The 130628-nt window shown below is 38.3% G+C and overlaps 1 protein-coding gene across 6 annotated transcripts; it reads left to right on the top strand.

Moving 5' to 3' along the window:
- The first annotated feature begins 15021 nt into the window (after window positions 1-15021).
- Window positions 15022-125300, top strand: MTMR2 (myotubularin related protein 2). Of its 6 annotated transcripts, none has more exons than XM_027563890.1 (17): window positions 15050-15288; window positions 23883-23953; window positions 57280-57385; window positions 79869-80068; window positions 83147-83222; window positions 89774-89868; window positions 90031-90141; window positions 92211-92312; window positions 93396-93479; window positions 102015-102164; window positions 102917-103105; window positions 111026-111211; window positions 114646-114852; window positions 117938-118030; window positions 121104-121217; window positions 123028-123204; window positions 123901-125300. In XM_027563890.1, exons 5-17 carry the CDS (start codon window positions 83177-83179, stop codon window positions 124060-124062), a joined length of 1716 nt encoding a protein of 571 aa, XP_027419691.1. In that variant the 5' UTR covers window positions 15050-15288; window positions 23883-23953; window positions 57280-57385; window positions 79869-80068; window positions 83147-83176; the 3' UTR covers window positions 124063-125300. The 6 variants fall into 6 exon arrangements, with proteins under 6 accessions (XP_027419694.1, XP_027419688.1, XP_027419691.1 ...); XM_027563888.1 differs by lacking the exon at window positions 79869-80068 and adding an exon at window positions 26179-26362; XM_027563889.1 differs by lacking the exon at window positions 79869-80068.
- Window positions 125301-130628: the final 5328 nt, after the last annotated feature.

Raw genomic sequence — 130628 nt, 5'->3', positions numbered from 1 at the left:
GGGTCTTCAATTACTGACAAAATTTCAGCAATGTTCAGTCTTCTGTTCTTCTTTGGTCTGACTTAGATTGTATGTCCCTTTATTCTTTTAACGAACTAGATAGAAAACTACTATTTTTAGAACATGTGTAACATGTCAGGCACCATACCAGATGCTTTTACATGTATCATCTCATTTAATTCTCACATTCCAATGTGTATGTGTGTGGTTATGTAGGAAGCAGAGGGTTATGTAGGAAGCAGAGGGAAGAGTGGCTACATTTTATAGGAGCTCAAAGCTGTTAGATGACTGCTCTAAATTCACTAAGAAATATTAAAGCCTGGATTCTGCTCAGGATTTCTAGTTCTGTTAAGCCATATGCTACTCAGCAGAGCCATTATAATAATTACTATTTCCATAGCATCTTATTGTTTTATTACATTCATATTTTGATTATATATCATGATCCTAAGATCATCCTTGGAGAAGGCAATGGCACCCCACTCCAGTACTCTTGCCTGGAAAATCCCATGGATGGAGGAGCCTGGAAGGCTGCAGTCCATGGGGTCACTAGGAGTTGGACACGACTGAGCGACTTCACTTTCTCCTTTCACTTCATGATTTGGAGAAGGAAATGGCAACCCACTCCAGTGTTCTTGTCTGGAGAATCCCAGGGACAGCCTGGTGGGCTGCCGTCTCTGGGGTCGCACAGAGTTGGACACGACTGAAGCGATTTAGCAGCAGCAGCAGCAAGATCATCCCAGTTAAAGTTGGTTTTCTTCAGTTATCAAAATGCACTAAAGCCACATGTCTATCTTTTCAGTATAAGCTTTTATAAACTACATTTACATGACAAACTCTTTACATTTGCCTCTATCTCATGATGAGGAAAGAGACTGCATTTTCAGTAAATACAATAAATACAAAGTATAGCAAATTACTTAACTTCTCTAAGAGTGTTTCCTTAACTCTAAAACAAGAATAATAATCTCTATCTACTTAACTATCTCACAGGATTGTTGTAAGGTGTGATAACACTGTGTATATGAAAGAGCTTTAAAAATTATTTGTAGTAATGCTTCATATCAATGATTATTATTAAAGATCATTTTAGATATCTTTATAATACACTTTCTTCTTGATTTTCATTGCTTTTCAACTTACATAAATATATGTTCAATATCAAAATTTTATAATGTATCAAAATATATACAGTAGGAAGTTAAAATTCCATTTCACACTTACCTTTCTCAATCCGACTAATTTTCCTTTCCAAGAAGTGACAATGATATTAGCAATACTTGTTCTTGCAAATCTTTGAATATTCATTTATATTCATGAATTTAAATGCATTCATTTTTTCTAAACACATATTAATCAAATATATTTTACTTGACAATTTTTTGTTTATTTTTGTTAACAACATGTCTTTGGATAGTTGTGTGGTAATGTAGTGTTTTATAATGGATAACTAAGGTATTTTTATTGCGTACTTATGTGTCTATAATGTCCTCCTGCCTTTAATCTTTCCCAGAAGGAGGACATTTTAATGTCTATGTGTCTATAATGAGCACTCTTTAACACACACACATATATCTTCCTGTACTAGTAAGTATATTTAACTAAGTTAAACTCCTATAAGTGGAGTGTCTGGTCAAAGAGCATATTAATTTCAATAGTATGGTCAAAAAAATCTCCCAATAAGGCTGTGCTATATTATACATTCTCTGACAGTATACAAGCATCTGATAGTATACAAGCATCTTGTTTTGGATATTTGCAAACATTCAGTTCAGTTCAGTTCAGTCGCTCAGTCGTGTCCGACTCTTTGCGACCCCATGAATCACAGCACACCAGGCCTCCCTGTCCATCACCAACTCCCGGAGTTCACTGAGACTCACGTCCATCGAGTCAGTGATGCCATCCAGCCATCTCATCCTCTGTTGTCCCCTTCTCCTCCTGCCCCCAATCCCTCCCAGCATCAGAGTCTTTTTCAATGAGTCAACTCTTCGCATGAGGTGGCCAAAGTACTGGAGTTTCAGCTTTAGTACCATTCCTTCCACAGAAATCCCAGGGCTGATCTCCTTCAGAATGGACTGGTTGGATCTCCTTGCAGTCCAAGGGACTCTCAAGAGTTCTCCAACACCACAGTTCAAAAGCATCAATTCTTATTATCAATAAGTTTATCTTTGCCTATTCGATGAGTGAAAAAGTCGTTGCTACTTTCGCTGTTATTTACCCTATTATCCATGAGGTGTTGCGTATTTCAATGTATACGCTACTGTTGCTGCTGCTGCTAAGTCGCTTCAGTCGTGTCTGACTCTGTGAGACCCCATATACGGCAACCCACCAGGCTCCTCTGTCCTTGGGATTCTCCAGGCAAGAATATTGGAGTGGGTTGCCATTTCCTTCTCCAATGCATGCATGCATGCTAAGTCGCTTCAGTTGCGTCTGACTCTGTGCGACCCCATGGACAGCAGCCCACCAGGCTCCTCCATCCACAGGATTCTCCAGGCAAGATATGTTATTGGCTAATTGTACTTTTTTCATGAAATATGCTTTTTTGTTCTCTGTCCATTTTCCTGCTGAATTGTTGCCTTTCCCATGATTTATAGACACTCCATATATTATTACCATATTTCTCCTTTTTATTTTATACATAGCAAATATCTTATTCCAGATTGTCACTTTTATTTTTGTTTACAGTATCACTCACCAGAAAGAAGTTTCATATGTTTACATATTTAAATCTGTTAGTCTTTCCGTTTTTGGTTTCTGTTTTTCTGTCTCGCTTAGGGTCTTTCCGACCAAAAATTCTAAAAACAGTCTTTTGTATTTTCTTCTAGTACTACTGTTTTTACTATTCTTTGTAAGAAGACATATAGCTAGTTTCTACCTCAAATCATATATGAAAAGAGAGTTTTGATTGATTAAATATATATGTATCTATCTATTATCTATCTTTTTAATGTTTCCCACAATGGACAACCAATTGTATTAGCACCATTTTTTGAAAAGCCATTCATTCTCCACTGACTTTAAATCACTTTTACCATATAATTAATCTTCACACCTACATAAGTTTGGTTTTGGATGACACTCTAGTCTTCACTGTGCCTTGTAATATCTTCTTGTCTAGCTCTGTTCCATAAGACTATATATATGTATATTTGTGTTCAGTCTCCCAAGTCGTGTCTGACTCTTCGCAACCCTGTGGACTGCAGCATGCCAGGCCTCCCTGTCCCCCACCATCTCCAGGAGTTTGCCCAAGTTCATGTCCATTGCATCAGTAATGAAATGCATGTATATTATGTAACTGTAAAAAAGGGGTATTTATACTTTGGCCACCTGATGTGAAGAGCCAACTCATTGGAAAAGCCCCTAATGCTGGGAAAGATTGAAGGCAGGAGAAGAAGGGGGTGACAGAGAATGAGATGATGGTTGGATGGCATCATGAAATCAGTGGACATGAGTTTGAGCAAACTCCAGGAGATGGTGAAGGACAGGGAAGCCTCGCATGCTGCAGTCCATGGGGTCAAAGTGTCAGAAGTGACTTAGCAACTGAACAAATATTCTTTCTCTTAATACCATAAACATATTTTCATGGTTCTAAGTAGTTTTTCTTAATTATTATTATTATTATCAAATATTTATTTGGCTGCACTGAGTCTTAACTGTGGCATGTGGGATCTAGTTCCATGAGCAGGGATTGATCTCGGGCCCTTTGCATTGGGAGTGTGGAGTCTCTGCCACTGGGCCACCAGGGAAGTCCCTCTTAATTATTGCTTGAGTGGCTATAATCTATTATTTAGATGTACTGTACCTTATTTCTCCCCTATTCTTGGACACTTCTATTGTTTGTTTCTAAAGATATTGCTGCACTGAACAGTTTCATTCTCTCTCCCTCCCTCCCTCCCCCTCTCTCATTTAATTGGCAAATCCTCAGTAGTAGAATTACTGCATAAATTGGTGTGAATATCTTTATGGATTGTGCCACGTCTTGCCATATTACTAACAGGATTTCTTCAGTTTTCAGTGTTCTCAGTCATATATGAATTTACTTATTTCTAACTGCAGTCTTCTCAGTATTGAGTCTTACTTCTCAAAAATGCTGAATAATTTAGTAAAATATTACCTCAAGTTGCCCTGTGGATAAGACAATGGCAACGCCCTCCAGCACTCTTGCCTGGAAAATCCCATGGATGGAGGAGTCTGGTGGGCTGCAGCCCATGGGGTCACGAAGAGTTGGAAACAACTGAGTGACTTCACTTTCACTTTTCCCTTTCATGCATTAGAGAAGGAAATGGCAACCCACTCCAGTGTTCTTGCCTGGAGAATCTCAGGGACAGGGGAGCCTGGTGGGCTGCCATCTATGGGGTTGCACAGAGTCAGACACAACTGAAGCAACTTAGCAGCAGCAGCAGCAAGTTGCCCTGATAATCCTGTATGAAGCTAGTTATCTGTCCCAGTGTTCTGAATGCATCTTGTTTATTATATATCACAACTATATAATAATTGCTCTTTAAATAATAACAATAAAAACTTAATCTGTATTGTGAGCTTGAAAATGACATACAATCTTTGATTCCTTCAAGCTTCTATTTGTTAACTCACCATAATAGACAACATATTGTGGACTATGGGATAATTGAGTGCCAGTCCAATAAAGTCCAGTTTTAGACATTTATTTTTCTGGCACTCTGTGGCTATGGAGCAAAATAATCCCCAAATTAAATGACATATAATGACCTTTTGTTATGATCACATATTTTCCATATTTTCAACAGGGCACAGATGGCATAACTTTTTTCTCTTTCACTATAACTGAATAACTCAAAGGCTAACAGAGACTTAATGGCTGGGGGCTGGAATCAGTTGAATGCTTATTCACTCACATATCTTGCAGTTGATCCAAGATGCTGGCTAGAACTTTAGCCACCAATGTTGGCTAACAGCTGGAGCATCTCCATGTGATTTCCCCAACTGGTTCGGTTTTAAGGGCAAGTATCTTGAGAGAGAAAGTCAGGTGGAAACCATATTTTTCATGACTTAGCTCAGAAGTCACAAAACGTCACTTATTTTGGTAGTCATAATCTCATCTAGATTTAAAAGGAGAGAACATAGCCTGCCTCTCTCGATGGAGAAGTATTAACATCACATTGTAAGAAGGGGGAGGAGTGGGATAGGTTTATTTCTGCCACAATATTTGGAAAATATGATCTGCCATATTTGTCATTGCATTTCAACTTTTTGATATTCTTTTTGACTGATTTTGCAAAATATTTACATTTATGGATACACTTGTCTTTTATTTTTTAATTGAAGTATAGTTGACTCACCGTGCTGTACTAACCTCTGCTATCCGGAACTACTTGTCTTGAAAGACACAGATACACATTTTACATTTGCACTGCAGTTCTGTTGACACCATTTACAGTGTTTTCTGAGCTATTTATTCTACTGCCTTTTATTCTTTACTCAAAATAATATTTAACAACTTTCAGATGTTACTGTGGTTTCTGCTCTATCGTAGGGAGCTCTCCTTTGTTGTTCACTTAGCTTACAAGGAGAGCTGGTCATAATTTTAGCTCTATGTCAATTTATTGTTAGTGTCAAACTGGCCAAATACTCAAGTAGGGGGAAGAAATCAGATTGGAGGATTGATAACAAGGAAACCTAGGAAGAAATTGTAGATTGACATCTTGGAATGGGTCCAGAGTGTGAAAATTTTTATTCTATGCAAATGCCCACCAAGAAGAACCTACTATGGAAGAGACCCTAATAATCTAACGACAAGATGACCTACTTTTAAAATGTATTCATTTTTAATTGAAGGATAGTTGCTTTACAGTGTTGTGTTGATTTCTGCCACACATTAACATGAATCAGCCATAGGAATACATATGTTCCGTCCCTCTTGAACCTTCCATTGCACCCCTCTAGGTTGTCACAGAGCACCTGGTTGATTTCCATGCATCAAAAAGCATATTCCCACCAGCTATCTATTTTGCATAAGATGACGTATGTTTCCAAGCTACCCTCTCAATTTGTCCCACTGTCTCCTTTCCCACCGTGTCCACAAGTCTGTTCTCCATGCCGGTGTCTCCACCGCTGCCCTACAAATATGTTCATCAGTACCATTTTTCTAGATTCCATATACACGTGTGTTAATATATGATATTTGTTTTTCTCTTTTTGACTTACTTCACTCTGTATAACAGACTCTAGATTCATCCACCTCACTAGAAGTGACTCAAATTCATTCCTTTTTATGGCTGTGTAATATTCCATTGCATATAGTGAAGGACAGGGAAGCCTGGCATGCTGCAGTCCATGGGGTCGCAAAGAGTCAGACACAGCTTAGTGACTAAAGAACAACAATATATGTACCACAACTTCTTTATCCATTTATCTGTCGATGGACATTTAGGTTTATCCCATGTCCTCGTTATTGTAAATAGTGCTGCAATGAACGTTGGGGTACATGCAACTTTTTCAACTATGATTTTCTCAGGGTATATGCCCAGTAATGAGATTGCTGGGTCATATGGTAGGATTCCTAGTTTTTAAAGAAATCTCCATTCTGTTCTCCATAGGGGCTGTATAAATTTACATTCCCACCAAAAGTGCAAGAAGTTTCCCTTTACTCCACACCCTCTCCAGCATTTATTGTTTGTAGTTTTGATGATGGCTATTCTGATCCATGTGAGGTGATGCCTCATTGTAGTTTTGATTTGCATTTCTCTAACAATAAGGGATGCTGAACATTTTTTCATGTGTTTATTAGCCATCTGTATGTCTTCTTTGGAGAAATGTCTGTTTAGGTCTACAAGATGACCTACTTTGTGGCTATCAGTGAGAGCTTTCTTTTCTTAGCAAACCCCAGTACTTGTTCAATGAGTTTATAAACAAATACAGCAGGAATCTAAGTTGAAGATGGACTGAACAATATGGACTTTATTTTTTGAACAAAGCTTACCTAGTGACCTCTACTGCTGAGTGCCTAACCAGCTAACAGCAAAGATTAATGTTGAGTTTTCAATATGGTATATCATACCTGTAAGGGAGCAACTGGTCACCTAGTATAAACTGTCTACATTACTCATAGCCATTATGAAGTGGCTCCAGAAGAACAGATATTAACACTTCGTCTGCCTAGTTGTTGTTATTATTTAGTTGCTAAGTTGAGTCCAACTATTTTGCCATCCCATGGACTCTTTTGTGACCCCATGGACTGTAGCCTGCCAGGCTCCCCTGTCCATGGATTTCCCAGGCAAGAATACTGGAGTGGGTTTCCAGTTCCTCCTCCAAGGGATCTTCCCAACCCAGGGATCGAACCTCCATCTCCTGCATTGGCAGGTGGATTCATTACCATTGTGCCACCTGGGAAGCCCAATCTGTTTAATCTGGATGCTTAATTTTATTTTCTCTGTCTGTCATGCTTTTGCCCAGCACCAACTTCCTCAGAATTAACAAATGCTTTATTCGCTACCATCCCACATAACACTGCATTTGAATAATGGACTCATTTTACAGTTAAAGTGGGACAATGTGTAATTTCCATCAGATTCATGGGTATGACCATGTCCTGTCATCCAGAATAAGCTGGTATTAAATTGGAGAAGGCAATGGCACCCCACTCCAGTACTCTTGCCTGGAAAATCCCATGGACGGAGGAGTCTGGTAGGCTGCAGTCCATGGGGTCGCTAAGAGTTGGACACGACTGAGCGACTTCACTTTCACTTTTCTCTTTCATGCACTGGAGAAGGAAATGGCAACCCACTCCAGTGTCCTTGCCTGGAGAATCCCAGGGATGATGGAGCCTGGTGGGCTGCCGTCTATGGGGTTGCACAGAGTCGGACATGACTGAAGCAACTTAGCATAGCATAGCATAGCATTATTATAGAATAGTGAATACATAGTGAAGACTCAGTTATGACACTGTCCAAGGAACTATAAGATTGATGTTCTTTCGTATAGAATACAACACATCCTCTGAGACAGCTTCCAATATATGGCGCACTTTCCCTCATTGACATACATGGGTCTGTAACTCAAGGCATAGAAGTGAGAGTGGCTTCACTCACTGTCATACCTATCTATTTGAATAATGTTTGTTTCCATCTCCTTTTTGTGCTTAGGTGGCTAGAGGTATTAACACTCGAGAGATGAACAATTTCACAGGGGCCATAACAATGGTCTCACCAAAGTGGAAGTTAAGACTGCTCTCAGACCATTTTAATTATCCCCAATATCCATTTCCTGACTCTTGTGCAATTAAATTTAAAAAAAAAATTTGGACCAATGGACACTAAATGGACAGAATTCTAAGATCAACTACAAGATTCTTAACACTGGTGTACAGATCTTGTAAACTCCCTTGCCCCGAGTATGGCCAGATATGTGAATGTGGTGAAATTTCACTCCTGTGAAAGATGGCATTACATGGCAAAAGTACATGTATTTTGCAATAATCTCAATTAGCTGGTAAGCAGATTGTCCCAGTCAAGCCTTCAGTTGAGAAGAAAATCTGGTTAACATTTTGATATCAATTTAGTGAGATCCTGAGCAGAATACCCAGTGAAATCTTGCCAAGACTCCTGATCCATAAAAACTGTGAAAGTGTCAGTCACTAGTGTCCTATTCTTTGCAACCCCATGGACTGTAGCCCGCTAGGCTCCTGTGTCCATGGGATTCTCCAGGCAAGAATACTGGAGTGGATAGCCAATGCCTTCTTCAGGGGATCTTTCCAAGCCAGGGCTCAAACCCACATCTCCTGCCTTGACAGGGGGATTCTTTACCTCTGTGCCACTGGGGAAGCCACTGAGACTAGGTCCCACTTTCTTCATAGGTTTAATGTCAAGAAATTCCAATTTGTCTTTGGCATTTATGAACATTGCTTTGGAGTCTCTGGATTGTTTTATTTTTCTGCAAAGCACTCATGCCTCTTCTTCTTCTTCTTTTTTTTTTTTTTTTAAAGTAAGAAATTAACTTTGAAACAAACTGAAAATTTTGTTTTGCTTGTAGTAACAACTCAGGTCTTGCTTCAGTTCTTTTACCTGGAAGAGTAGTAGGATATTCTGTCTTTGGTTCTTTTATCTGAGCTACTTACATTCTGCCTTTATGTTATTCAAATCAAAATAGGGTTTTTTGGTGTTCAATTTTTTTTTAATTGAATGAAAGACTCTACATTCTATAGTGCTTCACACTTTTCAGAAGTTTACACAATTTCATATAATCTCATAATAACTCCCCCTTTTCCCCTACCACTGTATTGACCCTACCCCATTCCTTCTCCCCATTGATAACCAACTATGTTTGTTCTCTGAGTCTGTTAGTCTGCTTTTATTGTTTTATTCACTAGTCATATTCCACATAAAAGTGATATCATACTGTATTTATCTTTCTGTCTTATTTCACTTAGCATAAGGCTCTCCAAGTCCACTCATGTCGCTGCAAATTGCAAAATCTCGTCCTTTTTCACAGGTGAGTAATATTCCATATCTCATATTCTTTATTCACATCTGATTATGGACTCTTAGGTTGCTTCTATACCTTGGTAATTATAAGTAATGCTACTATGAACACTGCGGTACATGTATCTTTTTGAATTAGTTTTTGTTTCTTTTGGCTATACACCCAGGAGTGAAACTGCATGAATGCACTGGTATAGAGTTCCCCTCTCTGGTTTTCTGTTTGGGAATTCCTGTCTCATTCTCTAGCTACCCTGGGCTTCTCAGGCCAGAAAGATAGTGGACTATCTATGATAGTATTTTCCACCCTGTATTGAACCACAATTTTGGTCTATCCATAGGTTAAAGCTATCAAAAATTGGAAATTTACTCTGTGTAGGTAATTTACGCCATATTTTGACTTTGCCTGTTTCTGTTCACTCTCTTAACCCCTTGGTTAGTTTTTGCTTGTTTAATTCTTTTTTGTATTTTGTCTAGAGTTTATAGTTTTTATCTGTGGAAAGGTCAGTCTGTTCAGTTCAGTCACTCAGTTGTGTCTGACTTTTTGCGACCCCATGAACCGCAGCACGCCAGGCCTCCCTGTCCATCACCAACTCCTGGAGTCCACCCAAACCCATGTCCATCAAGTCGGTGATGCCATCCAACCATCTCATTCTCTGTCGTCCCCTTCTCTTCCTGCCTTCAATCTTTCCCAGCATCAGGGTCTTTTCAAATGAGTCAGCTCTTCGCATCAGGTGGCCAAAGTATTGGAGTTTCAGCTTCAACATCAGTCCTTCCAATGAACACCCAGGACTGATCTCCTTTAGGATGGACTGGTTGGATCTTCTTGCAGTCCAAGGGATTCTCAAGAGTCTTCTCCAACACCACAGTTCAAAAGTATCAATTCTTCGGTGCTCAGCTTTCTTTACGGTCCAACTCTTACATCCATACATGACCACTGGAAAAACCATAGCCTTGACTAGACGGACCTTTGTTGACAAAGTAATGTCTCTGTTTTTTAATATGCTGTCTAGGTTGGTCATAACTTTCCTTCCAGTTAGTAAGTATCTTTTAATTTCATTTAATTTAATTTAAGGTCAGTTTGTTAGGAGCTTACTATTCCTCCATACTAGAAGTGGAATTCTCTAAATCAAAATAATTAAAAAACTAAGTTTTGAGATAGAAATAGCTAATTATAAGGTTTATACATACTTGATCTTTCCAAGGATTATGCGTTTTAGCTAATGTTTCAGGAGAACTATCTATTTGTCATAAGCTACCATTTTAATTTTACTATGTCAAGATACTTTATTCTGATTTAAGCTGATGGCACAAACCTATAGATCCAGATCAGTGCTATTCAGATTGTTGTCCACCAACCAGTGCCTGTATATGAAGGTATTTGCTGCCTGTCCACAATGAGGACAGAACTGGGAATATGTGTTTAGAACTTTTCATGCAACTTTTATGGAGTAACTTTTATGCTCATTAAATATAAGAAAAAAACGGACTGTATTTTACATGCCTTTGGCTATTCTTAAATTTCATTTTTCTAGTAATTAATTTTTCTTATATTTCAATTAATATAGTTTATTATAATTTTTCTCATATTTTACAAGTAATGAATTTTGCTTATATTTCTTATATTTACACCATTGTTGGTGGTGGCTTTGAAATTAAAAACAAAACACAGGCAATTCTCACAGGTAATTTGAAAAACACTCGCCTAGATTTCAAATAAGTAAATAACTTTTGGGAAGGTCTCAAGGCAACCATTTAATAGGAGAGATGAGCCTAGACTGTTATTTGATTATAGTGATGGTTCCTGAATGAACCTGAGATAGGCTAAAATGTTGTTTTAAAAGATGATGAAACTGAGGTGCAGAAAGTCCTAATCAAGTTGATTTTTGAGGGGGGTATATGACACAGTAATTAACATGTCAGAAAAAAATCAGTGCTAATGTAACTTTCAGCTGAGATGAAAGTATTCTTTGTTGCTCAGTCTGAGAAGTTACTGTATTACTATTTAAGTTAAAAGTAAAGCAGTAAGTTCATAGGAACAACAAATAATAGCAATATACCCATTTACTGACCCTGCTGTGCAACGGACTGTGTACAGGAAAAGAAACTATTGCATGTGTATTTTTATTCCTATTTTAGAAATGAGAAAACTGAGTCTAGGCAAAGCACCTTAATCAAAATTATAGAGCAAATAAGTGACAGAATTGGGGGCTTCCCTCATAGCTCAGTTGGTAAAGAATCTGCCTGCAATGTAGGAGACCCTGGTTCAATTCCTGGGTTGGGAAGATCCCCTGGAGAAGGAACCAGCCACCCACTCCAGTATTCTTGCCTGCAGAATTCCATGGACAGAGGAGCCTGGAGGGCTACAGTCCATGGGGTCGCAAGGTTGGACAGGACTTAGCGACTAAACCAGCAGCACAACCACCAAGTGACAGAATCAGGATTCCAATTCAAATTTGTCTGGTTCCAAAGTCTCTACACTTAACATTATTGTTCTTTATTAATCACTAAATAGACCACAATACAAATTGCTGCATCATTACACAGATGGTTTCAAGTGCTCTACTAACATAGTGCTAAAAATGAGCTTTACTAAAAATTACTTGGCCAAAAAGTCCATCAAGTCAAAGCTATGGTTTTTCCAGTAGTCATGTATGGATGTGAGAGGTGGACTATAAAGAAAACTGATCACTGAAGAATTGATGCTTTTGAATTATGGTGTTGGAAAAGACTCTTGAGAATCCCTTGGACTGCAAGGAGATCCAGCCAGTCCATCCTAAAGGAAATCAGTTCTGAATATTCATTGGAATATTCAGATGCTGATGCTGAAGCTGAAACTCCAATAGTTTGGCTACCTGATGCAAAGAACTGACTCATTTGAAAAGACCCTGATGCTGGGAAAGATTGAGGGCAGGAGGAGAAGGGGACGACAGAGGATGAGATGGTTGGATGGCATCACCGACTCAATGGACAATAGTTTGAGCAGCTCCGGGAATTGGTGATAGACAGGGAAGCCTGGTGTGCTGCAGTCCATGGGGTCGCAAAGAGTCGGACTCAACTGAGTGACTGAACTGAACTGAAAAAATGAACTGAGTAGTAGAAAGTACAAGGGTGTCCCGTCCAAGGATTTTACCAAATTTAGATTGGAAAATCCATGTCAGGATACCAGGTGACAGTGAGCCAACAATTTGGATGACAGGTAGGGATGGAAAAGCATTAGCAAGTTTTTTTTCCCTAATGAATCATTGTAGATGTTTATTCTTGTTTCTGACTACCTGTTCTCTTTGCCTATCAGAGGAGTACAGTTAAGCTCTCTTTACAGATTATAGAAATAAAAAACATTAGTTGCCATCCAGTACCTGCCAAGCTAGAGAATGGAACAGAAAGGCCAAGTCTTTTCGCTTCAATACATATTCATTCATTGTAATAAGTACAACAGTAGAAAATTTTATTTTCTTGGGCTCCAAAATCACTGTGGATGGTGACGACAGCCATGAAATGAAAAGACATTTGCTCCTTGGAAGAAAAGCTATGCCAAACCTAGACAGTGTATTAAAAAGCAGAGACACCACTTTGCCAACAAAGGTCCATATAGTCAAAGCTATGGTTTTTCCAGTAGTCATGTACTGATATGAGAGGTGGATCAAAAAGGCTGAGCACTAAAAAACTGATGTTTTCCAATTGTGGTGCTGGAGAAGACACTTGAGAATCCCTTGGACAGCAAGGAGATCAGTCAATCCTAAAGGAGATCAATCCTGAATTTTCATTGCAAGGACAGTCACTGAAGTTGAAGCTCCAATACTTTGGCCACCTGATGTGAAGAGCCAACTCAATAGAAAAGACCCTGATGCTGGGAAAGATTGAGGGCAAGAGGAGGAGGTGGCAGAGGATGAGATGGTTAGATAGCATCACCGACTGTGATATGTGACATGATATGTGACATGAATGTGAGATAGTGATGGACAGAGAAGCCTGGCAAGCTGCAGACCATGGGGTCGCAGCTTGGACCGGACTTAGTGTCGGAGTCGGACAGGACTTGGTGACTGAACAATGAACTATAGCTTATATGGAACACAACTAGGTTAGCTGCTCTTCTGAGGAATGTACTTGCAAGTTAATATTTCACTGCTTCTATACCTTGAGACTTTCTTAAAGACATCAGTTATTGTCAGTGTAAATTACATCTAGTTTAAATCAACATAATTCTATTTATCCTAGCAAGGAAGCTTTTTTTAAACTACTCATTGTCTTGATTTCTTTCACAGAAATAATCTTTGCATATTTTTATACCACATACATGAGGTGACTGTGATTCAGTCTCAACCAGAGAAATTCCTTTATGATATCCTTTCTATGGCCTTCCTTTGTCCTCTGTAATAGAAAATTACCAGCAGAAGCACTTCCCCTTCACCCAGTTCCTGTTCTCTTATCACAGATTATCCCTTTACACTCCCTTCCTGCCTTGTTGGGGAATTTGAGAGGGCAGGGAAAGACTGCTAAACCGTTGCCTTCTATCCAATATCCACTGCAGCCAATGGTATTCATATCTAATCTTTTGCACATTTAACAGTTCCCTCAACAATTCCTCTTTCATACCTTTTGGGGTGGACAATGGATTAATGCCAAAGTGATTTTTTCCCTTCACACACTTCAAGACCACACAGAGTTTAATCCAAGTTACAGCAGGACTGATAGTTTCAGCTTTTATTTTTTTGTAGTGCCCTTTCTATAATGCTGGGCTGGGGGTGCAAGGGAAACAAGAATGATGAGCAGTCATTTTTTTCCCCTACCTGGTTTATACTTTCCATATTACTCTTACCATACCAATCACTTCTTGCTTCTCAACCTCCTCCTCTCCTGTAGCTATCATGTTTGAAACTGTGTTAAAAACTGCTTATACACACTAGTCCATTTCATCCTCACCACCCTTATGGAGAGGGTAGTAATACTACTTACATATGAGGGCTTTCTATGTATGAAGCATTGTTTTAAGTGTTTAACATGTATTAACTCATCTAGTCTGTGAAGCTGGTTTTCCTGTTTTACAGATTAAAAAGTTAATGTTCCATGCCTTGGATTACACTGCAAATAACTGAGAGAGGCAGGATTTGAATCCACTAACTTTAAAGTAGGCTTTAATTATGATTTAATGAGCAATTACTTAATCATTTTCAGCTCTTGACCTGATGAGTATTTCGCCATCTCACCTCTCACAGCCTCATCCTTTACGCGAACCTGTGTTCACGTCCTCCCTTCCTCATCCCCCACGTCTCTCTGCCTCTCATCCTACGGTTTGCCCACATCCTTTATTATTCTGTCCTCTCCTCCGACCCCCACATTCCCGTCACAATTGTCCCCGTCCTTAAGGTCTTTGTTTACAGACCCTCGTCCGTAGTACTCGCTGCTTCCTTTATTATTTTTAAAACGGCCCCTCCTTCTGCAGCCTCCCGCTGGCCTCAGAGGGCCTCGGCCCTCAGGCGCCGTTACACGCTCCCCGGCCCCCGGCGGCCGCGCGGGGTGACGGCCTGCGAGGCGCGCCAGGGCGGGCGCCCCGGCGGCGCCGCGGGCTCCTGCGGCTCCCGGCAGCGCCCGCGCGCGGTGCAGGCTGGGGGAACATGGCCGCTTCCGGTCTCCCTGCCGGGCCGGCGCGGGCCTGAGCGCGGGCCCAGCCTGTCGCACCCCACCTTCCGCTCCTCCCGCCGGGCAGCTGCGGAGGTCGCCGCAGGCTTTTCCTCCGGCTGCCCCCGCGCCGCGCCATGGAGAAGAGCTCGAGTTGCGAGAGCCTTGGCTCCCAGCCAGCAGTAGCACGGCCGCCCAGCGTGGACTCCCTGTCCAGGTAACTGGGGCCCGCCGAGCGTCCGAGGGGGATGAAGAGGGGCCCGGGACCCGCTGGACGGTGCCCACCTCTCGGGCTCCGGGACTGGGAAGCTGCGCCGGAATTCCTTCTTTCAGGCTGGGAACCTCTTCTTCCTTCCTCTCTGCGGGTTAGAGGCTGGGAAAGAGGAGGTTCAAACTCTGCGGTTCTTCATCGGCCTTACCTTTTGTATTCTGGTGTTTTTATCTGCGGTCGAGAACGCCTCAGTCCACTGCATCCTCTAATCTCTCATTTCCCTCTTAATTCATTTTTTGGACAGCCCTTCCCCGACTCTATCCCCTCCCCCCCATCTCCTCCCTGCCTTTCTCTCTCGACTCTTTTCTGAGACCCTTCTCCAGTCTTTTTTCCATCCGTCTTTCAGTCTTCGGTTTCTGGGTTCTTGCCCACCCTTTCCGCTCTTTCCCGTCACTTCACACTTCTTTTACGGTTTCCTTGCATTCTGATCTTCCTCCCTCCCCTCAACTTTGCTTTAAAATGTAAGTAAGAGTACCCACACCGTGAATCTTCCAGCTGAACGTTATTATTCCTGAGTAATGAGTGGTAGTTTTCATCCTTCCTGGGCTACCTACCGGTTCTCCAGGTTTCCATCTTGTATCAGCTGGGGTTTCCCCCCCTGGAATTTTGAGGAGGATTTTACTATGCAGCTTTCCACAGAGCTGTCGTGAATGTTAACTTGACGTGTTTCAAAGGCAGTTTTTTTCCTTTTATTTCAAAATAGTAATTTAAATTTTATTAAGAAATAATGGAAGACCTGTATTGTTATACTGCTACACTGAAATCAGGTTCTTTTCCTTTGAAAAAGTCTAGTTGTTATTAGTTATTAGATACTAAACCGCTGTAAACTAGCACATGTTTCTTTTTTTTTCCCGTGAATAAATTGGAGTTGCTCTCTTTTAATTCGTTTTCGACTCTGCTAAATATGGGTGATACTGCCGTTCTTTTTCCTGTTGCTGTTCAGGACCTTATTGGAAAGTCAGTCATTACCTGATCCCACCTTTCTTTATTAGATTCTCTTCCTAAATGTGTTCATAGCAACCTGCTCACCCTTTTTACAGTGTTTTTAACAAGCACAGTGTTGGTTTAATTGTCTTCTCTACTAGACTATAAGCTACTTGAGGGCAAGGATCATATCGTATTGGTTTTCATATCACCATCGTTTAACAGAGACCCTGCCTGTCAGAGGTGCTTAATAAAAAATTTTTTTTTTTTTTTGAATTTGTAGATTGAATTATGCTGGAGAGTGATTGTGCATTTGATTATGTACCAGTAGTGTGAGTTTGTTTCAGGTGCTCTTTAGGTTTATTGCTCTGAAATTTAGGTCTTCCCTCGTGGCTGGGAAGGTAAAGAATCTGCCTGCAATGAAATTTAGAAGCCTGGGGGATTTACACTCAGCTGTAAAATCATTCACAAAACAGATTGGAAAATTACAATTTTATGGGAAAGTTACAAATGGCAACTATGGCTCAGGATAGATAGATTGTAAAGAAAACAAATGAGACAACTGAAATAATCTCATCCAAGGGAGGATTTGGAACCACAGGAGGCAGCATAGTCTTGTTAGAAAGAAAGTACTGGATGTCAGGAGGCTCAGGCTCTGTAGTCCTAGGCTCAGTTTGTCATTTGGCCTGTCTCATTTAACCTCTTCAGTCTGCAATTTTCTCATCTTTTGAAATAAGGCAGGGGGAAGGGAGAGTTGATCTAGAGCATCTGTAAGGTCCCTTTAAGCTTTAAAAATCTGTCAGTTCTGTATCTTAATGATAATAACCTTTGTTTTGAATTTTTGAAATTACTCTAAATGTTTATATCACATAACTAGGTTAGTTTTGCCAGTTAAGCACATTTATTTACTAAAAGAAGCAGCCCAACAACTTCAAAGTTTATATGTATATATTTTAACTTATTAATGAAACATTAGGTTACATTTGAATATGGGAAAGTTAAGAATTCCTTGAATTTTGACTGGAGTTCGTTGGCTTCATCCTCTCCAGACAAAATTATAAGTCTGGCTCTACTTTCACAGGAAAATGCCAGTTTTCATTCCTGTTCTCTGGGAAAGTAGAAAAATAACGTTTATTGATTGTCTATAGAATTCATCCTGCTAAATTCTTTCATATCTTATTTTGTGAATCATTACACCTATTTGTGGCACTCTCTTTAATCAACATTATAGGATAGCTGGATTGTAGACACTTGTTAGAAAGCTTAATTTTAAATTTAATTTAGGGTAACAGTCAATCACAGGTGATTCTAATACAGAGGGAGGGTGGACAACTATGGTGACAACAGCAATGTTAGGTACCTACCCAGATTAAGTTTATTACTTTTATTATCCTATGATTAAGTGAAATATTGGTGTTTGAACTATATTATCTCAGTCTTGCAGAAATCTCATTCTTAAATTGTAGTTCTACTTTCATTGTATACAATTAGAAAATTCTCTTTTTCTTATTTTCAGTTAGGAAAATTGCCTTGTGAAATTACTTTGATATCTCCTGCAAAATAATAGTTAATAATTCTACTCAGTGTATTACAGATTGTGATTTGCACATGAGATTACCAAATTTCTGCTGAGTTTAGTTTCAAGGAAAATTTTGCTTATGTTTTCTATTTGTTTCAAAATGGAAATTATGTAGCTGCATCTTCAATTTGGCAAAAAGTCTTCAGTCAGATTTATAACTGAAGTTGGAAATATATTCATCTTTAATTCCTTCAAATACTCCTACTATTAGATGGAGCCAGTTTAAATATTATGTTTAAATGTGTTAGTTTGTAAAATGTTTTATACTCTTCTGGGAAGTAGGAAAAATATAAATCTGTAAAATAGTACCATAACCCATGTGGTTGCCCATTGTTTTTTGGAAAATGACACACTCCATTTAGGTTGAGTGATTGGCTCTTGTGGGATCTGTGGTTCACACTAAACATATGTTGAGTTTTAATATCTATATATCCACAGTCTATGTATATCTATAAATTTGTAGTCAGCTCAGAATTGCTATTGCTTCTAGCTTTGCCTTGTAGGCCATGATAAGCCGTATCTTTGTTCACAGAAGAGCAATTTCATTCTTAATATGATATTCAGATAGTAGTTTCTATCAACTACAGCTGATTAGCCATTATGTCATGTTGCATGCTTAAGCTAATTTTCTTTGGTGAGTCCTGCTTGGTATTGCTTACTTGAGTGAACTGTTCAGCAGCTCTTGTATATCCTGCTGTTGTCCATTCATCACACATGTCCTGCCCCACCGAGAGAGAGAGTTGTGAAAAAATTCATTTCAGCACACTGATTTTCTGACTGTATTCCAGATGGCCTTGCTCTGATTTTTGTGGTCAAACTATTGATAAAACAATCCTGTGGGCTGGATACGGTAGCTAGGGTAGACGTGAGCTTCAGAACCGTAGAAGTTATACAGCAGAATTTAACACTGTATTGATAATCATCTGGCTTCTTAGTCTGTTTTTTTCCATCTTTCAGTTTGTACACTGTTAGAGTATGTACTGCTTAAGTGGGTTTCTTTGATTATTTTTTACTGTGCACAATTCATGCTAATAAATCTAGTGCCAGAGAGGCACCCAGTAGATGATTGAATAAAGAAACGTTGACTGAATGTTCAACACTTGTCTTACTTGTTGTTTCTACTCAAAGAATTAAAAGGTTTTCCAAAGTGAAATGTGGCCTGTAAAGTCACAAGTTCAGGTTCAAGCTGACGGATGCCCTTGTGTGAAGCCTCTTGACACCCTGGGCGTTTGTATTGTCCGCATTATCTTTTCTGTGCCCACTCCTCTGTCTTCAACAACATTGTTTCCTTAGCCTACTGGATTTTCCATCTGTCTTGATTACTTTGGTCTCTTTCTCTCGAATTTAGTTTGTCAGTTATTTAATCTGTATTTCTTTCATCTAATATATCCTCATTTTCTAATTTCTCTGGGCACCATTTGTTTGTCTCAGATTATTTTTGGTTATCAGTTGATTTCTAGCGTATAAATTCATTAGCATTTATGAACATCTTATATTTACATTTAACTTAGATTGAAACAATCAAAGAGGAGGTGCACATAATATAATCAAAAAAGTAGCTCCAGCTAATTACATTTTTGAATTGCATGTCTTCCTTAAAATTATCATCATTTGAAAACAGCAGATCGTGAATTTCTGTTTCTATGAATTTTGATGATACTTACAGCCTGAAGGGGCTTTCTTGGTGGCTCAGCGGTAAATATTCTGCTGGCAATGCAGGAGCCGCAGGAGACACAGGTTCAATGTCTGGGTCAGGAAGATCCCCTGGAGGAGGGCATAGCAACCCACGCCAGTGTTCTTGCCTGGAGAATCCCATGGACAGAGCTGCCTGGCCAGCTGCAGCCCTTAGGGTTGCCAAAAGTTGGATACAAGTCAAGCAACTTAGCATGCTTGTATACACACACACACATAGCCCGAAGAGGTAGGAGTTTTTAAGATTTCTAAACTACATTTCACTGGAGGATCTCATTCCTGGTTTCAGCCCCAAGGTCACTTAGAAGTGAGGCCAGTAGGAAGTATCCTTTCAGGTTGTTTTTTTCAGTAGTGCTGATGGATTTGTATCCAATGACACATTCTTACCAGTTCTCCTTTTGACTCTTGGCATGACTTCTGAGGCAGCTGGCTGGGTTAGTGGACTATAGCTACAGAATAAAGTGAAGTTAATACATTGTATCTCCAACCTTGGCCTTATTATTAACACCTTGCATCAGACATTGAACATTTGACAGCCTAAAAATTACTTATTTTGAGTTTCATTATAACAGGACCCTAAAAGAACCTTAAGGTTCTATTAGATAAGATCCAATATTATTGTGAACTAATCAGTACTTATGTATATTTTTCTGGAAGAACATGTAAAGAGCTTACTTATTGATCACAGTGTTCGGGTTAATACTAAAGTTGAAACTGGGTCCTGTGTAGGATTTTTACCTGCTTACTCTGTCATCATCAGTCTTCTATTAATATAGCTCAGTAGTTCTAAGACAGTAACATCAGCATCCCTTAGGAATTTGTTCAAATACAGGTTTCCTGGCCCTGCCTCAGATGTAGCTGATCCAAAGCTTTGGGGGTGGAGACCAGCGTTTGTATTTTATCAGGACAGCCAGGTGATCCTGATGCATGCTGAAGTTTGGGAACCACTGTTATTGAGTCTTTTACTGATGGTTGCTTAGTAACTCCAAGCGCATTACTTGAGAGCACTTTTGTAAAAATATTCACTGACATAATGAAAGGTAAAAGTCCATCTCTTGTGGATTTATTATATTTGGCTTTTAGGAAATTTCCTGAGAGCTTTTCTTTCTTAGCCACAAAAAAGAACACCAAAACAAGAATGTATGTTTTGGGGCTTATGAAAATAGGTCCTTGGTGAGATACATTAGTGGTAACATACAATTTTTAAAACTATTAAAAAGAATTCCAGAAGGCTATCACCTGAACCAATAAAGGATTATGTCCAAGGGAAGGAAATAACCCAAATACAGATGTTCAGAAAGCAGTGAGTTTATTTTGGAAAGCTTCCAGTTAATGCTATTGTATTCAAACTCACCAGGGACAAAGGTTGCGTGTGATTCAGGAAATTCTCCAGATTAGTATAGAGTATTTTCTTTCTAAAGGAAGTTAGTTTTGAGTTGGTAAAGCACTTGCAATGTCTTGGCCTACTCTATGATTTAGTTAAATCAATGGATAGGATTAAAGCTATTGAGAGGTGAGAGTCGTGCATAGGGAGTGATAAGCTTGCTTTACATGGGAAGTCAGGTTAAAAATGGAACTATATAAAATGAAAAGATTGATACAAAGCGGTTATAATTAAAGGGACAGGGAAGATGCCCTTTTAATGAAAATAGTAACCTCAGTAACCTCAATTCCCTTTCCTGTAGCTTTATTACACAGAACTAACTGTGGTATCCCTCTTAATGTGTTTCTATATATGTACCAGTGTTGTCATCACTATAGATCACTTATGAGCAAGTTTTCTAATTCTTCTCCTGGCCAAGTACCTTAGTACTGTGGCAGTAATTGCTGATGAATTTTCCTTCTTTAAAAGACTTCACTGGATGAGATTAACTCTTGGGCTGTTTAAGTAATTCTTAGTCTAGGTTAAATAAGGGCAGATGCTATATAATAAAAATTTTAAAATGTTTCAACCTATACACTTCAAAAAACCTAAATACACTTACTTGGAAAACTCTTCTTTCTTCTTCATTTTTTTTTTTTTTTTTTAAGTTTAGGTTTAGCAGAGTATAACAGAAAATCCAAAGTAAAACTTGTCATAAAACAAAGATAATTTTGTGTTATTTTGCCCCACATAAAACCCAGGAATAGTTAATACAGATCTGATACAATGGATATAAAGTATCCAGGACATAGACTCTTTCTAACTTACTGTATCTTACATTCCAATGTTACCATGAGAGCCAGAATTACTGTTGCAGTTCTTTAACCACTGATCTTCCTGAGTCCAAAAGGAGGACAGGAAGAAGAAAGGCATGTTGCCTCTATTTAAAGGATACATTTTTTGAAGTCACATACCACCTTCTAAGTTTACATCCAGTTTGACAGATCATGGTCCCATGCCATACCTACCACAGTGGAGGCTAGATTATGCAGTCTCTTCTGGGAGGCCTTATTCTAAACTGAAAGTTGGAAATGTGTGTCTAAGGACTAGGAGAGAATAGGTATTGAAGACAGGCAGTAGCTTCTCCCATATATACAGATAAATCTTCTTAAAGCAAGGAAAATATTTTTCAGTTGAAGCGTACAACACTTAATTATGCCAGAGACATTCTTAGATTTGCCTGCAGTGATCACAATGGAAAATGCCTGGAAAGAGAGATAATATATTGTAGCAAACCAAAAATGAGAACTGTATCTTGGAGCCCTCTAAACTTTTGATTTTTTAAGCTTTTTACTTTTTTGTGTGTGTATTATCTTAGGCTAGATTTTTATAATCTTAATCTAGGACCATACAGTGAAAAGGATGCATTTATTTATTCCCGTGGCACTAAGTGAAAAGCAAATAGAAATCAAATGAAGAGTGACCAGCTGTGCTGTTTCATTTGAGAAGCTCAAGGAATTGTTGGGTAAAGCGGTGGTGGTCTGAGGGAGTGGCCTACACTGCTTATTCCTTTGCACTTTGGCATTCATTTCGAGGCCATGTATCCATGTGTTTTATATCCTCCCAGAATGCTGCATCAGGTTATATTCAGGTATTTTCTCTCATTTCAGTTGAGAAGATTTGGTCTTCATAAGGAAAGGAAAGCAGGCGGTTCAGGGCCATGTTAATTTATGAATGCTTTTGCCAATATCTTGTGTTTATTTTTGTATCTTCAATCTAAAAGTTCTATGCATTTTTGTTACCAAACTTAAATATTGATATTTTAAGCATGTCATGTCAAACATAAGAAGTTTAATCATTGGGGATTAATAGAGGAGGGTAGAGGAGTCTCTTCTGGGAGACTCCTGTGACTCATTGTGCTCAAGGGATTTGATAGGCATGAGTAACAGACATATCCATCTTCTTTCTAACAGCATTGGCAATACTGAAACTAGCAAGTGGGTAGTTGCTCAAGTAAGACTTTGTTAGGAAGTTGTGTGTTAGCCAAAGGTGTAATAACTTTGACTCATGATGGGCTAGTATCATGAGCCTTAATTTTCTTGAATTGAGCCAGGACACCTGGCAAAGGTCAAGAATAAAACTTTACACAATATAAATGTCCTCTGTTACTGGTACTGGATAATATTCTTCTGTTACAACCAAAAGCAGTACCTAAAAATATGAACACCTGAGATAAACTTTGCTTTTCAAGTGAAAGTTGTCCTAGTAAACGATAGTAGTAGTATCAATAGTCACAATAATGTAAATAAAAGCACTTAATGTTTATTGAGTGCTTACTGTGTGCTTGGCATAGTGCTAAAATTCCTTATATGCATTTTCCCCTTTAATTCTCCTAATTGTATGAAAGAAGCAGTATTAGTATTCACGTTTTACAGATGAGAAAACTGCAGATTAGGGAAAGCAGTTTGACATTTGGACCCAAGTTCTGTTTAACTTCAGGGGCTCAGTACCAAAATGAACTCATCATGCCTGGCGATCTGGTGCCCCAGCTCCAGGGCAGAACTTGGTTCAGCAGTGAGAGGGCAGTCCCAGGCAGGTCAGGTGGGTGTCTTGATGGGGAAGTGAGTTTCCTTGACCAGTTGCACTTTCTGCTGAGCAGAATGATGAGGTGCACAGGATATTAAGTTCAGAATTTTGATCTTTGGAGAGAATTTTCTCTAGTTTTGAATGTTTTTTTCTTCCAACGGAAAATAGGATAATTTTTTTTTCTTTGCCTAAATAGTAAGAGGATGGTATCACTTTCAGTTAGAAGAACAGGCTTACATTTTGAATATCAGATAAATTAATAAAGAGTAAACATGATGCCAAAACCTCTTTCTCCCCGTCCCTCCCCTTTAGGCTTTACAGAGTACTTTAGACTATTTTACTGTAGGATTCCTTAAATATCTGAATTCCCTTAAGTTCCTTTGTGTTTGTTTACAGTTAATGTGTTAAGAGCCATTGACATTTGAAGATCATCAGAAGTGAAGATAAAACATCTCAAAAATTATAATGTAAGTGAATGGGAAAATGGAAATAAAAAATGGACGGAAGTTAATATTGCCAACAATATTTCTGCAGTTCATATATTATCCCAAATGAAATTTATGTGTATGAGTAACCAATAACTTCAAACTTTAGTCCCAAATCCAAGTTCTGGTCCTTAAATTCTGTTCTCTTCTACCTGGGGAAAATAGTCACCAACTTTTAGTCATCAGTAATTTCCCATTAAAATTCTTTTGGCTTCCATGTACTATTTTTTGCTTTTTCCTTCCTAGACTTTGCACTTTGACAAGGGCTGATGTTGTATTTAAAATTGTATGTGTGTGGAGACTGAGGTCTTCACTTTCCAGCCACTGATGTATGTTTTATGCAGTTTTAATTTTACTATTGTTCTGTATTTCTTAGGCAAAAATATGACCAGTAAGCTAGCTAGCCTCTCCCTTCCTTCCCTTCTGTCTTCACCCACTCCCTTCCTTCCTTTCTTACTCTGTATAAATATTTGCTTAACATAGATAATGTCCTGCATGTTGAGCTAGATCTAGAATTCCTGAATACAACCTTGGTGCTGAAATGAGTAATGTCATCTTTTTGTACAGATAGGGCGTTAAAGATGAGCTAGTTAATTTCTCAAGTGTGCCTGAGGCCCGCCTGCACATTTCAGTCACTTGTGGTGCTTGATGAGCATTTAGTTTCCTAGGTTCTGAACCAGACATTCTGAATCCTGGGGAGTGGGCCCAGGAATCTCTCCTTAAAGTGAGAACCACTAATCCAGATATTTTTGGATTCTAGTACAACTGTGTAAGTTTGTAGTTGAGGGAATAGACCTAGAGAAGTTTAGTAACTTAACCCAAAGACACCATAAGTGTTTGAAGGCCAGGAATGGTTTGGTGGTGTTTTCTCCAAAGTCACAGAGAAATATTTAGTGCCAGAAGTGATCTTCTGACTTCTGCTTCTAGACTTCAAGTCATGGCATGATTTTAGTTAGGTCAGACCATTTGTGTGTGTGTGTGTGTGTCTGTGTGTGTGTGTGTATAATCATAAGCAGTTCATCACTGTACCTGAAAAAAACAACTAAAAAAAAAAACTGAAGAACATGAACTGTTTGTTTCTTCATCTTCAGTCAGATGGATGACTGGTTCTGATTTTGAAATCATTGGGTGGGAAAAAGCCCCTGGTAGTCCAGTCCAGAAAGAGTAACCCCTCTCCCCCCCGCACCCATGGCACTATCTCTACTTGGTCTTTAAATTTTATGCTTCTGAAAAGGAAGGATCTGATTTCATTTTTGAATGATGGTAGCTAATAGTAGGTGCTTGATAAATAGTATAAACAGGTTGCTGTTAAAATTTTTTTCCCCCCTTTGGATTCTATAAGATACTGTTAGGAGTGGTTTTATTTTCTTTGTACAGAAGTTGATAGTTTATATGCTAAGCCAGAGACCTTAAATAATTGAAGTCATTTGTATGTATGATACTCCATTGTTATAGTTCACATATATCATATAGTTCATATGTTCACAATATCTCTGAGTATGAAAATATTCTAAAGTGTTTTCTGAACTATATGTGAATTAATTTTAGTGTTGTATTTTGTATTGTATATGGTATAATGATAATTACTGAATTTTAACCTTACATTAGTAAATGTATTTATTCAATTTTCTTTGAAATATTCTTTAATTCTCAAATTAACTACAAAGTTTAACTATAAAATGCTGTTAACTCAATTTTCCAGGAATTTTTGAACATATTTTCACTGTAAGATTTTAAAAAAGGGACATTTAAAGTCACATACTCATTTCTAATAAGTTGTATTTTTGTAATTTAAAATTTTCTTCCCATTAAATACTTTTTTTACTCTTTTTGTAATCACAGACTTAAAATTGTACATATGGTAGTTCTAAAAAGGAGTCTTATCTACTATGCAGTGTAAATCCTTCATTTTTTGTGTGTGTTGAGACACTGAAGTTAAGGGACTCGCCTAACAGTGGAATTTTTATAAATATTAAAATACACATGTGAGCAAACAGTAATATTGTATTTCTATAATGATAAGTATAAAATGCTTTGAACACTGTAAAAGTATCACACAAATGTAATGTATTATGGTTACTGCTCTGGTGATAATATGTGCACTTAGTTTTCTTATGATTAGATTAAAAACATTTACTGTTTAAAATCAGAAAGAAAAGTATGCAGATGCTTGTGACATGGTCTGTTCTCTTATTTCTTCTGTTCAGATTTTACTGTGTCTCCTTGAAGTACACGGTACTAGAATAGATACTTTGTGGGTTACCAGAGAAATTTCTCTTTCCCTGTGGTAGTCCGTCCACATTGTCACCTTATACAATTACACAGAGTGCTCAGAATGATACTTCTATATTGCAAGACTTCTGTCAGCAGTTTTCTTTGGGGAAAAAAATGGTGAGTGAATGAATGTTCAGTATTGTTCCTCAATGTAATCAAAGTAACTAATGGTAATGTTAACACATTTTGGTGTAGTTTATAGTTAGAAAAGTGTTTCACCTACATTATCTCTTGTGAGGAGATTCTCATTGGACAGCTGAGTAACTTGAGGCTCAAAGGAGTGAATGACTGTCCATTGTCCCTGCTTAGAAGAGATTGAACTAGAACTTGAACTGTGACTCTAAATGCATGCTGTTTCCCTGCCCTACATAAATCATTGTATGGATGTGTTCAAGTTTCATGGGGTATACATTTTGTTTTTAAAAATAAACTCTAAATATTGGAAAATTAATGATAGGTTTACCTTGTCCAGCCAGTCCAATTATTTTCTTTGGAAGTCTGACTCACTTTTGGTACTCTTAAAATGCTTAGCAAGAGATGAAGGTTTATTTTGAATAAAAGGTATATTCTTAGCATGGCTACCAGTGTGTGCTGCATAGAATTATTTGAGTGTTTAAATGTTTAAAAGAGTAGTAATTATAGTCTTTAGAAGTATGTTGAACTATGTAAGCTAAAAATTTGTGCTATGTAATATATAATATATACAACCTAATGTAGTGAAAAGTCTTGGTACTTTCTTAGGACTGAGTATTTTTAGTTTGGATTCTGCTTCTTAACTGTGACTTGGCTTGATTTCTCTGAGCCTGATTCCTTTATCTGGAAAAAGGGTAAAACGATACTTACTGTCTTTATAGAATTGTTGTGAGACCTGAATATGATGATTTATCTTGATGACAGTAATTAAAAAAAAATAGCTAATGCTTATGTAGTGTGTACTATGTCATAGGCACTGTTTTAAGTATTTTATGTATAGTCATTGAATTCTTATAACAGTCCTGTGAAGTATGAGAATTATCACTATAGATGGGGAAACTGAAGCGCAGAGAGTTTAGTAACTTCCTCGAGGTCACAACAGAGTGGTAGAATCATAATTTAGTACCAGACAGTCTAGTTCCAGAGTCGGCAATAAGTATGAAAGAGACTATGTATGAGAGCTCTTTGACATTTGTAAAGGGCTATGCTAATGTTAAGTATTATTACTTTAAAAATATTTTACGAGAGATGTTTTCCTCATCTTCATTATATAGCTAGAGGGGAAAAGGCAAAAACAAGCAAGAAAAAGCAACCAGCTTAATCTGGTAAATAATGAATAATATTCAAAATTAAGGGAGGATAAATCACTGAATGATGCCAGTACACTAGATTTTTAATTTAACTATTCCAAGCTAGGAAGAGAAAGAGACATTGAATGATCTTATTTTCCTACAAAATGTTTCAGTGACTGCAGAACAAAACAAAACACCTATGTTAACTTCACTTATATTACTGAAGTTTTTGCAGAAAACTTGTATCTCATGTTGATGGGGTTGTGACCAATTAATAGTAATAATTTGTTTTTCTCTGATTTGGAAAAGCAAAAATGTCCGTCTAGATAACTTGAAGAATAGATGCGTGACTTCAGAGTTTTAATAATGAATTATATTTGCATGATGGAATGAGAAAATTACATGCAAGGTCATTTATCAGTGTGTGAATTCCCCATGTATTTTCTGTACTTGTTCCGGTAAAAGTGTTGAGCAAGCATTTACAGAATAGGTCAACTCTCCTCTTTGCAGTGTTTCTGCCCTGATACTTCAATTTGGATGGAACTGTTTGTTTCTAAAAGGAAATGCAGTATCTGTGTAGTGTGCTTTGAGCTCTAATAATCTTACCAGCTTTCCAATAATCTTTCTCAGCTAAACTGATCTATACGTAGCTTTCCCTCTCTAGGCTTTGTATGAAACCATGTGAGTTTTAATTTCTACTCTCATCAGAGTTTGAATCAGGATTTTTGAAGGGGTTCTGAGAAACTCTTTAAAAAGCAGTTGTTGAGGGTGTTGGAACTTCTGGTCCCTTCTGCTCTCCAGTTCTTACCCCATCCTCCATGGGCACATTCCTTTTGGCTAGAATACTTTGGCTTTCACCTATTTATTTATATTTCCAGATACGATCTTTGAAGAAACTGTACTCTGTAGAAAAAAAGATGTATGTAAACTATTTTCTATGCAACCTGGTTTTTCGTACTTTCTCTTGCATTACCAAATAATATGTCCTATCTTTTAGTTAGGAAAATGTAGTCGGTAGATCTGAAACTAAAATAATAAAAATTAAACTATAACCAAGGTTGCATGTACCTTAGAACCTAGAGATTTTCCAGATGTCAACTTGCACCAGCTGTCTCAGAGCTCAAATTCCCTTTGTTTCTCTGAAGAATACAGAATGTAGTCTCATCTTTGTTAATCAGATGCCATGATGATAAGATCACTGTGCCACCTCTTTTAAACTATGGGTTGGTTAAGTAAAAAAAAAAAACAAAAAAAAACTCAGGTTTCTGGTGTACCATTTAAAAAAATAATTACTATAATTTGTAATTAATTTGTTTGGGGAGTCGTTTTTCTGTTTTGGAGATCCTACAAATATTCTGACAATAGGTCTTTTGTATCCCAAGTGCTTTATACACAGTGCAGGCCTTTTATTTATTTTTAATAAAACTTTCAACAGAATGATGAATAGAGCATGAACAGTGCTTATGTACTGTAGTCTATTGTGTAAGTATTGACAGCAAAATTTGCATTTCTAGAAAAGCCTGTTCACAGTTAGAATGTAGAGTACATTCTTTAATGTTCTTGGACAAACATGCTATGTATGTGCTCAGGACATTACTTACAGGAGAATACTTCTTTGAAAAGAATCTTTTCTTCCCATGGAATACTGAAGAAAAATTAATATGGCTGTAGGAGTGAAGCCATTTATATAAGGCAAGTGATTTAAATCTTACTGTAATGACTGTGGTCAATAGTAACTGGAAATAAAAGAAATGCAAGCTTTCTCAGATTCTTGGGAGGCATTAGTTGATTAGGATATGTGAAAAGATAGGTGAATTGTACTTGAGCTAGGAGTGTAAAGTGTGGGCATATTTATCTGCACCCCTAATTATCACAAACACTTTCTTCTGCTATAATAGAAATATTTTTTACTGGATTTTGAATTATTAAATCAGAACTAAGAGGAGTATAAATCTATTTTTTGGCATCTTCTGATGCTTGAGTTTTATTTTTCGGTTTGTTATTGTGAAATACACCAAGTGTTGGTGTGTTGGACAATAAAGTGATGCTAATTAATTCCATTACGGGCAGCAGAGTCAGGAGGGTTGGTACATTGCTGGTAGTTACACTGAAAAATGCTGGTGATGGAATTGGTTTATTTGGGCCAGTCTTCTGTTTGAATCTGTCAGAAGTTACACAGGATACGTGTATGCATGTGTGTAACATATACATATTTATATATATTTAAAAATTTTCCCCTTGATGTTTGTGCTTAGAATTAAGTGATTTGTCCATTAACTAAAACTTTTTATTTTAAGCTTAAAAGTTTATACATTTAGTTATCTTAGTCAAATGAGGACATTTTACAGTGCACATCTGAGTGAAAAGTACTTTTAGTGCCACGAACTTTGCTTCATTTTAATCTTATTAGTGGGTTACTTGAAAGGAGACCTTTATTTTTTATTTTATCTTATTTTCCCTTCTGATCAGGGTACTCTTGTATTTTCACAATGCTATTGGTTTAACACTTTCTACAAGTTAAGAGTTTAGCACTAATTACTTTCTACAGGTCATGTGTTTTTTTATCCTTATTATGGTCTTAATAAGGTATCATTACCTTATTTTATAAAGAAAGATGTTCGACTAAGTAACTTGCCTGAATTATTATCTGCTAAGTGGTGAAACCAAGTCTTTGTGACGCTGCCGCTCATGTTTTCAGCTCCTGAGTGCTCCTGAGTCTGCATCTGTGCTCTGAGCTTTGTATTCTCTGCTGTGTGTCTGCTGCATCCTTTATATCCCTTCATTTCCACACTGTTCTCTTATGAAATACTTAGATATCTAGCATCTTCGTTGTATTCTTAAGTCCCATGAAGAAAATGAATCTGTTTTCAACACTATCCCTAGTCCCTGACACATGGGTGATGTCAGTAACTGTCAGAGGGGAGGGTATGAAACAGCTGACTTTAGGAAGTTCCTGCTTCACAAAGGGAGAGGGAGAGAGTGAAGACCAGAGGGGAGATGGCTGAGTCCTTTAGTGAAGGTAGAGATTCCAAGTCTCCATCCTGGCAAGGAAAACTGATGGGTACTTTGAAGCATGGGAATATTTGAATGTGATGTGACCCCTACTAGCAACTGAACAGGAACAAGTATCTGGAGACAGATTTTTCTGCTTTTGCAGCATTATCAGGGATGCTTGTAAGTTCAGTAGTATGAGGTAAGAAATACTTCTGTGTAGGTACCCAGATTTGTTTGTTTAGACATGACTGTCCTAAGGAGCAAGTTTTTAGCCTGATTAATTCTCAAGAATAATTATAACTTTCACCAATAAGTATAACTTAAAATCTGATTGAAACAAATAATTGAAAAGTGGGGAGTACCTTATCTTATTTAATGATACTGTTATGAAAAGCATATAAAAAGTAACTTCTGCCTGCCTACCAATAGTTAGTTTGTATAACTCTGTTCATCAAAATGCTACACTTTGAAGTAGTAGAGCTTTTGAGACCAAAAGGGTGGAACACTGCTGTTAGGAATAGTGTAGCAAGGGAAAAAGACATTCTGTTAAAATAACAGCAGACCAGTAAATGTGTGGGAATGACTAAGAGTCAGATGATGGGATTTCTGTTTTGATCTTGTGGTGGAAAGAAAACTATGTCACTCTGGCTGACATAGTGGCAGAACTATTGAAAAATAGTATGACTAGAGCTGTCCTGTATTATGCTTCTCTTTGTTGTTGTTCAGTCGCTAAGTCCTGTCTAACTCTTTGCAACCCCGTTGACTGCAGCAAGCCAGGCTTCCTGTCCTTCACTGTCTCCCGGAGTTTGCTCAAACTCATGTCCATTGAGTTTGTGATACTATCTAACCATCTCATCTGCTGCCCTCTTCTCCTTTTATCTTCAGTCTTTCCCAGCATCAGGGCCTTTTTCACTGAGTCAGCTCTTTGCATCATCTGGCCAAAGTATTGGGAGTTTCAGGTTCAGCATAAGTCCTTCAGTGAATATTCAGGGTTGATTTCCTTTAGGATTGACTGGTTTGATCTCCTTGCAGTCCAAGGGACTCTCAGGAGTCTTCTTCAGCACCACAATTTGAAGGCATCAGTTTTTCAGCACTCAGCTTCTTTATGGTCCAACTCTCACATCTGTACGTGACTCCTGGAAAAACTATAGCTTTGACTAGATGGACCTTTGTTGGCAAAGTGATGTCTCTGCTTTTTAATACACTAACTATGTTTTTCATAACTTTCCTTCCAGGGAGCAAGTGTCTCTTAATTTCATGGCTGCAGTCACTGTCTGCAGTGATTTTGGAGCTCAAGAAAATAAAGTCTGTCACTGCTTCCACTTTTTCCCCTTCTATTTGCCATTTGTATTCTCTGCTGCCTTTCTGTTGCATCTTTTATACTCCTTCACTTCCACACTGTACTATTATGAAATACTTAGATATCTAGCATCTTCCTTACACTCTAAAGCCATCACTTATCACTAAGATGTGATGAGACCAGATTCTATGATTTCAGTATTTCAACTGTTGAGTTTAAGCCAGCTTTTTCACTCTCCTCTTTCACCTTCATCAAGAGGCTTTTTAGTTCTTCTTCACTTTCTGCCATTAAAGTGTTGTCATCTGCATATCTGAGGTTGTTGATATTTCTCCCAGCAATCTTGATTCCAGCTTGTGATTCATCCAGACTGCCATTTCACATGATGTTCTCTGCATAGAAATTAAATAAGCGGGGTGATAATATACAGCCTTGACGTACTGCTTTCCCAATTTTGAACCAACTTGTCTTTCTATGTCCAGTTCTAACTGTTGCTTCTTGACCTGCATACGGATTTCTCAGGAGGCAGGTAAGGTGGTCTGGTATTTAAGAATTTTCCATCTCTTTAAGAATTTCCACAGTTTGTTGTGATCCACACAGTCAAAGGCTTTAGTGTAATCTGTGAAGCAGATTTGTTTTCTGAAATTGCCTTGCTTTCTTGCCCCTCTTACTGTCTATATACCTAAGTTCTATTCTTTCATGGATATGTGTAGATGTTCATTTGGTTATTTTGTGGAGCCAGACATTAACATTAAAATAATACTGACTTGATTCCTTTAAATTAGGAGTAAAGAGAATAATATAGTTTAGGGTAGAATGAAAAATGGTTTAAAGAGGAGAATTCTGCTGAAAGTGGTTTCTCATTTACGAGGGCTGTGGCTTTGCAAATTTGGATAAGCACATTTGTGAATGTGAATTGTTTGCGTGTTCATGTAATCTTTAACTGCTCTTCCTAAGGATAATATAATGAATCAGAATTTAGAGTGTAAGCATATAATGGCAATTTTATTCTGAGATTTTTTTTAGCCTCTTGAGAAAAGCAGTCTACATATGAATAAATCTGTAGAATAATTAGTATTATTAACAAGAGTATTCCACAGTGCTGCTGCTGCTGCTGCTAAGTGGAGTCAGTCGTGTCCGACTCTGTGCGACCCCATAGACGGCAGCCCATCAGGCTCCCCCATCCCTGGGATTCTCCAGGCAAGAACACTGGAGTGGGTTGCCATTTCTTTCTCCAGTGCATGAAAGTGAAAAGCGAAAGTGAAGTCGCTCAGTCGTGTCTGACTCTTAGCGACTACCAGGCTCATCCATCCATGAGATTTTCCAGGCAAGAGTACTGGTGCCATTGCCTTCTCCAATTCCACAGTGCTAGTTATATTTTAATCAGCTTGCTTTTGAGAAAATATTCTCTCTATAACAACTTTATTAATTTCTAAACTGTGTTTTATTTATGCTTTTTTTTTTGACATAGTGCACTTAATTTAAGTAAAGACATTACTACTGTTGACGGCAAAAATTGTTTTGCCTACTCTTGAGGTATTAGGATTGCTTTTGCGCCAAAGTACACTTACCTCTCCATTATTTTGAACTGTGTTAATTACTTGCAGGTTATGCAGGGAATGTTCTATTTATTTATGGCTTAGATATTTGAACCTCTTTGGTGATTTTTTGTACCTCCATTAAAGGATTTATAGGAAAAAAATAATTATAATTTGATATTATTTCTTAATGATCCTGATTGAAGGTTTGGGTAGAAAAATGCCAATGCTAATTGAAGATGAATAAAATTGCATGATGTTGGTGCTGTGTAGCAGCCTTCATATAGGAAAGTTTATGCAAAATAGCTAAGAAGTAATACTGACAGCAAAGTCTTTGAATCACGTTTTCATACTGACAGCGAAGTCGTTGAATCATGTTTTCATATGGGACAATAGTTTATTTGTATGTATGTGTACATGTGCGTGTTTAGGAAGGGATAGTCAGAGGCATTTTGACTATCAGGAGCTGAAAGGAATATTAAAAAATGATAAAGTCCAGTTTAGCAAATTTTTCCAATAGTTAGAACCATAGCTCTTTATTTGTAGTCTTAGAATTTTATGTCTAAGATTTGTGTGCTCTGAGTCACAGGATCTCAGATTTGAACTTTTGAGACCATCTTGTACAGCAGCTCCACCCCTCACATCTTCCTTATGACTTGAATGTCATCACTGAATTGAGTTCATTGAATGTCATTGAATGTCATCGTTCACAAAGGCCTCACTTTCTCAGCACTTCCTGTACCATTTTGGAGGTCACTCCAAAGAAGAGGCGCTGGATATAGGAAATGACCCTTTTGGTAGCCTGTCAGTTAAAGGGACTATGGATAGTGGAGAATGATTGCTAAGTTTGGAAACACTTGTGTTTCTCATGTATGCTTATATTTGGAGAAATCTTTTTTGTCATGGGGGGGGAGGTGGCATTTAGTGATTAAAGCAGATACTATGGAATGGCTATAATTTAATTTGAATGGCAACAACTACAGTTATTTTAATCTTCACTTTTTGAAATCACTTGGTGAATATAATGATACTAATCGGTCATGAAAAAAAAAGTATCTGGACCATGAACCTGTGATTCCATATGTCATCTTCTCATTTGTGTGACAGATTCTACTCAATCTGGATTTTATCAAAAATAAGATGATGTATTTTTTTTTTTTTTTTTTTTTTGGGACATTTGGTGACTTCCACAGGTCTTTTATTGTTTGTCTGACGGTTTTCCCTAGTGGCTCAGATGGTAAAGAATCTGCCTACAATGCAGGAGACTCCAGTTTGATCCCTGGGTTGGGAAGATCCCCTGGAGAAGGAAATGACAACCCTTTTCAGTATTCTTGCCTGGAATATTCCATGTACAGAGGAACCTGGCAGGCTGTAGTCCATGAGGTTGCAAAGAGTTGAACACGACTGAGTGACTAACAGTTTATTGTTTGTAATGATAGATTTGATCATCTCAAATATTTATTTAATGTCTTTTCCTATAAATCAGTTATCCTTTAAAATTTTTTTAGTATAAATTGATCTGGCTTAATATTCTATTACTGTCATTTTAAATATAATAGATACGTTGTAAATGCTAATCTCTAAAGAGCTGATTTTTATTTTTGAAGTTTTCTTGATGAGCATGCATTTATTGAGTTTGAGCATTTCACCTAACCAGAAAACATAAGCTTGCTTGAAAACACTAGCAAAGAATTGTAGGAAGTAGCTGTGAAGCAAAGATGAATGTGGTGAGAGGGTATATAATTCAAGGAATCATCTGAGAGGAATGGTGTTAGTCTAGAAAGTCTTCCTGATGCCTAGTTTCTTAGATAGCCCCATATATATCTGAAACATTTTAACAGTAGCTTCACTTTAATATGTTATCAGTGTTGAATGCTGGTCCTCCCCCTGTACCCCTAGTAATGGTGTTTATATAGAAAATAATTTTAATGCTTAGATAGTATTTTCACATTATTTTCACTTGGTCTTTGTAACCATCCAGTAAGATAAGAAGAGCAAGTAGTATTTTTATCCCTGTTGCAGTATGAACTTGAGGCTCTGAGAGGCTAAATGACTTTCCGTGACTCATGAGACCTAATTTTCCTTTCTTTCCTTGTAGCTTAAACTTACATGTCCCAGTTAGAATGAGAGATTAGTTATGTGTCAGCATCTGCCAAAATGTCCCATGCTTCTTATTGTGAAGATGCTTTTCAGTATGGTTACTTATAGTAATCCACTATTAAACACATAATGGTAGATATCCTTTTTTGGTCATGAAATAAAATAGTACACAGCTTTTGTGATGAAAGTAGAAAGGATCTTATGTTTCCAACAGTGATTTAATAATTGGAACGGATTGCTAGAAGGGAAATATGAAACTTTCTTTTCCAGAAGTTATTTTTGCTTTCTTGTCATGTTTTAAATAAATTGTATTAAATATTCTCTGGCAGAGACTATCCGATTGTGGATAATTTAGCTTCTTGTTTCTTTAAGGATCAAATTGCTGAGAGTGTCATTTTTCTTAATTCTCCAGCCCCGCATTTAACCTCATTCTGTTAAAACTGGAGTTTTCTGATGATAGTAGGAGGCATGCTATTCCAGTCTCCATTAGATACAAATAATATTTTACATTGTTCTGGTGTTTCTGTCAGGTAGTATGCTAAACTCTTTGAATGCATCATTTTATTTAATCTTTACCAGTATTTGAACTCTTCCTGGCATATGGTAAGTAAGTACTCACTGAGTATTAACTAAATGGAGAAAACAGAAAATAAGTAAAACAACAAGTGTATCAGATTTGGAAAAATAAAGCCGGGAGGATGAGTAGAGAATGAGTGGGTGGGTTTGGAGTTGTTCGCAATTTTAAATGGAATGGCCAGGGAAGGTCTCACTATGCAGGCAACATTTGAGTAAAAAGGCTGGAAAAAGGAAGAAGTGCAATATTTAGAAGAGAGTTACAGATAAACAGAAAATACTAAGAACTTGAAGTTGGACCTTGCCTGGTGTGTTTGAGGAACAGCGAGGGCTCCACTGTTGCTGTAGTACAGAGAAGCAGAGGGGCGATTGTGGAAGGCTTTGGGGGCATTTTAAGGACTTAATGGCTTTTGTTCTGAGTGCTGAGGGAGAGGAGCGGGAGGTTTTTTTGCAGAGGGGTTACTATGTCAGATGTTTCAGAATGTTAATCTGACTGCTGTGTCGAGAACAGACTAGGATGCAGAAGCAGGGAGACTGGTTGGTAGGCAGTTGGAATCATCCAGAAGGCAGATGATAGTAGCCAGAAGAGTAAAGAGACTTGTTTTGAGGGTGCAACCAGGCAGATTTCCTGATGGACTGACCGTGTAGTATAGGAGAAAAGTCAGAAGTACACTCTAGAGTTTTTGGCTCAAGAAAGTGTAGAAGGATGTGCTCAGTTGTGTCCGACTCTTTGCAGAATGTAGCTTACCAGGCTCCTCTGTCCGTGGAATTACCCAGGCAAGAATACTGGAGTCCGTTGCCATTTCCTTCTCCAGGGGATCTTCCTGACCCAGGGATCGAGTCTGTGTTTCCTGCATTGGCAGGCGGATTCTTTACCATTGCGCCACCTGGGAAACCCAGAGGTTAGAATTACTATTTACTAAGATGTTAGAGCTAGTATCAGGAAGAGCAGGAATTTGGTTTGGGGCATATTAGATGTTCACCTGAAGGTGTTAAGTAAATTTGTAATTAGAATCTGGATTTCAAGAGAAAAGTGTGCGATGGTGTTTAAATTTAGGCTCATCAACTTAGAGATGTTCAAGTTATGAGACTGGGTGAGATTATTAAGGAGGGGAGGTGTGCATAGAGAAGATAAGAGTTTCAAGGACAGAGTTCAGGTGAAATTCAGTGTTAGGAGGTTCAGAAGAGAAAAGGAATCACCATAGGAGACCTGAGAGGAAGAGGGGCTCACGAGGTAGCGATAAGAGTACAGTGTTTGGGAAGCCGAGGATAGGAAGTCTTTGAAGAAGGAAGGCTCATCTCTGTCAAATGCTGCTTACAGATGGGGACTGAGTATTGACAACTGACTTTCGTGAAGTGGAGTTCTTGATGGCTTGATAAAAGCATTTTGGTTGACCTGTTGGAAGCAGGTTCAGAGAGAATGAGAAGTGAGGAGTTGGAAGCAGTGAGTAGACTTCTGTTTCTAGGAGTTTTGCCATAAGGAAGCTCAAAGAAGCAAATTGGTATCAGTAGGGGTTAAGTTAAGAGAAATAATAGCATGTTTCTATGTTGACTGGAATGACTGAGAGGAGAAGAAAATTTTTCTGTTGCAAGAACCAGAGGGAAAATTGCTGCAGGGATTTTCTTGCAAAGATGAAGGGAGATAATAGTTTAGTGGAGGAGCTGGCTTTAGATGGAATTATGGATGCTTTCCCTCCAGTAAGAGAAGGAAAGGCGGAGTACATGGACACACGTGCAAAGAGATTGTAGTTGAGGGAGCCTGTGAAAGATCTATTTTGATTACTTCTGGATTTTTCAGTGAAATGGGAATCTAAGTAACCTACTGATATTGAAGATGGAGAGGGCAATAGAGGATGGGGAAAGAAAAGACCATATGAAATAGTTGTGTGGAAGAATGGGAAACATAATGGACTAGAGAAATGTAGTGTAAGTCAAAGTTGCCTGAATGAATGAACGAACAGGTGCTTGACCAAGTAACATGTAAAATCTTGGTCCACTGCTGGGTGGGGAGGCCCTGATGCCAGGAAGAACCTTGTTAGCTACTTTCCTTGGTCTAACTGGCACACTGGTTTCTCCATAAGCAATACTTGGGATCATATTTTGACCCTTTTCTCTCCCTCTCTGATCATCTCAAGTCAGTTGTTGAGTTCTGTTGATTCTGTCTCCAGTGTCCTTTGCATCCACTCCTATTTCCTTTCTCTGCTAGTTTAGGCCCTTAATACCGCTACCTTGAGGAGGTCTCCTAATAGTTTCCAAATAGGTTTTCCTGCTGTTATCATCCATTCTTTGACCCACTGTTAAAATGATTTTCCTCAAGCACAGAGACTTTTCAGTGTCTTCTCACTGCTTTCAGAACCATCTAGATATCAGGTTATTTTTTAGGACTTGTACAATCTAATAACATCTTACCTTTTTTGCTGTATATCTGATTGAGCTTGTAAGTATCTCATGCTTCAGCCAGAGTGGTCTGCCTCTAACAGTGGCCTTAAAATGTCTTGAATTTCCTAATTCTTTTTCTTTTTCTTATGTTGTTTATTTAGTGAAATTTTTGAGACCGTATTGAACCTCCTCTTCTTCTTGTTAGTTGGCCAAGTCGTGTCTGACTATTTGTGACCCCATGGACTGCAGCACGCCAGGCTTCCATGTCCTTCACTATTTCCCAGAGTTTGCTCAAACTCTCATGTCCGTTGAGTCAGTGATGCCATCCAATGATCTCATCCTCTGTTGTCCCTTCTCCTCTTGCCCTCAGTCTTTCCCAGCATCAGAGTCTTTTCCAGGGAGTTGGCTCTTCGCATCAGGTGGCCACATTACTGGAGTCTGAGCTTCAGCATCAGTCCCTCAAATGAATATTCAGAGTTGATTTCCTTTAGGATTCACTGGTTTGATCTCCTTGTTGTCCAAGGGACTCTGAAGAGTCTTCTCCAACACCATAGTTCAAAAATGTCAATTCTTCGACACTCAGTTTTCTTTATGATCCAACTCTCACAGTTGTACATGACTATTGGAAAAGCCGTAGCTTTGAATATATGGACCTTTGTTGGCAAAGTGATGTCTTTTCTTTGTAATATGCTGTCTAGATTTGTCATAACCTTTCTTCCCAGGAGCATGGTTCTATATTCTAGCTAACTTCAGATGTTCAGTTCAGGTCAGTCACTCAGTCATGTCCAACTCTTTGCGACCCCATGGACTGCAGCATGCCAGGCTTCCCTGTCCATCACCAACTCCCGGAGCTTGCTTAAACCCATGTCCATTGAGTCGGTGATGCCATCCAGCCATCTCATCCTCTCTAGTCTCCTACTCCTCCTGCCTTCGATCTTTCCCAGCATCAGGGTCTTTTCCAGTGAGTTAGTTCTTTGCATCAGGTGGCCAGCGTATTGGAGTTTCAGCTTCAGCATCAGTCCTTCCAATGAATATTCAAGACTGATTTCCTTTTGGATTGACTGGTTGGATCTCCTTGCAGTCCAAGGGACTCTCAAAGAGTGTTCTCCAACACCACAGTTCAAAAGCATCAGTTCTTCGGTGCTCAGCTTTCTATATAGTCCAACTCTGACATTTATATTTGACTACTGGAAAAACCATAGCTTTGACTAGACAGTCCCTTGTTGGGAAAGTAATGTCTCTGCTTTTTAATATGCCATCTAGATTGGTCATAGCTTTTCTTCCAAGGAACACGCATCTTTTAATTTCATGGCTTGCAGTCACCATCTGCAGTGATTTTGGAGTCCAAGAAAATAAAGTCTGTCACTGTTTCCATTGTTTTCCCATCTATTTGCCATGAAGTGATGGGACCGGATGCCATGATCTTTGTTTTTTGATGTTGAGTTTTAAGCCAGCTTTTTCACTGTCCTTTTTCACTTTGATCAAGGGGCTCTTTAGTTCCTCTTCACTTTCTGCCATAAGGGTGGTGTCATCTGCATATCTGAGGTTATTGATATTTCTCCCGGCAGTCTTGATTCCAGCTTGTGCTTCATCTAGCCCAGTGTTTCTCATGATATACTCTGCATATAAGTTAAATAAGTAGGGTGACAATGTACAGCCTTGATGTACTCCTTTCCCAGTTGGGGACCAGTCTGTTTTTCCATGCCCAGTTCTAACTGTTGCTTCTTGACCTGCATACAGATTTCTCAAGAGGCAGGTCAGGTGGTCAGGTATTCCCATCTCTTGAAGAATAATCCACAGTTTGTTTTGATCTACATAGTTAAAGGCTTTGGCGTAATCAATAGGCAGAAGTAGATGGTTTTCTGAAAGTCGCTTGCTTTTTTGATGATCCAGTGGATGTTGGCAATTTGATCTCTCATTCATCTGCGTTTTTAAATCCAGCTTGAACATCTGGAGGTTCATGGTTCATGTACTGTTGAAGCCTGGCTTGGAGAATTTTGAGCATTACTTTCCTAGCGTGTGAGATGAGTGTACTTAAAGATGAACACCCCAGGTCGCTAGGTGCCCAATATGCTACTGGAGAAGAATGGAGAAATAACTCCAGAAAGAATGAAGAGATGGAACCAAAGCGAAAACAATGCCTGGTTGTGGATGTGATTGGTGATGGAAGTAAAGTCCGATGCTCTAAAGAGCAGTGTTGCATAGGAACCTGGAATGTTAGGTCCATGAATCAAAATAAATTAGAGGTCAAACAGGAGATGACAAGAGTGGACATCAACAGTTTAGGATCAGTGAACTAAAATGACTGGAAGGGGTGAATTTAATTCACATGACCATCATATCTACTACTATGGGCACGGATCCCTTAGAAGAAATGGAGTAACTTCATAGTCAACAAAAGAGTCTGAAATGCAGTACTTGGGTGCAGTCTCAAAAATGACAGAATGGTCTCTGTTTCCAAGGCAAACCATTCAGTATCACAGTAATCCAGGTCTGTGCCCCAACCAGTAATGCTGAAGAAGCTAAAGTTGAATGGTTCTATGAAGACCTCCAAGACCTTCTAGAACTATTACCCTAAAAAGATGTCCTTCTTGTCATAGGGGACTGTAATGCAAAAGTAGGAAGTCAAGAGCTACCTGGAATAACAGGCAAATTTGGCCTTGGAGTACAGAATGAAGCAGGGCAAAGACTTACAGAGTTTTGCCAAGAGAACGCACTGGTCATAGCAAACACCATCTTCCAACAACACAGGAGAAGACTCTACACACGGACATCACCAGATGGTCATTACTGGAATCAGATTGATTATATTCTTTACAGCCAAGGATGGAGAAGCTCTATATAGTTAGCAAAAACAAGACTGGGAGCTGACTATGGCCCAGATCATGAACTCCTTATTGCCAAATTCAGACTTAAATTGAAGAAAGTAGTGAAAACCATTAGATCATTCAGGCATGACCTAAATCAAATCCCTTACGATTATACAGTGGAAGTGACAAATAGATTCAAGGGATTAGATCTGTTAGAGTGCCTGAAGAACTATGGACAGAGGTTTGTAACACTGTACAGGAGGCAGTGTTCAAGACCATCAGAATGGCAGTGCAAAATGGAAATGCAAAAAGGCAAAATGGTTGTCTGAGGAGGCCTTACAAATAGCTGAGAAAGGAAGAGAAGCTAAAGGCAAAGTCGAAAAGGTAAGATATACTCATCTGAATGCAGAGTTTCAAAAAATAGCAAATAAAGCCTTTGTCAGTGATCAGTGCAAAGAAATAGAGGAAACCATAGAATGGGAAAGACTAGTGATCTCTTCAAGAATATTCGAGATACCAAGGGAGCATTTCATGCAAAGATGGGCTCAATAAAGGACAGAAATGGTATGGACCTAACAGAAATAGAAGATATTAAGAAACGGTGGCAAGAATACAAAGAACTATACAAAAACGATCTTCATGACCCAGATAACCATGATGGTGTGATCACTTACCTAGAGCCAGACATCCTGAATGCAAAGTCAAGTGGGCCTTAGGAAGCGTCATAACGAACAAAGCTAGTGGAGGTGATGGAATTCCAGTTGAGCTATTTCAAATCCTAAAAGATGATGCTGTGAAAGTGCTGCACTCAATATGCCAGCAAATTTGGAAAACTCAGCAGTGGCCGTAGGAGTGTTAAAGGTCATTTTTTTCCCCAATCCCAAAGAACCTTCTGAAGCTGTTAGTCCAGATCCTTAAGTTCTTCTCTCTCATTTATTTTTTGTATTGTATATTGTGTCGTGCAGTAAATACTTTGGAGTGAAAGTTCACTAGGGGCAGCAACCTTGTTGTTTATCTCTGTATTAATACCTAGTAACTCCTAGAATAGTAGTATCTTGCATATAGTAGGTGCTCAACAGTATTGATGAAATTAAACTTGGATATGAAATAACCAAAAGAATATGCTAATTAGAGCTGAATTTATAATATCAGAACTGGTAAAGACCCTTTTTTAAAAAAAAAAAAATTCAGATCATTAATAAATATATTGCTAATGCTAAGTCACTTCAGTAGTGTCCGACTCTGTGTGACCCCATAGACGGCAACCACCAGGCTCCCCTGTCCCTGGGATTCTCCAGGCAAGAACACTGGAGTGGGTTGCCATTTCCTTCTCCAGTGCATGAAAGTGAAAAGTGAAAGCCAAGTCGCTCAGTCGTGTCCGACTCTTAGCGACCCCATGGACTGCAGCCTACCAGGCTCCTCCATCCATGGGATTTTCCAGGCAAGAGTACTGGAGTGGGGTGCCATTGCCTTCTCCGTTAAATATATTAAGGAGCCATTTTAAAGACTTGGTAGAGTCAAAAGCCAAAGTGGAAGGAATTGGTGAAGGAGTGGGTACTAAGCAAATGGAACCATTGAAGATAGACAATTTGCTGTAATGTGGAAGGTAGCTAAACTCTTAAGAAATGGAATATGGTGTGCAGATTTGGAAAGAGACTGGTGAAGGAAAAGCACATGTGGTGTTTGAAAGAAACATGAGCGTGTTGGCAGAAATGCAAGTACCAAGATTACTCCAAGTCATGTGTTTTCGTTTTTCACCTTGGCAGAGGCTAAGCACTCCAGTGAGTCAGGCCACTGAAGCTAATAATGAGTCCAGTGTGCTGAGGCCACAGGTTAGGTGAAGAGTGCAGATCACAGACCGGGAAGCCTCGTAAACCTGGGCACGGCGGCCATGGGCAAGGACGACGCTCCTGAGTCACTGGGCTTACGTTCTTGTGTTCTCCTTCATTCTGATGAAATTATTTATTTAGAAAAGTTAACTTAACCAACTGTATGTATATTTTTATGGAGGTGTCTCCCATAAATTACTACAGATATGTTTTGAAATTTATGATGTTTGATACAGAATCGTTAAGCTCAGGAATCTGAATGGAGGAAGCTGTTGATGATGTGTGGTAGGGCCAGGGAGGCAGACGGTGAAGGTCTTTCCATTGCACTTGAAGTGACATGATGGGAAGACTTCTGTGGCCCATCTGTGGTGGTTTTTTTTTCAAAAAAGGAAAAAAGAATCATTACTTAGCTAATTAAAATGTTTTTCAAGTGTATTTTAAAAGATATAGTTTCTGATGAAATCACTTGATATAAAAACAATGAAAATATTTAATTTCATTGTTTAAATACTTAAACAGTGAAAGGTAAATAGTTTCTGATAAAAGTCACTTGATATTAAAACAATGAAAATATTTCTTGATAGAGTATTATTTCTGTTTATCTGTAATTGGGGTGTTGAGTTTACAAAGTGATAGCCCAGAGTTTGTAAAATAAGTGTAGCTGTTGGATTTAGTTTCCTTTTGACTCGGTTGTATGAAATACAATATTGGAATATTTCTATTTAAGCTGTGAGTCTTAAATAAAATTTATTCAAGTCTCTGATTACCTAATTAGAAAACACTTAACGTATATATACACATACATGCACATATGCCTTTTGGACAATTTCATTTTTCAGTATTTGTATAGATAATTGTGTGAATATTTCAAAAGGTAGAATACTCATTTCTGAAGCTCTGGACTATGTTAGAACTAAAAGAGGCCATCAAGACATGATTCTTGACCTTAAAGTTCCTGACGTTGGAAACAGTTCAGGGAATAGTTTTCATGAGATTTTCAAAGAAGTATCTGACCATCAAAAAGCTAACCACTAAAATAGTCAAATCGGTACTTTTCACGGATAATGGAGCTATAATGGAGAGTGGGGATTAAGGCTGCAGATACTACTGTTAGCTAGAATGGACTAAAATCCTGGTTTCTTAATTCTCAACAACTTTTTCTTTAACCATTTGGGAAATAGCAGTCCAAAAAAAAAAAAAGATTCCCACCAGTTGTGTATTATTTGTCATTCACATAAGACATGGTCTCTCTTTTAAAAAAATATTTATTTATTTATTTATTATTTTTGGCTGTGGTGGTCTTTGTTGCTGCATAGGCTTTTCACTAGTGCAGAGAGCAGGGATTAGCTGCTCTGCGCGGGCTTCTCACTGCCATGGCTTCTGTTGCAGAGCACAGGCTCTAGAGCGCGTGGCCTTCCGTAATTGGTGGCTCGTTGGCTCAGCAGTTGCAGCTACCAGCCTCCTAGAGCACAAGCTCAATAGTAGTGGCCTGCAGGCTTAGTTGCTCTGCAGCATATGGGGTCATCCCACATCGGGGATTGAACCCACGTCTCCTGTATTGGCAGGTGCATTCTTTACCACCGAGCCACCAGGGAAGCCCTAAGACATAGTCTCTTTTACAAAATGTTTGCTCTATGTCCTAAGAAATTTTTTAATAGAAATGGAATACTGTATATATGGTGTATATATTAAAAAATCCTCAGTAACTCCAGAAGGAATATGAAACTATCTTCCCCTACTTTTGAGTTTTTTTTTTCCCTCAGTTTCAAATGGTTCAGCTGAATGTATTTCTTCTTTTCTCCAATCCTTAAGTTATTACCATTTTCTTTGAGTTTTTTTTTTTTTTCCCCTAGCCCTTATTTGTAGCTCTTATGGTATTATTGATGTGCCTATGTGGTATATAATGTCTGTTTCTGGCTGAAGTCTCAAGGGCAGAGGCTGTTCTGTAATCTAGTGTTTCGTATAGGTTCAGTTCAGTTGTGTCCAAGTCTTTGTGACACCATGGACTGCAGCACGCCAGGCTTCCCTGTTCATCACCAACTCCTGGAGCTTGCTCAAACTAATGTCCATCAAATCGGTGATGCCATCCAACCACCTCATCCTCTGTCGTCCCCTTTTCCTCCTGCCTTCAATCTTTCCCAGCATCAGGGTCTTTTCCAGTGAGTCAGTTCTTCGCATCAGGTGGCCAAAGTATTGGAATTTCAGCTTCAGCATCAGTCCTTCTAATGAAAACCCAGGACTGATCTCCTTTAGAATGGACTGGTTGGATCTCCTTGCAGTCCAAGGGACTCTCAAGAGTCTTCTCCAACACCGCAGTGCAAAACCATCAATTCTTCGGCGCTCAGCTGTCTAAATAGTCCAACTCTCACATCCATACATGACTACTGGAAAAACCATAGCTTTGACTAGACAGACCTTTATCAGGAGAGTAATGTCTCTGCTTTTTATTATGCTGTCTAGGTTGGTCATAGCTTTTCTTCTAAGGAGCAAGTGTCTTTTAATTTCATGGCTGCAATCACCATCTGCAGTGATTTTGGAGCCCAAGAAAATAAAGTCTGTCACTGTTTCCATTGTTTCCCCATCTATTCGCCATGAAGTGATGGGACCGGGTGCCGTGATCTTTGTTTTTTGAATATTGAACTTTAAGCCAGCTTTTTCATTCTCATCAAGAGGCTCTTTAGTTTTTTTTCCCTTTTTGTTATAAGGGTGGTGTCATCTATGTATCTGAGGTTTTTGATATTTCTCCCAGCAGTTTTGATTCCAGCTTGTGCTTCATCCAGCCCAGCATTTCACATGATGTACTCTGCGTATGAGTTAAATAAGCAGGGTGACACTATACAGCCTTGACTTACTCATTTCCCAATTTGGAAACAATCCATTGTTTCATATCTGGTTCTGACTGTGCTTCTGGACCTGCATACAGATTTCTCAGGAGGCATGTTAGGTGGTCAGGTATTCCCATCTGTTGAAGAATTTTCCAGTTTGTTGTGATCCACACAGTCAAAGGCTTTGATGTAGTCAATAAAGCAGAAGTAGATGTTTTTCTGAAACTCTCTTGCTTTTACAGTGATCTAGCAGATGTTGGCAATTTGATCTCTGTCTCCTCTGCCTTTTCTAAATCCAGCTTGAACATCTGGAAGTTCTCGTTTCACATACTGTTGAAGCCTGGCTTGGAGAATTTTGAGCATTATTTTACTAGAGTGTGAGATGAGTGCAATTATGTGGTATTTTGAACATTCTTTTGCTTTGCCTTTTTTTGGGATTGAAATGAAAACTGACCTTTCCTTTCCTGTGGCCACTGCTGACTTTTCCAGATTTGCTGGCATATTGAGTGCAGCACTTTCACAGCATCATCTTCTGGGATTTGAAATAGCTTAGGTAGAATTCCATCACATCCACTAGCTTTGTTCATAGTGATGCTTCCTAAGGCCCACTTGACTTCACTTTCCAGGATGGCTGACTCTACTTAAGTGATCACACCATTGTGGTTATTTGAGTCATTAAGATCTTTTTTGTACAGTTCTTCTGTGTATTCTTGCTACCTCTTCTTAATATCTTCTGCTTCTGTTGAAGAGAAGAGATCTCTGGTCTTTCCCATTCTGTTGTTTTCCTCTCTTTCTTTGCAGTGATCACTGAGGAAGGCTGTTTTATCTCCCCTTGCTATTCTTTGAAAGTCTGCATTCAGATAGGTATATCTTTCCTTTTCTCCTTTGCCTTTAGCTTCTCCTTTTCTCAGCTATTTGTAAGGCCTCCTCAGACAACCGTTTTGCTTTTTTGCATTTCTTTCCTTGGGGATGGTCTTCATCACTGCCTCCTGTACAGAGTCACAAACCTCTCTCCATAGTTTTTCAGGCACTCTGTCTATCAGATCTAATCCCTTGAATCTATTTGTCACTTCCACTGTATAATCGTAAGGAATTTGATTTAGGTCATGGCTGTATGGTCTAGTGGTTTTCTCCACTTTCTTCAATTTAAGTCTGAATTTGGCAATAAGGAGTTCATGATCTGAGCCACAGTAAGCTCCTGGTCTTGTTTTTGCTGATTGTATAGAGCTTCTTCATCTTTGGCTACAAAGAATATAATTAGTCTATTCTTGGTATTGACCATCTGGTGATGTCAATGCGTAGAGTCTTCTCTTGTGTTGTTGGAAGAGGGTGTTTCCTTTGACCAGTGCATTCTTTTGGCAAAACTGTATTAGCCTTTGCCCTGCTTCATTTTGTACTCCAAGGTCAAATTTGCCTGTTACTCCAGGTAGATTTTGACTTCCTACTTTTGTATTACAGTCCACTGTGGTGAAAAGGACATCTTTTTTGGGTGTTAGTTCTAGAAGGTCTTGTAGGTTTTTATAGAACTGTTCAACTTCAGCTTTTTCAGCTTCTTCTTGCTGAAGCTAAAGTCCATGCCCCAACCATATGCCCCTGTAGTTGGGGCATAGACTTGGATTACTGTGATATTGAATGGTTTGCCTTGGAAACAGAGATCATTCTGTCATTTTTGAGATTGTACCCAAGTACTTCATTTCAGACTCTTTTGTTGACTATGAGGGCTACTCCATTTCTTCTAGGCGACAGGGGAAGGTAGTTAAGGAAGGAGTTGGGTCTGGTATGGGAAATCTGGGGACAGCCAGAGAAGAGCTACATCCTGCAGCCAGATGTACAGCAAAGTTTTGTATATAGGGTTTTATAATTGTTAATTTTTTTGAAGAAATATGTGTGTTATGCAGTGAATCAGTATAGACAGTTCAATATTGAAAATTGAATCAGTATAAACAGTACATCAATATAAACGTAACCAATTACAAAGGTTTTGAAATGACTTATTGAATCAGTAAGAATAACAGGACTGATTTATTGTGGAAAATATACCTTCAGAATAAGTTTGAGGTGGTTAAAAACCAGAGTTGGTCAGAAGAGAAGACAGTTTGGAGACTAAGTTAAAAAATATTTAGAGTGGAAATGGAGAAGACTGATTCTCATGACCAGTGGCAAGGAACAGGTGTGTCTGCTGCTGTTGCTGCTAAGTCACTTCAGTCGTGTCCGACTCTGTGTGACTCCATAGACAGCAGCCCACCAGGCTCCCCCGTCCCTGGGATTCTCTAGGCAAGAACACTGGAGTGTGTTGCCATTTCCTTCTCCAGTGCATGAAAGTGAAAAGTGAAAGGGAAGTCGCTCAGTTGTGTCCAACTCTTCGAGACCCCATGGACTGCAGCCTACCACGCTCCTCCGTCCATGGGATTTGCCAGGCAAGAGTACTGGAGTGGGGTGCCATTGCCTTCTCCAACAGGTGTGTCTGGCTGGAGTGAAATGTAAACTTGAGCTAGAATTAGATATGGTGGAGCACCTTGGCACTCTGAATACTGTTAAGAGATTTAATTTGATTTGGAGGTAATTGGGTAGCAGTGTGTGCACTTTCATCATAATGAATGCAAGTGCTAAATAATTGTTGGAGTGATGTTAGAAGAAAATTATTCTTATAGATTTGAATATTATATATTAAAAAGTGATGGGACTAACATCACTGAGAACATCCAGTTAAGAGTTGATTCTGGCTTTTTTCATCCAAAGTGTATTGAGCTAGAGTGAGACATGAAAATGGGAAATAAAAATCATATTCAATGTGAAAGAAAGGAAGGGAAGAAGAAAAAATAATATAAACTGTTCCTTAATGGACATGACTTCATGCAATTGAAGTGGCTGTCAAATTGAAGTAAACAGTTTTGGGAAAGTAGTTCTGTGGAAAACATAATAGGCAAAAGAGCGTTAATTTTTACTCAAATTTTTTCCAGAGAAAGGTTATTTTTGGTGACATAATTAGTTGTCTTCTGGTAGTACTACCATGTTTCCTTTTTATTACTTTATAGAACACTTGAGCTTTTTAGTATAGAAAAAAGTTACTTTTATATTATCAGTTTCAAGTTGGATGTCTTTCACTTCTGAATCCATATTGTCTAACATAATGTTTTCCAAAATATAATTTCTTATTTTGTGAATACGAGGTCTTCAATTATAGTTCTTGCTGTCTGCTCCGCACCCCGACCCCTTATAAGCCTAAGGTATAGTCACTGAGGCACATTTGTATTCTGACTTGTATGTCACAGCTGGAAGTAGTAATAATGAGAAGTGAAACAGCAACATTGCCACTATAATTTTTAAATTTATGCAGCTAATCTGACTTGGGGTGGGGTAGTTTCTGTGTAATAACATTTGTTGTAAATAATAGCAGTTAGTCACGTGGTGCTACTTTTTTTTTAGACGCTTTACATATTTTGTTGTAAGCAAGTTGAGGAAACGATCTTTGGTGAAGGATCTTGGAATAGCAAACAACAACAAAAATGTCGGAGAAGAGGGACTCATAGATGAGTAAATACAATAAAATTTTACAGGTATTGCAATAGAAATATGTACAGTGTACATTGAAGGAAGAAGCAGTTATGTTTATAAGATGGATAGGGACAAACAGGGAAGTGTATGAAGGACATTACAGGCAAAGACAGCAGAGTCAGCAGCAAAGGTGCAGATGCATGAGATGGCTAAAGAACTTAGAGAGTCTGCATGCCATTCCCAGTGGGTTCAGTTGAGTGAAGCTATGGCTAGATATATGGAACAAAGGCCCGATCATGGAAGACTTAAGGTGTTGTGCTAAGGAGTTTGGGCACGATTCTGTAGGCAGTATATAGTCAGTTCAGTTCATTTCAGTCGCTCAGTCATATCCAACTCTTTGTGACCCCATGAATCGCAGCACGCCAGGCCTCCCTGTCCATCACCAACTCCCAGAGTTCACTCAAACTCAGGTCCATCAAGTCGGTGATGCCATCCAGCCATCTCATCCTCTGTCGTCCCCTTCTCTTCCTGCCCCCAATCCCTCCCAGCATCAGTCTTTTCCAATGAGTCAACTCTTAGCATGAGATGGCCAAAGTTTTGGAGTTTCAGCTTTAGCATCAGTCCTTCCAATGAACACCCAGGACCGATCTCCTTCAGAATGGACTGGTTGAATCTCCTTGCAGTCCAAGGGACTCTCAAGAGTCTTCTCCAACACCACAGTTCAAAAGCATCAATTCTTCAGCACTCAGCTTTCTTCACAGTCCAACTCTCGCATCCATACATGACCACTGGAAAAACCATAGCTTTTACTAGACAGACCTTTGTCGGGAAAGTAATGTCTCTGCTTTTGACTATGCTGTCTAGGTTGGTTATAACTTTCCTTCCAAGGAGTAAGCATCCTTTAATTTCATGGCTGCAGTCACCATCTGCAGTGATTTTGGAACCCCCCAAAATAAAGTCTGTCACTGTTTCCACTGTTTCCCCATCTATTTCCCATGAAGTGATGGGACCAGATGCCGTGATCTTAGTTTTCTGAATGTTGAGTTTTAAGCCAACTTTTTCACTCTCCACTTTCACTTTCATCAAGAGGCTTTTGAGTTCCTCTTCACTTTCTGCCATGAGGGTGGTGTCATCTGCATATCTGAGGTTATTGATATTTCTCCCAGCAATCTTGATTCCAGCTTGTGCTTCTTCCAGCCCATCATTTCTCATGATAAGTTAAATAAGCAGGGTGACAATATACAGCCTTGACATACTCCTTTGAAGGTTTAAGGAGGGATTGCAAGTCAGAAGCACAGTGGGATATCACTTCATACCTGTTGTTGTTCAGTTGCTGTTCAGTCACTCAGTCCTGTCCCACTCTTTGAGACCCTGTGGACTGCAGCATACCAGGCTGCCCTGTCCTTCATACCTGTTAGAATGGCAATTATCAAAAAGACAGAAAATCGTGAATGCTGGTCAGGATATGGATAAAAGGGAACCCTGGTAGACTGTTGGTTGGAATATAAATTGGTGCAGCCACTACGGAAAAAGGACGGAGGTTCCTCCAAAAATTAAGCATAGAACTACCATGTGATGCAGCAATTTGACTTCTGGATATTTTTCTGAGAAAAACAAAAACACGAACTTGAAAAGGTATTTGCACTCCCACGTTAACTGCAGCATTATTTACAGTAACCAAGACATGGAAGCAACCTAAAGGTCCATTGATGGGTGAATGGATAAAGAAAATGTGCTACACACACACGCGCGCACACACACACACACACACACACAGATACACACACACAGAGACACAGTGGGTGGTATTTAACCATAAAAAGAAGAAAATACTGCCATTTGCAACAGCATGGGTGGATCTTGAGGGCATTATGTAAGTGAAATAAGTCAGAGAAAGACAAATGCTATATGATGTCACAAATACATGTGGAATCTGAAAAACAAAAACCAAACTCATAGGTACAGAGTGCGGATTGGTGGTTGCCAGAGGCAGGCGATTTGGGTTGGGAGGAATGGGTGAAATGGGGAAAGGTGGTCAAAATACATACCTCTGGTTATGAAATAAACAAGTTGTGGGGATGTGATGTATACCATGGTGACGATAGTTAATAATAATGTTCAGTTGAGAGTTGCTAAGAGAGTTGATTTTAAAAGTTCTCATCAGAAGAAACAAATTGTTAATATATGTGGTGATGGATGTTAATGAGATTTTCTATGATTACTGCACAGTATATACAAATATTGAATCATTAGGCTGTACATCTGAAACTAATGTTATATATCCATTATATGTCAGTTTTTTAAAAAAAGTCTTAAGCAGAGGAATGATAGGATCAGATCTGTTTTTGAAAGATCACTTTGGTATTAGTTTGGAATGATGTATTGAATGAGTAGTTGAGGGAAAAGGTGTTGCGCTAAGACAGTAAAAATTAAGATATTAAAAAGGATACATTCAAGAGATGGTAGGGAGGTGGACTCTATAGAACTTTGGATTGGTTGGAGTGATTGGTTTGGGAAAAAAATGGTGATGGTTTAGAAAGCTCACTTGGGAAGTGGGAGTATTGCTGAGCACTGCCTGGGGTCTAGCTAATATTTCTAACGGTGAGTTTAAAATGGCCCCATGTGAGGATTTACTCCATTAGCACAGAAGAAGGTAGATAGTTATATTGATCTGAATTTAGGGATTAGCAGGGCAGGGGTGGTCAGTGGATAGAAACAGGACACTGAGTGTTTTTTGAAAGAGAATGTAAACTGTTACACTGGGTATTTGAGGTTGGATGGAGAAGGAGGTGAAGTGGGGGAGAGAGAACAATAAGCATGAAGAATAAGGACAAACGGAGAAGTTGAGGGATGAGTTGTCACCACTGGATTGAAGATTCGATGAAGGGAAAGTTAAGAAAGTGAGATGTTTGGAAAGCATAGCGTCTGCGGTCAGATACTGGTTTCCTTGAGTTTTCGATGACAAAGACTGGGTAGCTTCCAGAAATGGTAAAGTGCGGTATGTGCTGTAGAAGCACATTGCTTAGTTGGGGATGTAGATGAGGAATGTAGGAAGTGAGGAATTTTGAGCTAGGTGGTTGCTAGTTTGTCCCTGTGAACATTAAAATTCCCACCACGAAGGCCAGTTTTGGAGTAGAAAGAAGCTTTAAGAGGAGAAAGTGAGCCAGGTTAGTAGAAGTCTTCGCTAATGTGAGAAGCAGTGATTAAAAGGGGAATGGGTGATAGAGAGGTTGTATGCCCAAATACCAAGCACCTCGGAGGAAGAAGGCTGTTATATATGGAGATGGAAAAGTAACACTAGTGTGAAAGCATGAGACAGGAGCTGGGGGAATGCTGGTTTCACCTTTGGATTTTGTTAGATGTCGGACAAGAGTCTTCTCTAGAAAAGGCTGCGGGGAAGTGGGCTCCTGGAAGGAGATCTCAGCTGAAGCAAAGAGGTAGAGGGGAGAATTTGGTTGAAGATAGAAGAGAATTTATTCCATATGGCGTAAAAAGTCCAGTGTAAAGGAAAAGTTAGCTGAAGGAAGACTTGGGCAGGGAAAATGGACAGAGGAAATACAGAGTCGGACTTGAAGGTCTGGCATTTTTGAAGAGGTTCAGGATGACAAGGATAATAAGAATGTTTGGATTGAAGTTTGTGTGGTGAAGTTTATGGGCCTAGGAAAACTGAGGACCAAAGCGGCATTGGTTACTTAGTGAGATTGTTGTTGTTGAGTTGCTGAGTCATGTCTGACTCTCTGCGACCCCATGGACTGTAGCCCACCAGGCTCCTCTGTCCATGGGATTCTCTAGGCAAGAAAACTGAAGTGGGTTGCCATTTCCTTCTCCAAACTTAATGAGATTAGCAGACTGTAGTCTTTGGTCAGAATTCAGATGCCTTGCCAATTCTTATTCTCTAGCAGTTTATCTTTTAAAGGGAGGAAGCAGTGTAACTAAAGAGCTCTAGTCTAAAGATTTAAATGCCATTATAGAGTATAGGATTTGGGTATCCTGGTGGCTCAGAGGTTTAAGCAACTTCACTTCACTTCATAGAATATAGGCAGAAGTATAGATGATTGGGTTTTATTCCACTGGATGACCTAGGAAGACTTCTTGGAAAAACCGGCCTTTTAACTGGGTCTTAAAGAGTAAGTAACAGTAGGATGTTAATAAATAGAAAGAGAATTAGCTCAGTCGTGTTCAACTCTTTGCGATCCCATAGACTGTAGCCTGCCATGCTCCTCTGTCCATGGAATTTTCCAGGCAAGAAGACTGGAGTGGGTTGCCATTTCCTTCTTCAGGAGACCTTCCTGACCCAGGGATTGAAGCCGGATCTCCCACACTGCAGGCAGACTCTTTACTGTCTGAGCAACCAGGGAAGATAAATGGGCATTCTGTTTTGGAGTTGCATGAGCAATGGTATGAATTCAGGGAAATACAAAGCTTATTTATGGGACAGTTCATAAAAGGTAAACATAGAGGGCTTGACCTCAAGATGAACAGTGGAGAAATGGAAAAGAACAGTGGAAGTGAAGTAGCCTAGTAGCCATGGTGATCAGAATCATGTACAAAGCCCATATGACAGGGGACAAATAACTTGAAAATAGAGCTCTGCATTCTGTTGCCACCTTCAGTCTTGAGTATCCAGTTCATGTTTATACCAGAACTTTCAGCGGTTGTGGTGGTGGTAGTGGTATGTGTATCTGTGTTTGCTATAATCACAAGAACAATACTAAGATATAGTCACACGTGTGTCCCCTCCAGCCCCTTAAATTTCATGGACCAAAATTGTGTCACATTCTCTCCTAGACACAAAAGAACCAAAAACAAGCATGTCCTCTTGGGCTCATCGTAACTGTCCTCATGCAGATCAGGAAAGAAAGGACTGTGTATATATATGGAGTAGGCAGCAAACAATATTTGTCAGAGTACTGTGCCTAAATTTTTATTGTTTTCCTTGTTATTTTATGTTTAGTGTTATTTTAATTAATCCTAAATTGGTACAGAAAAAAAGAAATCATTCTCAGCCTATCAATTTCTCTTTCCTTACACTATAAAGCTCGAAAATAGAATTCTTATGACTGTTCCCTTGTCATATTATAGTTTCTTGGACACAAAAACAATTAACCACAATTATACTTTGAAATAGTTAAAGGGATGTTTGTATTTGAAAAACATTTTTTTGAAGTGTTCCCAGTGGAATGGCATTTTCATTCATTTAAATGAAGTGATTATTTTGAGGGAGATGATTTTCGCATTGTATAAATACATAAAAACGTAGATAGCATGATTTTATACATGGAACATTGTAAAAAACTGTACAAAAAGCTAATACATTCAGGAAAGTAGCAGGATACAAAATCAACATGCAGAAGTCAGTTGTTTCTATATACTAATAATGCGTTTTCCAAAAAAGACATTAAGGAAACAAATTAATAGCAAAAAAAAAAAAAAATACAATACTAAGGAATAAAACTATCCAAGGAAGTTAAAGACCTGTATGAAGAAAACTATAAAACAATGATGGAAGAAATTGAAAAAGACACAAATCGATAGAAAGTTATCCTGTGTTAATGAATTGGTAAAATTAATCTTGTTAAAATGTCATTGCTGCCTAAAGTGATTTACAGATTCAATGCATGCTACATAAAAATTCTAATGACATTTTACACATATAGAAAAAACAATCTTGAAGTCAGTATGGAACCATGAAAAACCCAAAATGGCTAATGCAGTCTTGAGCACAAAGAACAGAGCTGGAGGGATCACACTTCCTAACCTCAAGCTGTATTGCAAGGCTGTGGTTATCAAAACAGTGGACAGCAGAACAGATTGGTAGAACTACACGTGTATACATACAGTCAATCTACCTTTGAAAACAGCACCAGGAATGAACAGTGGGGAAATGATAGACTCTTCAATGACTAGTGTTGGTGAAAATGGATATGCATATGCACAAGGGTGAAATTGGACCCTTATAATACATCACACACAGAAATCAACCAAAGTGGATTAAGCATTTAAAAGTAAGACCTGAATCTGTAAAACTCCCGGAGGAAAACATTGGGGAAAAGTTCTTTGGTACTGGTCTTGAGAATGGTTTCTCGGATTTGCCACCGTTAGAGGGCAGGTAACAAAAACAAAAACAAACTATTAGGACTACATCAAAGTGACCGACAGAGTGAGAGAAAATGTTTTCAAATCCTATCTGATAAGGGGGAAAAACTTGTCTGATCAAAAGGGACAGATTTTCAGATATAAATTATGTCTGGGTACCTAATATATAGCATAGTGACTGTAGTTTAATAATATTGTATACTTGAAATTGCCAAGATGGTAGATCTCAAATTGTCTCACCACAAAAAGAAAAGTAACTGTGTGAGGTTATGGTGTCTCAATTAGCTTTATTGTGGTGATCATTTCATAGTGAATACATATATCAGAATATCATGTTGTATACCTAAAATATATACAGTATTTTTAGTATCCAAACCTCAATAAAAATGAACTGGCAGTTATTTGAGGGGAGATGATTTTCACATTGTAAACATAATTTATAGTCGCTACATGCAGGTATTATGGTGGACAAATTTTAAAACAAAAATATGCTTTCTAAATATCACAACCTCAAGGTGGATTATTCCATCAGAATCTTGACTTTTTGTGTGAAGTAGGCTTTTAATATGTTGGGAGTGAAGCTTTAGAAAAATGTATTTCTTAGTCAGAACTTTAAGTTTCAGTTCAAAATGTTTGGGATTTTCCTACCATTGATTTTTCTTCCTTAAATAATGTAAGTTTCTTCTACTGATAAAAGGAAATGATGTAAATCATACAGTTTGTGGCATTGGTTTATTGTCACTGTATTTTTTAATTTAATAAACATAATACACGTTAACTATATACAAAGGCACTGAAGTAGATTTTATAGAAAATAAAGACACAGTCGTCCTTCTTGGGACTTTGAAATTTTAATTGGTGAGACAACATTTACATACTTGAGACCAATAAACAGTAAAAGGCAGTATGTGATCAGGTATCCAAAGTTCTATAAGAATTTAAGAGAATAAAAGTATCGAGTGTGATTACTTAGTGTAATGGAAAAAATGGATATTTAACATAGGATATTTAACATATTTAACATATTTAAATTGTGTGTTAAAAACACACAATATGGTTGTGGGGGAAAGTTACAAGGTACAAGGACAGGCTTGTCTTTCCATCATTATCTTTTCCCCTTCTGCTCATCTGGCCCTGCCAAACTATTTGTAGTTTCTCAAGTGTTCTACGCTCTTTGATAATTCTATACTTTTAGTGTTTTTTGTTTGTTTTTGGAATTCCCTTGCTTGTTTGTCAGCCTGGCGATTTCCTATCTTTCAAGCCTCAGTTCAGATATCACCTGCTCTGTAATGTCTTCCCTGAACTTTCCTGGGTAGAGTTAGGTACTTTCTTTTCCTTTTTCCGGATTCATAATCATGGTGCTTCTCTGTCTCTCTGCTCTCTGTCCACCTAGGGGGTGTATGTATGTGTATAGTTAGAGTTATCACATTGCACTATTTATCTGTCTCTTCAACAAGCTTGTGAGCTTTATGAACGTGAGAGCTTTGCCCTATTTATCTCCAAATCATAGTGCCTGGTGTAATGGTTTTTTGCACATTGGCCTGATAATTGAGTGATTAATTGGATGGTTAGATAAAAAGAAAGAATTAACCTGGAGTGTACTCATAAATACTGGGGAAGCCTGTCTAGAGGGAATGTGGATGGTAAGACTACTTAGCCCTATTCTTAGGAATAGAGCTTGCAATTTACCAGTATTTAGAGATAAGATTGAATAGGCAATATTGGACTGGTTGGCAGTAGAAGTTTTAATAAACAGTGGGGTTACAGTTAATGAAATTTCTGAATTTTTAACACGCCCATTTTTCAAATGTCCTGTGCTTTTGTATCTTGTAGTGCTTCCACTTCTCATTCAGAGAATTCAGTGCATACAAAATCAGCTTCTGTTGTCTCATCGGATTCCATATCAACTTCTGCAGAGAACTTTTCTCCTGATTTGAGGGTATGTATACTGTTCCTGAGTCCTAGTGAAGTATTTGCTATCAGCTGTTTGTGGCCACACTATCAATATAACTTTTAACTAATTAGGCAGGAGACATTGATGGAGCATTCTCAAAGACCTGAATCTGTATGTAATATCCTAGAACAGGCTATTCTTACTTATCCATAAAAAAGAAAAAAAAATGTGTTTCATTTCTGAATTTGATGTCTTCTAAGTTCTTTGCCAAAAGGTAATTAATGAATTCTGTAGTGGTATAAAAGATTTTCATGAATACTCCCATAATGCTTTACTCCCAGTCATAACTAATATTTATTGAGTGCCTACCGTGTGCCAAATGTTGTTCTAAATACTTTAGTGAAATATCTCTTAAAATACTTCCACCAATTCTGTAAGGTAGAAATTATTATTACCATCATTCTACAGATGCCAGTAACTCATAGAGAGATTAAATAACATGTCCAAGGTCTCATAGCTAATAAATCTTATTGTCAGTATTCCTGCTCATGTAGTCCAGTTCTGGAGCTAAGTCACTTAAATACTGTGCTGTTTGCTGCATATCTTATTGTAGTTTATAAGTCAGTCAGTTCAGTCACTCAGTCATGACCAACTCTTTGCGACCCCATGAACCGCAGCACGCCAGGCCTCCCTGTGCATCACCAACTCCTGGAGTTTACCCAAACCCATGTCCATCAAGTCGGTGATGCCATCCAACCATCTTATCCTCTGTTGTCCCTTTCTCCTCCTGCCCTCAATCTTTCCCAGCATCAGGGTCCTTTCCAATGAATCAGCTCTTCGCATGAGGTGGCCAAAGTATTGGAGTTTCAGCTTCAATATCAGTCCTTCCAAAGAACACCCAGGACTGATCTCCTTTAGGATGGACTGGTTGGATCTCCTTGCAGTCCAAGGGATTCTCAAGAGTCTTCTCCAACACCACAGTTGCATTAAGGACCTCTGGGCCTCTTGATAATTTTGAAGTTTTTTGGCCTACTTCTGATCAGCTTTTATTAGTTAAAAACTATCATTTTAAACCTCATGTGACTGATAAAGAACTCATATTAGGAAGGGGAGAAATACTGCTTTTATTTCTAGCCTATACTTAAATTATTGTTATATTCTACCTGCTGTTTCTTACCTAAAATATGTTAAACCGTTTGTGTGTTCCTGTGAGAATTAGTTTGTTTAAATTCCTTATGGTTACATTAAATTTGGTTAAATTCCTAGGCACACATGTGAAATGCAGTACATTGTAGGAAGCTGAAAGAAGGCCTTCATTGTCAGCTTCTCTGCATACAGACCCCCTTTATTTCCTCAGGATGTTGTATGTACGTAGGAGTGGTTTACATTGGGAAAAGTAGGGGTCAAGGCAGAAGGAGAAAGGGACGACAGAGGATGAGATGGTTGGAGGGCATCACTGACTCAATGGACATGGGTTTGGGTGAACTCCGGGAATTGGTGATAGACAGGGAGGCTTGGCGTGCTGCAGTCCATGGGGTCGCAAAGAGTCATATGTGACTGAGTGACTGAACTGAACTGAATGTTAAACTATATGTTAAATATTTTGATTTCTTATTTTGAGTAAAGTTTTAATTTTAGAACAGGTTTAGATATACAGAAAAATTGCAAAGATACTACAGGGTTCCCATATATGTGACATCCAGTTTCCCCTGTTATTAATATCTTATAATACATTAGTATGGTATGTTTGTTAAAATTAATGAACCAATGTTGATACATTATTATTAAATAAAGTCAAGGCTGTATTCTGATATCCTGAGTTTTTATCTAACGGCCTTCTTTGTGTTCCATGGTCCGTATCACAGTGTATTTGGTAGCTGTGTCTCTTTAGGCACTTCTTGGCTGTGATTTCAGACTTTCTTTTTGATGAGACTTACTTTCTTTTCTTTCTTTCTGGCACTAGTGGTAAAGAACCTGCCTGCCAATGCAGGACAGGTAAGAGACATGGATTTGATCCCTGGGTCAGGAAGATCCCCTGGAGGAGGGCATGGCAACCCATTCCAGCCAGCATTCTTGCCTGGAGAATCCTATGGACAGAGGAGCCTGGTGGGCTACAGTCCATGGGGTTGCACAGGGAACGTGATTGAAGCGATTTAGCACACATGCACGGTTAGATACTTTGTAGAATGTTTGATGCTTTACCCTTAATTAGACTGGGGCTATGTGTTAGACCACAGATATGAAGAACCATTTCATCACGTCATATCAGAGGTAGTGCGTACTGTCAACATAGTTTGTACTGTCCATGTTGACCTTAATCTCTTGGTTCAGGTAGTGATAGGTTCTGTCACTGTAAAGTACTCTTTTTTCCCCGCTTCCTGCCCTTACAGTGTACTCTTTGAAAGGAAGTAACTATGCACAGTCCATGCTTAAGGAGCCCAGATAGAGTGGAACACTTTTTATTTCTTTTGCATGAGAGATTTGTCTCTTCTGCCTCATTTATTGAGTTATGCAGTTATTTATTTATATCAGTGTAGACTCATGGATGTTTATTTTATATATATTATAACGCAGTATTACTTTGTGGCTAAACTTGTTTCAGTTTCAAATTGGGAGTTCTTTCAGTCAGATCTTGTGTCCCTTTGACACACTCCCATTATGGTGTTTTTTTGTTGTTTTTGTCTGTTTTTTGTTTATAGTCACTCTTCCTTACTTTTTGTCACTGTAAGATGCTCCGCGCTCATCCTGATGCTTCCCGCCTCAGGCCTGAAATCATCATCCGTTTCTCAGGGGGCCAGTTTTCTTTTATTGGAAAATGGCTTTTGAAAGCTAGATCTGGGCACCAGGCGTGCTCACTTTCTTTTTCTTCCCTCTCTCCTCCCCTCCCCCCTCCTTTTCATTCTTTCTGTTTAAGATTTATTTATTTATTTATTTATTGGCTGTGGTGGATATCCATTGCTGTACATGGGCTTTCTCTAGTTTTGGCGAGCGGGGGCTGCTTTTCCTTACAGGGGCTTCTCTTGTTGGGGTGCACAGGCGCGGCATGAGAGCTTCAGTAGCTGCGATGCCTGGGCTCAGTGGTGTGGCTCGTGGGCTTAGTTGCTCCGTGGCATGGGGACCCTTCCCGTACCAGGGATGGAACCGGTGTCCCTTGCATTGCAAGCTTGGATTCCTGGAGAAGCCCGTCTTTCTTTCTTTTTAACAAAAAAAGGTAACACAGCACTTTTTTTCTCCTTCTGAAGCAAAAGATCATTTGCGTACATCCTATTTGGAAATAATGAGAATCGTGATCACATATGCAAGTTTGTCTGGAGTAGTCTTATTTTATGCTATTGTCTCTTCAGGTTTAACAGTAGACACAAAAATGTCCTGAGTTATTGACTCTCTTAGCACTAGGATACTAAAGGAATCTGTTAAATTTATACATCAGCTCCATGAGTTTGGGATTGTCCCCATTAGTGCCTTAATTAGTTCAGTATCTTTCACAACTTAGTGGGGCCCTGAGATAATTTTCATTAGAAAAATGAAGAGAGTTGTTAAATGTTATAGCAAGGAGTGTTAAATGTTATATTAAGGAGAAGGTCATTTTGGACACCAAAGGTTAACGGTACTTACCATGGTAGGGTGCCTGAACGGCAGAGAAAAAAAGGAAATTAATATTTTTAGGCTGATTGTTTTCATGTTCCTTCATTTTAAAACATACCTTTGATAATTAGATATACTCTTTACTTGAATCACAGTCTTTTTATTTAGTTGTGGGAAGGAGATGAATGAGGAGCATCTAATATCATTTCAGAAATGAAGCCTGATGTCAAATGTATATGTAGGGTGGAAGGAAGGATGTGCTTCTCATAACTGAAAAAAATCCAGTGTGTTACCTGGATAAATATTTATACAAGCTTCGTCTCATCACAACAATCCTGTGAGACAGATATCACTATCCTATTTGACAGAGGGGCAGCCTGATACTCAGGACAGCTGAGTTACATGATGTGCTTAAAGACACACAGCTCGGTGTTGCCATTTTATTTGGTCTTGGGTTGGTCATATTCCTGTACAGCATGTTACCCAGAGAGACTGTGCTCCTGTGATTTTGCTGCTGAGTTTTTTCAAATGTGAGGTGTCTGTTAGTCACTCAGTCGTGCCCAACTCTCTGTGACCCCGTGTATGGTAGCCCACCAGGCTCCTCTGTCCACGGGATCCTCCAGGCAAGAATACTGGAGTGCATTGCCATTCCTTCTCCAGGGAATGTGAAGTGAGAAGTTCTTAATTCAAAGAAGTATCTTTAAGACATTTTTTGAGGTAGAAGTAGCAGTTTTCAGCATTCCTTAATAAATGAGAATTGCTTTTCTCCTTAATTCTAAAAGAGGGTTTTTTCTAATAAAATCTGATTTCTCCCCTTTCTCAGTTTCGTTAGTTGTTGATATTTTGCTTTTAGTATATACCTTTAGCTGTAAAATGGTAGTGCTCTAGTTAATTATAGGTGGAACCCACTGCAGACAGCTATGTGTTTTTCTGTCACTGATCACATTTCGGCTTTGCTTGTAAGATGAGGGGCTTGGCCTGCAAGTCGTCATTCACAGATGATGTGAAGTTGGTTAACCTCTGGGCTTTGAGTTCTCCGTACAGTGTCACTTTATCTCTGCTCTGAGCCTCAGCATTTTATAAGTTCCATTAATAACAGCTTTTAAATAGAAGTAGAAAGAACACGATGCGTTTAAAAGCTAATACATTTTCATTAAAAATATTAAATCAGATTGTATAGGTTTTCTGCTACAAGTACTATGAAGTGACTCTTTCTTCAAAGGATAGTGTTGTAATAGAGGAACACCTGTGAAAGCTTCTGTTAAGAATTTCCTATTCAGGAGAAGGAAATGGCAACCCACTCCAGTACTCTTGCCTGGAGAACCCCATGGAGGGAAGAGCCTTGTAGGCTACAGTCCATGGGGTCGCAAAGAGTCGGACACAACTGAGCAACACACCACCAAAATCACTGCAGATGGTGACTTCAGCTATGAAGTTGAAAGACACTTGCTCCTTGGAAAAAGCTGTGGCCATCTTAGACAGCATACTGAAAAGCAGAGATGTTACCTTGCCGACAAGGTTCCGCCTAGTTGAGGCTGTGGTTTTTCCAGTGGTCGTGTATGGATGTGGGAGTTGGACTGCAGGGAAGGCTGAGCACTGAAGAATTGATGCTTTTGAAGTGTGGTGTTGGAGAACACTCTTGAGAGTCCCTTGGACAGCAAGGAGATCCAAGCAGTTCATCTTAAAGGAAAGCAGTCATGAATATTCATTGGAAGGTACTGATCCTGAAGCTGATACTCCAATACTTTGACCACCTGATGCGAAGAGGTGACTCATTTGAGGGGACCCTGATGCTGGGAAGGATTGAAGGCAGGAGAGGAGGGGGACAACAGAGGATGGGATGATTGGATGGCATCACTGACTTAGTGAACATGAATTTGAGTAAACTCCGGGACTTCGTGATGGACAGGGAGGCCTGGCGTGCTGCAGTCCATGGGGTTGCAGGGAGTCAGACATGACTGAGCAACTGAACTGAGCTGAGAGGGGTGGGATGGAGAGCGAGTTGGAAGGGAAGTTCAAGAGGGAGGGGACATATGTATACCTATGGCTGATTCATGTTGATGTTTAACAGAAAACAACAAAATTCTGTAAAGCAATTGTCTTTCAATTAAAAAAATAAATAATTTAAAAAAAAAGAATTTCCTATTCAAACAAGGTTGTTTGCTCCCACATCAGTAAAGCAGAATCGAAAATCATCAGGGATAAGGGGTATTTACTCAGGTAGAATTCCGTTTGTGTTACTCTTTCACCTTGTAAGCATAGTTTGTTCTGGAAGAAGTCATATACAGATTTAATCCAGTAGATGTGTTTCTGAAAAGCTGAGCACAGTCTCAGGCTTGGTAAATTGAATCATGCTTCCTCAGTGATAATAATTGTAGTGTTTTCTGTTTGCTTTGTTTTTCACTTTGGCACTCGGCCTATTGAATTTCATTTAAAAACTTAAAATCGTTTCATATAAAAATTTTCATGATCAAATTATTTTAAACTAAGTTTTCCGTTTTAAAAAGCAAGCTTTCTTTAATACAACTATGTTCTTACTAAGAACATAGTTTTAGAGTTTGACAGTAGAATTAAGAACCTAGGAAACTTGTGTTTGGTTGATTTATTTGTTCACCAAAGACTAAAATCTCATGAAATACAGAACTTTAAAATTCAAATGCACAGCTCTGTTTATTTATAGAATGTAATTTATATGGCCTTGGGCTTTAATTAAAGCATATTCCTTAAATGGTGGTGATTAAAAGATAAGTTAAAAGTCAGGCTGTGCAATATTCCCTTTCCTTTTTTGATGCCTTTGATATGGCACTTACAATGATGTTTGTCTGCAATTCAAAATCGAATTGTATTGATACTGTATTCTGTGTTTTTTATCCCATTATTTTAGAAGTCCTGAGACATATGATCAGAATATGAATATGTATTTATATAGTTTATATATGTGTATATTTGAGATAAAAGTTGTAGTATTTTGGGTTTTGTTTATAACCATCTTTCCTTATCTTGAAATATTTAATGGGCTTAAATCAAGCAAATGTGATTATCCATTCAAAATTTGTGTTACATTATTAATATTTCTTTATGAACCAAAGGTTGGAGAAGGCAATGGCACCCCACTCCAGTACTCTTGTCTGGAAAATCCCATGGACGGAGGAGCCTGGTAGGTAGGCTGCAGTCCATGGGGTCGCTAAGAGTTGGACATGACTGAGCGACTTCACTTTCACTTTTCACTTTCATGCATTGGAGAAGGAAATGGCAACCCACTCCAGTGTTCTTGCCTGGAGAATCCCAGGGACGGGGGAGCCTGGTGGGCTGCCGTCTGTGGGGTAACACAGAGTCGGATACAACTGAAGCGACTTAGCAGCATGAACCAAAGGTCACAGATAATTGGATTATTTCTTCTAGAGTACATATGTGAATGTAGTATTGACACATTCTGTAAGTATGCAGGTCTAGTCAGAATGAGTTAAGGCTCATAGAGCAGATGTTAGGTAAATGTAGAACAGTTTCTGTTATACATAGTTATTTTAATAGCCCGAGCAAAAATTGATTGAAGATAGCCCTTATTTGTGATTAACACCACCACCCCTCATACCAGTGTTACCTCTTAGCAGCCTACAAATTGAAAAGAACAACTTAGGCAAATAAAGGACATCCACTAAAAACTCCATTATATGCCTCATCCTTAATGGAAGTACGTTAGAAGCCATTTCCTTTAAACTTAGAAACATGATGCTGGTTTCTGTCACTACTTCCAACATAATGCTAGAAGTCCTAGCCAGTAAAATAAGAAAAGGATAAATAATATAAGGGATGAAAAGAAGCAAAACTTTCATTATTTATTGATGATTGTTGATATAGAAGATTTAAGAAAAATCTATTATGTACACTTCTGGCACTGATGCTGGATATAAGATAATTTAACAAAAAAAAATCATACTTCTATACCTCAGCAAAAATGTTTAGATAGTGTGATTTTAAAACTATTCTAGTCACAAGAGCAACAAAATTACATCACTTGTCTAATAAAAGATATGTAACAACTTCATGGAGAAAATTATAAAACTTTATTAAAGAGCCTAAAACTATCTCAAATATATGAGTAGACAGAAAGGCTTGGGAATGTCAAATATTTTCAATATATCAGTTAACTCAGTGTCATTTCAAACAAAATTCAAGTTTATCCTGTAGAACTTGGCAAGCTGATCCTAAAATTTATATGGAAAGATAAAATGTCAAGATTACTAATAAGAAAAATGAAGCAGGAGGATTCATTTAGTTGAGTATAAAGCTAAAGTAATTAGTACAGAAATAGATGAATGAAAAATAACAAAGTTCAAGAACAGATATTTATAGGAACTCTGTATTGGAGTTGGTATAATAGATCATTGGGGGAGGAATCAGCCATATCAGCCATATGGTTAGCCATATTGGAGAAGAATAATTGAATTCTTAATTCAAACACAAAAATTGAATTCTTTAGACTTAACATTGAAAAATCGAAAATTTAAAATATCATGTCTTTATAACATGTCAGGAGAGAATGTTAAAATAAGACCCAAAGTATTAACCTTAAAAGAAAAGCTATAGAAGGCCCCCCTAGTGGTTCAGTGGTTAGGCATCCGCCTTGCAGTGCAGGGGACTCGAGTTTGGTCTCTGGTCTGGGAACTGAGATCTCACATACCGCGGAGCAACTCAGCCTGTGCGCCCCTGCCGCCGAGCCCATGCGCCGGCACTGGAGAGTCTGTGAGCCGCGATCCCGAGCGCTGCAACTAAGACCCAATGCAGCCAAATAAATACGTATTTTTAAAGATATAAAAAATAAATTTTAAAAGTTTTGTTTATAAAAAATAAAACAAAAAATTTTATTGTGCTAAAATGGTAATGAACTTTTCCTATTTGATTGCTGTTCATCTTACCTCTATCAAATTAAGCTCTGCAAAGGCAGGAACCTTGGTTATTTCTCTAGTATGTAGAATAGTGCTTGAATCAATGTGACTTAAAATCTATTTCACACATGTGGCCAGTTGCAACCTAAAGCTCCTTGGGATGCTGGAACATTCATCCTCCCATTTGCTATATTTAATTGTGGTGGAAAAGGTTGAGGAGCATTCCTAATTGACTGCAATTTGAAACCACCTGTTGGCTACATCTGGGAAACTAAAGAAGAAAATTTTGTGTTTTATTCATGGTTCCCAATGAAATCTATGCATTTAATGGCAACCCACTCCAATATTCTTGCCTGGAAAGTCCCGTGGACAGAGAAGCCTGGTGGGCTACAGTCCATGGGATCACGGCTTAAAAACTAAATAGGATTCATTCACTCACTGCACTCTCTTGAAATTTCCTGAGTGGGGAGAAAGTATCCAGTAAGACCTGGCCTCAGCCAGCGTGAAGGTTAGAATCATGTAGTGGAAAAGGAGATAAGCAAATCAGTGATTATTGTGTGACAGGTACTATCGCAAAGGTATACCTTGGAAGCAGAAAGGGCAGAACATTGTAAAACAGTTTATAAATAAATAAAGTTCTACTACATTTAAACATAAAGTATTTGGAGGGTATTTACAAAAAATAAGAGTTTAAAGAAAAATAAACTTTCTGGAAAGAAAAAGAGAATATACTATAAGATCGATACAGATAAGAATGTATCTGTTGTCCTTTCTTGTATCCTTAGAGCTTAGTATTTGGAATGTGGAAGGTACCCAGGAAAAGTGTTTTTGACTAAATCAGTTGAAGAGAATGAGAAATATTCAGTTATTTTCTTTTTTAACACAATGTCATTATCTTCTGAAGAATGCTCGTTTCCCTTTACTTTCCATCCTCAGTAGTCCCCTAGTTCTTATGTCTGGTAGACTTGTTGTCTACTGAAGCTAATGCACCGTCGCAAAGCTCCTTTCCTTTGACATCACTTTCCATGTGTGATACCCCGGTTTAAAAATTCTTCAAGGGATCCTTGTTTCTTACAGTGGTGAGTGCAGACTTCTGAGCCTTGTGTTCAGGGTTCTTTGTGTTTGGTCCCATCACAGCTGTCACACTGCATCTCCCACTGTCCCCAAGTATGACCCCACCTTTGTTGATAGGGATTCTTCAGATAGTCTCTCACCTGTTACGCAAAATGTGCTCATCTCACGTCCTTTCATGCTCACTTGCTCACATATCTGGAGTGCACTCTGCTCTTCAGTGAAGCAAATGATGCTCAGTCTGTTAATCACAGACTCCCTGCCACCTCTGTGCCTTCTAGCCCATTATGATCTTTATTTTCTGATAGAAGATACTTAGATAAGTCAGAGAGATAGCAATGGTGAAAAGACTTTACAGAAATTATATGAGGTGAATTTGGAAGACACAGGCAGTCACTAATGTGTGCCTCCTTCATGGAAATCCCCTTGAAAATGTTTATGGTTGTCTCATTTCCATGCTTAATAAAGAAAAGACTTCAGACCATACCCTTATGATTTCCATTTTACTGAAACTTTTCTCTCCAGAGTTACCATTGGCTCTCCTTTCTAAAAGTTTGTATCTTTTATAATAACCTTGAGAGTTTTTTTTTTAATTATAAAAGCAATACAATGTAATAATAATTTGTGGGAAATAGAAACAGGATTAAGGAAAAAATAAAAATCACCAGTGCTTCTACTCTCACCATTACTCTTTGGTACACAAAAGAATCTTCCTTAAAAGTTCCTTAAAAGTATTTGATACCACCCCCCCCCCCACCCCCGCAAATCTTCCTTTAAAGTTCCTATGTAGAACTTTTGAGTATCGGAGTAAAAGCTCTTCAACTCTACTGACCATAAGTTTATGATATCAGCAGTTGGCTAAGTTATGAGTAGAGTCTTGACTATTATACTGTTCAATGGTCTGTAGCCTATTTATTGGGTTTGTAATTATTTTGATGTGATTTTCAGATTATATTACGTATAATATTAATGCCATTAAGGCTTAAAAGAATAAAAACTTTAAATGTGTTAAAAGTTTCAGTAAAAACAGCCAAATTATAATAGAAATATATATAGAAATTATTAAAAAATTAGGAAGTGTGGAAAAACTGATGAACATAAAAGTATATTTAATACAGTCATGATGCAGCAGGGATAATAATGACTGTATTCAGTAGATGGTAAAGAAATAAGGAAAACTCTGCCTAGAGGATATTTAATTAGGTGGTGGTTGTTCAGTCGCCTAATCGTGTCCGACTCTTTGTGACCCTATGGACTGCAGAATCAGCATAGACAAGTAGAAAGTGAGAAACTGCAGGGGCTTCCCAGTCTTAGGTGGGTTTTCATAGTTTTGTGAGATTTACCAATAGGAGCCCTACCAGGTTCTTACAGTGAAGGCTTAGAAAAATTCTCTTTTGATACTGGCAGAGGGAGAGGAAAAACAGCTATTTTGAAAATGTCCAGAACATTCTGTTTTTCTTAAACCTGCCCTAAAAAGAACCTGTTTTGCTAGCCTAGCCTGTGAGTTTTGTCAGAGCCTAACTGATCTGGGGGAAGGGAGATACCCAGTTCCAACCTCCTCTAACCTTCCCCATGGGTGAAGAGAAATACAAACTGCAGCACCCTCTGGCCAACCTGTCCTATGTGGGTGGAGGTGGGACAGAGTGAAAGTGTTAGTCCCTCAGTTGTGTCCGACTCTTGATGACCCCGGGAACGGTAACCAGCTAGACTCTTCAGTCCGCGGAATTTTCCAGGCAAGAATACAAGAGTGGCTTGCCATTTCCTCCTCCAGGGATCAAACCCGGGTCTTCTGCATTGCAGGCAAATTTTTTTTCACCGTCTGAGCCCCAAGGAAAGAAGCACTTGTAAATGTCACAGTCTTTATAAAAGGCAGAGGACTAAGAGATTGAGACACAGGACTATGGGACATTTCTCCTCCCACCTCCACACCTCACCACCACTCTGCTGCTGCTGCTAAGTCACTTCATTCGTGTCCGACTCTGTGTGACCCCACAGACAACAGCCCACTAGGCTCCCCCGTCCCTGGGATTCTCCAGGCAAGAACACACCACCACTCTAGGAGACTGTTTATCTCAGCTCTTCTTACCTGGTGCATTATGTTCAACTTTTAACAAAAAATTACAAGGCATACTAAAAACCAAAATTAATATGTAAGAATTAACAATTTTATATTTCTATTATAAAATAGATCAACAAAAGAAATTTATATTTCTATTATAGAAATACTTAAAAATCTCAGGGAGGGAAGGAGCCTATTTGTAGCAAAAATTAAAAACATAAAATACCTAAGAATAAACTTAAGGTATAAGAAGAAACTATATGAAGAAGCTTTAAAACTCTGCTGAGTAATATTAAAGTATACTTAACTAAATGTAAAGTCATACCTTGATTTTTGATAGAAAGGCTCACTATTGTTCAGATTTTAATTCTTGCTTATTCTGTAAATAATACAGTTGATTTGACAAACTGATTCTCAAATTTATAATGGCAAAACTCTGGAAGCAGTAGAAGTGTTTTTTGGTTGAGGGGATGGTTAAATAAATCAATTATTTACATGTTTACAATTCAATACTATATAGTATTTGGAAAGAAGAAATAGATCTTCACGTGTGGACATGAAGATGTGGTTAAGATTGGTTAAAAAATTAAGGACAGAAGAGTATGTTTAAGTTTATGATTGTTGGGAATTGTCAGGGGAGGGCTAGAAGAAGCTATGATACATAAACAGGTGGTATTAATTAGAGATAAAGTAGAATGGAAACAAGAAGACATGTTTGGAGGTGGTTTGAACAGTTCCAAGTAAAAATGAATAAAGGGCATCACTAGGGTAATGACAATGCAGAGTAAAGAACAGGTCTGAAAAAATATTTATGTGGACATAATGTGTTAAAGCTGCCTGAGTGTTTCAGATTGAGGGAAAGAAGCCAAAAATTATGACTCCAGGTTTCAAAAGTGAAGAAAAGTGCAAGTGTTAGTCAGTCGGTCATGTCCAAGTCTTTGTGACCCCGTGGACTGAATGTGTGGCCGCCAGGCTCCTCTGTCCGTGGAATTCTCCAGGCAAGAATTCGGGAGTGGGGAGCCACGCCCTTCTCCAGGATTGAAATCTGGTGGTGATTTACGGGTTTACTTCTTTCTGTCTGACTGTCTCTCTTTTGTGTACTTTGTTGTTCCTCTCTCCTCCTCTGGACAAGGTGACCCTAATATGTCCTTCATCACTTGCTCCCCGCCAAGTCCCACTCCTCTGCTGTTCCTTTTTCATGCCTTCAGCTTTCATGTCTTTGCTTCTGGTTGTGTTCTCTTTCTCAACCTCTGACCCATCGTATCACTTGCTGTACAGTTACAGTAGGATGCTTTTATGTCATGATCATAGTCTTAGCACAGTCATACATCTGTTCAGATCAGCTGCTGCTGTGAGGGGTATGTATGTCACCTTGGAAAAGTTGCTTAACTTCTGTAAGGGTCAATTATTACCTCCTTTATAAATGGGAATAAAATGCTACTTCTCTTTCAAGGTATTATGAGCACTAAATGAATAATCCTCTACAAGCAGTGCATTAACCAGGCCAGTTCAGGTGGTGGTTTCTGTGTATTAGGTGAAATGAAAGTAATGAGATGTCTCCCTAGCTGTCTACATCTGTCTTGTTTGTGGTAGAAATTGTTACAAGCCGTCCTTTATTGGAAAGAACTGTTCTTTATCCTTAGTTTATATCCTTCTAACTTTCTGCTTTTAAAAGTCTCCTTTCTTTTATGAAATGATATTGCTAATAGATGGTAGTTGTTTGGGTTAGTGTTCTCAGTTATGAAAAAAAAATAGTTGCAGCCCTACATTATTCCCTCTCCAACCTGCACAGTTTTTTAAAATGTATATCTTGTATTAGTATGCTGCATTTGTTATAATTGATGAACCAATATTGACACATAATATTAATTAAAATCCATGGTTTACATGAGGGTTCACTCTTGGGTTGTATATTCTCTGGGTTTCAACAAATGTATAATGACATGTTTCTCCCGTTACTGTGTCAGGAAAAGTTGTTTCACTTCCCTGAGAGCACTCTTTACCCATCTCCCTGTCCCTCCCCCATCTCCCTGAACCTCTGGCTACCACTGATCTTCTCCCTGTCTCCATAGTTTTGCCTTTTCCAGAATGTCACATAGTTGCAATCATCCAGTACATAGCCAGATTGGCTTCTTAGCAATATGCCTTTATGATTCTTCCGTGTCTTTTCAGGGCTTGATAGCTCATCTCTTCTCATCACTAACTAATCTTCCTTTGAATTGATACACCACAGTTAGTTTATCCATTTACTTACTGGAGGACTTTTCAGTTGCTTCCAAGTTTTAACAGTTACAGAATACCTTGCATTTTAAGATTTAAACTTGAAAATTTTTCTTCATATGAGGTGTATTCATTCCTAGGGTTACTGTAACAGAATATGCAAACTGGGTGGCTTAAAACAATAGAATTTTTTTCTCTCACAGTTCTGGAGTATGTATAAGAAAGATATATATATATATATATATATATATATTTATTTATATATAGATCTTCATCTTTAGCTCTTAGAGCTCCTAAAACTTGTCTTATCACTTCTAAGTGATAAGAGCCAAAGAAGCATCTTTGGTTATAATACTTGGCTTTTTAGTCTCTGGTTCCAGAGTGATAAAAGTAAAGAGCATCTTTTGTTATTCATAATACACCCTCTTGGGTCACACCTGAGTTTATGTTAATGAATAACTCTTGGAAAGCCCCTAAGGATGGGGCCTGGTTATCATGGGAACCCACCCTTGATTACTTTTGGAACTTTCAGCCTCTTCCATCTCTGGGGAGGGGAAAGAGGCTGGAGGTTGAGTTGATCACTAATGGCCATAATTCAGTCGATCTAGTAATGAAGCCTCCATAAAGATACCCTGACTGAGGGATTTAGAGATCTTCCAGATTGGTGCACACTTTAAGGGTATGGAAATTTCAAGGTGTGGAAATCCCACACAGCCTTATACCACATACTGGTATCTAAGTGCTGTTCTTCATACAAATCTGGCAAATGTAGGTGAGATGTTTCCCTGAGTGTTGTGAGCCATTTTAGTAAATTACTGAACTGAAGAAGAGCTTGTGGGAAACTTTGATATATGAATGTTTGGCCAGAATTCAGATGACAGTCTAGGGTTTGAGATTGGTGCTTGAAGTGTAGGGGCCGTCTTGTGGGACTAAGCCCTTACAGGGTGTGACCTGCACTAACCACTGGTGACAGTGTAGTAACTGAGTTGTAGGATACCCAGGTGGTATCCGCCAGGAACTGGAGATTTCCTTGGTATGGAAAAACCTGCATATCTAGTGTCAGAAGGGTTGAGAGAAAGGATAGAAAAAAAAAATTTTTTTTTTTTTGACTGTTTAGGAGGCTTGTAATCTGAAATCAAGGTATTGGGAGGGTGGTTACTTCTGAGGGCTCAGAGGTTCTCAGAGCCCTCACAGTCTGTTCCATACCTCTTTTCTAGCTGCTGGGGAAGACCCATGATTCTTGGTATTCCTTGGCTTGTAGATCCATCACACTAATCTCTGCCTTCATCTTCACATGACGTTATCCGTGTGTCTCTGTATTTTCATAAGGATGGCGTCCTACATAGACGGCGGTCATACTGGATTAGGGGTCCACCCTGTCCGGTATATCCTCGTTGAACTAACTGCATCTGCACTGACCATATTTCCAAATGAGGCCATGTTCCTAGGTGCCATCAGTTAGTACCTCTCCCTATCTTTAAATAACCTGTAGCATGAAGTGATGCTTTCCAGCCTGCTCCTGTGTGCATACTCTCCCTTTTTTTTGTCATTGTTGAATCATTGATGATGATGTAATATTATCCAGCTCTTACTAATTGTGGTTTCAGCTGAAAACCAAATTTTCCTTGGCAGTGTTATAAAAAAGGGCTTCCTTGTGCTTGAATTTGGATGTGTTTTCAAATACATAACCAATAAGATACATCCCAGATGCTGGTGTGTGGCTCTACCCTGCTCAGATTGGTTTTTATGGTTCATTTGCGTACTTTGTGGTTTGTCAAGTATAAAAATAACAAGTGAAATTGATGTAAAATGATTTTTTTCTTAGAATTAGCCAATGAAGGAGATTTCTTCTTCTTCTTATTTAGTTTTAGTACATAAAGAAACTGTAGAAGCTAGTTTATAACTTCTACAGACTCATTTTCCCCTTTTAGGTGGTTATAATTTAGTGTTTTGCAGATTTCAGAAAGAATTCTTTTCCTGTTTTTCTGTTATCTTACATTCCATGTGAAAACTGACCCCTAAGCTTGCCAATTTCCAGATCATCATTATAGACAAGGTTTCTGAATTTCCTTTATGATAGTTTCCTAATCAGAGAGGAGAGAAAGGGAGGTTGGTTAGAGTCTCATGGAAAGTTACTGAGCACTCTGAAAATAGTTTGATAAAAAGGCCATGGAAGAAAATGGGGAAGAAACATGCTTGGACATAGGACAAAAGTGAATTCTGTTTTAGGAATAAAAAAAGTTATAAATTTCAATCTATGTGGGTTTTTTTGTTTGTTTGTTTGTTTCCACCAGCAAGATTTTAATGTGTTCAATAGACTTTCCTTGAAAAGGGTTACATATTGTATTAACTGCTATTAAAGAGCAGATTTGATATAATCTTTATTGATAGTGGAAGACAGAGGAACCTGATGTGCTACAGTCTGTGGGGTTGCAGAGTCAGACACAGTTTAGCCACTGAACAACAGCATCATCTGTTGATATAGCCAGAGCTCCTGAGTCAAGTCAGCGTCTAATGCAGCTGACTGTGAACAGATTGGCTAGCCAATTAGTGGTTCAGTAGGAGAACACATCTTATGTATTCCAGAGGGTGTCTCCTGAGGGGAATGTCTGTCTTCCTCTCATACCTGAGTGTTACATAACGTTCTCTCTGCTGAAGATATTGGCATGTGAGTGCTGACACACCTAATCAGTCTGGCTTTGCTGTCTTAGTTTCTCTACTCTCATTTGAGGAAGGTAGGACCCTTGTATTTTTGAATTCTTTGTTTTTACCTTAACTCCTTTTTCGTTTAATCTGTGTTGCCTTTTTCGTTACTGACATATCTGAAATGCAGTTCTCTTCAAGTAAAAATCATCATGTATGACAAAATAATTGTTTGCATTTGTTTTATAAACCTAGGGTCAAATTTGATCACTTCTTCCAACAGTTTATCTCTTATCCCTCTTTATTTCTCTTATCATGGACTAATTTAGAATTTTGGTGTTTCTCTCCTAGATTGTTATCTTCTCATCTTTATCATATCAGTTTTGTGCACCTCTTTGACCATGCCATTTACCTCTGTCAGAGACCTGCAATGGTTTTCCTTTAGATGACTGGTTAAGTTTAATATTCTTACTCTCCTCCCTCCATGTATTTTATTATAAAAATTTCCAAACACATTACTGAGTTATATGAATTCTCTGTGCTGCTAAGTCCCTTCAGTCGTGTCCAACTCTGTGCGACCCCATAGACGGCAGCCCACCAGGCTCTGCTGTCCCTGGGATTCTCCAGGCAAGAACACTGGAGTGGGTTGCCATTTCCTTCTCCAATGCATGAAAGTGAAAAGTGAAAGTGAAGTCGCTCAGTCGTGTCCGACTTAGCGACCCCATGGACTGCAGCCCACCAGGCTCCTCCATCCGTGGGATTTTCCAGGCAAGAGTACTGGAGTGGGGTGCCATTGCCTTCTCCGATGAATTCTCTGTATGTTGAATATTAACCTCTTACCAATTAATGTGATATGCAAATATTTTCTCATTTGGTAGGTTGTCTTTTATTTTGTTGATGGTTTCCCTTGTTGTGCAGAAGTCCTTAGTTTGATATAGTCCCACTTGTTTATTTTTTCTTTTGTTGCCTTTGTGTGTGTGTGTGTGTCAAATCCAAAAAAAATTGCAAAGACTGATGTCACTGATGTCAAGGAGCTTGTCCTCTACATTTTCTTCTGGGAATTTTTTGCTTTCAGGTCTTAAATTCAAGCCTTTAATTCCTTTTGGGTTGATTCTTGTGTTTGGTGTAAGATAAGAACTTCCTGATGTTCAAGGTGGTTTTAGAAAAGGCAGAGGAACCAGAGATCAAATTGCCAACATCCGCTGGATCATGGAAAAAGCAAGAGAGTTCCAGAAAAACATCTATTTCTGCTTTATTGACTATGCCAAAGCCTTTGACTGTGTGGATCACAATAAACTGTGGAAAATTCTGAAAGAGATGGGAATACCAGACCACCTGACCTGCCTCTTAAGAAATCTGTATGCAGATCAGGAAGCAACAGTTAGAACTGGACATGGAACAACAGACTGGTTCCAAATAGGAAAAGGAGTACGTCAAGCCTGTATATTGTCACCCTGTTTATTTAACTTATATGCAGAGTACATCATGAGAAACGCTGGACTGGAAGAAGCACAAGCTGGAATCAAGATTGCCGGGAGAAATAACAATAATCTCAGATATGCAGATGACACCACCCTTATGGCAGAAAGTGGAGAGGAACTCAAAAGCCTCTTGATGAAAGTGAAAGTGGAGAGTGAAAAAGTTGGCTTAAAGCTCAACATTCAGAAAACGAAGATCATGGCATCCGGTCCCATCACTTCATGGCAAATAAATGGGGAAATAGTGGAAACAGTGTCAGCCTTTATTTTTGGGGGCTCCAAAATCACTGCAGATGGTGACTGCAGCCATGAAATTAAAAGACACTTACTCCTTGGAAGGAAAGTTATGACCAACCTAGATAGCATATTCAAAAGCAGAGACATGACTGCCAGCAAAGGTCCGTCTAGTCAAGGCTATGGTTTTTCCTGTGGTCATGTATGGATGTGAGAGTTGGACTGTGAAGAAAACTGAGTGCTGAAGAATTGATGCTTTTAAACTGTGGTGTTGGAGAAGACTCTTGAGAGTCCCTTGGACTGCAAGGAGATCCAACCAGTCCATTCTGAAGGAGATCAGCCCTGGGATTTCTTTGGAAGGAATGATGCTAAAGCTGAAACTCCAGTACTTTGGCCACCTCATGCGAAGAGTTGACTCATTGGAAAAGACTCTGATGCTGGGAGGGATTGGGGGCAGGAGGAGAAGGGGATGAGAGGATGAGATGGCTGGATGGCATCACTGACTCGATGGACATGAGTCTGAGTAAACTCCAGGAGTTTTGATGGACAGGGAGGCCTGGCGTGCTGCGATTCATGGGGTCGCAGAGTCGGACACGACTGAGTGACTGAACTGAACTGAACTGAAGAGCCCAATTTCACTCTTTTGCATTTGACTATCCAGTTTTCTCAGCACTATTTATTAAAGAGACTGTCCTTCCTCGTTGTATATTCTTGGCAACTTTGTGGTAAATTAATTGACCATATATTAGTGGGTTTATTTGTGTGCTGTCTATCCCATTCTATTGATCCATGTATTTTTCTAATGACAATACCATACTGCTTTGATTACTATAGCTTTGTAATATAGTTTGAAACCAGGAAGTATGATGCCTCCACCTGTGTTCTTTCTCCAGATTTCTTTGGCTGTTCAAGATCTTTTGTGGTTTCATACAAAAGATCTATTTCTGTTGAAAAATGTCAGTGGAATTTTGATAGGGATTGTATTGAGCTTTTTATTTTAATGTCAAAATTTACCTCTTTTTATATTGTATATTCATGAAGAAATTATACTAGCTCTAGTTGTTTTTAATAGTCTTTTCCTTTAAACTATATAATATGTTTAAAATTAAGTGGTTAATGTACCCATCCTATTACAGAATTTGAGTTTTCTGAATCTCACTGTATATTTACCTTTATCAGTGAGTTGTACATTTTCATATGTTTTCATGTTACTATTAGTGTCTTTTTTTTTCATTTCAACTTGAACTCTTTTCAGCCTTTTTTTTTGTAAGTCACATCTAATAGTGATGGTTTTATATGACAGACCTAACTTATTCATCTGGGAAAGTTTTTATTTCTTCTTCATTTCTGAAGGATACCTTTGTTGGATAGAGTATTCTTAGCTGGTAGTTTCTTTCTCTGAATAAAAGAAATGTGGAATATCATTCATTCCACTCTCTTCACCTGTAAGGTTTCTTCTTGGAGATCTGCTGATGGCCTAATGGGGCTTCCTTTGTAGGTTACAGTCTGTCTTACTGGTATTAGGATTTTCTGTTTGTCTTTGGTTTTCTCAAGTTTCATTATAATGTGTCTTAGAGATAATGGGGGGAATCTGTTAGCTTCATGAACTTGGATGTGCAGCCTTCTCTCCAGGTTTGGGAAATTCTCAGCCACTATTTTTTTTTTTAAATGAGCTATATTACCCCTTTCCTTTCTGTTCTCCTTCTGGAACTCTAATGGTTCTGCTGTTTATTCTTGATGCTGTCCTATAGATCACGTGGACCCTTTTTATTCTTTTTCATTCTTTTTTCTTTGTTCTCCTCTGACAGAGTTATTTCAAAGTTCTGTCCTCTAACCATGGATTCCGTCTTCTGCCTGTTCTGTTCTGCTGTTGATGCTTTCTCTTACATTCCTCATTTCATTCATTGAATTCTTTAGCTCCAGAATCTGTGTTTAGTTCTTTTAATGATTTGTCTCTGTTTATTTCTCATTTTGATCATGTATTTTTTTTCAGGTTTTGTAACATTGTCTCTTTATTTTCTTGTAGTTCACTGAGTTTCCTCGAGATGGCTCTGTTGAATTCTTCATGGGATAAATCACGTTTCTCTGTGTCTTTGCCTTAAGTTGCTGGAGGATGATTATGATCTTTTGGAGTGTCAGGGTTCCCTTATTCTTCATGTCCCTTGTCGTTTTACACTGCTGTTTTGGCACTTGAAGTAACAGTTAACCTCCTCTAATCTTTACTAGCTGAGAGATACTTTTTGTTGGTCTGGTTTATGTTCTTGGGAAGGGTGATACTGGCAAAGGTCTTTCTACCCACTCTAATGTCCAAACTTGTATTTTTCTTGTTGTTCTTCTGATGGGAGTGCTGGAACTTCTTTAGAAACCTGAACTTCCATAAAGGCTTTCTCATATGTGGGTATCTGTCCAAGTCCGTGTTTTCCAGGTACTGCAGCTAAGAGGGGTTAGAGTCAGTTCACAGGCTCCTGCTGGCTCCACATCCTGTACAGGTTCTTTGTGCTTGTTACACGTTGCGCAGGTGGATGAGGCTCCTTCTAGGTCCTCAGCGTATGGTGCTGGGTTCCATAGCTCCCATGAGGCACTTTTGTTCATTGTTAGATGCCAAATTTTAGAGGTTAAAGGGCAACAAAAACAAGAGACGTCTTATGCTACCATGATGCTAACCCTCTTGCTGCTTTCTTTAGAACGGTAAGTTGCTTGCTATTGTGTAGCTAAGTCTTGGAGTTTAATAGTTTGAGAGTTAAATATATGGTTCCCATTATGACATCCTATCTCAAATATTAATCCTTGTGTATTTTATAGCAGAGGAATAAAGCACCATGTGAATAAGCCATTGTGACAAGAGACAGTGCAAATTTATGTTGATGCTTCTGTTAAGTGAATAAGTGTTTCTTACATTTTAATAGCACCTTGTAAGTCCCTTTATGATACAGTGATCTCGTTTCATATTCACAAACTTGTAAGGTGGATATTAATATTACCTTAATAATATAAATGGTGAAACTAAGACTCAGAGTTGTATGGTGGCAGTAAATGTTTTTTGGTTTTCTTTTTTTGTGTGTGTGTTTTTTTGATGGCAGGGTAGTTAGGATGTAAAACTTGTCTTTGCTGGATACCAGAAATTTATTATATATATTTTAAATTTCATTCCCCATTTTCAGCTTAATTACTGCCTCAAGTAATTTCTTTGTCTTTTTTTCAAAAGCAGGACACATGCGCTATGTTTTTGTTGACTTGGCATATCTGAGAATGACTTCTGTATTAGAGTGATCACAGACTTTTCCTTTAAGAATCCAATAACATTTTCTTATTGTTTTCTGGGATAGTTTTACAAAGAAACCTGAAGATAGCTGGGTTTTGCTTTTGTATGTAAATTCTCTTTTAAAAAAATTTTGTCTTTGTAGCCATAGTTTGTCTTTACATTGCAGTTCAAAAAGTTTTGCTAAGATGCACCCATATATGTCTCTGTTCATTGATTTTTTAAAATTTGGAATACAGTAAACTAGTCTGATCAGCAAACATAGAATATCTTTATTCAATTTCAGAGACATGTTCTTCAGTTACATGCTGGATTATTACTTTTAACTAGTTTTAATTTTTTCCTTTAAGGAATAGAATTATTTTATTGGTTATCATCTTCCCTCATGGTATTTATGTCTGTTCTTCTCTACAAATTCTTAGAGGACTTTCCATGTTTGCCCTCTACATAAATGCTGCTTTCTGAATAATTCATTCAATTCTTTATTAATACCAGCACAGGTTTTATTTCTATTACATTAAAATTTTTTGTAAGCAGTTCCTTATTTTACCCATTTCTCTTCGTTTCTGTCTCTCCTTTCTGTTCCTGTTTCCTGGGGGTATGGCTCATTTACTTTTAGGTATGCAGATAGCTTACAGATTGTTTCTACTAATGCTTATAGAAATTATTTTCAGAAGACTGCTATTTTTTTTTTTTGAGCTTCAAGCTGATACTTCTTGTCAAATAGTCTTTTTTTCTAGGCTCCCCCTCCCCTTTTTTTCCTTTGGTTTTGTTACGGATAGATTTGTTCAGAGTCAGTGTTTGCCAGTAAACAAAGTGTCTGGATTGCCCATGGCCTGCCTTGTTCAGTTGTTTGAGTTTCTTTTTATGCCAGTATCTTGAGCTCTAAGTGAGTTGTTCCTGTAAAACCTCCAGTGTATACCTGGTATTAAAAAGTCTGTCATCTGGTGCAGATTCTCCAAACAGTGCTGTCCCTCTTGCTTCTCTTCATTGTCTTGCTCTCTGACGTTCTAGTCAGAGTATGAGAGAGACTACAGTTCTTGACGTGTACTACTGACATGCATTTCTCTGTGTCTTTTCTCACCTTGCAAAGCTTTACTTACGAAGATTATACCTCGTCACATACTCTGCCAGAACTGCCTTTGTCTCCACGCCTGTCTGCAGTGCACATATTTTCTGGGGATTGTAGCTTCCTACTGAATGCAGAAATATAGAAAGAGAGGAAATCATGGGGAACAACACTAACAACTACGAGAAGTAAACCTGTGCAGTAGAGAACTAGTGTCCAGCTTTGTAAGTGACATGAACGTTGTATTTCCAAATCAAGTGGTACAGATGGGCACAGAATAAAGTATCTTCCCTTTATATGATCTGTCACATGTGTTTGATTTTTTCAGTATACTGTGTTAGTTATTATTTGTATCTTTTGTTTTCATACTTAGTAGAAATTCTTACCAGATTCTGACAGTCTTGTTAGTCTAAATATTTTGCTATTATTATTGATGGAAAATACTTGTTAAGTATATTTTTGTGTCAACTCTGATATAAATACTTTGTGTATTAACTCATTTAATTTATAACAACCCTTTTGTGGAGTACTGTGATTATGACCATTTTATAGGTGGGGAAAATGAGGCATAAAGAAATTGAACACCTTGTCTAAGAGTACTTAGATAGCATGTAGCATAGTTAGAATTTGAAGCCAAGAAGTTTGTATATATTTTCATTGTGCAAGTTTTCATCCTGATTTTGTGTATCTTCATAGGTCCACCCTCTCTCCTTCCTTCCCTCCTTATCTCTCTTCCTTTTTGCTTACATTTCTTTTATGACTACATAAAAGATTATATCAGGAACTAGCAATGAGATACCATTAAAAATGTGACCTTTTTTTGAGTTCTAGAATGCAGAATATTAAAAAAGTATATATGTGTGTATATATTTTAGTTCTTTAGGTATTGCTTTATGAAATAAATTATTAAATTTTCAAAAGTGAATTTGTTCAGCTTGCACATGTATTAAACAGAAGTAATTTGTTCATTGTAGTTCTTCCTTTATTGACCTTGGTGAGTGTTGGGCTGTAGCAGTAATGTTTAACCCTTTTGTCTCAACCTCCCTAAGTGCACAACTTAAACTTGGGAATGACTTGATTATCAGTAAGAATTAGATTCATTGGATTAATGCTGCTTAATTCAGGCACCACAAGACTGATGGCTGTTGAGCACTGGAAATATGGCTGGTCTGGTTGAAATGTGCTAGAAGTATAAAACATACTCTGGATGTTGAAGGCTTAGTATGAATAAAAGAATATAAAGTATCTTTTGCTTAAAAATACTTACTATATCTTGAAGTGATTGTTTTTGAGTTGTTGGATTAAGTAAAATATATTATTAAAACCAATTTTGACTTTCTTTTTACCTTTTTACGGTTAAAGGATAGTTAAAAATGATGTGTGTACCTCGTACTTTATTTTTGTTGGGAATTCAAAAATGTGTGCACTATGGTGCCTCCCCCAGAGTCTTGGAGGGAGGAAAGCAGACAGCAGTTGGAGTGGTGGGTAAGTGCCAGAGAGGGGCTCGCGCCTGCAGACCTCTGACCTAGTTTCCATGGCCTGCGGAAGGTGGCCTTTCATGCAGTTGTAGTACCTTGTGTTTTCTTCCCTTTTACCTTCTTTTGAGGACTCTCAGTCTACTTTTTGGATGGAGTGAAATAAAAGGCAAATGCTATATAACAAAAAAAAATTGAGAATCTTTTTTATAGTTGTTTTGGTTCTCAGTCTAATGAAACAAATCAAGGTTGAAGTAGAAGGTCTGAGTCTGCTCATAGAGACCACTGCTTGCCCACCTTCTACGAAATTGACTTTGACAATCAAATGGCTAGTAGTGCCTCTTGCTCAGTATGGAACACAGATCGGTTTGAGATCTCTTGACTTCAAACATTAAGCGGTTGGATGTATGGAACTGTATAGTCCAAGAGAAATATTGGCTGACGATATAGATTGAAGTAAGGTAAGGTCATAGGTAAGGTATGAAATCAACAGGAAGTGAGTAAAATGAGAATTGGGACAAACCACTGAGGAATAAGTAAGGTTAAGAAAAGGGAATAGAAAGGTCATTGAAAAAGAGTGGCCAGAGAAGGAAGTGTTTAGCCAGGAGAGTGTGCTCTCAAGGAGCAGGTAAGTGCAGGTAGTATCAGATGTAGCTAGGAAATAGAAATAAAGACTGAGAAATATCCATTGTCTTTAATAATGACGAGGTTATTGGGGAAAAAGGGCTTCCCTGGTGGCTTAGACGGTAAAGCATCTGCCTGCAATGCGGGAGACCCGGGTTCGATCCCTGGGTCGGGAAGATCCCCTGGAGAAGGAAGTGGCAACCCACTGCAGTCCTCTTGCCTGGAAAATCCCATGGATGGAGGAGCCTGGTAGGCTACAGTCCATGTGGTCGCAAAGAGTCAGACATAACTGACCGACTTCACTTTCACTTTCTATTGGGGAGAAAGCAGGTTCCCTGCAAGAAGTTGGGTTAGGTGGCAAAGCCAGATTGTAGAAGGTTGAGGAACTGATGGAAGGTAAAGAACTGGGGACAGTGAAGGTTATTGTTTGGCAGTGAAAGAGGTGAAAGTTAAGGCTATTGAAAGGTTGTGGGATATACTTAGCATAGAACAGTTGCATGGGCGCATGCATGCATTTGTGTGTGTACATGTGCTCTGTGGGTTGTAAGTCCATTAGAAAACCATGATTCTGTATCTTTACATTCTTGGAATCCAGTGTAACACCCTTCATAAGGTAACTACTCAGTGAGTGTTGTTGATCTTTAATTTATTAAATATCTCTTTTTCAACAAGATTCTTTATCAACATCATTTCCAGATTCTTTAAACATTAAATCTACATAAAAGTTTGATTTTATGTAAGTCTTAATGCAGTAAGGCACTTGAATATGGCTGAAGGGAAAGAAAATGAGCTTTGTAGTCCACCAAAACTATTAATTCAAATCTAGGTTCTGACACTTTTTAGCTGTAGGATTTTTTACAAGATAATTGTTGCTTCTGGCCTCTTTTTCCTTATCTAGGAAATAAGGATAATGATACCTTCCCTTATAGGGCCATTGTAGGAGTCAGTAAAAAACGTAAAGTGTTCTATGCAGTACCTTCTACAAAGTAGGCACTTGGTAAATTTTTTGTAGAAAAATAGCAGCTTCATGTGTTATACATGCCAATATTACAGTCTTTATAATTTGATTTAAAGTAGTATATGTGATATAATGCTATTACTTTAAATAAGACCAAGCATACTCAGTTGAAATTTAAGTTAAAAATTAGCCTTTGAATAAAAAATTGTTTCTTTTCTTGCCCTCTCCTCTCTTTTCCAATCCAGGTCCTGAGGGAGTCTAACAAATTAGCAGAAATGGAAGAACCACCCTTGCTTCCAGGAGAAAATATTAAAGACATGGGTCTGTACTGGTATTTTTTGTCAGATTTCCTCCTCTGTGACTGTACAGACTATTCAGTGTTTCCAGTGTACAAAGAACAGGCTCACTTTGCAGACACCTCCTATTTGACAGACTCGTTCCTGACAGCCTTCCCAGCCTCCAGTGTGTTCTCGATCTAGACCTATTGACTGTGTTTGGATTTTGACTAATGGAAACATGCCATTGAGTTATATTTTGCTGCTTTTCTGGTTTGAAAGAAGGTGACTTATTTTAAAAACTGTTGTGGAATTCCATCACAGTAAATTTTATTATTTTGACTTACTGCAGTTAGATAGTGAGTTGAATAGATAAAAAATTGAATTGTCACTTTGTACAAGTAATTTTTCTTGAAACACATTCTCTTTTTACTTCTTTATTTTTCCTCCTCTGAATAAATTTGTCAATTTTTGGATAAATATATTTCATCTACATTGCAAAGTGAGTCCTTTGCATGTCAGTGCCTTTCTTTATCCAACCTAAGTAACTAAGTATTAACTTACTGTGTGGACTGGAAACTGGAAACACACTTTCAAGCTATTTTTTTGTCCTTATGCTTTTACTTTGTTACATTTGTGTGATAATATACAAAATACCCATGGCTTTTGTATTTTTAAGATATTTATTTATTTATCAAAGTATAGTTGACTTACAGTATTAGTTTTAGGTGTTCAGCATAGTAATTTGATATTTTTGAAGATTAAACAGCATGCATAGTTATTATAAAATATTGACTATATTCCTTGTGCTGCGTATTACATCCTTGTAAGTTGTTTATTTTGCAACTGGTAGTTTGTACTTCTTAATCCCCCATACCTGTTTTGCTCCTTTCCCCACCCCTCTACCCTCTAATAACCCCTACTTTGTTCTCTGTATTTGAGTCTGTTCTGTTTTGTTATATTTATTCCTTTGTTTTGTTTTTTGATTCTATGTATAAGTGGAAATATATGGTGTTTGTCTTCCTGTATGACATATTAAATATAATATCCTCCAGGTCTGTTCATATTCTCACAGATGGCAAGATTTCATTCCTTTTTAGGTGTTCATTAACAGAAGAATGGATAAAGAAGATGAAGTATATACAGAATAACCATATGATCCAGCAGTTCCACTCCTGGGTGTATATCTGGGGGAAAAAAGCCTTAATTAAGAAAGATACACACACCCCAGTATTCATAGCATTATTTACAGTTGCTAAGATATGGAAGTGAACTAAGTGTTCATCAGTAGATGAATAGATAAAGAAGATGTGGAGTGTTTGTGTGTATATATGGGAATGTTTGTGTGTGTGTGACATGGAATACAACTCAGCCATAAAAAAGGATGAAATTTTGCCATTTATAGCAACATGGATGAACTTAGAGGTCATTATGCTAGATGAAGTCAGTTAGAGACAAATACTGTATGATATCACTTATATGTGGGATCTAAAAAGTAGAGCAAACTAGTGAATATAACAACAAAAGAAGTAGACTCAAAAGTATAGAGAGCAAACCAGTGGTTACCAGTAGGGAGAGGGAAGGGGGAGGGGCGAAGTAGGGGCAGAAGATTAAGACATACATGCTATTGGGTATAAAATAAGCTACAAGGATGTATTGTACAACACAGGGGATATAACCATTATTTTATAATAACAATGAATGGAATACTACCTTTAAAAATTGTGAATCACCATGTTGTATACCTGTAACTTAACTGTACAGTACAGCAAGTACATGTCACTTAAAAAATGAAAAGGTTGTATGCTTGTATTCACAAAAGAACTCTAAAGAAATAGTGTAAGATGATTGAGAAAAAGATGTGGTATACACACATACATACGTACACAATGGAATATTATACACCTGCTAAAATACTCATAGCTTTTGAGAAATAAAGTAATGTGTAGGTGAATACAGTAAGTGATTTCTTAGTCACCTTTCATTTTATCGTCAATCATATTTTTAAAAAGAACTTGAAAGTGATAGTCGCTCAGTCGTGTCCGACTCTTTGCAACCCCGTGGACTGTAGCCCACAGGCTACTCTGTCCATGGGATTCTCCAGGCAAGAATACTGGAGTGGGTTGCCACTCCCTTCTCCAGGGGATCTTCCTGACGCGGGCATTGAACCCGCATCTCTTGCGCCTCCTGCAATACGAGCGGATTCTTTACCATCTGAGCCACTGGGGAAGTCTTAAGCCAAGTGTCATTTACTTGTGTAAAAATAAGCAGACCAAAGGGGACCTTACTCTGTGCTGTTGTTGCCTATGGCACGTTTAGCTCCTTCATGTTTAGCATTTCTCTCTCCTTAGTTTTAACTCTTGGTTGAATACTTGCCCATTCCTTTTTTCCCGCTACTCACTTCAGGTATCCTAAGTTCTCCTGAGCTACTTGTTCAGTAAGGTGTTATGTATTATTACTATATAATAATGATAATTACCATTACTGAGTGCTTACCATCTGATTTAATCATCCTCACGATGACCTTCTGAGGAAGATGCTGATCCCATTTTGCAGATGAAGAAACTAAGGCATAGGAAGACTGCCTGGCTAGTAAAGTTATATCTAGCACTGTGACAGTTTTTTTCCCTCTTCTAAGCCTAAAAGTGTATGCTATTTCCAGTATAATAAATTACCTTATAAAAGAGTTTCAAGTTATCACTCAGTCTCTTTTGTTATCTTCTTTTTTAGATAGCAACACTCCATTTAGGACTTCATCCTTGGCTTGTTTCCCTTTCCTCTCTTATTTGTTCTTTTTGGTTGATGCTATCTAATAAGTTAGTAGCTTTACCTACAATGTATTTACTGATGACTCCAGAATTTGTTGCTTCTAGTGTGAACCTCTGTCCTAATACAGATAAATGATGCCTGCATTTTAGATACTTGGCCATGGATATTCTATAGATATCCTTATACCCAACATATCCAAAACTGAAGTCATCACCTTTATTTCTAAATTTATTCCTTTTCTTCTTTCCATCAGTTAACATTAACACTGGTTGTCCATTCACTCCAGGCAGAAATCTGAGAGTCATCTTCAGCTGCTCTTTTTTTCTGAGCTCTGACATTCAATCAGTTACCAGATCCAGAAGAGTAATCTCCAAAAACTTATTGAGTGTTATCTTTTTCTCTCAGTTTTCATGAGCCCTTGGTATAGTATTTATGTTGAATTTCCTGTACCTATGAGAAACTTTTAGGAGTTTAGGAGAGAGATTAGGTTAGAAGTCATATTTTGGAATCATCAGAATATGGATATTAGTTGAAAATGAAAGTACGAAAATAACTCAGAGTGTATGGAGTAAAAACAGGGCCAAGAACATAGCTTTGGTAGGCATTTTATAATTATATGGTAGAAGTCCCAGGGAGGAGGAAATTAAAAAGGAATGAAGAGAATGTGATACAGTATAAATTAGAGCGATCCAGACTGTATACTTTGTCCAAATAATTGCTTTACTTTCCCACGTCTGTGTTTTAGGTTCTTCTCTTTACTGAATGCTGTATTAGCATCTCTGCCCATCTAAAGGGTACTAACCATTGGGGCACAGCTCACATGCCTGTGTTCCTTGAACCTTCTCTGATCCCATAGCTTAGTGGACTTTCCTTCTTTATATTGCTTAGAGGGTGTTTTTGTGCCTCTCTGCACAGATTGTGTGCTCTCGTACATTATATTTATGTGCATATACTTTTCACGCTTATAGATACGTATTCTCAAAGTCATTTTCGTCTACCCCGTAGAAACTTTTATGGATTCTTTGTGAGCTTAGGGAAAATTTGAGAAGATCAGTAAATCTAAGCTCTTTTGGCATCTGGCGGTATTAGTATTGCAAAATTTAGAGAAATACCTAATATATTAAATAAAATACTCTGATTCAAATCGTCAGATAGACTTGATTATTAAAAAAATTAAATGTAATATAAAGTATGAAAAGTGAAAGTGAAGTCACTCAGTCATGTCCGACTCTTTGCTACCCCATGGACTGTAGCCTACCTGGGTCCTCTGTCCATGGGATTTTCCAGGCAAGAGTACTGGAGTGGGCTGCCATTTCCTTCTCCAGGGGATCTTCCCAACCCAGAGATCGAACCTGGGTCTCCCACATTGCAGACAGATGCTTTACCGTCTGAGCCACCAGGGAAGCATGAGGCTAGAGTACCCTTGAGTATATTAATTCATATAGAAAATTAGTTCATATAAAAAATTCATTTACTTTAGACCAACTAACGTTCCTAGTTGGTTTAATGTAAATTTGCAGTTTAGACATTTTTTTAAAAGTCACAGTGGTGTTAGAGACATCAACAGAATGCTTTAACAGTCGCAGCAGTAATCGAAAGGTATTGGCCCAGGCACATCAGCAGTAGAGATGGCCCCAACTGCAGTATTTCACCCTTTAACACAGGAGACAGACTGTGTTACCTGAGTGGCTTAAAAGTGGCTTAAAAGTGACAAAATTGAGTTAGTCACTCAATTATGTCCAACTCTTGGTGGCCCCATGGACTGTAACCTGCAAAGATCTTCTGTCCATGAAATTTTCCAGGCAAGAATACTGGAGTGGATTGTCATTCTCTTTTTCAGGGGAAGGGAATCTTTCTAATGCAGGAGACCCAGGAAGTGAACCCAGGGTCTCCTGTGTTACAGGCAGATTCTTGACCATCCGAGCCACCAGGGAAACCGTTTGCATGATGCTGTGGAAGGAGGTTTGAGTTTGCAGTCGTGGAAACTGCACTCAAGTCCTAATCTTAGCAGTTACTGGTTCTGAAGCATTAGGTGATTCGTTTTACTTCTGTGAACCCTGGCGTTCTCATCTGAAAATTGTAGGTAGTTAGAGGTCTTAATGTTTAAAGGTGATTTTGAAGGTTAAGGCAGGTACTCAGGTGAAAAGTACTTTATAAATTCTGTCAGTGCTGGTTTTATTGTCATTTGCTCTGATAAGTTTCCTAGTCACAGTCTTTCTTCTAATTCATACAAGCCCTGCTAGGCATAAATTCTCTCTTCAGAGTGACCTAGTTGCTACCAGCCTGAGGAAAAAGATAAAAGGGACAGAGCAAAGCAGAGCCTAATGATGATAACAGTAACATAGCTATAAGCTCTTGTGTTTGGTAGAGTACTTTTAATTTTGGAAGCACGTTCATGTATATTATTTCATGGTTTTATAGTAAAGAGGAAGTTGTAGCAAAACTTTGGACTGGGACTAAGAGAGACATATCCTGTAGAGTACAGAATAATAAGATTGATTTTCTTGTGTGAGTGAAGAAAATTGGCTCTGGAAAGAATCCAGGAATGTTTTTAGTAACACTGAGTAAAGCTTTCCCAATTGAGGTAAAATTTCATAAGGGCAAGAAATTGTATGCAAGTCAAGTTTATGTATCTTTCTTTAATGATGGGTTTATTTAATTTTAATATCTTCCCTCTAAATGAAACATTGGAAATGCATTGGAAACAGTGATTAAAAAAATGTAGCTCATACTTGTACATTCCCAAGGGAGCCATTTTGAAGGTTAGAAATGTATGTTAGAAGATCAGTCTCATTTCAAATTCCATACTAAGCAGTCAGTCCTTCACAGTGAGGAATAGAAAGCAAACTCAGGAAGTTGCATGCCTTATTAAGCATATTTCATGTTCCTGAGTTTTCCCAGAAGCCCCTTGAAAGGTTCTTAGAAGTTTTTTGCTTCTAATTGTGCCTTAGTTTCTTGGAACAATGAAGATACTCGTTTATCTGCTGATTTGCTGCAATGATGACATAGCAGGGGTTTATGAATATTTTAAAATAGAAAAACCTTTGTATTGGACATATGAACACTACCATATTAAGTATTACTTTGAGCTAGTGGTAGTCAAGTTATCCTGCTTAATTAATGCATGTTCTAAAAAGAAATAATACTGTATAGATTCATCATTTAACATTTAATTAAACAATGTGATTATTTCTCTACAAAGTTTGACATCTGTTTCTTAATCAGGTACATAATACCCTCTTATTATGCTATTATATTTTTCTAAGAAATCATAGTTCATATACATTTTATTTTCTCTACAGTATTTTCCCCATAAATATAATCAGGTCAGAAGTTACTGGTATTATGTTTTAGGTATTGTGTGTTCAGAGGAATGTTGACAAACTAGACTACGGTCAGAAGAAAACCAGGAGACTGGGGAAGAAGATCTAGGAGCTGTGATTAGATGATGGGAGGATAGTGACTTGAGACGTTGATGGCTGTTCCCACCATTACCGCCCCTCCTCCACTCACTGCTCCAACTGCCATGCCTGTCTGTCCATCAGGGAGGGTGTCCGCCTTTGTTTCCCTGTGTCTGTCCAGAGTAAAGAATGTCCCTCTGTTTCTTTAGTCCTTCCCACTTATTCTGCTTTCCCTCCCCAGCTTGTAGTGCGTGGTTGGAAGCTTGGATTTAGTTCCCGAGGTCTCTTGGAATCACTGATCCTGTGATTTTCAAGCATAATTTAAACTGGTGGTCAGAATGCTATTAAATTTTACTTGTGAAAGATCAGAGTGTAGTTTTTAATAGTGTACAATAGAGAATAAATTGTGGGCTCTTTTTCTTTTCAGCCAAAGATGTAACTTATATATGTCCATTCACTGGTGCTGTACGAGGAACTCTGACTGTTACGAATTACAGGTTATATTTCAAAAGCATGGAACGGGTAAGACTTGCTGGATTAGATTTTTTTGTGTGTACATCTGTGTATTGTTTGTACATCTTTAATCATTTTTAGTTAAAACATTTCTAGTTAAATATTTTTCTCAGCTATAATTATACAGTATTAATTGCTCAGTTTTAATGTTTTTTTTTTCCCTTCTTTTAGGATCCCCCATTTGTTTTAGATGCTTCTCTTGGTGTTATAAGCAGAGTAGAAAAAATTGGTGGTGCTTCTAGTCGTGGTGAAAATTCTTATGGACTGGAAACTGTGTGCAAGGTAAATGTTGTAATATGTATGCATTTTTTTTTGGTTTGGAAAGCTTTCTATTAAATAGAGCCAGTGTTTAGAAATTGTTTTCCAAAATATCAAATGGATTTCATGCTAGAAGCGTCATTCTAGTAGAATAAAACAACATTTAGGAGTAATAAAAAGGTTGTGAATTTAATTTACAAATTAGAAACATAAGGCTCTGAGCAGTGAAGACTTGTAGTACTTTGTAGTGAAAGAACTCATTATGATATATTTACCTCTTTCCTATTTTTAGTTTTCATAATTTTTCTTCTTCTGAAACAGTAGTGGGGAAGACTTCGTTTGGTAGACCTTCTGTATTTTATTATCTAACTCATTCTATAAATGCATTGATACTTACTGCTTACAGTGAACAATGTCAGATTTGTGATCTCTGAAGAAGATTTAGCTTTGGGACCAGGGACCAGGCTTGATCACTCAAGAGCTTCTGTGTAGCAGAGTTTTATTAAAGTATAAAAAGGGACAGGGAAAGCTTCTGACATAGACATCAGAAGAGGGACAGAGAGTGCCCCCTTGCTAGTCTTAGGAAAGGGAGCTATATACCTTTTCAGTTGGCTGTTACAGTTGGCCAAAAATGTAAAAGCAAAAAAAAAAAAGCAACAGCACATTCATAACTTTAAAGATCCTTTCTTATGACAATCTTAGAAGTTTTATCAATCTAGTATTGAAACTAATGCCTTAGTAATTACTTGTATGCTTTTCCATTATCATTGGAAGGCCTTTAAGAGCATAATTAATAGCTGTCAACCAAGTGACAGGCACTTGATTGCTCTTCTGTGGTGTAGGAGTAAATACAGCTAGAATGGATATAAGAGGGCATGGAAGAGGGTGATGGGGAAATGTTGATCATTTTAAATATAACTTTTCCCATAGAGCAAGACCATTATCAGTAAACTCATAGGCCCTTTATCAGTTAAACTTGTAGGGCCCCTGCTACAGTACTTATGGAGAACTCTGTGTTTAACAGAATGATTATGAATATCTATTTGTTGTAAACATATTCACTAAGGAAAAACAAAAGCTTAGGTTCTCACACATTGGTTTAAGAAGGTGGCTTTCTAATTTTGGATCAGATTTGTAATAAAATATTCTACTTGTTCACGTTCTGTAGGTGCATTGTGGTTCCTGTGCTCATTTTTACAGGATGCAGTTTAATGAAGCTATTTTGAATTCTTTCTAGATGAAAACAAAATGAATAGTCTTGAAATTATTCTTAATCCCAATTTTTTTTTAGTGCTGCTAAGATCTCACTAAATTGGAATGTGAGTATCTACATTCAGTCTGAGTATAAAAACCTACTTGAAAACAAATAAGGAAAGGGAACTTTGGTTTTTATATCTGAGTATAGAGCCTGGATGATATCAACCAAACTATTCAGAATTTTTGCTAGTAGATGATTGAAGAACCTGGGACCTGGAATGGAGGAAGACCTTTAGGCAGAGTTTTGGTTTTATCAGTCTAGTAGCCAGAGACTTATGAATTAAAGATTCAATGGAAGTGAGTCCTGGGAAGGAATTATAAATAGGAAAATGATCACCAAGCTTAAATGGAATGAAGACTTTATGAAATATACAACAATAGCTAATCAGGTTTTTGGTAGGGAAATTCATAACAGAAAATGGCCTTTAACGGGGAAGGACATACTGTTGACAGTGTGTGTGAGTCATGTAATAGCGTGATTTCAGATATAACACCTCTAATCTCTGTGCCTACATCAGATGCTGCCTCCTTCAGTGGCCCAACTTGAATTCATTTTATTTTATTTTATTTTATTTTTTTCCAACTTGAATTCATAACCAGAGGGGAGTTTTCTGTCCTCCGAATCCTACCTTGTATCCTGTGTTTATTTTTATTTCTCTTAATAAGGCATTGTAACTTCCCTTCCTCCAGGAGCTGTTGTCTGATCTATTTTTGTATCCCTCTTTCACAGATCTTAAGGTTTTACAAGATAGTTCCAAGCTGCCTTATTTTATTTAGTCATTAAATAAAAAGTGAGCAAACAGTGATAGGTGACTTGATTCCTAACTCTTTTCTAGGATATTCGGAATTTACGATTTGCTCATAAACCTGAGGGGCGAACAAGAAGATCAATATTTGAAAATCTAATGAAGTACGCATTTCCTGTCTCTAATAACCTGGTACGAGATTTCTTCTATATTTGAAAAATCTGTATTATAATTATTGATGTAGTGTAAAGAAACTTGTCTAGGCTATCTAGAATCTTGGTGTTTACAGTCTCACTTTGCCTTTTAACCAGATGTGTAGTTTAGGTTTAATTTAATATATGGGACCTGTCTTTTTAAGGTATAAAGTGAGGAAACTGGACTGATTTCTGAGGTTCATTCCTGCAGATTGACATTGTTTAATTATGTGATCTTTATATCCAGGATGTTTCCGTGATGAAAAGCTGTATGTGAAATCTCCTTTTTAATTGAGAGCTGAGAGTTAAGTCTAGCAATATTAGGAGGAAAGCGTGGATCAATACTTAGAACTGAGTTTCTTCTGCGTGCTATTAACAGTGTTAGGTTTCCTCATTTATTTTATATAATCTAATGTCCAAAGTAGCCTTATGGTGGTAACTATTATTTATTCATATTTTAAAGTTGAAACCAGAAGCAGGTAAGCAATTAACTCAGTGGCACAATTAGTAAAGAGTAAAATTTAGAATTGGTTTTGGTTTTCTGATTCAAGTTTAAATGCTTTTCATCATAGTTGTTCCTGCCATTTTGTCCATATTAATGATAAATTAAATTTTCATTTTTGATACACAGATTGCCTGCCCCCAAATAAAAAGTTTTTTCAGGATGTTTTAAAATATGTTGTGTAATCTGTAAAGCTGCTTTAACTGCTGACATCTGTGGTGTCTAATTAATTAATTATGTCAGAAGTTGTCTTTTTTATGTAACGTCTTTAATTATTTAGAAGTAAACCTAAAACAGCTACTGAAGATATCTGAAAGAATTATGGTAATATGTTAGCATTTGATAAATCTTGGTGGCAGGCCTTTGTGCTTTTCTGTGTTTGAAAAATATAAAAAAAAACAATAAACTTTCAAAATAGCAAAACAGAAGCTAAAAACAACAATTTAAAAAAAAGGATACCAGTACAAAATATCCTTTCAGATAAGTCAATGAAAACTTGGGATATGATAGAGGTACATTTCTGATTCATTACTTTCTTAAAGGTCTTTTTAAGCTATTAACTCTGTCTACTTTTTGTAGTCTCTTTTTGCTTTTGAGTACAAAGAAGTATTCCCTGAAAATGGGTGGAAGCTATATGACTCTCTTTCGGAGTATAGAAGGCAGGTAAGTACTTAAAAAAAATTTTTTTTTAATATTCTGTATTCTTTAATACAACAAAACTTTCATGAATAGAAGTGAACAAACAGCTTTATATAGTTCTGTGGTCTTTTGTTGTTGTTTTTTTAAAGTAATAACCCATAAGGGAAAAAAAATTTTTAAATATACATAGCTGAATCACTTTGTGGTACATCTGAAACTAATTCAATATTGTAAATCAGCTGTACTCCAATTTAAAAAAGAGTAAATAAACAGATATACACATTCAGAAAAGAGAATTATGAGATTAGGAAATGCAGTAGTCAGAATAGAGCATTGGACTCTATACAGGTGCTTTATGGTCTTTGACTTTAAAAGATTAAGAATTAATCTGTTAATTTATTGACTTTTTGCTGGAGAGTTAGGCACTTTGTCTCTGGGTCAACTACATTAAAGTCTGTTGGAGAGGACACTACTTGATGTAGTTTGTTACCAAAGAAAATGAAGATAATCTCTTTTTTCTGTTTCTTGTTTTCATTGAAGTATAATTGACATACAACATTATATTAGTTTCAGGTATATCACGTGATGATTTAATATTTATATGTATTGGGAAATGATTACCACAGTGTCTTGCTAACAGCTCAACTGTGTCACCATACACAGTTACAGAATTTGTTTTCTTGTGATGAGATCTTTAAAGATTATTCTCTTTGCAGCTTTCAAATATGCACTACAGTATTAATTATGGTTACCATGCCTTACATTATCCCTGTAACTACATTTACTTTTTAATTGGAAGCTTGTACCTTATGACTTCCTTTACCATTTCTGCCCCCTCCTGACCCCCTACTTCCAATAATCAACCATCAGTCGGTTCCCTTTATCTATGAGTTTGGGTTTTTTTGGTGGTTGTTGTTTTTTAATTCCACATGTAAGTGAGATCGTCGTACAGTATTTGCTTTTCTCTGTTTTATTTCACTTAATTTACATCCTCAAGTTCCATCCATGTTGTCACAGAGTGACAAGCTCTTTTTCATGGCTGAATAAAATTCCATTCAAGAGCCAACTCATTGAAAAAAACCCTGATGCTGAGCAGACTAAAGGCAAAGGAGAAGGAGCAGCAGAGGATGAGATGGTTAGATAGCATCACCGACTCAATGGACATGAATTTGACCTGACTCCAGGAGACAGTGGAGGAAGAGGAGCCTGCTGTGCTGTAGTTCATGGAGTCTCAAAGAGCTGGCCGTGACTTAGTGACTGAACAGCAATATAATTCCATTTAGAGTGGCAGTGATCTCTCTATCTTACTAAATATATGTATACATATGTGTGCTCAATTGCTCAGATGTGTACTACTCCTTGAAACCCCATGGACTGTAGCCTACCAGGCTCCTCTGTCCATGGGATTTTTCAGATAGGAATATAGGAGTGGGTTGCCATTTCCTCCTCCAGGGGACCTTCCCGACCCAGGGGCAAACCTCTGTCTCCTGCATTGGTAGGTGGATTCTTTACCACTGAGCTGCCTGGGAAACCCCCGTATATTATTATGTATATGTATTACATTTTCTTCATTCATTCATTCATCAGTGGGCACTTAACATTGTGTCCATATCTTGGCTATTGTAAATAATGCCGCAGTGACAGGGGAAGCGTGTATCTTTTTGAGTTAATGTTTTCAAAATGGAATTGCTGGATCATATAGTAGTTCTATTTTCAGTTTTTTGAAGAACCGCCATACTGTTTCCCATAGTGGCTGCACCATTTGCATTCCCAGCAACAGTGCACAAGGGTTCCTTTTTCTGCACATCCTTGCCAACACTTGTGATTTGTTCTTTGTTTTTTTATTCTTTTATGATTATGATTCTAACAGGTTTGAGGCGATATCTCATTGTAGTTTTGATTTGCATTTACCTTACATTAGTGATGTTGAGCGTTGTTTCATGTGTCTGCTGGCCATTTGTATGTCTTTGGAAAAATTTTTATTCAGATCCTTTTCTCATTTTTAATTGGATTTTTTGTCATTTTTAAGTTCTTTATATATTTTGGATATTAACAGCCTTATCAGATACATGGTGCTCTATGGAACTGGAGAAAATATTTGCAAACCATGTATCTGATAAGGGTATTAATATCCAAAATATATAAAGAACTTGAACTTTAACATAAATGTTGAGACTAAAGATAGAGCATCAGAGTATTCCTTTGTCTTTCTTGTAAATTAAAAGTTGAATTCAGTAATTCACTATATAAAATTTAAAAGATATAAAAGGATATACTTAAAGGAAGGTTTTCCTTTGGGGCCAGCATTTTCCCCAGCTGTCCCAGCTCTTCTCCCTTTAGGAAATAATGTTACTTACCACGTGTATATCCTTTCAGAGATTTTATGCTGCATAGCCCATGGACAGAGGAGCCTGGTGGGCTGCAGTCCATGGGGTCGTGAAGAGTTGGACATGACTGAGCGACTTCACTTTCACTTTTCCCTTTCATGCATTGGAGAAGGAAATGGCAACCCACTCCAGTATTCTTGCCTGGAGAATCCCAGGGATGGGGGAGCCTGGGGAGCTGCCATCTATGGGGTCGCACAGAGTTGGACACGACTGAAGTGACTTAGCAGCAGCAGCCTGTATATGTGTGTACATTATTATTTTTCTTTTAAAGCAGATAATAGCATTCTCTGTACACTGTATGTTTCTTTTTCACTTAATACATTTTGGAGATTATACCGTCTCAGAATCATGGGCCACTCTATTCTTTTTTTCTTTGAAAGTGAAATATCGTTCACATACCATAAGATTTTCTGCTTTAAAGTGTACACCCCACTGTTGTTTAACATAGGAAGCTGGGCAGCTGTCACCACAGTCTGCTGCCAGAGCATTTAGGAGACTCCACTTTTGAAGGCTAGCTCTAGCTCTTGCTTAGTTCTCACACTTAGATGTGTGCCTCAGTGCCTTTATTTTTCACTTAGAAGAACTACCTTTAAGGATTTTTTGAGGAGTTAGTGTGATATGCAGGAAGGTGCATTGTAAACCATAGAAATCTATCTAAATGATTATTATTGTATTTATTACATTGTAAAGCTCTAGAAACAAATCATGATTGGTTGGCTTTTTTGTGTGCTCTTGCTGAAACACAAAAGGAAAGTCACATTAAATGCATAGACTTATTCATTATCGTGCCTAAAGAAATTAGATTATGTATTTTTTTAAATGGACAAAACTATGAATAACCATTTAAGTTTTCTGTATGGGAGAATATTCTTTAATTGTATCTTGGCACATGTAGTGATTTACAGAGGACTCTGAAATTTGTGGGTAAGGTAAAGAGAAATCATCAGGTTGCTAAAATGGTAAAAATCAGTAAATAAAAATGAGTATTGTCTTCTGCACAAATAATCATAATGGTAGATATCTTGGTTAACAAATTTGTAGAGCACTCAAGTACAGCCAAGGAGAATAGAATTTTATTCTCAGAGCTGAGATGTAACTAACAAGGAAAGCTATAATCCAGTTAATTTGATTATAAATTGACTCTGACAAATGGATACATTAACTGAAGGGCAGTGATTTTGTGGAGAGTAGAAAGATGTATGTCAGAGATCAACAGTTGTCAGTATGTCTTTAACAGTGTCTACAAAGAAAGTATGTGCTGACTAGCCAACTCCAGTTTGCTGCTTGGAAGGCAGTTCCTTTGATGGAGATGGTTATGTCAATTTCTCTAAGAATGAGGAGAACGAGAGCCATTAATGGCTTACTTCAATGATTCTACTCCCACCTAGCCATTTTTCTGAAGTGTGCTGTGTGCTCAGTCACTTGAATTGTGTCCGAATGGTTCTTTTGTGACCCTATAGACCGTAGCCCTCCAGGGTCTCTTCCCAACCCAGGGATCGAACCTTCATCTCCTGTATCTCTTGAATTGCTGAGCCACCAGGGAAACCCATTTTTGTTTTTTTCTGAAGAAGATGACACAATCTCAGTGGTAACAGCAGTTCTCCCTGGCAGTGATTTTTGAAGGATATGGGAAGGTGGTGAGAGAGAGAGAGATAGGAGTTAAATACCTGGATTCAGGGTGGTATACTAGGATCTCAGGAGATCTGACCCTTTCAGCGTTGACTCCATATTTTCTAAGAAAACTTCAAAAGCCAATTTTTCTTCTTGTAGAAGCTTCCTTATGGTTCACTGATTTCTTCATTCATTAATCAGATTCATGTATCACCTAGTGTGTATTAGTGGCTAAAACAGAAAGACACAATCCTGACTCCCAAAGGATACATGTTTAATGGCAGATTCAAAGAAATAAACTAATAATCAAAATATACGGTCATGAATCCTGTGATTAATAGAGCGAGTACTCCGGTAAGAGAACATGATGCCATCTGGAAACGGAAGGTGTTTGGTTTAGGGTGGACTACAGCAAGCACCAGAGAATGCTGCAGAGTGGCCAGAGATCAGTGGGGAAAAGGAGGGGTGTGAAGATCTTTGCCAAGTCCTGTATAGAGTTCTAAATGTATCTGAAGAGAAATAGGTAGCCGTTGATAGTTTTGGGCAGAAGAATGACATGATAACTTTTGCATCTTAAAAGAATTTTGAGGCAGTGTGGAGAATGGATTGCAGAGGTACAGAAGAGAAGTGAGGCTTGAGAGGAGTGAGCAAACTTTTCTGGTGCTTTTGGAAGAAAAAAAATCCTAAAAATTGATTGTTGATTGGATGAGTTAAAGATGGCACTCAAGTTTCTTGGTTCTAGACCATTCAGATATGACCTAAATCAAATCCCCTGTGATTATACAGTGGAAATGAGAAATAGATTTAAGGGACTAGATCTGATAGGTAGAGTGCCTGATGAACTATGGACAGAGATTCGTGACATTGTACAGGAGACAGGGATCAGGACCATCCCCAAGAAAAAGAAATGCAAAAAAGCAAAATGGCTGTCTGAGGAGGCCTTACAAACACCTGTGAAAAGAAGAGAAGTGAAAAGCAAAGGAGAAAAGGAAAGATATAAGCATCTGAATGCAGAGTTCCAAAGAATAGCAAGGCAAGATAAGAAAGCCTTCCTCAGCCATCAATGCAAAGAAACAGAGGAAAATAATAGAGTGGGAAAGACTGGAGATCTTTTCAAGAAAATTAGAGATACCAACGGAACATTTCATGCAATTATAGGCACAATAAAGGACAGAAATGGTATGGACCTAACAGAAGCAGAGGATATTAAGAAGAGGTTGCAAGAATACACAGAAGAACTGTACAAAAAAGATCTTCATGACCCAGATAATCATGATGGTGTGATCCCTCAGCTAGAGCCAGACATCCTGGAATGTGAAGTCAAGTGGGCCTTAGAAAGCATCACTGCGAACAAAGCAATTGGATGTGATGGAATTCCAGTTGAGCCATTTCAAATCCTAAAAGATGATGCTGTGAAAGTGCTGCACTCCATATGTCAGCAAATTTGGAAAACTCAGCAGTGGCCACAGGTCTGGAAAAGGTCAGTTTTCATTCTAGTCCCAAAGAAAGGCAATGCTGAAGAGTGCTCAAACTACCGCACAATTGCACTCATCTCACACACTAGTAAAGTAATGCTCAAAATTCTCCAAGCCAGGCTTCAACAATACGTGAACTGTGAACTTCCAGATGTTCACGCTGGTTTTAGAAAAGGGAGAGGAACCAGAGATCAAATTGCCAACATCCGTTGGATCATTGAAAAACCATGAGAGTTCCGGAAAAACATCTATTTCTGCTTTATTGACTATGCCAAAGCCTTTGACTGTGCAGATGACAATAAACTGTGGAAAATTCTTCAACAGATGGGAATACCAGACCACCTGACCTACCTCTTGAGAAATCTGTATGCAGGTCAGGAAGTAACAGAACTGGACGTGGAACAACAGACTGGTTCCAAATAGGAAAAGGAGTATATCAAGGCTGTATATTGTCACCATGCTTATTTAACTTATATGCAGAGTACATCATGAGAAAAACTGGGCTGGATGAAGCACAAGTTGGAATCAAGATTGCCGGGAGAAATATCAATAACCTCAGATATGCAGATGATACCACCCTTATGGCAGAAAGTGAAGAAGAACTAAAGAGCCTCTTGATGAAAGAGAGTGAAAAAGTTGGCTTAAAACTCAACATTTAGAAAATGAAGATCATGGCATCTGGTCCCATCACTTCATGGCAGGTAGATGGGGAAACAATGACAGACTATTTTTTTGGGCTCCAGAATCACTGCAGATGGTGACTGCAGCCATGAAATTAAAAGACACTTACTCCTTGGAAGAAAGGCTGGGACCAACCTAGACAGCATATTAAAAAGAAGAGACATTACTTTGCCAACAAAGGTCCGTCTAGTCAAGGCTGTGGTTTTTCCAGTATTCATGTATGGATGTGAGAATTGGACTATAAAGAAAGCTGAGTGCTGAAGAATTGATGCTTTTGAACTGTGGTGTTGGAGAAGACTTCTTGAGAGTCGCTTGGACTGCAAGGAGATCCAACCAGTCCATTCTAAAGGAAATTAGTCCTGAATATTCATTGGAAGGACTGATGCTGAAGCTCCAATACTTTGGCCATTTCATACTAAGAACTGATTAATTGGAAAAGACCCTGACTCTGGGAAAGATTGAAGGTGGGAGGAGAAGGGGAAGACAGGATGAGATGGTTGGATGGCATCACTGACTCCATGGACATGAATCTGAGTAAACTCCGGGAGTTAGTGATGGACAGGGAGGCCTGGCGTGCTGCAGTCCATGGGGTCACAAAGAGTCGGACACAACTAAGCGACTGAACTGGACTCAAGTTTCTTAATTGAGTACTTCCTCTATAAACTCACCAGTTCATTGTACGTTATTTTTTTATTATTGCATGTAAATACATTTTAAAGATCTCTAATTAAACCTTTCTTTTATTTCTGAAAATAAGTTCGGATTTTACCTGAGTATAAAGTTGAGGAAGGCAAGAGGGAAGGAGATATGTAGATCATAGGTAGCAAGTTGGGGCCAGGCTAAATAAATGGGGTTAATACTGTGTAAGGCATTGATGATAAAATGACTAGTGGAAGTGGAAACTCTGTTGATAATATTTACCACATGATTACAGGGAAGGAATTTTGCCTTCTTTTTGATTAAAATTTAGTAAATTTATTTTTACTTTTGGCTATGCTGCGTTTTTGTCACTGGACTCGGGCTGCTTTCTCTGCAGCGCGCAGGCTTCTCCTCCTGCAGCGCAGGGGCCCCAGGTGCGGGCCTCAGAGCTGCGGCACGTGGCTCCTAGAGCACGCAGGTTCCAGCACAGGCTCAGGGATTGTGGCGCATGGCTTAGTTGCCCCGTGCCATTTGTGATCTTCCTGGACCAGGGATAGAACCCCTGTCTCCTGCGTTGGCAGGTATATCCCCATCCACTGTACCGCCAGGGAATTCTTTCTTTATTTTAATATCTTCTTGGGTATTTGGCAACAACTTGAGAAATACCCCTTTGGAGGAGAAGTACTCCTGCACTTTCATTTCAGGTTTTTATAACAATTTTGTGAATAAGGATAGTGAAATTTTTCTTGAGGCACAATGTATTTTATTATAAAAAGGATGGGTTTAGAATTTACATGGAATTTTTTACTACCTTTAGTCAAGTTATAAGCTGTGCCACAATTTCTTCATCTCTACAGTGACGTTAATGAAACCTGAATACAGTAAAGTGTGTGTGTGTGTGCACGTGCATGCATGTGTAGGCATAACGCCTGCAGACAGTAAATGCTCAATAAATGTATATATATATATTTACTGTAATTTGGTTTCTTTTGATTCTTTTTCTGTTTATTGTCAGAGGTAATAAAATTAAAAATAAATGTATTTTCTTAATTCTAAACACTTACTGTAATGGCTTTATTTTCTATACTAATGGAGGATGGAAATTTTAAAGTGTCTTATTAAGTAATTGTATATGTGAAGTGGTATATTAGTTATAAATAAAACAAACCTTTAAGGACCAAAGTTTAACAGTTGATGTGTATTAAAAATAATGTTTTGTTTCTCTTGCTTCTTTTTTTGGGGGGGGGTGGCTTTGCCTTCTGTTACTTTCTTGTTTTTCTCATATGTTTTACATTAGCGACATTAATACTGTAAGATTCACTTAATGTATATAAGTGATAAATATGTGCATAGCATTCTAGTGGATGCTTAGTGCCTGCCCTCAGACATTTCTTTGTATAGATGAACAGCAGCACAGTCAGTCATCCAGTCAAACTATATGAGACTGTTCTTTTTAAAGACAAGAACATTTTTATTTTTAGTCTTACTGTTTCCTTTGTTTGATATGTTTAGGACAGACCCAGCACTCAGTCAGTATTTAATGACATAATAAATCTGTTAACATAAAACTGAGTGCCAAATGAATACAGATTTTCTTTGTTATAAGGTCTCATCCTAAAAGCCTGATCACCATAGGCAGACAATAACTATTCCAACAACTTAAAAGATAGTGGAGTTTAAGAGAAGTTGAGTAGGAGCCTTCTGTTGTAATGTTTTCAGATATTTCTCTTAGGCAGTGATTTGTCTTATGTTTATTTAACATGTAGGGAATTCCGAATGAAAGCTGGAGAATAACAAAGATAAATGAACGATATGAACTCTGTGATACCTACCCTGCCCTCTTGGTTGTTCCGGCAAATATCCCTGATGAAGAGTTGAAGAGAGTGGCTTCCTTCAGATCGCGGGGCCGTATCCCAGTAAGTGTGAAGCTGTGCTGAAGCTTCCCCATTGCTTTTGTGCTCCACATAGTGCAGAGGATAATGAATAGGGGAGTGGGTGCGGGATAAAAATAGCTACAGCAGCGGGTCCTCTGTGGGGCTATTAGGGAATGAGTTATTGAGTAAAATTAAAACCAGAGGAAAGACTTACACTAAAGAGGTTTCTGGAGAGTTTGAAATGGGTATAAGAGAGCTGCTCAGAATTGCATGGCTCTTAACTTGAAGTCAAACTTGGCTCTGGTATTATTCACTATTTCTTTATCTTATACAGTTGGTCATAGTGATAAATGCTCTCTTCCTTTAAATCTTGGAATGAAGAAAACTGTACAAATTTGTGATGAATTTCTGTATTCTGGAAAGATAAGTTCTAATAATTTTAGGTACAAAAATGTGTAGACTCTGAACACTATAGTTGGGCATTTTTGCTCAACTTTAAAAATGGAGTTTACCTAAGCTCCCTTTTAATGTATTTTTTTCCCTAGAGACAACACTTTTAATTAATGACTCTTCTAAATCAATATCTGATTAACTAATAAGACCAAGTTTTCCACATGCCAGAGTTGACTTGAAAGAAAAATGATGATTTTTTATAGCAGCTTCATATTTCTTTTCATGGTTCGGCTTTGAATCCAGTTAGAATGTAAAAAGAAAGAGTTTTATTGAGTAATGTTTTGGGAAGAACTCTAGAGAAGCATGTCAAAGGGTGTGTTGCCACTTTTCCCCCCATTAAGGTTTTGTCATGGATTCATCCTGAAAGTCAAGCCACAATCACTCGGTGTAGCCAGCCCATGGTAGGGGTGAGTGGGAAGCGAAGCAAAGAAGATGAAAAATACCTTCAAGCCATTATGGACTCCAATGCCCAATCTCATAAAATCTTTATATTCGACGCCCGGCCAAGTGTTAATGCAGTTGCCAATAAGGTGAGATCCTCTTATAGTAATTAAGATTATAGTTACAGTTTCATGAGTTTGTCAGGAGGTAGTTCAGTGGTAAAGAATCCACCTGCAATGCAGGAGAGCCTGGTTTAATCCCTGGATTGGGAAGATCCCCTGGAGTAGGAAGTGGCACCCTGCTCCAATATTCTTGCCTGGAAAATTCTGTGGACAAAGGAGCCTGAGGGGTTACAATCCATGAGGTCACAGCGAGTTGGATGTGACTGAGCACGCGCACACGTACACAGTGCAGTAGGATGAGTTTAGGCTTTTCATTCTGTAGGCTAAAGATACAGATTCTAATCCTGGCTCTTTACTTGATAGTATAACTTAAAAAATTTTATTTTTAATTTTATATTGAAGTATGGTTGATTAACAATGTTGTTTTAGGTGTACAGCAAAGTGACTCAGTTATACATGTATGTTTTCTTTTTCAAATTCTTATTCCTATATAGGTTATTACAGAATATTGATCAGAATTCCCTGTGCTTATTGATCCTTATTGGTTTTCTGTTTTCAAAACAGCAGTGTGTACATGTCAATCCAATTTAATTTTAATCTTTTTAGTAACTTTAATTGGCTTATTTGTAAAATGAGAATCATAAAAACTAACAGAAGTGTTTTAGGGGCAAAACTCACCTGATAAACTGTTGTTTTAGGAGCAAAACTCTCCCTTCTCCAAACTGGGCACCAAACTGAGTTTGTGAGACTGTAGTCTGCACAGCACCCTTGTAGGAATCATGCAGAGTTCTCAGTGCTGCCCTCTTCTGGCAGGTCTCTGCCTGTACAAGCTAGTCACACTGAAGACTGGCAGTTAGTTGAAGCAGTGGTCCTGATTTCTGCTATAGAATAAGTACTAGCATTGTGGAAGCAGAAATTCTGGTCCACTTTGAAAAATCTACTACTGGAGAAGAAAAGAGAAGAGAGATAGTTTAGCTTTAAAAAATTGCCTCTCAGATAAGACAAAGAAAAAAACCCACACGGCCTCCCTCTAAAATTAAAACACCCCAAATTCTATAAATAAATAAGAGATACACACCATTAAACCTTGACTGTACTTCCAGACCCCTGTGCATATGTGTGTACTCATATATTTAAGACAGAATGGGATAATTGCAACTTCCTTTTTTAATTGATGCTGTTTCTTTCTATGCCAATAAACATACATCTGTAACATTTTAATTGTATGATAACTAGTAACACCAATTGTTTTTGGATATTTAGGTTATTATTTTTTTCTTTTTTTGATTCTTTTTTGCTATTATAAACAATGCTGGAGTGATCATCCTTTAATTAAATTATGGAGCATGTACTTAATTATTTCAATCCTGTTTAGTGTTTTGAGGACACTTTGAATTCCAGGCATTCTCTGTTAAACTGTAAATATTTCCCCTTAAAGGCGAAACAGGACAGTGGACATATGAAATTGGTTCCCCAGGGACTGGTGTGTATTTTCCCAGTAATTACTTATACCATGAGTTAGTAGGAATGAGACTCATTATCTAGGATGAGGGACTTCCCTGGTGGTCCAGTGGGTAAGACTCCATGCTTCTGATGCAGGGAATGCTGTCCTATTCCCAGTCAGGGAACAAGATCCCACATGCCGCAACTAAGACCTGGTATGGCCGAATAAATAAATAAAATATAGTTTTTTAAAAAGATGTTATCTAGGATGAGAGGCGTATAAAGCAGAAAAGGGAGTAGGCAAAATGTTATACTCCTTGTAAAATGATTCCCACATGTATTTCACTATGGAAATCTCTTTCTTAATAAAGACTGGTATATTTTATGTATTGGGACATTTTTCTTATCATAAAATGTGTAATAGACAACAAAAATCTAGGAAGGGATAGGCAAAGTAAAGGAATGAAAAGCACCTATAATTACTGATCTTTGATATATTTTCTCCCACTATTTTTTCTGTGTATTAAATATTGATTATTTTGTTTCATTGTTTTTCATTTTTATAAAAAATATTTCTTTCCAACAGCTGTTCTTGAGAAATACTTTAATAGCACTCATTATATAGCTATGTCATTGTTTACTTAATCATTCTTCTAATATTAGATGTTTAATATTTAGTATTTTAAATATAACTAAAACAAGTACCTTTTGTTGACATTTTTGTTCCCTAGCTATACCATTACTATATCCTAATTTAAAATACTCATATTTTTAAAAGTTTTGCACATATTGCCATTATTCTTCAGGAAAGTTAGTTTAGCAGCTAGATAGATACCTTTTTTCTTGCTGTTTTATTGAGATATAGTTGACATAGAAAAGTATGTAAGTTTGAGGTATACAGCATATTGATTTGAAATATATATATATTGTGAAATGATCACCACAGTAAGCTTAGTTAACGTTTATCACTTCACATAGTTATGCTGTCTTTTCCCTTGTGATGAGAATTTTTTAAATTTACTCTCTTAGCAACTTTCAAATATATGATACAGTCTTGTTGACCATAGTCATCACATTGTACATTATATCCCCACAACTTATTTATCTTTTAACTGGAAGTTTGTACCTTTTGACCACCTTCACCCAATACCCACCAGCTCCATCTCCCTTTTAAAATTTGCAAAAGGATACATATTTGTTGCAACAAATATTTTTGTCTTCATGGTAAGAATATTTTTTATAGCAGTGTGAGTATGTGTGAATAGTGTGAATATGTGTGATACAACAATGTGTGAAAGTGTATGAAATGTGTGAAACAGTGTGAATATGTGTGAAATAGCAGTGAATATGTGTGGAACAGTGTGACTGTGACAACTTCTTTTGCAGTCATGAGCCATATCAAGAATTAAAGCTTTACTAGCCACTAAGCCTTCCATGTGTGCCTTACCCCAATTAGATTTGCCTTCTACCCCTGCCAAGGTAACCACTACCCTAACTTTTACAGTAGTCATCTTCTTGCATTACTTCATCTGTTGTTACTGAAGTGTACGCATCACTGGTCTCTGTAGTTTAGCCTTGCCTTGTGAAGATTGTGTTTGTATGTCTTTTAAGCCTCTCTTCATCTACAGTCTTCCCCTTGCGCTTCCCTCCCAGATTCCCCGCTTCTCTCCAGTATATTTTACTGCAGAGTTTCCCATAGTCCATACTTTGCCGATTGTGCTATGGTATAGTTCTTCTGTCCTCTGAATTTCCTTCACATGAATTCAGAGGTTTATTCAGATTTAGGTTCAATTCCTTTGGCAAAGCTGTAGGGGATACATCAGGAGGCACACTATTTGTGGCTGATTCTTCTTTTTGGATATTAGCAACTGATCAAGCTCAATGCTGAGATCTGTTACTTCAGTGGGGTTGCAAAATGGTGATACTCTTAAGTTCATAATTCTTTTCAGCTATTAGTTGAACTCTTTCTAAAAAGAAGCACTTTCTCTTATCTAAATTGTGGTTAATCAGCAATTCAGTTCATATAAGAAAGCCAGGGTAAATACTTGATTCTTTTTCCTTATTTACCAGTTTTCCCAATAATAAATTGACTCTCTACCATCCCATGAGAATGACTAATATTGTAAAGTGTCATTATGCATGCACTGGGCTTCCCAGGTGGTACAGTGGTAAGGAATTTGCCTGCTAGTGCAGGAGGCACAAGAGACACAGGTTCAATCTCTGGGTTAGGAAGATCTCCTAGAGTCAGAAATGGCAACCCACCCCAGTATTCTTGCCTGGAAAATTCCATGGATAGAGTAGTCTGGTGGGCTGTAGTCCATGGGGTCACAAAGAATTGGACACAACTAAACACATTGATGATCAGTCCCTTAAATCTATTTCTCACTTCCACTTGTCTAGTCAAGGCTATGGTTTTTCCAGTAGTCATGTATGGATGTGAGAGTTGGACTGTGAAGAAAACTGAGCACCGAAGAATTGATGCTTTTGAACTGTGGTGTTGGAGAAGACTCTTGAGAGTCCCTTGGACTGCGAGGAGATCCAACCAGTCCATTCTAAAGGAGATCAGCCCTGGGTGTTCTTTAGAAGGAATGATGCTAAAGCTGAAACTCCAGTTCTTTGGCCACCTCATGTGCAGAGTTGACTCATTGGAAAAGACCCTGATGCTGGGAGGGATTGGGAGCAGGAGGAGAAGGGGACGACAGAGGATGAGATGGCTGGATGGCATCACTGACTCGATGGATGTGAGTTTGAGTGAACTCCGGGAGGTGGTGATGGACAGGGAGGCCTGGCGTGCTTCGATTCATGGGGTCGCAAAGAGTCGGACACGACTGAGCGACTGAACTGAACTGAAGCACATGTTGTGTTTGTATGTAGTCAGCAATTTCTAATTCATGCAGATAGTATTAGAATTTTTTTTCCACCTTTTATCAAAAGGAGACTTCAAATTACCTCCCGAATTTGTTTGGCATGACCATAGTAAATAATCTTTAGGCTTCCCTAGTGGCTCATCGATAGAGAATCTGCCTGCAATGCAGGAGACATGGATTTGATCCCCAGGTCGGGAAGATACCCTGGAGGAGGGCATGGCAACCCACTCCAGTATTCTTGCCTAGAGAATCCCGTGAACAGAGGAGCCTAACGGGCTACAGTACACGGGTTCGCAACAAGTTGGACACGACTGAAGTGACTGAGCCGCACACATGGCAATCTTTGCTATCTGGTATGATAAGATACAGCAGAGTCATCAGGAAATCTTGTACGTTTCCTGTCCCAGGCTTGGAATAGCCATCTCCCTAAGAAGTTCTGGTTTCTGTTAGTAGGAGATGGTATTTGAAACCATAATTTGGTGCTAAGGATTCTTATTTGCTACTGGACTGGTCCAATTTCTGAGTCTTTACTGAATAGACTAGGAAATGGATAAAGCCAGGAAACATTAATATATTTTTAAAGATAAAGTACTTCATGAGTTCATACTGGTTCTTTCAGTTTGAATTCAGTGTTGAGTTGTTACATGTGTGCATGCATATGTATGTTTGGCTCTTTACGACCCTATGGACTGTGGCCTGCCAGGTGCTCTTTGTCCATGGGAGCCTCTAGGTGAGAATTCTGGAGTGGGTTGCCATGCCCTCCTTCAGCGGATCTTCCCGACACCCCATCTCTTATGTCACCTACATTGGCAGGCAGGTTCTAACATAACTTCTTCAAAATTACCTGTGTGACTTCTTCCTTCCCCACCAGGAATGCTGATTCTCAAAGTCAGAGGGAATGATAAGATTTGTTATGTTACATAATTACTCACTTGCTTTATCCTACCGTGGTGCTAGAATAACAGTGTTACTAGTATCCCCAGTACATTTAGGGAAAAATTTTTTTGGACTTGCTCCCATTGTAAAATACATGTGTTGTATTTACATTGTCAGAGTAGGTAGTCTTTACACTCCCTTCTGTACACTTCTCCCTTTTACCTCTGACTTCTAGCTGTATTTTGTGCACGCAACCATTTCTTATGTGGAAGTCTTTAGTCTTTTTCTTTTGTCTGAAGTTGTTCTCTTCTAAGTATTTCAGCAGAGCTGATAGAAACAATATTCTGAGTATTCACCTGCTGATAGCAGCTTATGAGGGACTTCCCAAGTGGAGCAGCAGAAAGAATCTGCCTGTCAGTACAGGAGGCCCAAGAGACGTGGGTTCGATGCCTGGCTTGGGAAGATCACCTGGAGCAGGAAATGGCAACCCACTCCAGTGTTCTTGCCTGGAAATTCCATGGAAAGAGAAGTCTGGTGGGCTACAGTCCATGGGGTCCCAAAGAGTTGGCCACAACTGAGCATGGACACGGGCTGGGGGGAGCAGCTTATGTTCCTTATATTTATGTTGGTTTTCCTGGGCATAAAATTCTTGGTTCGCATTTGATTTTCTTGAATGTCTTAAAATTGCCTTTTTTTTTTGTCATAAAGTTTCAAAGTCTAATCATAAACTAAATTTCTTTTCTTTCTGAGTCACTCTTTTTACTTCGACGTACAAAGAATTTTCTCTTTTGTTTTTCTTTCAAGTCCAGTTATTTTGCCAGAATATGTCTTCATGCTGTATATTTTGGGTTTATATTATCAGGTATGCATGTGTGCTGTTTTCATTGGGAATTTCAATTTAAAAGCATCATGACTGTTTTCTTTAATCATAGTTCTTAGTATTTATTTCATTTCTTTGTTTTGGCTTTCTTCTTCAGGACTGCTATTACCCCTGGGTTGTCTCTTCTTTGCCTCTGTTCATCATTTGTCTCTTTCTCTTGAATCTTTTTTATGTCTAATTCCTTTTTTTTATATATTTCACTTTTCACTGTTTCTTTTAATTTAATATCCACTGTATTCGTTTGCTCTTGAGTTTCTTCTAATTTGGTCTTCATTTCTAATTTTTTCTCTTTTATTTCTATTTGTTTCCTAGTTCTTTCACTTAATCTGTGAGTTTCTCTAATAACTTGTCTGTTAGAATGGACAGAACCCTTCTCGGTTTCAGCTGCACTTCTTAGATTGACCTGTTCTTTCCTGTAGTTCTGGAGGAAGAGAGCTAAAACCAGGAAGCAGAACAATAAAAACTGTAAGACTCTCTTGTGATTCCCTTGTTCTCTAGTCCATCTTATATGCGTTGCTTCCTTCTGCATTTCCTTACGCATCCTTACGATAGCATTGAGATCTTGTGACTGTTGGCGGCTTTGGGGTTTGCTGGAATGCTCTGTCCTCTAGTTCTGTCTTCAGTGATTTTTTTGTGTGTCTTCGGTTTTACTATCTAGTTGCTCTGTTTTTAAATAATACCAGTTGTATTGAAATATAATTCACATGAAATGGATTCTTAAAGTATGTATTTCAGTGTTTTTAGTATATTTTCAGAGTTACATGACAACATTTGACATACTCATCAAGTTCTACGAGTCTTGATTCCAGAGCATTTTCGTCCTGTGTTTTCGTGACAGGCTCTGTGTAGTTGCAGTATGGCCATGTTTCTAGGATTTGTTGCAACACATTTGAATGTCCCTCTGCCCCTGATGTGAGCTGTCCCTACTCTCCAGAATAATCCTTGTTAACAGGGACCTAATGAAACGCTGTTAATTTTGTACTTGTGCCCATCTTGACTCTAAACCATTTCCCAAGCTGTCAGTGTCAGAAAGGAAACTTGAACGTCTACTCTTCACTAATTTGTTGTTAGTTAAGAGGTAAGTTTTATTGTTTTCAAAAATGTGATCTCTTAATTTTATATAACTACAGTGACTGTTCCAGTATCTTCCTAATTTTTTTTCCATTAGTGTTCAAAGAGGTGTGATTTTATACCTGAGATAAGAGGCATATTTTATCCAAAAGGCAAAAGAATATTTTATTCATAAAACAGAGAAAGATTCAACCCAGAAAAATTTGGTTCTTCTTTCCAGCTGTAGCTTACTGTGAACACCAACTATTTCTCATTCTATTCTGTAGATGTACATTTATCTCTTTGAAAATAGTGGTAATATTCTGTAGTACTCTGTGCTTTTATATTTGTTTTGTCTTTTTGTTTAATAATAATTGTGCAGTTACCCTAGAAGTCAGTCACCGTGATTACAAAGCACTTTGCAAATATTAAGATGAAGTGAAGAAAAGCATGGGTCAGGTGTAAACTAGACAGATGTCCCTGCACATGGAGCTTCAGTCTTCTGTATGAAATTGTGTTTTGGTAGGACTTGAGATATGGATAGTGAAATTACAGTGCTTTAAGTACCTTCCTATATGTTATCATATATAATTTTAATAACAGCAACAAGAGGAAGTCAGGTGAGCATGTGTATTCTTGTTTTATGAAGAACGTGTGGGACAGCGTGGTTAAGTTGCCCTGAGCCAGCCACATTTTCCCATGGAGTTTCCTGTCCATCAGTCACATGTATCAGCTTTGATGCTTTTGGGTAATTTATGGCACTCTTTCAAGGATGTCATCATACCATGAATATGCATTCATTTTTTATTTCGTGTGATGTTATTTTTTCAGGCAAAAGGTGGAGGTTATGAAAGTGAAGATGCCTATCAAAATGCAGAACTAGTTTTTCTAGATATCCACAATATCCATGTTATGAGAGAATCTTTACGAAAACTTAAGGAGATTGTGTATCCCAACATTGAGGAGACCCACTGGTTGTCTAACTTGGAATCTACTCACTGGCTGGAGCATATTAAGGTGGGTATATGTTACTGTTCTTTAAACTGTTAGAGACTGTCACACAAGGACTTTCTCTGCCCGCTTGTGTGTTGGCTCTTACAACTGAAATCAGGATCAAAGTACCTTTTTAAACAGTGAAAAATTGATCACTACTTTGATAATTAGAACTACTTTTAAGTTTTGGTGTTTGAATGAATTAGGTTTCTGTATTATGCATTTGGTTCTGTTGTACTTTTTTTCCCCTTTCTTTCCTGCTGCTGCTGCTGCTGCTAAGTTGCTTCAGTCATGTCTAACTCTGTGCGACCCCATAGACGGCAGCCCAACAGGCTCCCCCGTCCCTGGGATTCTCCAGGCAAGAACACTGGAGTGGGTTGCCATTTCCTTCTCCAATGCATGAAAGTGAAAATTGAAAGTGAAGTCTCTCAGTCGTGTCAGACTCTTAGCGACCCCATGGACTGAAGCCTACCAGGCTCCTCAGTCCATGGGATTTTCCAGGCAAGAGTACTAGAATGGGATGCCATTGCCTTCTCTGCCTCTCTTTCCTATCCTATCTGAATCTGCCCATCCTTCAGTTCCCAGTTCACTTCTTTGATAAAGTCTTCCCAGATGGAATTCATTTCCATTTTCTCTGAGCTTTTCATTTTACTTTTCTTTCCAGCTAATCAGATGCTCCCATGTACTTGATTTAATTACTTTTATGTGTCAATTAACATAGATTGCTGATTCATGGAGAGTAGGACAGGATAAATCATATTTCTTCTTTGTCCCCACAGGAGCCAGTGTAGTACTATATGATGTAAATAAATCAGCCAATAAATAATTGTTACATAGTTTTTGAAAACCATTCCGGCCAGGCACATGAGGTGAAGTAGTTAAATGAAGGAGACTGTATGAACCTCAGCTTGCCTAAACATAACATTTGAAGCACTAAACATTGTTTCAGTTATTATAGTTATAAATATTTTCAGATAGGTCTGAATTTCAGTATCATAGCTTACCAAAATATATATCTCTGTATATTATATATAGATCTCTATATAATATATGAGCACATATATTAATATTAGGAAATAAATGGAAATAGGATTTTTCATGTTAAAGAGTATGAAGAGCTCACATGAAGAGCTCTAAAATTAAGAAAAATTGAAGGCTAAATTGACCTCTTGAGAATTATAAACTATTTTGATTATTGTTTCTCTTCTAGAAACACAGAAGCTTGAATGTAGCAAAGTACATGAACATTCTTCTTTTAGAGAGCACGGTCATGGGGACCGTCTATTACATTGTATGATGTGTAAATAGAAAACCGTAAGACTTGATTTGGAACTGACATTCACTGCAGCATTCTGTAAATTACAGGTCATTTTTTAGCAGGTACAACATTCTCTCCAAAAAACTGGCCATAACAGAAACACATTTCCTTGGACGAGGTACAGTTGTGCCTGGACCACCTTCTCCTCCTTCAGTCTTCACACCTGTAAGGCTTACCCGCTCACTTTCTTTAGATCTCTGTTCAGACATCAACTTCTCAAAGGTGCCTTTCCTAACCACTCCATACACAGTGACAGTTCTGCCTATGCTCCCTAGTGCTGGATGGTACTTTTTCACTTGTTGCCCTCTGACACACTGTTTCTTTCTCTGCATCCGGCCGGCCTCACCTAAGTACAATATAAACTTCATTACGCCCAGCACTTTGCTCCGTTTGCTGCTGTGTAGTTCCAGCACTGTGAGCAGTGCCTGCTGCGTGGTAGAGGACTCCAAAAATGCTTATCTTTAAGGGAATGAATGGATGAAGACGACCACTTTGGAGAACTCTTCCTTGTTGTCTTAGCTTTCCAACTGTTCTAACCCTTTAGGTCAATGATGTGTAATTTTGCATGTATATTTGACCCATGTGCTCTGTGTGTGCTCATTCACTCAGTCATGTCCGAGTCTGTGATCCCACGGACTGCAGCCAATCAGGCTCCTCTGTCCACGGGATTTCCCAGACAAGGATACTGGAGTGGGTTACCATTTCCTTCTCCAGGGGATCTTCCTGACCCAGAGATCAGACCTGCGTCTCTGGTGTCTCCTGCATTGGCAGGTGGATTCTTTACCACTGTGCCACCTGGGAAGCACCATATTTGAATTACAGGTGGAAGTTATTTAAAAGAGTGAGTTAGGAATAATACAGACCAGGCTTTTTTTTAATCTTTTTTTTTTAATGCTCACAGATAACTCTGATGCATAGACAAGATTGAGATTGCTTCAGAGTACCCCACTTCCAAAATATGCCTACGATTATGATTAAAAGGAGATCATCATAAAATTCTCTAAGCCTAGTATAGCATTTCTTTTATTTCACTCTTATCTATGTTTGTGTAATCATGCTGTTCTTAAAGTATGATTGGGCCATTGCAGAGTAGAAGGGGGCTCTATTGTTCAGTTTAAAGGATATTATACTGTGTGTTTCTCTTTGCTGCTGCTAAGTCGCTTCAGTCATGTCCGACTCTGTGTGACCCCAGAGATGACAGCCCACCAGGCTCCCCTGTCCCTGGGATTCTCCAGGCAAGAACACTGGAGTGGGTTGCCATTTCCTTCTCCAATGCATGAAAGTGAAAAGTGAAAGTGAAGTCGCTCAGTCGTGTCCGACTCTTAGCGACCCCATGGACTGCAGCCTACCAGGCTCCCCTGTCCATGGGATTTTCCAGGCAAGAGTACTGGAGTGGGGTGCCATTGCCTTCTCCAGTGTGTTTCTCTTTAGGTTACATCTAATTCTATCTAGTTTTAACTCAAGATCAACTTAAGAGAAGGTAAATTGTTTTGCAGAGAGAGCTTGCATATTTAAACAAAATACCTGAAATTATTTTAGATACCAGTGAAATTGACATGATAATATATTGGTCCAATGAGAATTTTTCATTCATACCAATATGTAAAAGTCAGCTTTCTCTAAAATTTTATGCTTTGCTTGCTGTGTTGTATAAAAACAGTAGAGTGAATGCTATAGAAACTGTAGAATATTTTCTAATATCTAACTTATACTGCTTTCATATTTATTCTGATTTGGTTAAGTATCACTGTTTTGAGTAACAGGTAAGAATTCAGTTGGTGTATTATTTTTGCTTAAATGGATGATGTTGGAATATTTGAAGAATCTTAGAAATAGGTCTCTTTGGAACTTAATCCTTCTTTCTTATTAGTCATACTCTTGATTTGTTTAAAATCCGAAGTTACCTTTTGTTTGGATATTTCATTGTGTGGATTAATAGGAGTCTGCGTTTTTGAGATTTTTCAGTTTTAAAAGCAAAGCGTCAGTATCTTCCACCATTCACAAAAATTCCTTTTAGGAAAGGACTGATGTTCTTTTCTCCACCTGTTTTTGAGATAGTCATCTCTGAACAGAACTATTACAAATTTTGAGGAGTAAAGCATTTAATTAAAAAAATTCATTTAAAAAATCCTTTTTTCAGCTTATCCTTGCAGGGGCTCTCAGGATTGCTGACAGGGTGGAGTCAGGAAAGACGTCTGTGGTGGTGCACTGCAGTGATGGCTGGGACCGCACGGCCCAGCTGACTTCCCTGGCCATGCTCATGCTGGACGGATACTACCGCACCATCCGAGGGTTTGAAGTCCTCGTGGAAAAAGAGTGGCTGAGCTTCGGACATCGATTTCAGCTTGTGAGTGAAGAACCTTGACTCGGGGTATCACATGTGCATCTCACACAAGGCGTGTGAAGATCATGTCTTTTATTCACTTGATATTCATGTAAGACTGACCCTTTGTTCTAATGGGGTAAACTTCTCAACAGAAATTTGTCAGATTATTTAGAGGATCCTGAAGACGAGAGGTAAGATTCTCAGAGGCCTTGAAGCCCCCAAGAGTGTGGTTTTTGGCAGCATTTTCCTAGGTTAGCTGAAAGACTTTCTGAAATATGTTTGCCCAGATGCTGTCTCTAATGTTAGCTATTAGTATCCACTAGCAGTGTTTATTTTAAAAAACCTTGCAAGAAATGGATATTTAAAGGTAGTCTGCTGCTTTAAACTTGAACTATTAAATAAAATTGGTCATCTGGCGTATCCATTCAGATGGCTTATATTTTTCAACTCTCTATAAAATGTACTTACCATGATAAGACTGTTAAAAGAGTGACGTTTCGGTCTTCCAGTGCTGCACATGTTCATATAAGTGTAACCAAAATCATAAACATTTCAGACTGCTTGAAGCTGCAGTGGATTCCTAAATTGCTGACTCTGACTACCTACTCCATTTTCCCCCTCCTGATTGTTATCTGAAAGCAGGATTTGACAAAGCACATCTGATTCAGAGGGTATGTGCACATGTTTAATATAGGGTAATGATTCTCAAACTTTTTGATTTCTGGACCTCTTTCCATTTTTAGCAATTATTGATGACCCCAAAGAACTTTGTTTATATCAGTATTTTCCATATTAGAAATTAAATTTTTTAAATGTATGTATTGTTTAAGGAAATAATCTATTTTCTTAGTCCATTTAGGCTACTTTATTTCTGTTTTGACAGCTGGAAGTCCAAGTTAAGAGTGCCAGCATGATAGGGTTCTGGTGAAGGCCCTCTTCCAGATTGCAGACTGCCAACCTTTCACTGTTATCTCTAATGGTGGAAGAGGGCTGGGGAGCTCTTTGGGGCCTGTCCCTTTTGATAAGAGCACTAGTCTCATTCATGAGGTTTCCACCCTCATGACCTTGGTAGCTCCTAAAACTATCAAATTGAGCATTCGATTTTCAATATGTGAATTTTGGGGGACACAAACATTCAACCCATAGTCCTCTTATATATTAGCATGAATAACACTTTAAAGAAAAGTAACTAGCATAATATGTTAGGCAAGCATGAAGTTTTATGAGAAGAGTGGCATTATTCTACATTTTTTACAAGTTTCTTTAATATCTGGCTTAATAGAAGATAAATTTCATATCTACTTCTGCATTCAGTCTGTTGCAATATGTTCTGTTGATTGAAGACATGAGGAAAATTTGACCACATGCAGATAATATAGGTTGAAAAAGGTATTTTAATTTTTTCCGGAGAATTGTGGATAGTTTTCTTTGCTACTGTGCCAAAACTTGACAAATGGAAGTTTCTTAGTGGTTATTTGTAATGTGGAATCTAAAACTAGCTCGATGAGATTTTTGGTGTTTGTTCTATTAAATTCCATTGGTGTGTCTTGCATTTTGAATAAGTAGATCTTTTACCTTGCATGACTTTGTAATATCATGTGTTGGTAATTGGGAAAATACTGGCTTAGTGATTTACACAGCTCCTCCAGTCTTAATGCATTTCATTATATATCATAAAATCACAGATACTAATACTACTACTAATTTTATCAGAAGAGTCTTTTAAGTACTATCAAACTCAGGTAAATTTTTCCCTCAAATTTAACTTTGATTCAACAGCTTGAATTTCATCATTGGTAACAAATACTGTCCATTGTTTTCCTTGAAGTGACACATTCACTTTTGTACATTTTCAAAAAAGATATCTACAAGATATTCAGGTCTTAGTAACCATAATTCATATATCAGTTGTTCTTTCATGTTAAAATGATGGTCCATGGAAAGCTGTGTTTCCTGCATTCTACTTAAGTCTGCAACAGAAGCACGTTATGTGTACTTCCCATTTTGTTACATAGGATACTTAAAAAATTATACTCCAAGGTGGAGATTTATTAAAGTTAATAAGAATTTTTACTGCTTCATCAAGGACATGGGCTTCAGAGAGATTGGCTTTTTTTCTTCATTTAACTGCAAGTGTTTGGTAGGGCAAACATAATAACTATAGTATAGCTTGATTCCAATGCCTTGTTTCCTGATTTCCTCCTAAGGTACCAAAAGTTTTCTTCCCTCATCACCTTTACACCATTCTGGAGGAGGACATGGCAACCCACTCCAGTATTCTTGCCCGGAGAATCCCCATAGATATAGGAGCCTAGTGGGCTGCAGTCCATGAGGTTGCAAAGAGTCGGACACAACTGAGCAACTAAGCACGGCACAGTGCAAATGTCAACCCACTGAAAAAGGCAAAGCATGTCTTAGTAATATGAAAATAGTTTTGAACTCTCAGACCTCTCCCACTGCTGGAAGTCTGGATCACTCTTTTAAAATCACTGCCTTGGGTTATAGGGTAGGTGTTTATCTCAGTCATCTGGAGCAGAGGTCCTCAGAGGAGAAAAAAGATAAGAAAGTAGGTGAGTGCATGCTTGAGGGGAGATGTCAAGCATTTTTTAAAAGTTTTCAGGGGTTTGTGCTGATGTGATTCTTTTTGAAAGACCGCCTGGAGCTCCAATGCAGTAGGTCCCCCTCATGCCCTGGCCAAGGTGCTAAAGGAGACCTGTGCTTCCTGGGGCTAGTGTACCAGGAACTGTTAATGTTCAGGGCATAGTAAATCTTCAGGACAAAAATCTGGGCTCTGAGGTCTGACTTCCCGTCTCCCATTGTCAGCTTTTTAGGATCTAAGCTTCATTTGTTAAACACACTTGTAATTCCTGTTACAGGTGTCTCCTGCCAGGAAATAATTGGACAGGTTGCAGATTGAAATGCTAATAGACATTTCTCCTTGGTGGAATTGAGTGATTTCTGTTTTCCTTGCAGTGTTGTTTCAAAAAGATTTTCTGAATTTATAAAATATTGAGCAAAGGTTACTTTTCTTGAAAAATAAAGTTATTTTCATCAAAAAGGTAAAAAATCCTACAAAGCTTATATAATATTTCACTCTTTGCTTCAGAGAGTTGGCCATGGAGATAAGAACCATGCAGATGCAGACAGATCACCCGTTTTTCTTCAATTTATTGACTGTGTCTGGCAGATGACAAGACAGGTAATTTATCTGGGATATCCATTCTTAGATCTCTCTTTTAAGCTATCCAGTCAGAGTTGCGTTTGGTCACTGACTATCTTACATTTCATGTAAAGTAGAAGTTCTTATAAGTTTCCTAGATACTAGAAGTATTATCACATTAAATTATTTCACTTAATATTTTTAACTTATGTTAAATAATGATAATATATTCACTCAAAAATTCATTTATACATTGCTAAAGTCTGGTGGGCTGCAGTCCATGGGGTCACTACAAGTTGGACGTGACTGAGCGACTTCACTTTCACTTTTCACTTTCACGCAATGGAGAAGGAAATGGCAACCCACTCCAGTGTTCTTGCCTGGAGAATCCCAGGGATGGCAGAGCCTGGTGGGCTGCCGTCTATGGGGTCGCACAGAGTTGGACACGACTGAAGCGACTTAGTAGTAGTAGTAGTAGTAGTAAAGGAGGTAAAGGAATGAAATAGGCAAGATAACTCAAAATGAACTCCTATTTTAGGCAGTTTTGATGAAAAAATGTGTTTAGATGGAAATCATGGCAACATATAGATGAAATAGATTCAGTTTTTTTGTTTTTAGGTATGGAGCGAGAGATTATGTGCTTTAGAGCCATCAACATTCTAGAAAATGATTTAAAATATTACCGTGAATACAGGTTTAGTGTTTTGGAAAGATACAAGAGGAGATTGAAAAACACCTGATTTATGAGATAACTTTACTAATGAGGTAAAGAGTTCATGTCTTAAAGATGTTTAACTCATGATAAATGATCTGAGAACCCCAAAGTTAGGTACAGCTCAGTGGTATATCAGTTATTTATCCAGGAGTTTTATTAGACCTCAGACCACTGGGAGCCTGGTTGGTTTTTCGTTGGACTGCCATGGGAATGTCCAGTAGGGCACTTGCTGGCTGTGCTTGGCATTAGCATTATATTTCAGCTTCAATAAAATATTCTTTACTTCATTAAGAGAAAAACTAAATAAGACCTTTTTTTTTTTTTTTAAATCATTTGGCTGTACCTCTATATTGGCAGTACCTCTATATTGGCAGTGTGGAGTCTTACCCACTGGACTGCCAGGGAAGTCCGGACCCACTTTTAACTATTACCATATTCTATTTTAAGATAGTATTTGACAGTGTTGGGGAAAATCACATATGCCTTATCAGGGGACTGCAAAAGGCGTCGCTGATGGTTAAGTGTACTGCTTTCCAGGGAGAATATCTTGAAAGGAGCAACTCTTGCTTCTGGTATATTTGTTAGAAAAACAAAAAGATCACATTTACCGATTGCATAGGAGAATACATGACAAATATATTTCTTTCTTAGTAATTGTGTTAACTTTTTATATGCCATACATCTAAAAGCAGTTTACTCTTGATTTTGAGCTTAAGTTGCTAAGTAATGTTAAATCTTATTTCACTGATAGAACTTAAAATACACTATATATGTATAAGTAAAAAAAAATGTATTTTTTGTTACATAAGTGTATATAATAAATACACTTTATTATACATGTCTGCTTATGTTTTTCTTTGGTATTTTCCTCCTGACCATGTGAGATAGTAATAATGTTTGTTGGCAGTCATCAGTTTTATAAATAATTGAATGTTTGTGCAGAGACTTAAATAGCAAATTTATCAAAAGGACCAGTTGTGTTACAATTAGCCAGATTCTATGTCTCCTCCTGCCCTCATCATCATCTCTCACTGCTGGGATCAGGAAGCTGGATGAAGGGCCCTTCAGATTTTAAACATATAAGGAGAACAAAATATTCCTTCTCTGCTCAGGATTTTAAAAACAATAGCAGCAACTAATGTTCTATTTAAATAATGCTATTTTAGTTGTGTTTGTGAGGAAATTCCACTAATTAAGCTGTTTTCTCATAACTGAGCTAATAGTTTTGCCAAGAAGATGAAAGGCTAATCATGGGCTTAACTTCTTTGAATTGCTATGTAATAATGTAGGGTGCATTCATGGTTGGCTAACAAATAAGCTGTTTAAGAGTAACAGTACAGGAGATGGGATTTATTCTGTAAATGAATGGATGGAATTTGACAAAGTTTTTATGATTAATTGGCTTTATGTTGGCATGTGCTTTATCACCTGCTTCATTCACTTCAGAACCACAGAAATTATTATTCAAGAGTAAATTGTTTAAGAAGATAAATTTGCCTTGTTATCCTGCTTATAAATTTAGGAAATTTGAAGGCAAAGTTGTCTTCACTCTTGTCCCTTCTGTGTGCAGTTTGTGCTGTTTTCACCCACTCTCGGGCAGGGATCATTGTAGGAAGACTTGGCACCAGTATTTATTTACTAAGCCCACAATCCAAATATTCATGGAATTCCTTTTCACAGTCCTATAAATGGCACAGTCTTACATAGAAGCTTTCAAATAATTCTTGAAACAGTAAATGGTTAGGATGGATTATACTAAATCCCTTACCTTCCTGGGATCTGTAATTGGTCCTTGATAAATTACCCCCAAATTGTGTTGTTTGTGTAAGACATCCAGTCAAACACCTGTCCTAGTTAAAGAGAGTGAATTTTCTCTTTTAAGAAAGGCTGCCAAAGTACTGGATTATAAGATATGGTTTGAGTGCATGTTCCTTGAAAAGATGAGTAAGGTTGGCTTTTAAACGAGCCACACATCTCCTTTTCTCGAGACATTGATATTTTTTGTGTAATTCCTAAAAACTATGCTGTTGAAAATTTAAAGAAAAATCTTACTATGTTGCTTATGGTCATTCTTGGCAGAGAAAGACAAGTCAGATCAGCCTCAAGTTGAGGGTTAACTGATATAAATGGACAGAAGAACAGCAAGATCACAGCATTCAGATTCTTACTGTACAAGAAAAGGAGATATTAGGAGAAATTATCTCAGCAAAGTGATATTTGCTGAAAACCAAGCAAATATTAATATTAATAATACTGTAATAGCTTAGAAATATATAGTTTTTGAATACTGTTTAGCCTAATTTTAAGAAGTTTTACAAAGCACCCCCCAATGTACAGGGATGAACATGCTTGGGAAGCTGTCCTAATTATTTCTGTGTTTTGCTGTTTGATTTGCAGTTTCCTACAGCATTTGAATTCAATGAGTATTTTCTCATTACCATTTTGGACCACCTGTATAGCTGTTTATTCGGAACATTCCTCTGTAACAGTGAACAGCAGAGAGGCAAAGAGGTAACACACGACCCCTGCCTGTCCCGCCTGTCTCTATACATGCTTTCTCCAGTGAGTGCAGCCTGGGATGGCGTTCAGCGGAACAGTTGTTCTTTTGCATGATGCCTTTGGCCATGTGTTCTTTTATATACTGTAGTATGCTCACTTCTTTCCACACGTCTGAGCTTGATCCATCTTAAAGCACCTCTGTCATGAGGATGGGTCGGAGGCAGCGTCTGCTGAATGGAACTCAAGTATGTGGTGTCTTAGGAGCCCTCGTGTACCTGTTACCACACTTCCTGCAGGATGGAAGTCCATCAAAAGCAGGGGCAGCAAGATATAATTAGCAAAAAATACACATTTGAATGAACGCACAGCTCAATTCCCAAATACATTCTCATACATATGAACCATTTTAGTTTTTTTTTAATTGTAAAATAATAGCATAAAACATTCAAACACTGAGAAGATATTAAGGAGAAAGTTAAATTTCTTACCCCACTTGCCGAGGGATACCACTTTTCAGTGGTTGGTATTTATAAGAAATGTAGAACGATTACGTTTCAAGTTTTACTTCTGTGTTCCTCAGAACACATCTGCCTTATGTATGAAGTTCTAAATTATCTTGATTAGTGTCTCCCGCTGCTTCAATTTCCATTCTTAAAAAATGTGACTCTCAAATAGGTTTTTCATGCTTTTCTGTAAAGCCTAGTGGCAAAGAATGCTTGGTCTGGAGCTAGGCTGCCTGGGTTCAAATCTTAGATCTTTCACTTACTGTGTGAAGTTGAGCAAGTTAATTTCAGCTTCTGTAAAGTAGGGATAATAGTACTTAACTTATGTACTTACTAGTGCTTACTGTTGTGAGGATTAAATAAAATAAACCATACAAAACACTGCGATAATGGCCATTAGTAAGTGCTTCCTGGACTAGAAGTTCCTTGAAGATAGATGCTAAATTTTTAAAATCACCCTTACATCTTCAGTAAATATTTCTATGCACACAAGCCAATCAAGAATTTATTGAATGTTAGATAATCAGTGGATAACTTCCAAAGATACTTTTAGTTTTTGAGAGCCTCAAGTAGGATTTACTATATCTTAAAAAAAAAATGTTTTTAAAACTGAGCTATAATTTGCATTCCATAACATTCACTTTCAAAGCATATAATTTAGTGATTTTCAGCATATCTAGAGTTGTATAGTCATCACCACCATTAATTTCAGAACATTGGGAAGAAACCCCATGCCTGTTAGTAGTTACTACCTGCCCATTCCCGTCTCCTCTCAGACCCTAGCAGACTCCGTAATCTCTGTTGGTTTGCCTCTTCCGGACGTTTCATAGAAGTGGAATCGCTTGGGATGTGGCCTTTGTGTCTGGCTTCTTTCAATTAGCATACTGTTTTCCAGGTTCAGTTTGTTTTTATCATCATTGTTTCAGTTCCTTTTTATTACTGAATGACACCCCGTTGTACCGTTGTCGCATTGCATCCGTCTACCGGTGATGGACTCGGATTGCTTCTACGTTTCGGTCGTTGTGCCCGATGGCCGCTCTCACCATTGTGCACAGGGTTGCTTGTGCATGTGTTTTCACTCGTCTTGGATGTATCTAAAGGGTGGAATTGCTGCTATGGTAACTCTGTTTACCTTTTTGGGGAGCTGCACTGTTTTCCACTGCTCTCTAATTTTAATCGAAGTGGTGCTGTTGCCAAAGTGTCTGAGTTCTGTCCCTCTAAAACAGTTTAAATGATCCCAAATGCCTTTTGACAAATTTCATCTAAAGTACCATTAGCTTGTGTAGTGGAGAACCTTAACCTATTTTTCCTTCTTATAGAATCTTCCCAGGAGGACTGTGTCGCTGTGGTCTTACATAAATAGCCAGCTGGAGGACTTCACTAATCCCCTCTACGGGAGCTATTCCAATCACGTCCTTTACCCAGTAGCCAGCATGCGCCACCTAGAGCTCTGGGTGGGATATTATGTAAGGTGGAACCCCCGGATGAAGCCCCAGGTATATGCCCTGCAATATCCAGTGAGAGGTTTTATCCAGGCGGTTGTATGAATTACTTTTGTCCCCTATACAGTGGCTAGAAAAGTTATCTGTGCATATTTAAAATTTCCATTTTTTCCTGTTAACAGTCACGGTGGGATAGTGGAAGAAGCACTGCGGTAGGGATGAGTGGTGCCCTGGCTCTGTTGTGACTGGCTTTTTGGCCTTGCACAGGTCACTCCTGCTCATTCTCATCTTCTCTCCTCCGTTAAATGAGGATGCTGGGCCGGATAACTTGTAGAGGTTGGGGAAAATGCTTTAGGGGAGTTAAAAGCCATTTTTTAAAACGTTACAGAATATTTGCTGCCTAGAACTGTTTAAAGGACTAAAAGTCTGCAACTAAATGACAGGAAATCTTTAAGTATTGGCTTTTAGATTATGTCGTTACTTAATTATTTGTTGCATTTGGCCAAGCACCAGTTTCAGGGTGTTCTGTGGAAAGAAACACCTGGGGAGACCAGGGAGGCCAGTGAAAGAGCTGCGGGTCAGTGGAGTTGTTGAAGTTGGTTTTCACTGCTGTTCGGGAAAGGTGGGCGTGGTCGCATAGCTGAAAGGACACACTGGACATTTAGGGACGAAGCTAAATACCAGAATGATTTGACTTCGGGTTTGTTCCGGATTGCTTAGTTAAGTAACTTTATGGTATTGCTCTCGTAGGAGCCCATTCACAACAGATATAAAGAACTTCTTGCTAAACGGGCAGAGCTTCAGAAGAAAGTAGAGGAGCTACAGAGAGAGATTTCCAACCGATCAACCTCATCGTCAGAGAGAGCCGGCTCCCCGGCGCAGTGCGTCACGCCTGTGCAGACGGTCGTGTGATGCGCCGCTCGATGGGGCGCGGTCGCCGTGAACTCTGATGACAGTGGCAGCTTCATGAGGAGGAGGGCTTCTGAACATAGAACCCGTCTGGGAGAGAACTTCAGTCACTTTATTTATTTCAGATCTCTCTAGGATGAGTTCAGAACTGTAGCGGTGCAGGTGGTTTAAGGGAAATAACCTCACGTGTAATTACATGATTACAACACTAATCTTCTAAGTCGCCCAAAGAATATTAAAATGCTTGAATCCTGGCTCCACAGTGGGAACAAGTTTCTGATTTTCAAAGGAAAATACTGTCTCAGAAGTTTTGGTGTCTGCTAAAATCAAAACACAAACTACTTGAGAACAACACTTCTTGGCGGAAGAGCGCTCATTGCACAGAAGGTGGAGCATCAGTCTTCCAACCAATCCTGACATTCCGTGGACTTGGGCATACTGGGCCCCATGTAGATAAATCAAGATGGGTTAATGCTCCTTTCTCAACACCATGGGTTTGTCTTTTTTGTAGTAAGTAATTTACTTTTACCATTCAAAACCCATGTTCTTCATATGTAATAGGGTATATGATATTGAGGATACTATAGTGTAGTAGTAGTTCAAAATTATTGCCGTCATTATTTATGTGCTTAATTTAAGATATATTAGGTAGCTATTCCAAAACGATGCCTTACAGATGTGCTTGGGAGGAGACTGCAGGGCAGAGAGTGGCAGCCGTCCAGGATTTCAGAGAGTTCCACATCCTTCAGATCAGTTACTGAAAACATCATGAAACGTATTTTGAAAACTCATTATCTGCCCTACTTTATCTTATTTACTTTTTTGTATGTGTTTGAAGACAGAAGTTAATTGTTGAGTTTTGAGGCTCTATTTAAAAGTTTAGTAGGATTGACGTTTTTATGAAGTCTGTATAAAGAGCATATGATGAGAAGTACTGTGCTCAAATTTTACATGAAATATTTTACTGCTACTTTCCTTTGCAAATTCTGTAATTCCACCAAATGATTAAGTCTACCAAAGAACTTATTGCATGTAAAGATATATTACAATCTCCATGCCAGTAAAGGGAATCCTGCCTCACTTTTTGCCTGCTACAGGAAGAGTCTAGCGCTGGTATAAACACTCAACTCCCTGGTGTCTGTTTTACTCTGTATAAGAGCCATATGTTATATACTGTAACACAAAGGAGCTTCTTGTCCCTTGGGTCTTTAATTAAAAGAAAATTTCAACTGACTTTTAAACTTTGTCCTTGTTCTAAATTGTCTTAAGTTGCATTTGCAGAAATTTTTTTTTTTTTTTGAGGAAAGGGTGTTTCATAGCAGCTGCTTTAAGAGAAATGTTCAATTTGAACTGACAGGGAATTCCCTGGTAAGTCCAGGGATTAGAACTCTGCACTTCCACTGCAGGGGGCATAGGTTCCACCCTGACTGGGGAACTAAGATCCTACATGCTGCAGCCAAAAAAAAGATATGTAAAATTTGAACTGATAAATAATACTCAAAAATAGCATTTTTTTACTCGTTAACTCAGTAGACTGAACCTATGCCCTGCTCTTGATTTTGCAATGAGTAAGTATAATTTCTGTTATTAATATATCCAATATTAGCAATAAAGGACAGAAATAATATGGACCTAACAGAAGCAGAAAATTTTAAAAACAGATAGCAAAAATATACAGAAAAACTATACAAAAAAGGTCTTAATGACCAGGATAACCACAATGGTGTCATCACTCAACTAGAGCCAGACACCCTGGAGTGTGAAGTCAAGTGGGCCTTAGGAAGCATTACTACAAACAAAGGTAGTGGAGGAGATAGAATTCTAGCTGAGCTCTTTAAAATCCTAAGAGATGATGTTGTGAAAGTGCTGCACTCAGTCTGTGAGCAAATCTGGAAAATTCAGCAGTGGCCACAGGACTGGAAAAGTTCAGTTTTCATTCCATCCCAAAGAAGGGCAGTGCCAAAGAATGTTCAAACTACTGCCCAAGTGCACTCATTTCACATGCCAGTAAGGTAATGCTTAAAATTCTTTAAGCTAGGCTGCAATAGTATGTGACCCTAGAACTCCAGATGTACAAGCTGGATTTAGAAAAGGCAGAGGAACCAGAGATCAAATTGCCAGCATCCATTGGATCATAGAAAACAAAGAAATTCCAAAAAAACACATCTACTTCTGCTTTATTGACTACACTAAAGCCTTTGACTGGGTGGATGACAACAAACTGGAAGATTCTTCAAGAGATGGGAATACCAGACCACCTTACTGCCTCCTGAGAAACCTGTATGCCGGTCAAGGAGCAACAGTTAGTATTGGACATGGAACAACGGACTGGTTCCAAATTGGGAAAGGAGTATGTCAAGGCTGTGTATTGCCACCCTGCTTATTTAACTCACATTTGGAGTACATCATGGGAAATGCCAGGCTGGATGAAGCTCAAGTTCTATCAAGATTTTTGGGAGAAATATCAATAACCTCAGATGTGCAGATGACACCACCCTAATGGCAGAAAACAAAGAACTAAAGAGCCTCTTGATGAAAGTGAAAGAGGAGAGTGAAAAAGCTGGCTTAAAACTCAACATTTAGAATACTATGATCATGGCATCTGGTCCCATCACTTCATGGCAAATAGATGCACAGACAGTGACAGACTTTATTTTCTTGGGCTCCAGAATCACTGCAGATGGTGACTGCAGCCATGAAATTAAAAGATGCTTGTTCCTTGTAAGAAAAAGCTATGGCAAACCTAAACAGCATACTAAAAAGCAGAGACATCACTTTTCCAATGAAGGTTTGTATAGTCAGAGCTAAGGTTTTTCCAGTAGTTATGTGTGGATTTGAGAGTTGAACCATAAAGAAGGCTGAGCACCAAAGAACTGATGCTTTTGGACTGTGGTGTTGGAGAAGACTTGAGAGTCCCATGGACTCAAGGAGATCAAACCAGTCAATCCTAAAGGAAATCAACCCTGGATATTCATTGGAAGGACTGATGCTAAAGCTGAAGCTCCAATACGTTGGCCACCTGATGCGAAGAACTGACTTATTGGAAAAGACCCTGATGCTGGGAAAGATTGAAGGCAGGAGAAGTGGGTGACAGAGGATGAGATGGTTGGATGGCATCACTGACTCAATGGACATGAGTTTGAGGAAACTCCAGGAGATGGTGAAGGACAGGGAGGCCTGGCGCGCTGCAGGCCATGGAGTTGCAAAGAGTCGGACACAACTGAGCGACTGAACAACAGTAAGCAAAAGTGGTACCATGATGATTTGGTCATTGCCTGAAATTTGTTACAAGAATGTTTATAACAGTATTGACGTGACCAGTCCGTTAATATTAAAGCTACGTTTTCTACTCCAAATACTTTCTAAATCCGTTCTCCATCCATTTTGCGATTTCCCTCACTTACCTTTGCGGGAGTCTCCGAAATGCAGTGCCTGTAAGATAACCCTGTAGTGAAGACGTCAGCATCATGATGGCACAAGTGCTTCCTTTTCTCTCCCTTTTACTTGTAACGAATCAGACATGCATAACCGGACAGAAGTGCCTCTGCACAGCACACCAGGACACCTGAGATTCCTCCATCTGCGTATCTGAAACTGGCTGGATGAACCCCCAGAGGAGGCCCGGGAGCCGGAGATTTGTGGTGACACTGGCTGCAGCGGCAGCGCCGACCTGCCCAGCAGAGGAGGGGCAAAGTGAAAGGGGCGAGTACAAGTCTGCCCAGCTCTGGGGCTGCAGTTGGAGGGTCCCACTGCTCTTCAGCAACACCCTGGGTTTCTGAGGAGAATCTCCATGACAGACCAGTAGTTAGTAAAGAGATTGAATCAGTAATCAAAAAATCAAAAATGCCACAACACAGAAAGCTGCAGAGCCAGATGGCTTCCTTGGTGAATTCTAGCAGTCATATAAAGAATCAATACAATCTTCCTCTTGCAAATACTGAGGAGGAGGGAACAATTGCACTTATCTACAAGTACATTGATACCAAAACCAGATGAGGATACAAAAAAATTAGACTCGTATCTCTGCTGAATATAGATACAGAAATCCTCTTAGCAAACCAAATTCAAGAACACATAAAAAGGATTATATACCATGACCAAATGGGACTGATCCCTAGTATGTAAGGATGGCTTAACATATGCAAATCAATAAATGTAATATATCATGTCAGTAAAGTGAAAGAAAAGCTACATGACCATTTCAGTAGATGCAAAAAAAGATAAACATCTTCCATGACAAAATACAACATCCTTTCATGATAAGAACCTTTAACAGATTGGGTAAAAAAAGAATATATCTCAGTAAAGGCTGTATGCCCCAAACCAACAGCTATCAATGGAGAAATGCTGAAAGTTTTCCCTCTAAGATCAAGAAGACAGTGAGGCCCACTCTCACCACTCTTGTTCATTATAGTATTGGAATTCCTAGTTAGAGCAGCTAGGCAAGACAGAGAAAAGGCATCCAAAATCAGGAAGGAAAGAGTAAACTTCTCTATTTGCTGATGATTTGATTTTATACGGATATAATTGTGGTGTCAACCAAAAAACTATTGGAACTAATCAACATTTTCAATAAAGTTATATCATGCAGAAGTCAGTTGTATTCCTTTACAATAATGATGAAGTACTGAAAACTGTCCCACTCAAAATAGCATTAAAAGCAGTAAACTGTTGAGGAAAAGTTTAAGCTAGGAAAGTGAAAGATCTGTACAATGAAAACTACAAGACTTTGTTGAAGGAAATCAAAGAGGACACAAATGGAAACACATCCTATGCCCATAGAATCGAAGAATTAAAATCGTTAAGATGACTGTTACTGCTCAAAGCTATCTATAGATTGAATGCAGTTCCCATGAAAATACCAAAGGCATTCTTTACAGACACAGAAGAAACAATCCAAAAATTTTTGTGGAACCACAAAACAAAACCCCAAATAGCCAAAACAATCCTGGGTAAAAAGAACTAAGCTGTGGGAATCATGTTTTCAGATTTCAAACTATACTATTAATACAAAACCACAGTAATAAAAACAGTATGTTACTGGCACAAGAAATAGACACACTGACCACTGGACTAGAAAGACCAGAATTAAATCCCACTGAGAGAAAAGGCAAAGTGTTGGTAGCTTAGTCATGTCCACCTCTTTGTGACCCCCATGGGCTGTCGCCTGCCAGGCTCCTGTGTCCATGGAACTCTCCAGGCAACAATACTGGAGTGGGTTGCCATTTCCTTCCCCAGGGGATCTTCCTGACCCAGGGATTGAACTTTGGTCTCCTGCATTGCAGGCAGATTCTCTGCCATCTGAGTCACCAGGGAGGCCCCCAGTCAACGAACATTTGATGAGGGAGCCAGAACACCCAGTGGGGAAAGGTAGTCTCTTCAATAAAGTTCTGGGATACTGGAGAAACACATGCAGAACAAACCAAATTGGATGCCTGTGCTGTGCTTAGTCGTGTCTGGCTTTTTGCCACCCTGTGGACTGTAGCCCACCAGGCTCTGCCGTCTATGGGGATTCTCCAGGCAAGAATACTGCAGTGGATTGCCATGCCTTCCTCCAGGCAATCTTCCCAACCCAGGGATCGAACTCCTGCATTGCAGAAGATTCTTTACCTTCTGAGCCACCAGGGAAGCCCAAGAATACTCAAGTGGATAACCTATCTGTTCTCCAAGGGAACTTTCTGACCCAGGAATCAAACTGGGGTCTCCTGCATTGCAGGTGGATTCTTCAGCTGAACTAGCAGGGAATCCCAAATCAGATGCCTACCTAACGCCATTCACAAAACTTAAATAGTGGTGTTGTGAATAAAACAGCCTAATGTGATATTAATAAGGCAATGAGGGGCAATTTTTGAAATGTAATCAAAGAAGGCCTGCTTTGAATATATTAACATAAATCATACATTAAAATAATTAACTTGAAATGAATCAAAGCCTTAAACCTAAGACCTGATGCCATAAAACTTCTAGAAGGGAAGATGCACAATATTGGTCTTGGCAATGATATTTTTTGGACATGATGCTAAAAGCACAAACAACAGAAGCAGAAAAGAAGGGAGACTACATCAAACTCAGAAGCTTCTGCACAGCAAGAGAAAGGGTGAAAAAAATAGGCTAGTGAAAGGGAGAAAATTTTTACACCCCAGAGTAAGTCCCACTATAACAAACCTTCAAGCTGGGACTCTCAAAGACACAAACAGGCCTTCACAGGGCCAATCACGTAAGTTCAGGTGTCTTGGCGTACATAATCGTGCCTGCATCCTCTACAAGTGGTTGTGCGTTTGTGCACTTTGCTGTACACTACCATAGTGTACAGTACTTTATTTCAAGCCCAGGATGCACAGAAGCAAGCATAAAAGCAGTGGTGTATAACCAACTGTGTGAGTTGGGTACCTAGGCTAACTTTGTTGTACTTACAAACTGGACCTACGAATGTGCTCTTGGAATGGAACTGGTTCATACGTAGGGGACTTACTGTATTAAATAAGAGGTTAATATCCAAAATATATTTAAACAAAAATGCAACTTAGTAACAAAAAAATCCAAATGAAAAATGGACAGAACTAAATGGA

Source organism: Bos indicus x Bos taurus, chromosome 15 (assembly GCF_003369695.1).
Source record: "Bos indicus x Bos taurus breed Angus x Brahman F1 hybrid chromosome 15, Bos_hybrid_MaternalHap_v2.0, whole genome shotgun sequence".
Lineage (NCBI taxonomy): Eukaryota > Metazoa > Chordata > Mammalia > Artiodactyla > Bovidae > Bos > Bos indicus x Bos taurus.
The sequence above is the reverse complement of the archived record's forward strand: the minus strand, read 5'-3'. Positions and strand labels throughout refer to the sequence as shown.

Coding starts and splice junctions, on each gene's coding strand:
- MTMR2 (XM_027563887.1), top strand. CDS start 15,209: ATGGAGAAGAGCTCGAGTTGCGAGAGCCTTGGCTCCCAGCCAGCAGTA. Junction 92,313..93,395: donor TTCCTGTCTCTAATAACCTG/GTACGAGATTTC, acceptor TACTTTTTGTAG/TCTCTTTTTGCTTTTGAGTA. Junction 102,165..102,916: donor GATCGCGGGGCCGTATCCCA/GTAAGTGTGAAG, acceptor CCCCCCATTAAG/GTTTTGTCATGGATTCATCC.